Source organism: Tyto alba, unplaced genomic scaffold, assembly GCF_018691265.1.
Source record: "Tyto alba isolate M040663 unplaced genomic scaffold, T.alba_DEE_v4.0 Super-Scaffold_19, whole genome shotgun sequence".
NCBI lineage: Eukaryota > Metazoa > Chordata > Aves > Strigiformes > Tytonidae > Tyto > Tyto alba.
The window spans coordinates 12,087,574-12,193,096 of NW_024881281.1; the positions used below are offsets into that span (position 1 = coordinate 12,087,574).

Genomic DNA, 105,523 nt, shown 5'->3' on the forward strand with positions numbered 1-105,523 from the left:
TCTCAACACCTAGCTGCGCCCCCCCAAGCCCCCAAATCCCCTAAAAAGCCCCCCACACACACACACACACCACCCAGTCGCCAAAGCTACCCCTTGGGGGGCGGCGACAAACGCCAGCCACCAAGCCCTTGCCCCAGCCAAGCTCCTCGCACCTGAGGGATGCAATCGGCAGAAAATCCACCACCCTGTACCCCGCCCTGTACCCCCTCCCATCCTACACCTCATCCTGCGTCCCGTCCTCTGTCCAATCCTCTATCCAGTCCCGTATCCCACTCCATATCCCATCCCACACCTTACCTCCTCGCCACGATGCCCCACCTCGCCCCCAGTGCCAGCCCAGTCCTGCCCACCCCCCTCCCAGTTCTCAGCTGATTTACCAGCGCTGCCTGGGACCGCCCGAGGCACCCCCCATCCCAGCAGGTTCGGGGGGCTGCCCCGGGGGGCTGGGGTGATGCAGGACGTGCCAGGTCCGCACCAGGGATGTTGTTCAGTGCTGTGGCACAGTTGGTGTTAACGAGTCCATAATTAATTCTCATTTCCTCCAGCGATGCAGAGCATTTGCCCTCCTTGTGGGCCAGGAAGCGGCGAAACTGGAGGGGGGGGGGGGGGGGAAGAAGCTCCCAGTACAACCAGTACCAGCAGCTCCGGTCCCAGTTAACCTGGTGGTGAGCAGCAGTGTGGCAGGACCTGGCCTGAGGAGGAGAGCTCAACTGGGTTGCAGCAAGGAGGGAGCAGGGTGATTTCAAAAAGAGAAGGTTCATTGAAAAAACTCCAAAGGGACCAAAATGAGAGAAAGCTCCTGCAGCAGCTCTGAACCGGCCTTGTGATCCTTGGGGCCACCTTCAGCCCCACAAAATTTCCCTGTGCCATGCCATCCTGATAAGGGAAAGGGTACCCCAGTCTCCCCAAAACCATTCTGAAACCTCACACCGTGCTTATGGCAAGGGATGGGGTACCCAAACCACCCCAAAACTGCCCAGGGTGGTCACGGCAAGGGTTTAGCTGCCCAAACCACCCTGAAACCACCCTGGCTGCTCTGCCAGGGACACCACATGCACCCAGCTGGGGATGCCTGGTTGCTCCAGTGCCCCCACCCCGTGCCTCAGTTTCCCCTGCACTGCACAGCCGCTGCGCCCTATGTGGCTCCAGCTCCTGCCTTAATTCAGCTGCTCGTTTCCGAGCAGAGCGCTAGCAAAGGCACCTGGGTGTCACTCCGCAGTGGGTCTGGCCTCAGAAGGAGGATTTGGGGCTGCAGCAGGGCTGGGGGGGCCAGAGCTGGGGTCTAAGGGGGGCTTTGAGGGGCTGCCCAAGCTGGAAAGACCTGTCTGGATGGGGATGTCCCCACAGCTGGTGGCAGCTAGGTGATGCTCTGCTCCCCGAGATGCTCTGGGGAGGACTGGACCAGGGACCAAACCACTCCCAGCAGCAAAACTCACTGGCACCGACCCAGAATCACTCCCCATGACCAGAGCTGCCATCCCTCACCTTCCTCCCTGTCCCCCATGCACAGGGCTGGGGGTGCCCATGGGTCAAGGTGGCAGCAGGTCATGGGGATGGTGCCAGCTAGGAACAGGGTGAAGAGCATAAGCATCCTCCTTCCACAAGGATTTAACACCCCTTTGAGATTGTTTTCTACAGGCTGCTCTGCACAACCCATGTCCCATGTTCATTATCGGTCACCCTCATCAGTGTTATGAGGGTAGACACCATCCCGTCTGCTGCTCAAGGAGGGGCTGGGCCAGACCCCCCTAAACTCAGCAGGTGGGATAGGGGTGCAGCTCAGCCCAGAGCCCCTTCACCTCCCCAGCATCCTCACCCCTAACCCAAGCAGCCTGCACAGAGGGGAGCGGGCAGAGGATCCCCAGGTGGATCAAAGCCACGAGTGGGAGCCCAGCAGGGCAGGGCGTTCACTGCTGGGCGAGCGGGGACACCCACCAGCATCTGGTGCCACCCACGGGGTGCGAGGCACACAGGCACACACAGCCCCCACACGCTGCTCCCCCCCAGCTCCAGGGCAGCCTCTCCCTGCCTGAAACAGCAGCGGGAGACGGTGGCTCAGGGTGACAGAGGGGCTGAGCGCAGGCTGCAGGCTCTCCAGGCTGTTATTGTAGGGTCTACATAAACAAAGGCCTTGGCCATGCGTTGGCCCAGCTCTATTAAACTCTGGCCAAGCAGCAGGGCTGGGGGGGGGGGAGGGTCTGTGTTGCAGCCCCCAGAGCATCCCCAGGGCTGCTGCTGCCTCCCCCTGCTCCTGCCTTTGTCCCTGCCATGTCCTCCCAGGGCGAGAGCAGATGCCACCGCCTAGGAGAGATCTCTGGGCCGCTCCTGGTTTAACGCTGGAAGGGGAAAAACAGCCCATGACAGGGAAAATCCAACAGCTCCCCACAGAGCCTATGCCCTTTGCACCACCATTAGCTTTCCCACACCCGCAGTGTCCGCAGTGCTGAATAATGTATCAGGCCCTGAGAAACAAAGAAGATAGGGGATATGGTTAGCCCTCCCCGGCAGCAAAAGCAGCACAGGGAGACCCTGGCATGTGGGGGTCGAGGGGGGGCTTCCCAGGCTTGGCTGGGCGCTGCTGGGAGTCAGGGATTTGCAGCGGTGACACATCAGGTTTTGGGCAATAGCCTGGGAGAATAGCAATGGGAGAGCTGGTACAGCCCAGGGTGCAAGATCCCAGCCAGAGAGCTGGCACCAGTGGTAAACACAGCCAAAACCATGCCTGGAACAGGAGGGAGAAAGGCAGTATCCATCTGGGTGAGAAAAATAGAGAAAAGCAGCAAGAAAAAGCTGCCAGGCAGGCAGAGAGCTGGGGGGTTGCAGCTGGGAGTGTGGCTTGAAGGGATGATCTGGTGGAGAACAAAGGGGGAGAGATGGAAGGAGTAGGGAGAAGGGACGGTAATTGCAAGCAAACAGGCAGAGCTAGACGCAGCTGGGGGGGGAAGAGGAAGAAAATAATCACTTGAAAGAAACCGAGGATTTGGGAAGGAGAAAAAAAAAAAGCAAAAAAAAAAAGGTGATAAATAATTAAAGGAGATCAAACGAGGCAGACAGCAGAACAGGCCTAATTGCAAGGATTCGTACTGAGGTTCGACATCTCCACCAGCCGCCTCCCGACGCAGAAGAAAGGGTGGCCGGGAGCGGCCGTGCCGCATGGGGAGCGCGCTGCTGGCACGGCACAGGCAGTAGCCCCTGATCAAAGCCCAGCGCCGGCTTTCTTGATGCTCAGCAACCGTGCCCAAGCCAGCAAGGGAGCGGGGAGGAAGGAGACGCCAGCAAACTGGGCGAGCAAATCAAAGGCATGAAGGGGAAGGGGCTGGGGGGCAGCGCTGTCCCACGAGAGTCCCGGGTGTGCGCCCGGCGGGACCTGGAGGCTCCCATCGACCTGGGCTCAACCCCGCAGCCCTGCTCAGTGCTGGGATGGGTTTGCTGAGTCTGCTCCTGCTCCCCCAGGGCTCCCAAAGCCTCCTAGCCAGGATTTTTCTTCCCCATGGATTTGCCTGGCCCCTCTTTGAAGAGCTGGGAAACTTTTTGCAGCCACACTGTGCTGCGGCAAGGAGACCGCTGCATCCAAGCGCCCACCTCCCTTGGCTCATTCAGCAACTGCCACTTGCTGCTTTGCTTTAGCACCACCTGACTCGAAGAAATAAGTACAGGAGGAAAGAATGAGCCATCACTGCCCTTCGAGCCTGAAAGGACCTCCAAGTGGTCATTCGTCACAGGAGCCAGCTTTGCTTTTACAAATCCAAAGGGCAGCCCTCCCAGAGCAGCACCCAGCTGGGGAGAAGCAGAGACCTGCTGCAGGCCACGAGTCCCCCGTGGCATCTTTCCCCAGGACCAGTTGCCCCAACCTCCTCCACCACACTAGCTGATCTGCCCCAGCGTCCCCAAGGTCCCCCCGCAGGTGCCAGGGCCAGGCAGAGCGGTGACGGAGCTCAGCTCGAGCGTGCTAACCTCTCCTCACAGGCAATCAAATCCCCGCCCCGGCAGGAGTCCCTGCATATTAATTGCACTGCGTTATCCAGCCATCTGTTCCCGCAGCCAGGAAAAGAGCAGTCCCTTTGGTCTCCTTTATTAACAGGTTTCCCTGTAAATGCAAACAAACCCTCCCGCCTCGGCACAGCGCTCCAGATCTGCTTTGACGCACCCGGGAGGGAAGCGAGAGCTCGCGGGCATTTTAGTAAATCAAGAGCAGTGAATGCAAAGGGGATGATTTAACGGTGCCTGTGGCCAGGGGAGAGAGCCAGGGGAGCAGGGGGGAGAGGAGAGGCCTCTGCAAAGCCAAAACCGCGGATCAGGGGGTTTCTGATCCTCCCGCTCATATTAAAACACCTCACCCCGCGAGGGAAGGGGGAACCTGAGCTGGCTGCTGGGGGAGATCTGGCCGTGCCTAACCCACCTTGGGGTGCATTTCTCTCTCTCTCCTTTCCCTATTGACCCACCATCTCCCCAGACAAAATGCTCTGTATAAAGAACAGAGTCCAGGCTGCTTCACTGCAGGGTTTTACACCCCTACCAGGGCTGACCCTGCCCCTAAGCAGTGCTTGCTGCACAGCCACAAGTGTCGGGGTGTCGGATCCACCCCAGTGAAACCAAGCAGGAGCTGGCTCTGTCAGCCAGAGAGGAACTCGCTACGTCTGCTGGACAAAGCATGAAGCTTCCGAAAAGGGATCAACCACACAAAGCCTGCTGTGAACTTCCAGTCCCAGTAAACCAGGACTGAGCAGCAGTGACGGGGGGACACCAGCTCCATCACAAGTTACCTCCAAGCCCCTCTGGGTTTGCTCCTTTCCCGAAGCCAGGAAGGCAGCCAGCTGGCTGCACCCAACTGTCTTCCTGCTGTTATTTCCCCTGCTGCTTCTCCTAAATATCACTGAAATGCCAGCCATTGTCTCCGAGCTGTGGGGGTACCAGTCCTACCCAAAGGGAAGCTGCTGCTGCCATCTCCCACCACTCAGAGCCTTCCCAGGGTGAGATGGGTCTCAGGGGGGGCAGGTCTGTACCCCTGGCCCCAAAGCACCAGCCCTTAAACAGAGCCAGTAAAAGAAAAGTTTTCCCAGGAATGAGGGACACAGGGCTGTCAGCCCACCCCCTGCTCCTGCAGTCATCCCACCTGAAGTCCCCCTGGGGCACCGAGATTGATCATGATAAAAGACGAGAGGGGTGATGTTCACCGTTTGCTTTTCTCCTCGTTTTCTTCTCTCCTGCATTTTATCATGCTGCCCCAGACGCACAGGAGTGGCAGGTGGGATCAAGTGACCTGACATCTGGCCATCTGGAGTATCTTTATTTATTGCTCTTAATACGTATCTCCTCTATATCTTGACATCTGGGCTTCAGTGCGGAGCTGAGCAGCCTGAGGAGGAAGCAGCTCTGTGCACATAAATGGTGTCACAATGGAAGATGTCAGATGCTTAAAGACCATCAAAAAAACAAAAGTCTGCTCAGTAAACAGGATGAAACCCAAGAGCTCTGAGCAGAGCAGGTGTTTTGCCTCCTCTCAGACCGAGTCACAGCAGCCTGGTTACTCACCTCCATGGGAGGCAAAAACCAAAGGCTGCCGGCATCAGAGCTAGCGCCGTGACTCAGCAAGGCTGCCACGCCGCTGCAGGAACAGGACAGAGGATGAAAGTCACGTCTCTCGTTAGAAACAGCACCAGGAAACAACTTCTAGGGCAAAGTGTTGGCTTACCTAGGCACACCCTGCTAATTCCTACCTCTCCTGAGGAGGGTCCACCCCAGTTCCTCTCTTTTTCCAGGGAATCTAGAGAGAAGGGGTGGGATGTCCCACACTTGCCTCTGCAAACCATCTCCAGTCTTCAGAGCAATTAAGTTGTCCACCACAGTGTTCGGCCAGGAGGACAGCATGTTTGGCCAAGCAGAGAACACCTACGGAAATTAATTTCTCACCTTCATCCAGTGTCCTCCTGGTCTCTGCCTTCACTGCAGAAAGCCACAAGGGTGTCTCTTTTCCTTCCCAAAAGGAAAGCAATTTCCAGCCACAGGGAATAGCTGCAACTCCAAGCATGAGGCATAAGATTGGGGGGGGGGGGAAAAAAAAAAAACAGAAAACAAAACCAAACATCAAACAAGAGCAGGCAGGTAAGAAACACTGTTAATATTAAGGGGATTTGAAGGAGACCCTGAAGAATCTAAAAGGCAGCAGGTGCTGGGAAATAATCCTCTTCCACCTCAGCTCCACTGACCCACGCTGTCCAAGTCCCTGCTGGTAGAAGCGAAGCTTTCCACTTGTCCATGCAGCTTCCCCAGACTTTGTGGGCTGTCGACACAAGATAGAACAACCTAAGCCACGCTGTGAACCTCAAGTTCTAAAAAGTCTCCAACCCTCAGAAATCTGCTCTATGTGCTGTAGTAAAAATAGCAGGACTGGAACAAGTGTGTTATTTTCCGACCGGTCGCAGGGCCAGGCTCTCTCAGCAGCTCGGTGAGGTAGCTCCCCTGGACCACCTGGGCACACAAACCACCAGCTCCCGCAGCTGATACACACTTTTTAAATATCCCTTGCTGCCTATTTCTGGATACAAAATTGCTGGCAGGCCTGCAGGACCCCTACCTCCAGCAACCTGCTTTACAGCAGCCTGCCCCATGCTTTCGTCTATTGTTTTGAACACGTTTACTAGGCCTGGCCAGTCACTCCTCTCAGTGCTCTCCAGTCCTGACATCCTCCCCTGCCCCCCTCCAACATAATCTTTAATCTTTAATTCTATTAATACCACCTAATAATTACTTTGTTCCAAGCCTGCTGAGTAATGACTGCTGACATTTCTATTTCATTGCTATTCCTGTAAAGAAACCAAGCTTTAATACATTGAATTTCTGCAGAGAGGAGTGACAAGAACTGTGCTTGCTGTCCTCTCTCTGCCTACATGTTCCACAGGGCAGAAAAAGAGCCAAGCACTTTATTCTCAACACATCTTCAACAGCAACACAACTGTGTGATCCAGTTCAGAATGATGAACAAATAAATAAAAAACAGTTCAGAAGAGAGTTAGAATACAAGTGTAAGGAAGAAAAAAAGGCCATGACCAAACAGCATATACTACCTTTAGTATCTTCTTTATGAGAAGCCTCTAAATCAGTTTTGCTCGCTCAAACCAACACCCTCCTCAGTTCCTCCAGAGGTGCTGGGCTTTGGCATTTCCTTCATCTAATCAGAACTGTCTATTCAATTTAGAATTCAACCGACATGGATTAGAGCAATCCAAAGCAATAGGGTAAGCAGCCCACAGAGCAAGAATGAATTAATAGCTTTCTTCATTAAAGCTTACCTTCAAAGAAGTTGGCAACAGAACTCATCATCACCATTTTCTTGCAGACATTTATTTTTATATTCACAAGAGGATGAATGTAAAAGGAATTTACGCAGATGCTAAATCAACGCTTTTGTTCCTAACTAGAAAGTCACTCTCAGCGTTTTAATTATTTTCTTAGAGCAGGACCGACACTTCAACCACTGTGCTCTTTTAAAAATCAAATTACTTAAGAGATAAGGCAGCACACGGTAACAAACAGAAGTAACGTCACCCCCTGAAAAAACACCTCTTGGATCACTTCACTCAGTTATCCCTTTCACAAGCCAAAAAACCCAAACCCAAGCAGCAGCAGAGTTGAGAGTAATCGGTTCACCCACTTTAAGAGGCTATTTCATCCCTACTGAAACTGATCATCTTTCAGAGACCTACAGCTTCTACCTTCAAAAGACAAGCACATCAGGACAATTCCAGATGGTAGACTGAAAAAATGAGGCCATTTTATTGATGATTAGACTGTGCACTGGCAACATTCATTAAGCTAATACAGACAGACTTCAACCAAAGCATGAGCTTTGACTCAGAAGTCATAAAGTGACATGATGCCTTAATAAATTAAGGAAGTTGTTAATTCCTCTCCATCATCAACTCTTCACTTGAAGTTCTTCGCAAACTCCTCTCCTTTCTTAATAGAAGCCTTCAGCTCAGACATGGCCTCAGCAACCATCTTCTCTTCAAAGGGGGTGATCTTGCCAATACCTAGGTTCTTCTCAATTCCATTTTTCTGAGGGAAAGAGGATTTAAGGATTAACCATTCATCGAATGACCTAGACTGTAACTTAACAGCTCTGATTAAGTATTATCCAGCTGAGATGGAGACCCAGCCCGGGACCTCTGTCATCTCTACTCTGCCAACCCTGTGCTTCCCAGCAAGGCTTGGAAGCCTCTTAGTATCCATAGCAACTTCTACAGCCTTCACAAACTTCTCATACGCTGTTCACAAGGGTGAAACTTGAAGCTAGCCCATCAGCTCCTTCAAGAGGAGACTGATACCAACTGCTCCTTCGTGCCTCTCCCTGTCTTCAAACTCACCGTTTGGCAAAAGAATCTCTCTCCCCTGGTGCACACACTTCGCTTGCCACTGGCTTGCAATCTGAAACTGCTTCAGAGTTGCACTCCTAGGTTTTTGAGATCTCATGCCTACACCCAAACCCTTCCCCCTTAATGCCTCTCTACTTCCATTCCCACACCAGCCAGCACACATCATTTTTGCATCCCAGCAGCCATGACAGGGCTGGAGCATCCTTGTTTTTCACTCCATCCACAGGGTAAGGGTGACAAACGGAACACTTCTTTCAGAGTTCAGCAGAGGCCCTGGAAGCAATCTATTAATCCTAATCCATGCTGGAGTTCCCCATGTGCCGCAATTTCAGTAGAATTTGCTTGTAGCAAATCGAGCTGAGGAGACAGGATTGCTGACTCTAATTAATATGAATACCCTTCATCAACAGGTGCTGACTTAAGGCAAGCGTGAGCTCTTAAGCCAAGTCTGAATCTCTGGGTACTCAGCGATCCACAGTTTAAGAGCAGATAAAAGTAGCAGCATCCTTGTCACATGTGAGGTATACACCCAAGTACAATGCCCAAATATTCAAGAACTCTTAAAGGTAAGCTCAGCTGCTAACTTCAGCAATACCTAGCATTAGACTAAAATGAAAACACTGAGTAAAACCCACAATAGTAAATCAGTAGCTGCTGTTTATAAACCCCATCATTTAAAGTACATACTCCCAATAGCAGAGGTGTTGAGAAGTACGGGCTCTCGGTCTCTCCCGATTGAACAAAGGCACATTCAATAACGCCTTCCTTTCCATTCATTGCATCCACCAGAGAGAACACAAATCGAGCACCAGCATAGGCCATAGACAATGTGGCAGAACCTGTAAAAGTTAAATCGCTTTTAGAACAGATGACACTGAAATTTGGTACTGCCTTTGGAATCAAAGGTTTCCATACCAGTATGTTTACAGTCTTCAAGCTCACAGACAGTTGAAAAAAGCAGCAGCTTTTGGCCAGCTATGTGCTATTTAGTCAACCAGATTTATTGAAAACAGCATCTTAATTTGACAAAGAAGATTCTGCTTAAAGCCGTACATGGCATGGGATCAGCTAAAGTTTAGTCTTACCTACACACTGAGCTGCTTCTAGTACCACAGTTCAGACAGTCACTGACACGGCAGAGCAGCTAGATTTGTAATCAGCAGTTCAGAATTCTGCACCACAGTTGTAAGTAAGATTAAACTGGAGAGTGCTGCATCCATTCAGCTGGCCAACAAGAATTATTTGGAAGCTGTAGTCAAGAACCAACCTGCTCCTGCTTTAGCTTTGACAACTTCAGTGCCAGCTTCTTGAATTCTCCCTGTAAGCTTTTCCAGCTGATCCTGAGGAAAGTCCACTTTTGGTGTGCACTAGATTGGAAAAAAAGTTGCTCTCAAATACCAAGACCCCTTAAGATTCAGCATAAGGTCAAAGACACGATGCTTTCTGTGCTATTAGAGTTGTTTTAACAGTTCTCAGCAGGGAAAAATCAGCTATCCCAGCTCACAGATTGCATGACAAACTGGCCAGCTGCAAGTGTTCAGCAAGGCTTCTGGTTATTGCATGAATTGGAAAAGGAACCTAGCTATGCCTAGCTTGCTCAAGGACAAACCATAGCTTACCAGCAAAATTGGGGCTTGCCATGGTTACTCACTACTGTGTAGTCCTCTGCACTAGAGAGATGCCCTCCAAGCATGTAACAGGCCTTAGGAATTTCAAAAAGCCACCTTGCACATATCTGGGTCACTGTGGCATTATGAAAGTCAAGAGCCTTATGAAGGATCCAGTCTGCCAGCAGTATTTAGGAAGTTACTGAACCTTCAGATACAGCTACACAAGTATGTTAAGCACAGCTGTGTCTGTCCCAATTGACCGTCTAATGAAAGCACCCTCTCAGCATTCACCTGATCCAAAGCCCTGGCTCTTATTCCCCAAGAACATCCTTCTGTGAAGGATACTTTATTTCTCACTTAGAGCAAATCTTTTTCCCCCCTTTCTTGCAGGATGCTCCTTGGTCTTATCGCAGCCACCTCCTCATGAAGCTGCAGCCTGCTTTAGAACTGCATTTCTTTCTGGCTTAAATGCATGAAGGGAGCCTCTCCCTGATTACCGGTCATTACTGAAGCAGCCCTCCCCACACAGCTTGAGCTATGCCTCCTCATGTCAATACTGAGTGTTGAAGTGGTGTTTCTAGTCCATCACAGCAAAATCTGTATGAATACCTTGCTTCAGCAGGAAAATGAAATAATGAAACACCCATCACAAAAATAAAAACCAAAACAGTGTCAAGACATCCCAACACTCACACTACACCTCTGTTCTTATCCCAAACTCCTTTAGAGGAAAGGCTGGAACTACCTAAACCACTCAGAGGAGTTGAGACTTAGCTCCTGCTTTCCAGTATCCTGTACCTTGTCCCAGAATGAAAGCAGCCACAAGAGCAAGAAAGACTGTCTCTGATATATCTTAGCACATCATATGCCATCACAAAGGCACTTTGTATCAACTCTAACGTCTTGATGAGTGTGATGCCACACACAGCAGTAACTGTGACTTACCTGAGAGATCAGAGGGATGATAGTCTTCCCGGCATGGCCGCCAATAACTGGAACACTTACTCGAGCTGGATCTAAGCCCTAAGGGAAACATGAAACTTTCCAGTTTCTGAAGTATATGGACAAGAAAAACATTTAAAAACAACCATGCTTTATTTTCTGCCCAGGGTTTGTGGACACATGTATAACCTAGTGCTACACAGGTCAGGAGCTTCAGAGCCAGCTACACTCCAGGGCAAAGCCAGATCTACAGAGTTGAACTCCAAGTTACTCTGATAACTTTAGACAGTTACAGGATATTATTAACGCAAGTTCAGATAAACAGCAGCACAAGTACAAACTCCGCCAGGGTTATTAAGAGCAGTAACCTGTTACACCTCCTGATACTTTGCAGAATATCCTGTAACACACAGCACAGATAGTCTGACTTGCAAATACACACTACAATTCAACCCTCTCCTCCGGTTGCACCAGCAGGGTTGAAAATGCCAACAGAATTAAGGCGAACATGTAGCTCACTCACAGGGGACAGCTATGAAAAGGAAAGGTCAAAGTCTCTTGAACCACATTTTGCAAGAAACCCTATCCCCAGGCTCCTCCAGAGAATGGAAACAGGGAATCACTGCCTTCACCTCTAGCTCCACAGAAATCCAAGCTCTTTTGGCTCTGTGCAGTGATTTAAAAAGCATTTTTGATAGATCTAATGACCAAAGCACACCACATCCCTCCCCCAGCATCTGTTACTATGACCTACCTTTAGTTCAGCCACAAAAGTATTCGCTCTGACAATGTCCAGCGTTGTAACACCAAAGATTCTCTTGGGATTATACACACCATGCTTCTTGAAGACTTCTGAAGTTATTGGGATGGTTGAATTTACCTATAAGGAAGAATAGGCAAGCATTCATTAAAACCACTGTAATAATAAAGACAATGCATGAACTGAATAGGCCAGTAAACAACCAGAAGTATACTTCCAGCTTGAAGACAACTGTGGCCAATTATTTTAATTCTTAAATTGAATAGCAATTTACAGCCAGGCTGGAATAAATCTTCCATTTTAAACAACCATTAACACAAATTTGTTCATTCACATTACAAGGACTTCTCCCCTAGTGAGCTAAGACTTCTCTTCCAGCTAATCCACCAGCATGTATTATTACCATAATCACACAGATGTTGAGATATTAAGCACTTTTATATCCAAGCTTTCTCTGACTTAAATATAGCCCAAGAAAAATGGGTTAGGAGAGCCAGGCTTTTAGTTCTTTTCTGCAAATACCCTGCAAACCTTAAAGATATTGGTCAAAACTAACAGGAACTCACAGATTAGTATTCTTAGTCTGGATTATTTTTCCTTTACATTTTCAAGGTCTCCAAAAAATGCTTACCGGGTTAGAAATAATGCAGATCATGGCTTCAGGACAGTGCTTTGCACAGGCAGATGTCAAAGTAGCAACAATGCTAGCATTGGTGTTGAACAGGTCATCACGGGTCATACCTAAAATGCATCCAGTACAATATTTTAAGTTACCCATAGTCTACTCATTAATGGGCAAGCAACCCAATCAAAAAAAAAGTACACTGCTCTGGACAGAGATACATCAGCTTCTGGTTTCATGTATCAAGAGAAAACTCTCCAGCTGCAGTAATGAAATGGCTCCAAAGCTAACTCCTCTCGCTAAAAAAAGACTACTGTCCTTTCAGATAGATCATCCCTTTTCAGGAGCAGCCAGCCCAGATGTCAATTGTCAGAAAGTATTTCACCTAGGCAGCCTGAAGTGCACTGTGACCACACTGACCCACACCAGTATATCAGTGGTGCTCAGCGTAACTGTTTCCAAGATGAATTCTGCTCCCCCTCTGAAACCACCTCCACAGCTACAGTTTGCATGTCAACTGCTCTGTGCAAAGTATTGCTAGTTGCCTGAGTGCCACACCTCTTATTTCTGTTGCAGCAGCTACTTTAACCATGACAAATGAAGAATTAGGAAAAACTAGGCATTAAAGTCTAGAATTTTGTTACACTCCCAATAGGATCCTGAAAAACAGAGTAAAAATGGAGCAGGTCAGAGACGTTCTAAGAAAGATTAACAGCAATCAGAAATGCCCTGGGAAGTTATCATACAATTAACGCGAATATTTCTATTCTGCTGAGAAATTAAACAAGGAACCAAGTTTTTTAACTAGACTATTGCTCTGGGCAAGGAACACTAAGGGAGATTCAGGATCACTTGTGTGAAAAGTCTTTGCACCTCGCTCCTACATAGGAACTCCAGAAATCAATTCTGTCCATTTTGAGGGATGATCTGAGACAGAGGCTAAATGAGCTGCCTGATACTACAACAAGCTCTAGTTCAGTGTCATTAACAGACCACTTACATCCCGAGCCAACACTGAGAGAACTGCAAAGCACCAGACACAGCTTTATTCAAATAACCGTACTGCAAAGAAACACTTCAGTGAAGCCCTGGAGCTTTTTAACAAAGAGAACATACCTGGTTTTCTAGGGACTCCAGCAGGAATAACTACAACATCACAGCCCTTCAGACATTCTGGCAACTGCTCAGGTCCCAGGAAGCCTGGAAGACATTCAGGCATTATGTTTTTGCCAGTTATTAAATATCTGACACTCTGAAGTACAAAATTACGCCCAGAGGCACCCAATTGCTTTTTTAATTTAGCCTTCAATTCAGACTTATGCTGAAAAGCAGAGAAATACAGCTATGGATGGATGCTATTTGATGTTTTATCCTTGTTTCAAAACACACAGAATGAGTGGTGGGAATCTCACATTTACGTGCTTTGAAAACCCTCAGTTCCTCCCACTATGTGTATTTACTCTGCAAAACCCTAGCCTGGCACTACAGTCAGTGCTCCCAGAGAGCTGCAGGTTGGCACATTCGAGTAAAATGTAACCTCTTTGTGATCTTCAGGTAAAACGAAGATCAGCAGATTAAGTTCTGATTTCATCAGAACTTGACAGCTGTTCCTTCAGAAAAGAAGCACAGAAAATTCATGCAGACACCCAGGGAGCATTAAGTCTATTTGCAGTCAAACTTTTAAATTCAATGCTCAGGCTTCTTTCAGAGATTATTTTACCGAGTGTTTCTTGCCAGTTATTACAAATTTCCCTTTAACAGTGCAACCACAGACCATTTGCATCTCCATACCTGTCAATCTAATCAGGTAAACTTTAATTAGTCACACACTGCTTGAATTGGTCCTAGGCTTCAGGATCATGTGAAGAGTCCCCTCACAAGCAACTGGCATCTCCAAGTGTCAGAGCTGCCCAAGAGGAGCCCTTCACAACACAGGCTGTTCCCAGTACCTTTAACATTCGCTCTGGTCTCGATGTGGCTGAGGTCAGCTGCAACGCCTGGAGTGTGAGCGATATCATAAAGGCTGAGCCTGCTCACCAGCGGGCTGTTCTTCAGGAGAAGGGAGAGAGGCTGGCCAATGCCTCCTGAGGCCCCCAGCACTGCTACCTTGGCATTGTTCTGAGGAAAAAAGAAATACATAGTAGAGATGTTCCGGTAGTTACTGCAGCAGTGACCTTGGGGATTTCACCACACTTTCTTTACTTTTAATTCTATTTCTCAACATTTTTACCAAGCACTATGTAAACTTGATTGCCTAAGCTCACAGAAAGCAGTGGTCATCACAACAGCCTTCCAAAGATCCTTGAGGTTTATTGGTAGGATAAGTTAGAGGAAAACGTTCTTTTGTGATCTGAAGCTCAAAAGGGAAGCATGGCCAGGCAAAGAAACCAAAAGGATCACCTTTCTTCAGATGTAAACATCTGCTTGAGACTAGTACCTGCTACCCTGTGGACCTAGGTCTGACTTAGGGCAAAATCTGTTATACAGTTTTTCTAGTTTTCACTGCCAGTATCAAAAAAAAAAACATGCCTTCCCACTTGGAAAGTCAATACATTTAAGGGACTACAGTAAAAGTAACCATGTGAAAAAAAATATATATGCCTGAAATAAATTCAAATAGTACCTGCAGCTGCCTCAAGACTGAGGCCTGAGAACACTGAGTATAATTTCCAGCTTTAATCAAGTGTGGCAGAGCAGCAAGTAAAATCAACTCTGCTTTGTTGCCCTGGTGAATCAATTTTACTCTAATGTGCTCACTGGAATAAAGTTATTTCTCTCAAAAACACCTGTGCTCTTGTTTGTAGATAAAGCATCACCAGATGAGATGAGACCTACTTTAAAAGACCAGAACAATCTTGACATGCAACTTTGCCAAAGTGATAGAGAACCAGAGGCTACTTCAGAGATGTAATACGGTAATAAAACTACTGCTGCTAAGGATGCTCTCTATCGCACTGTCTTACCAGATAAAGCCATAATAGCTCCAAGTCCCTGCATGAACAGCTTAATTATTATTATGCTATGATACGAAATAATCTACCCAGGAGCTAGGTCAGCCTATCCACAGCTCAGCTTTCCTGCTATTGCAACAAATGTAATTTAGCATAAAACTCTCCAAGGGGAAGCAAAGTCTAGCATTAGTCACTACTATGCTCCACATTTATGACTGAGCTGATACCATGAGGTCGGAACCTCACTGATAACATAATTCCTATCAAAATAATTACACAAGCCTCTCTTGTACAGCACATCTTTATAGCTACAATAATCGTTCTGTCATACGCTACTGGGAGCTATTTATGTTCGAAGATAGAGGTTAGTCTCTACCTACCACGTAGCAGCAGCCCACTCCTGGTACCAAGAATCACGCAGAACGGATTTCAGCATATTAAGAATTACCGTTAAACCCCCCACCAGCAGCTCTAAACCCTGATATATTTTGAAAGCAGGGGCACGGCTCCAGCGGGGGAAGGAAGCAGGATGCCAGCACCCGTTACATACCGCCAGAAGGAGCAGCTTCACCTAGAGCCCACAGCCGCGCTCAGATTTCGGCGCCCGCCTGCGGGGAGGCCGCTGGGCCCGGCGGAGACCCCCCAGCCACCCCGCGCCCCCTGGGCCGCGCTCCCCCCGCCCCGGGCGGCGGCACCGCCGGCCGCAGACGCCCTCAACCCCCCCCCCAACCCCGGCGGGCCCCTGGCAGAGGGGAGGGTGGCGACGGGCCGTACCTGGGCGGTGGTGGCGAGGCCCCGGCGCAGCGCGGCGGCGGGGCGGGCGAGGCGGGACAGCATGGCGGCGGCGGTCACTCCAACGACCTCCACGGGCACGGCGCCTGCGCGGAGCCGCCCGCAAGTCTCGCGAGACTTCCCTGCGGCGGGGCGGGCGCGCGGGCGGGGGAAAGCCTCGCGAGATCTGGGTCTCACACCGCCCCCTCCTTAGCAACCGGGGGCGGGGCGGGCGGGCCGCGCTCCGCCGTTGCCGCGGCAACCGGGCGAGGCGGGCTGTCGCGACAGGCGGCGATGGCGGGGGTGGCGCTCTGCGAGCCCTGCCGCCTCTACAACCTCCTCAACCAGCACCGGCGGCTCCCGCGCCTGGCCGAGCCCCGCTACCTGTGCCTGCTGGGTGAGCCCCGCGCCGCGGCCTGCGCGGCCTCCCGCGGGAACCGGCGCCTCTGCGCCGCGGCCCGCCGGCAGCAGCACCCCTTCCTCCCGGTCCTTGCCGGGGCCTTCCTCCCATCCCACCGCCGGCGCCGTGACCCAACACTGCCCTGGCTCTCCCCCCGGCCAGCTCTTCCCGCTCCGCTCCCTCCCGGGGATGCGCCCTCTCCCCGGCGCCTCTCGGAGGCTTTCGGGGTGGGCCGCATCTCTCGGGCGTCGCACAAAGATTGCTGATGTAGCTGGCGTCGCGCCAGCACCCCCAAAAAGCCTGCCTCATATTATTAAATATTAAATGTTTTGGCTTACTGTTAAATCTCTTTCTCTGGTTGATGTCAGTGCCTCAATTCCCACTGACTGAATTGTGAGCAGGATTCTACCTTTCAAGTATCAAATAAGGCAGTTGCTCTGTCTTGGTTGTTTTTTGTTTTTTTTTTTTTTCAGATGCTCGTACTCAGCGTGAATATGATGAGAGCCATATTATTACAGCCCGCAGGATTGAAGAGGTGAGGGGGGATTACTGTTTGTGTGAACCATCCCTGGACATAGCAATTAGCAGTAGGCCAAAATTGGCTTAAAACCCACAGGAATTGTCCTGGCCTCTCCCCTGCTGCCCTCAGCCATATTCCCTCCCTGCCGCTGGGAGGATGTGTTCTGTCACAAAGCAGAGGTGGCTTCAGCGGCCCAAAGGATTGGCACATAGGACCTGTACATCGGGAAGAATATTGCACAAGAACTAACATACTGTAGCCTTGTCTCACAAAGGGCAGTGCTGGCACCTTTGCCGCTGCGGCTGACGAAGCAGTCCGGCGCAGTTTGCATCATTTCTGAATTCTAAACGGGTCTTTCAGCATCAAGTACAGCTGTAGCCCCAGAACCATCCCGTAGCTACAGAGTAGTAACTTGCAAGGTGTCACTAGTGTTGATGCCACAAGAAAAGAGTGGAGCTGTGCTCCTGATAAAATTCCTCTGTGATTTTGGTAGAGTCCTACAGGGGAGTATCTGGTACCGGATTCAGAGGAGCTGGGGTGTGTCAGGTACTGTGTGGTATATGACTGCGAGACCAGCTCTTTGGATTGCTGTGACTTTGAGGAAGAGGAGAAAGAAGAAGGTATGTGTGACCCATGTGAGTCAAGACCTCACTGCCGGATAGCTATTCTCCCCATTCCTCATTTAATTTTACGAGCTGATTGGAAGAGATGCAAATTTACCCAGTTTTATTTGAAAAACTAACAACTGTGCTATGCCTCTGATTTTTCACTTTGTTGCATATGTTCTTAGGCTTCAAAAATCCAGATTTTATTTCAAAGTGTCCTGGCAGACCTGGTTTCCTAGGTATGGACTGGTGTCTCTGAAGCTCCTTGTCACATGTGAGGAATGGGTTCTTTTTTTTTTTCCACATTTCACTGAGATTGGGCTTGTCCAATGATTGCATTTTAGGGAGCAGTACTTCTCTAAAGACTGAAAACACTGGCTCAAGTTCCATATGTTCACAGAGTGAGTACTTCCTTATTTGGGAGTTATAAAAGGCTAAAAGGTTTATAAAGCTAAGTCTTTATAAACATTATCATATTTATAAAGACTTAGCTTTAATGGAGGTGGTGATTTGATGGAGTTCACCGAGAAATGTGAAGAGCTGGAAACTTTTCCATGTAATTGTTCAGTCTTCCTTGAACCATGGAAATGTTTAGCTTTCACGCATCCTTTGGTAAGGAGTTCTGCTGTGTGCAGAACAACTGCTGTATGTTTGTTTGTCTCCTGTTAGCTTTATAAACGCTACTACAGTTTTAGCAAAGATTTGCATCGTTTTCTAAAGAAAAAAATTTCAGGAGTGTGAGAGGAGTGAATAAAGCAAGCATGTTCATAAATGCTCAGTGATTAGACAGTAGCAAGGGAAAGTGTGGAGAATCAGAAGTGGGCTTCTATTGTGCTGATGTATTTCTAAAGCACACATAGCTAGAGGCAAGTGGTATGAGTCCCTTGAGAGAAGGAGGGGGAGCAGCCATCTCACATAATTTACTTCACTGAGGGGAGTGCTTAAAACACTTGTGAAGAATTTATTCAAGATACCTCCTTTTTTTCCCCTTTGCCTAAAGGTGGAAAGCAGACTAAAGAAAAGGGCCTCCATAAAACTAAGATTATTACATTTTAATTGATAATATTTCCTTATTATGGGAACTTATTACAAGCACTTCACAAAGAACAATGGGGACGGGAAAAAAACTTTATCTAGACCTACAAAAGAAACCAGGGGAGGAATCGAAGATCAGGGCAAGAGGTGAAAAGCAGCGTGCCCTGTTCCTGACCTGCAGCAACAGTTAAAGAATAAGCCTAGCTTTTAACAAGGCTTTCTGCAGACCATTAGACGAAATAAAAAGGAATTTACTGTTGGTGTCAGTGAGACAGATGTCACCTCCAGTGCTGATGGAGCCACTCTAAACCTGCCCTGGCAAATAGCTTTTTGATCTCATTAGATGCTGAAGAAGGAACTGCTGTCCACTATGCCAGAAGCTTACAGCAGTTCACCCGCCATCCTGTGCTCATCCTGAGGGGAGGATACAAGCGTTTTTCAGCTTGCTATCATTTTCTGAGGACTCAGAAGATATTGTGGATGCCTCAGGTGAGATGAGACTAATTTGCAAGTAGAAGACATTAGCATTCATATTCAACTGATGATGACTAATGAATTGAAGTTAAATGGTGTTGTAAACCGGATATCAGTAATTTCAAACAAAGGAATTAAATGTAATCTGAGTTACTGTGCTTGCCCTAAGCCTCACCACTAATTCTTTTACAGCCACACTTTGCCTTTTTTTCCTCTTCTATTGCGTGAAAGAAAGCTCATGAAAACAACCTGGGAAGGTTTCTCTGATAACCCCGAAACTGGCCTACTGAAGAGTACAGATAACTAAACAAACAGTAGCAGATGACAAAAAGAAGCAGGTTCCATTCTCACACCTGGTTATCTGGGATGGTACACAGTAAATGTTTTCAGACAGAAGTACAATTCCTATCAAGCCCGGGGTTCCATGTCTATAAAGCTTTTCATCAGGAAGGATCACAAAGCAAGTGCTGGTACATTGTTTCAACAGCCCCAGGAAGAAAACAGCCATCTGCTGGAACACTGGGATCCCAGTGGTTTGGTTTCACTTACAAACGTTGATCTATTTATCTTATGAGAAACAACTACCCTTTTTTCACATCCAGGACAGGACCTGAGGCAGGCAGATTTAGAGGGTGCTGGACAGCAGAGAGCATCTCATCGCAACATGGTTTTTGTTTCCATTGTAGCTCTGCACTTCTGCTTCAGGTGAAATATCCCATGACACCGTGCTAACCTGTGGGATGCGACAGCGCAGGAGAGAATATCAATTCACTTTGTGCTTTTTTGTGAAGGGTAGCAAACTGCTGAACTTCCCCATCAGATTCAAGTGGACACAGAGCACCTCCTTGCCTCTCTGTTTAAGCTGTTGTTCTCTGTTGCTTGAAATGGTCAGGCTGCTGCTTTGTTCTGCTGCAGCATTAGCCAAGTATCAATTAGGGATGTAGAAGCACTGTCAGCTACTTGTGCATTTTTATTGTCAGCCTTCACACTGCAGGCACTGGAAGCAGCTGCGGACTCGTGTTGTGCCACTACGGGGCACCTGCAGCTCTGCAGGTGGCAGATGATTTCATTTAGCCTTGCAGCCAGTAACTGGGGAGAACATCCAATTAATCTGTTATGCTGCAGTCCCTCCAGACAATGTAAAGAATATATGACACCTCCTGTTTAGTTAGGATTTGTTTCAAGTAATGCCACAATGACAGCAATGCTGTTAATTATTCTCAGTAAATCTAGCAAAGACTTCAGTGTGCATAAAGTCCAGGTGATTGAATGAATCATTACACTAGAATGTGTCATGGGCTGTTGACTAAGTGTGTGTTCAATTCTTCACATGACTTCTGTTTAAGAACTTACTGAGCTAATAGGAGCAAACACACTCTAAACTGAGGCTATGGTTTCTCTCTGGCAGGAACTAGACAACTTCCAGCTATACCCTGTAGAAATACTGCCTGCAAAGTTATATATGGGCAATTTCAAGCAGGCCTGTGACCAACAAATTCAGAAAGATCTGAAGATCAAAGCACAAGTCAACATCTCTGAACAGCCCACCACATTGTAAGTTAAATAGTTCAAGGTGTATCCTCACCAGTGTCTGTGCTTGTGAAAAAAGTGGGGTGGCACAGCACCAGAGCCCATTCGCAGAGCCTGTGAAGTCCCAAGGAAACCTCTGTTTGGATCAAACCTCTGCACATGCAGGTGCTATTTCATGCTCATTTTTCCAATCTCTACTCCAGAGTTAGCACAGCAGCAATGCCATCCTGCAGCCCTTGACCATGACATGGGTGGATTGGGTGAGAGGAGGACTGGGAGGCCCTCAACATTTTGAGGCTACCACAAACCCCCATCCTTCAGGAAGAACCTACATCTATGAATAGTTTTCAGAGCAAAATCTTACAAACACATTGGTGTAAAAGTAAACTACCAATGTTTCACACTGCTGGTCTTGCTTCCTTACCTACAGCTGTCCATGGCCATTCAGCTCAGTCTGTAGGCCATACTGGAAATGCCATTTCACACAGTGAAAAAGCCAGTGGCATTTCTCAAGATGGTGACCAAAACAAAGTGAGTAACAGATCCAGTTACTTATCCCAGGACATGTGTACCAGCAGACGTTTCTCACATCTTTGGCTCCAGAGGAAAACACCAAAGGTCTCTGTGCCCTAGGTGGCCTTCCCATGTCCTCTTCACGATGTGTTCTCACATTTCAGAAATCCCTCACCAGTGTTTTGCTCCATTAATGCTCTGAGTTGAGTTCTCGGAGCCGGTGGAAGGAGGAGGATGCTGCTGTAGAAAACCACATGAAGTGAATTGGGGAGCTACGTTCACAAAACTGCCAACGTGCACTCTGTGAAGGCACTCTTGTTTTCAGTTCATCTGTTTTCATTGAACTCTCAGATGAAGGAAGCTGTAGGTTAAGACATCAATGCTGATACCATGTGGAATGGAAAATCAGTAATAAAACTGGTTCAGTGTTACAGGCATCTTGGTGTCTTATCATAACAAATCCCTTATCATGATGTTAATGATGACGATGACGAAACACTCACACATGTAACAGCAAACAAAATTATCAGCTTGACTCCAACAAACACATTTTTTCAAAGCTGCTTCTCGGTCCGTGTCACGCTGTGTGCTCTTTTCCAGGTTTGCAGAAGGCGGCAAATACCTCCATATATCTGTTCCAGATTCGCTCGAAGCAAATCTTTTTTCTTCTTTTGCCACTGTTTGTCATTTTATAGGTGAGTTGTTCCTGATCTGGAATTCCTGAGACCTTGCTCACTCTAGGATATTAGATCGGAGCAGCTGTAATTCACTTGAACAGGAGGCTCAGACAGGAGGGTCGTAATAGTTCAAGTTCAGTATACTCCCAAGCAAGCCCACACCCTAATGGATACCAGAGCTGCCTTACTAACCAGCCTGATGGACACACAGGTGATTTTACAGGGCATCTGACTCTGATGTTCCTACTCACTTTAAAGAATACCTCACTCTCTGGTAATAGTGAGCTTTCCACCCGACCTGAAAAGGCTTTGCTGCAGGATATCTGCCAGGGCTTCATAGGTTTCCCTCCTATTCCTCTGCTTTGAAATACAACCCTTTGACTTTATTTGAACGAGAGTGTGACACACATTAGAGAACTTACCACAAGATGCTCCTAATCTTTGTGATTTGTAGTGCAGACCCACCTAGGAAGACTTTCAGGTTGGACAGCATAAACATGCCTTCAGCTGATTACATCAGAGAGGGCAAGAAAAGACATACTCTCCAGCTCTGTGTCTGCAGCAGCACAGCAGACACAGCTCCCACAGCTCCATCCTGTGATGGTGTCAAACCATGTCGTTATCTTTCATCACACTCATGAAATAACACCTGCCACAGACCAAGCCCCTGTTGAGCTGAATGTTGTACAGACCCAGAAGCAAAAGACCACCCTGTCCCCACAGACCTTATAATCCAAGTACAATATAAGAAATGACAACTGGACATAAACAAAGAAACAATATTTGATGATATAATTTTGTAGTCTTGAATTAAATGTCATGATTTGCATGCATTGAAATGCAAATATTGAAATCCACTTACTTGCCCACAGTTTGCCCCAGGTTTTTTCCCAGAAGTATTTCAGAAGAAAGTTTCTTTCTCATATCAGGTTGTGGAATTTTCCAAAACAGGCTATAAGAGTTTATATAGCTGTAGCTCCTGTGGAAGTGTATACTGTTTGCTTGATAGTCGAACTGTTTGCTTGGCAGCCTAGAGTAGATTATTTAAAGCTCTCCACATACTCTGAGAGGAGTATGGATATCCTTATGCCAAGGGTATGTTGGAGTGAGGTCATTTCTACTCAAGTCTTAGAACTGAATTAGTATCTCATGATGGAAATAAGTTAGAAACCACTGGTTTAGTGCTTGGGGAAAAAAAAGCCAAACCAAACCAAACCAAAGCCCAACAGCCTCTCGACAACAGTAAAATAAGAGGCTTTGTGCAATGAATTCTAGAGTTCAGTTGCTGATATTCTAAAAACATGTCATGCTGTCTGCTCTGGAGAGGGAGGAAAAGAATTCAAAAGGTTATTAATAAAATATGCGACCTTCTAGGCATAGGTAGCAGGGTTAATGTGGTTAGGAGTGACTGACAGCATCCTTGGGCTTGGCTTTTGTAGAAAATGAGCTTGCTGATCTTAGCAATTTTCACTGAAAAGTATCCATCATAAAAACATCATAAAACCAGCGCCCTAGCTGGCATGTACATGCTTCCTACTGGTGATTCCCACGAAGTGGTAAGGGATTTGAAGTCTACGTCCCCTTCACTTTGAGAGCTGATTCCTCCAGCTTGAGTGGAGAACAGTTAGGCTTGCGTCCATCAGAAATTTCAATACCTTTAACCCTTTCTGGGAAGAGTTTGAGTAGGTGATGTGCTGCTGACCACAGCTGGTTGGTCATGGTAGACCACTTCAGTTACCTGATATAAAGATGACACTGATCTGTAATGCAGCATTGACTGGTCACTGTCGTTTGGTTCTGGTCTTCAAAGCCACGTTTTAACACAGCAGATGTTTAAGAAAGGCAAATGCTGTCAGAAATGGGAGCTGGCAGTGCCCATCTGCTGCTGTCAGGGTTCGTGAGGTTTCCTGTCGCTCAGGCTGCTGGCCTGTCAGCTGTCATGGCACTGGAGCTTGACTGTACAATTGGAAGTGTGATTTCCCAGATCGCTAATTTGTGATTGGCATTTCTTTACTCAGATGATCAGCTGGATTGCGGAGCAGTGCTGGTGTTCTCCAGCCTGGGGATAAGCCGGAGCAGCACAGTAACCATGGCCTATCTTATGCATTCCTGCCAGTTTTCCCTGAAGGTACATCACTGTCATATTTCCTGCAGATACTGGCTGGGTCTGCAGTTTATTTCTGGTTTTGAAGCCTCATTACTGTAGTAATGAGAATGATATTATCTGTGCTTTCATGCAGACTATCCACCTGATAATGTAACAGGTTGTATTGTATGAGATTGCATCTTCTTTATACTGTTAAGGAGGTGGCTTAGGTGTGATTTTGTGAGTCCTTACCCTGGCACCTGTCGTATTCTTGTATTTCCTTCCTTAACTACAGGGCTACAAAAATAAAGCAGTGGATACAGATCTTAGCATTTCTGCTCTCCTGGATCTGAGAAGGAGAGTATCTGGAAGCTACTGGAGTTAATCCCATCTCTTAATACCATGGGGTTACAGGGAAATTTAGAACCCAGTGCTTGCAGGGCTCTGATTTACCACTGGCTTCGGCACCAGCACTGACTTTTTCTGAAATCCTGTTTTATTTCTCCAGAAGCAATCCCTTCCCACAGATACTACTGTAGAGAAGTCTGGAATGAGATAATACTAGCCCAGGAGGGATTACAGGTTAGATAGGCCGTACATGCTGTTCCATAGCTCTGAATAACATAAGAAAAATAATGAATGACAGCTGAGAATAACCTGGCTGTGCAATAGCCTGTCAGCCTCTGCCCAGGTGCCAGGCCCTTTTCCCTTGGCGTACAACGCACGGGCATCGTGCTGCCGTAGGCACCATCTCGTGGTACCTGCTTGGCACAGAGCAGGCTAGTTCCCATGGGAACTGAAAGGCATCTCCTTAAAAATCTTGTCCTCCTTTGGAAAGCCTTTGCTCCCTTGGGAGCTCGAAAAGATTGATCCAAGCTTCGCTGACGCTGGGCCTGTATCTAATCATTTAATTGATTTTGTGCAAACATTTGCAACATAAGAGGAAATCTCTTGCCATCGCTGTGTGCCAACGGGTAATTTCAGGTTGAGCCTGCCAACAGGGCTGCAGACACTATTTCATCTCTGCCTCTGCTACCGATGCTGGGTGTGATTGCTCCTGCACACCAATAACCATTCGCTTGCACGCTCAGTTACCAGAGAGGCTTGCAACGGCAGTGCAAAAGTCAAAGGCTGATCCCTGCAGTTTCTCTCAGCTGGTATCAACAGGTTGGTCTCAGCATTTTACTAAGTGCCAAAAAAAAGATGAGGAGAAAGTTGACAGGGCAGTGGCATGCCGCGGCTCGCCTGGGCAGTGCTTGCCCACTGTTGGCTGAGCAAAGCTTTCCTGGGGGATTAGCCTGGCAGATCAGTTTGTTTCTTGCAGACAAAAGCAGTGCAACAGACTCCCGTGTGATCCTTCAGCCAATCTAGGCAAAGATCTTTCAAACCTTCAGAAGACATGGATATTGCAAAGGAAAGGCAGATTTGGGATGTGCAGCCCCTTATTCTATTAGTAATCGATATGTGAGTCGATCTACTGAGTTCAGGGGAACTAGAGGCATCCACACTGTGGGCCCAGAGGAGTAAATATTGGAAGATCAGCCTTGGAGCCTGCAGAATCACTGAGATTAGAAAAGCAAACCAGTGGAGCACTATCTTCTAACCTTTGGTCTCATTATGCTTAAGCAATCCTCCGAGTGCTGGGAGCAGTCGATTTTAAAAGTGGGAAGATGAGCACTGCTGGGTAAACCCAAGGAGCAGAGTGGAGTAATGCCGGTGTATCTGCCCTGTGTGTAGCAGAGTTCCTAGCTGATTACATGGAACTAACAAATAATTAAGATGGCTGTAATTAATGCAGTGGGATAACTGGGGCTTCAAAGCTGCTCTGCCAGAACAGGTCACACCAATCCAGAAACATGATAACCTTTGCTGGTTACCTGTGAAGAACTGCTTTGCTTATCATCCATGGAAGAAACAGCATGTTAGGGTAAAAATCCAGGACTGTGTTGCTCCATTGGTGTAAAATAATGCAAGATAGCTTCCAGGTAGTGGAAGCAGCCTGAGCTGTCCTCATATCCAGGAGAGCAGAGTATGAAGGTGACAGGCTTCTCTGAAGCTCACATCTGGATCCAGTCTGTCCCTGCTTTGGTAGCCAAAGTCTTACCTGCAGGTCCTTGCTGTCTAACACAGGGAATAAATACAAAGCTGTGGTGTCTACAAGTGTAGCTGCTTCGTGTCCAGACCCGAGATTCACTTCCAGTTCAGATTCCTAACACCCCTCTGCTTTCCTTGTGGTTACAGAGAGCTTGGGACTACGTTCTGAAATGCAAAATGAACATGAGACCACACCGGGGCTTTGTGAAACAGCTCTCAGACTGGGAGGCCCAAATCTACGGGACCACGATCACAGACATCTCTGAACCAAATTACTGACAGGTAGCAAAGAGCACACCCAGCAGGGAAGGTCACTTCCCTGGCCCTACCACCACATCAGCAGAGAGTTCCTTGAACTCTGATTGAGAAAATCTCTTAATGTGATGGACAGGCTTTCATCTTTAGCTCCATATTATTTTGGGTCACGTTTTGGAGCCATGTGGGGAACTCATCTGTGCTGTAGAAGGTGGTGGCAGTTTGGGGAACTGCAGGATGTGGCCCATTACGCACTGCTCGTGTCTTCTGTGAGCTAAAGGGATTATAGCCACATAGTCAGGCATGCTCCTTACACCAGGTATGGGGAGTTCATTAGGGTTATCTCTGAAAATGTTCATCGACCCATAGCCTGGGATGGTATATCTAGAGTCTGACTGTGCCCAATTCCAGCCCAGAGAGGTGATGACAGAATTTCCCAATTTCAGAAGTCCCTCGGCTCTGCGTGCGCCTTCTCAGCTACCCGCAGGCACGGACGCAGCCTCTTGCAGACTCACTGGTTGGATTGTCTGGCAAGACCACGCTTCCCACTTGCCACCTTCTAATAGACCAACCGAACCTCTTGCCGAGGCTGGTCATTTTGAAGCATCAATCCTGTTCCGGGAAACTGCACTGTGAATTCTTTGCAGTCGCAAAATAAAGCCAAACGTTACAGAAAACGCTCCTGGGCTTTCTTTGCGCTCTGTGCTAAGGATTTACGGGGGGGGGGTTTCCATTTTAACTCATCCTCCCCACCCCCGGTTTGTGATTCAAATATGTGCGGTCCGGGCTGGAGCTCGCCAGCCTTCACCGTTCTGCTGCTGGATTTACACCCAGAACCGCCTGAGCTGACAGCGGACCGGCCCTCGGAACTTCAGAGCCCTGCGCGCCCAGGGAAGATTTATATATATTTTTTTTTTGTGGTGGTGCTGCTGCTGCTTATTCCATTTTATATATATAAATATTAATATTAATATATATAAATATATATATAAATATTAATATATATATTTCGTTGTTGCTTCTTATTCCAGGGGAAAACCAGCCGCTCCCCCGCCGCTGGCCACGCCCCTCGATGGCCACGCCCCCCCGTGCTGGCCACGCCCCCCGCCCCGCCCCCGGCGGGCCGTGCGCGGAAGCGCGGCGGGCGCCCATCGCCGCGGGTCGGGCTCGTTCCCGTTCCCGTTCCCGTTCCCGTTCCCGTTCCCGTTCCCGTTCCCGTTCCCGTTCGCCGCCGCCATGGCCGCCGAGTGCCTGCGGGAGTGGGAGGAGCTGCAGGACGGCTACCAGCGCATCCAGGTACCGGCCGCCGGGCAGCCGCGCACCGGGAGACACCCCCCCCCCCAACACCGGCCTGGGGGGGGCAGGCGACCTCCGCCAGCAGCGGTTGGGCAACCACCGGTCGGGGCCGCGGTGGCGCCAGGGCTCGCCTCGCCCCCGGAGCACCGGGGGTGGGGAGGGGGAGGGAAGATCGTTAACCTCTGCCGGGGCGCCGGTTGGGCGGGAGCACGGCGGGGCTCCCAGCCTGAGCCCCTCTGCTCCTGGGGAAGGGGATTTGGAGCGGGGCGGGGGGGTCCCCGCCGAGGAGCCCTGCCTGGGCCGGGGGGGGGGGGGGGTGGAGCTGGGCGGTCTCGGTGTCCGGGACGCGGAGACGCGACGTCTCCGGGTTTGGAAGGCTGGGAGCGGCGCTGGCTGGACTGGCACGGCCGGGAACGGGGCGTGCGGGTGCTGCTCCCCCCGCTCCTTATCGCTCCGGTAAGCCTCGCCGGAGAGGCCAGGACCACCGGTCACGGTGCAACCCGCCGGCCCCGGACACCCTCCCTCCCGGGCCCCGAAACCCGCGGGGGGCTCGCTGCCGGGAAGGGGACAGGCGTCGGGGGTGTTTCCACCCACTTTGTAACCCCCAGGGTGCTCGCTGCCGAGGGAAGGAGCGGGCAGGGTTCAGCTCAGCCAGGGGCCACCCGAGGCAAAGGTTGGCTAACTGTCTTCTGCTGAAGTTCAGCTCAATCAGCTGCATCTGCACCAGTTCCCTTTTCCCTTCTCCTTCCTTGAGCAGGGGTGCAGCGGATGTTGTTGAGGACACGTTGCAGCTGTGCCCAGATCTGGGGCAAGGGAGGCTTTTGAGAAACTTCCTCTTGCTCCACAGGACTGGCATGGATGTCCCGGGTCACCCGCTTTGAACCCTGCGTGTGGCCGCGCCATGCCGGCCCGTTCCTTTGGGAACCTTCTCCAGGCTGTCTCCAAGCGCGGTGCTGGCACAGCAAAAGGAGTTGTTACAAAAGCCACTTGCTCCCAGTTAACTCCAGAGCATGAGAAGGAGGTGGTGCCAGATGGGAGCAGGAAGGTGTGATGGTTGAGCAGGGAATATCCCGTGAGGGATCGGGGACATAAATCACTGCTGGGGGAGCCGGGGCTCTCTGGGATCTGTTCCCACCCTGCTTGAAACCAGAGGGAAAAGGAGTTGTTTCCTTCCTCTGCGTCTCAGTTTCACCTTTCTCCTTTGGGAACAGCTTTGAGATCTGCTGATAAAGTGCTCGATAAGAGCTATGGAGGCTAAAATGTGTGTGTGTGTGTGTGTCAAGGTCTCGTCTGACATCCTGATCCGAGGGTTGTTGTGAGCAGCATTTAATTCCCTGGTGGTGGCGTTCAGGCTGCCCCGGGGTCGAGGTGAGGCTGTTTTCCAGCTGACCTGGGCAGAAGGAGCATTGATCCAGCAGGCTCTCTCCTTTCCTCTCTAAATATAGCAGAAGAATGGCATCTCGCCTTACCCAGGTGCGGTTGGGTTACTGCCGCACGAGGAGCCGGGCCGCTGCCCGCAGCCCTGCTGCGAGTCCGTCCTCTTTGTCCGGCTCGTTGAGGGGCTCCTTCCCCCCTCCCTGGGGGGTGCTTGGGATGGAGCCCCGGCTTGGGGCAGCGGCAGATCCTGCACCAACCTCCAGGCAGAGCGAGCCACGCGTCCCACCCCAGCCAAGCCACCGCTCCCGGCTGGCCGCGGCCCTCCGTTGTAGCCCTCACCCCAGCAGCGTTTTTTTTCCGAGTCTCTCCTCTGCCCTGTGCCGCAGCCGGTGGTTTCCCAGCCCCGGGAGTGTCCCCAGAGCGGGACTGCGTTGCTGGCTGGACTTTCACAACCTGCAGCTGGAGGGGGGCCGGGCTCCAGCTGCGTGCGGGGGCCGGACCGGGCTGTGCCGGGCGGATGTGCCTGCGCCTGTACATAACTTCCTTGGGATCGGGGCTGGGTGTCCCCAGCGCCTGCTTCTGCCCCCACAGAGGCAGGGGATGGCTGCAGGCTGTCCCCGCGCACGCCTGCCCTTCTGCCTGCGGTTTCTACCCACCTTCCATCTTACCCAGCTGCTGTGCAGGAGAAGCTAAAGACAGTTTTGAACAGATGCCCCCGCAGGTGGCCCAAGGGCAGGGGATGGCTGGGCAGGCAGCTGTAACGCATGCTTGTCTCTCCTTCCCAGGATAATCACAAGCTGTACAAGCAGAAACTCGAGGAGCTAACCAAGCTCCAGGACGGGATCTCCAGCTCCATCGCACGGCAGAAGAAGCGGCTGAAGGAGCTGTCATTGTCCCTCAAAAAGTAAGTTGGTGTCCTGTGATGGCGTGGGATGGGAGGGGAGAGCAGCCAGGACAGGGCTACTGAACTGATCTCACAGCTCTCCGATACAAATCTTGCAGCAGCCTCACTGATAGCAAAGTGCTGTGGAGGTCTGGACTCACCCAGGCAGATCTCCCTCAGCTTCCCTTTCCTCTGCCCTGATTTGTGCCTTGTTTGCAGTTCAGAGCTTGCAGGGACTTTACAGGTAACTTGAACAGCCCCCTCCTGCACAAAGCTCGCTCCATCCTTCCTCGAGGGCGAGAAGACCCATCTGCCCTCACCTCGCTCTCGCTCCTGCTTCCTTGGCTCCAGTGACATCCCAGCCTGACAGAGGAGCTCACCCTGCAGATGGAGACATGGGCTTGCCTCCGTCTTCCCTGTCCTTGGGGTGTCCTTGCCTCAGACAGTCGTGTTTCGAGTGCCAGCACGTGCTGATTGTGTTACAGGGGCTCTCCCGATGCCAGCGCCTGTGTTTCCTCCCCAGATGCAAAGCCGACGTGAGCCCCGAACAGGAGGAGTCCATCCAAGAGACCCAGAGCCTAATAAAAGAGAGGCAGAACGTTTTCTTTGAGATGGAGGCCTATCTGCCAAAGAAGAACGGGTAAGCGGTGCCTCGTCTCGGGGTGAAACACCAAGTCCTCCCTCCACGTCCCTGCGGCGGTAACGCCACAAGGCACAAAGCTGCCGTCCCCCCTGCTCCCGGCAGCGTCACCGCCGCGCTGCTCTGCTCGGGCTCCCGGGAGGACGCCTGGGCAGGCGCCAGGCTGAGCCTCTGCAGCGCTGCCCTCACCCCCCTCGCTCCCCTGCCCGCTCGTGGCCTTCACCTGCCCTTGAACTGTGGCTGGAGGGGGGGTAGAACCCCGGCACACACACACCCCCCCCGGTGCCCGCGGGAGGTGGGGTGTGTGCTTGGCTGCCCTTGGCAGGAGATGCCAGAGCGTTTGTGCCAGTCACGCTATCTGGCAGCTCCGAGTGGAAAACAGCTGGGGGCTCGCTCCCGGCCCCGCGGCCTCGGCGGTGGCGCGGGAGGGGACAGCCCTGCCTCGCCTCCGCAGCCACGCTGCCAGCTCCCGCCCGCGCCCGGCCTAACGCCTCTGCTCTCTCCCCAGGTTGTACCTGAGTCTGGTGCTCGGGAACGTGAACGTCACGCTGCTCAGCAAGCAGGCCAAGTACGGCCCTCCCCGTCGCTGCTGCCCTGTGCTTTGCCTGGCTTGGGATCCCTTTGTCACCAGGAAACACCAGCTCCTCTCCGGGCTGAGCTGCTGCACGTGCAGACCCGTGGCTGGCTTAACCTGCCTGGTGCAGATTCCCTTCCCGGGCTGTCCCCTGCTTCCTTTCCCAGAATGAGTCAACTCCTTACACTCCTGCCACCGGACTGGGATGGACTGTTAGCTCTGACGAGCTAAACAGCATCCTCCACCGAAGCCTTGTCCGTGTTTCCCCCATGTTAGGGACTTCCAGGAGAGACAGGCCTGTGCGGCCACTGGCGAGGCCCCTCCTCTTCCCTTGGGAAATACCAGTGACTGGTTTTGGCCCACTAGAGCCCTCCCCGTGCTGGGACACTAATGCCAGAGGCGCCCAGCCAGGAGCCCCCGTCTCCCTCTCAGTTCCCCAGGCCCTCCCTTCCCTTCAAGAGCTGAGCAGACACCAGTCTGCCCAGCTTCCCGGAGTGTGCTGGGCTGCCTGCCAGGCTGATGTGGCTGGGGGTGCCTTGAAGCCATCTCACCTGCCTGAAAGCAGCCGGTGTGCTCTCCTCTCAGAAATACCCTGGGGACAAGTTTTTTCCTGAGCGTGTCCCAGAGGATCCCAACAGAACATCACTTTTGTCCAGGCAGGTGGGGTGGGAGGACACAGACGTCCAGTGGCCACCTTGCTCCAAGCCTGTCCTTGTGTTTCCCCTGCAGGTTCGCATATAAAGATGAGTACGAGAAGTTCAAGCTCTACCTCACCATCATCTTACTCATTGTCTCCTTCTCTTGTCGGTTCCTTCTTAACTCCAGGTGAGTCTGGCTTGGATGCTCCCTGTGAGGGGCTGGGTGGAGATGTTCTCCTCACCCATCCTGAAAGGTCCAGAGCTGAACGGGAGATCCTGGCCACGGAGGGTGGTGGAGAAGCATCCTGCAGTGGGTGGGTGGGCATCCTGCAGTGACAGCTCTCGGCGCCTGTGCCTTCAGTGCCTGGGCAGTGGCTCTGCAGCTGCCTTTACACCCGCTTTGTTTCCCACCAGGGTCACAGATGCTGTCTTTAACTTCCTCCTGGTGTGGTACTACTGCACCCTCACCATCCGGGAGGGCATCTTGATCAACAACGGATCCAAGTGAGTCCCTTGGGATCGGGGAGGGGGGGCCTGCAGCGGGTTGGTCCTTCTCTACAAGGTTGGGGAGTTGGGACCCACTGCGTAGCTCTGCGCTTCCCCCGGGAGCAGCTCCCTCCTACTCGGGCTGTGTAGCAACCGCTGGTGATGAGCTGGAGGAGCGGGGCGGGAGGAACTCCCCGTGCCGAGGCGGGGTGGGAGGGTGGAGCAGCGGTTGGAAGGGCCCCGGGCGCTGGGTCCTGCTCCACGCACGGCCCTTTCCTAACCAGCCCTGCTCCTCGCCTGGCCCTGGGAGCTGGAGAGTGGCTGGCGCCGCGCTGGCTCAGCTCTCCTCTTCCCTTGTTTGGGTCTTGATTCATGCTCAAGAGCTGACGCCCCTTCTCTGTGTCTGCCTTCCAGAATCAAAGGCTGGTGGGTTTTCCATCACTACATCTCCACCTTCCTCTCCGGTGTCATGCTGACATGGTAAGTCTGCATCCCCCACCTCGGGGGGGGCGGGGGGGGTGCTGCGTGGGCTGTGGCCAGCTCAGGTGAAGGGGCCTTTGCTGCCCTAACCCGTGGCTGTAGTCCTGCTCTGTGGATGTTGTGGTCTAACAGTCAACTCCGTGCCTTCCTCGCCGGGCCCAGGCGCCCGAAAACAAAGCAGCCACCGGCACCTCTGTGCAGCAGGCGGGGCCCCCGGGCCGGGAAACCTGAGGTGTGGTGACACGGTGCCTGAGCTGGGGTGCCCCTCCGTTTTGGTGGGAGCCGGGGCGAGGCGGCGGTGCCCTTACCCTGGCTGCGGCCCCTCGCAGCCCCACCTCCCCCAGCCAGCACCATCTCTCCGCAGGCCGGACGGGCTCATGTACCAGATGTTCAGGAACCAGTTCCTCTCCTTCTCCATGTACCAGAGTAAGTGCTGCCACGTGTGCTGGGGCAGGGGGCTGGGACCTTGGGTGCTGAGCTGCCTGCCCGGCTCCACGACACGTGGAGACGTGGCTGTAGCTTCTCACAGCTCTCAGCTCACCCGGGTTTCCCCTTGGCCTCTGTCCTGCGCTCTGCTGCCCCGGCGCTGGGCTGGTCTTTGTGTGCAGAGTCGTCTCAGAGCTGATGCCTGTGCTGACCACGCTCTCCTTGCAGGCTTTGTGCAGTTCCTCCAGTACTACTATCAGAGCGGGTGCTTGTACCGGCTGCGAGCGCTGGGGGAGAGGCACAACATGGATCTGACCGTGGGTAAGCCGGGATCTTCTCTTACTGCTTCTCCCAGTCCAACTGGACCTCCCGTTGCTGCAGGGCCCACGGCTGCCCGCAGCCTCCCTCCCAGCACCCCGCTAACTGGGAACTGTGGTTTCTGTTAAGGGCAATGGTGACAATTATTTTCGTTCCAAGTTTGTTGGTTAATCAGTGGCAGTAGTGGTAAAAGCTACAAAGGAAGCCAAAGCTCTGAGAGCAGCATCTCCCGTGAGGCAGCAGCGTCCCGCAGGCTGGGTGCCCCCCTCTTCCTGCTCTCCTGGGGCCACCGGCCCACAGCTGGCTCTCTCGGGATGCGAGGTAGCAGTGGATATGGCTCCTGGCATCCAAGCTTTCCCCAGGAAGCTCCCGCAGATAGGAAACGTCCCTCCAACACCCAACGTACTTGCGGGCTGCCTCCCCGGCCCCTGCGGCACCGAGTGCTCGGGCTGAGGGGCGGCTGCTGGGGGGCGAGGGCGGCTCTACCGGAGCAGCTTCACCAGAAGCCTGTGCTCAGTCAGCGGGAGGGATCCCTGCCGCAGCCCTCCCTGCGAGTACAGGTGCCCACGGCGAGGCCGCCTTAGCCTGGCGGGACCTTCTCAGCCAGGCACGGGGTGGCCACTAAACCCCCATGCCCACCACCTCGGGCGCTGGGCTCCGGCCGGTCCCCCCAGCGAACATGCTCCGGGGTCCCCACGCAAACCTTCATCCTTTGCAGAGGGCTTCCAGTCCTGGATGTGGAGAGGCCTCACGTTCCTGCTTCCCTTCCTCTTCTTCGGGCAGGTGAGTGGGCAGTGATCCCGGCGGGGACCTGCAAGAGGCCAGAGCCTCGGGTGGGAGCAGATCGTGTGCTGGGCAGCCCGGACATCACCCAGGTCCCCGCAGGCTGCTGCAGCCATGCGATACAGGGAAATGCTTTCAGGAAATGCTGAGCCTTTTTTCCCCCAAAGCACCCACCTGTGTGACCCATCTAGTGAGATGGGGAGGACCTGGGGGAGCTGCTGGTAGTTCTGCCAAGCGCTCAAGTGATGTGCAGAGTACAGCAGAGGTGCTGGCTCTGAGAACCCTTCCAAAACCCGCCCTGAGCTGCTGCTGCAAGTCCAGTTCTTCCCTGGTCAGATCATTTAGGCCACTGGCTAAAAGTGGTCTGAGGCTTCCTCCTGGATACTGGGCTCCAGAAGGTGGCAAGAAAGGGGGAGACGAGTCCTCTGGCCCCATGATTGATGGAATTTCACTGCGTGCTGGGGCAGGCTGGCTTCAGGCGAGGTCTGCGGGGTGGGGGGGGGTGGGTTTGGGGTTTGTGCCCAGAGGGGGCGGCTGGATGAGCGTCACAGCATGGGGTTGAGCCTCTGAAAGCAGAAACTGCCCTAAATCTCCTCTCTCCTGCAGTTCTGGCAGCTCTACAACGCCATCACCCTCTTCCGCATGATCCAGCACCCGGAATGCAAGGAGTGGCAGGTAAGGGGGCTCCCAGGCAGCTGCCCTGGGGAGGGGGGTGCCCCAGGAGGCCCCTCCTGCTGACTCGTGCCCCTGCGGCTCCTGCAGGTCCTCATGTGCGGCATCCCCTTCCTCATCCTCTTCCTGGGCAACTTCTTCACCACCCTCCGTGTCGTCCACCAGAAGTTTCAGAACAAGAACAAAGACACGAAGCAGAATTGAAGGGGGGCAGCGTGGGGGCCAGGACTGTTTCTCCCCGCTGGCTCCGTCTCCCATCCCCGCCTCCTCGATGCCGTCCGGACTCCGGGGTCTCACCCCGTTCCTTGGAAGCCTGGGTGTGGGGCAGAGCCTGGGCCCTGCTCACAAATAGAACACAGTGTGTTCGCTGCAGTGCTGGATCTGTGCCCGAGTCACACACCTGGAGGCGGGAGCACCCTGCAACCCCCGTCCCATCTGCCTTCCTCCTCTGGAAGAGCAGGGTGCCTGGGACGGCCGCTCCCCTTCCCCCTGCCCTGAAGACATTTACTGGGATGATTCTCTGGGGTCAAGCCCAGCTCTGAGCTCTCCCCACCTCGCCGGGGGGCAGCCCGGGGTGCCCAGCTTGCATCGACTCCCCTGGGCCAAGGCGGGCCGGCAGCTGCCCCTTACACCGCTCCGGGGGTGGTCAAGGCTCTCCCCAGCCCGACACCCAGGGCAGCCCCAGCGCGGTGGAGGCGGAGGTAGAGAGGCCCTCGCCTCTCATCGGCTGCAAGCAAGTGCTTCCCTGGCTGCCCCGGCAGCCCTCTTTAATTTCAAGAGGAGCTGGAGGTCTGTACCTCAGTTCCTCGTTTAACCTTCAAGCCTCGGGGCGGAGGGGCCGGGGTGGCTGAGCTGTGGCACGGGGAGGGGTGGGAGCACTGTGAGCCTGAACCAGGCTTCACGCTGGAGCTGGGCGAGCAGCGCCCTGGTCTCGCGTCGCTGGAGGATGCGCGTGGGAAAATAAAGGGAAGGAGCCGCCCCGGGTTGCTGGGGTGGACTCGGACCAGCTCGTGTGCTCTGTGGCTTGGGCCTGTCTGGTAGTGGTCACGTTGCGTCAGGGGGGAGGGAAGAAAAAAACCCCCCACCTCCGGCTGCCCCCACAGCGGCTGGGGTGTGGGATGGGATGGGAGGGCAGCGCTGGGAAATGCCAGCTCCCTCCCTTGCAGGGCAGTGTGCTCCCCCCCCAGCCTGAGCTGTGCTTCCCCTAACCCCGGTCCAGCCACAGCCACCAGTGGGGCCGTGATGGGGCATTGACTCAGGGAGGGGTTGGGGACACAGGGAACAGCACAGCAGCCAAGGGCTGGTTTGAACAAGCGCGGCGCTGGTCACCGCCCGACTCGAGCCCAACGGGGAAGAAGCCACCACCCGCGGTCTGGGTGCAGGTGTGATGACGAGTCAATTCTCTCTCTCCCCAAGTAGCAGAGGGCCCAGGGGCTGCTGCGCTCTCCTGCGCGGCCGCGGGCTGCGCCCCGGGATCTCCCCCGGAGCAGGGACACCTCACACCACCACTCCTCGAGGTCCAGAGCGCCCTTGGCGCGACAGGTTCTCGGCCGGGGAGCAAGAGCACGCCAGCACTGAAGTCTCGGCGTAGAGACACAGAGGATTGCTTGCACACCTCTAGTCCTTTAGACCCGAACCACTGAGCGAGCCTGGGAGTAGGAGCGGATCCAGCCGCAGCCAGGCTCCGCTCTGAGGAGCTGAGCACACGAGGGGATCCTTGCTGAACCTCCTGACTCAGCGGGAGGGTCTCCCTAACTGTTTTGTCTGACCCTGCCCTCTCCGACGTAAATACCAAGTGACCCTCACCCTTGCATCTCGTTAAACTACTATTAAACTAACTTTGTTAAATTGCTGTTTTATCTCAATAAGCATATTGCTACTTCTCAGCGAAGGGCATCGCTCCATCCCCGACACCCTGGCAGCCCCTGGCCCACACAGCCCGGTGCCCCAGGCTGTGGCCAGAGCTTTGGTTGCCCAGCGAGCCGAGCCAGGACCCGGCAGGACTGCGGAGACTTGCACAGCCGTGCCTCAGTCCAGACTAAACCCAGCGCTGCCTCTCATTCCCCAGGTCTCCCCCCGGTTCACAAACATTCCTCCTCCCGCCTCCCTCTTCCCCTCTGGTTGAGCAGAGAGGGCAGGAAAGAAACTACAGAAACAGTCATTTTATTCCAAGGGCAAATGTATTTAAATAATTTACAGTCATTGGACAGCCTGAAAGTTTGGTGTTTTTTTTTTTTTTTTCCACGATTAAATCAAAGATGTTAAAATAAAAACAGTATTTAAAAAATGACCCTACACAGCCTGAAGGCGGGGCTGGGCACAGGGGAGCTGCCGGCTGCAGGGCCCCTGCAGACACCCCCCCCCCCCTGCCGAGCAGGTCTCTTCTGGAGCGGAGAGGAGCCGTCCCCCCCCCGCGGCGTGCTGGAGCGAAGGCGGGCAGCGGGGCCAAGGAGCGGGGTGCCTGGGGGTCCCGGTGGCGTGGGGCAGTGCCCAGAGCCAGCTGCCAGCCCCACAGCCCCGGGCTGACAAACGGGGCGAGGACAGATGGCTGCCCCCCGCCCTGCCCTCCCACCAAACGCGGGGCGCAGGGGGGGCCGGCTCCTCCGCCCCGGGCTGCCTGCACCGCAGGCCGGGCTGGTCTCCAGCCCCCGGGGATAAGGCAACACGTCGTGTCCAGGGAAGGGCCCCAGAGCTCCGGAGGCACCGTCCGTCCCTCCTGCCTCCCATCACCCGGTGTCCCCGAGCCCAAGGCAAACGCTGCTGCCACGAGGTGCTCCCTGGGGTGCCGGGGGCATCGTGGCTCCTGGACACCAGCCTGAGCTACCCCCCCTGCCCCTCTCAACCCCTTCCACCCCCAACCAGGCTACACGGCCTGCCCCGGGGGGGGCTGCGGCAGCCCAGGAGGGGTTGGGAGTGACACTGGGATAGCTGTGGGCTGGGGATGACACTGTCACCCACAGCAGCAGTGGGCGAGCAGGCACTTTCCACCCCCCACGGGCCCACACCAGGGGACCCGTTCTCTCCCCGGCCCCACCAGCCCCGCTCTTAGCTCCAGACATCCAAAGAGTACCGGCCCTTCGTCATCAGTTTCTTTACATAGTCCACGGCCTGGGGGTGGCTCACGTTCCCAAATTCGGCCACAATCTCGTAGAAGGTGTTCTGCACGTCCCGGGCCATGTTGCGAGCATCGCTGGAAACAAGGGGACCGTGAGCGAGGCAGTAACACATCAGAGCCAGAGCCCCGAGCACAAACGCTTCGCCCAGCCCAGCCCACGGGCCCAGCCGCTTCCCATCCCCCGTAACAAGGACGGCGTCACCCTCCCGCTGCTTGTGATGCACAGGTGGGTAAACTGAGTCACACCAATTTTCCCAAGAACAGGAACCTTTTTCCAAAGTCCCTTCCCTGCCACCAGACCTACCCGCACACGTAGATATGAGCGTTCCCCTCATTAATCAGCTTCCAGACGTTTTCCTTGTTCTTCTTCAGTAAGTGCTGAACATAAACCTGGTGGGCAACAAGGCAGGAGTGAGGTGAGAGGGGCAGAGCCCCCCCCCGCCACGGGCCACGGCAAGGGAGGAGAAGCCAAGCCCACGCTCGTGGCTCGGCGAGCCAGGGAGGAGCCGGGTGCTCCTGCGGCAGCCACGGGCCTTCCCTAGCAGCGAGGTTCCAGGCTGGGGGGGCTCCAGCCCTCGGGGTTTTTTCTTCCCCTGCTGCCACAGCTGGGAGCGATGGCGGGCAGCACGAAGAAGCGGCGGGGGGCCTAGAGCTGTACCTTCTCAGCCTGGTCCCTGGAGAAGGCAACGTTGAGCTGGGTGAGGACGCCCTCCCGGTGGAAGCGGGCCAGCTCCTCGCGGTACAGGTAGTCCTCGTGCTCACGCCGGCAGCCGTAGTAAAGCACCGTCTCGCCCACCTCTTTGCCTGCAGAGTCACACAGGACCCATCAGCTGCGCCCCCCCTGCAGCCCAGCCCTGCCCTCCCCACCCGCCTCGTCCTGCCAACCCGCGGGAGGCAGAGCTGCTGCTGTTCGTAAGGGGAAGCTCGAGCCCAACCCCCAGAAGCAGCCAAATGCTTTAGGAATGAGCGATTTGACCGTGGCCATTCAGAGATGTGGTGGCAGAGGACAGAGGGCCGGCTCAGCTCTGTCTGCTCCCCACAAACATCCTCTGCGGCCACGAGGAGGACAAAGCACCCCCGTGCTGGGAAAAACCACGGAGCCGCTGTTCACCCCGCTTTTTGCCGGTCCCGTCAGCAATGCGACCTCGGAGGCACCAACCAGCCCCGCAAAGCCCTGTCCCGCAGCACGTCCAGTCCCCGGGGAATTTTCTGGGCACTCACCTTGCTGCTTCAGCCAGGCCCGCTCCTGAATGAAGCCGACGAAGGGGGCTATGCCGGTCCCCGGCCCGATCATGATGACGGGGGTGCTGGGTTTGAAGGGCAGGCGGAACTGCGACTTCCTGACGTACATGGGCACCAGGGAGCTGCTCCCGTTCTCGTTGGGCACCTTGTTCTTGAGCCAGTTGGTGGCCACCCCTTTGTTCAGGCGGCCCGTCTTGGTCTCGTACTCCACCGTCACTGCACAGATGTGGATGGCGTTGGGGTGAACCTGCGGGGAAGGGAGGTCAGTGCCAGGCAGCGGGAGCCCCAGCAACCCCACAGCTCAGTCCCTTGTGCTGAGGGGTGGGGAGGAGCTAAACCTAAAGCCCACACGGGGCTTCTGTCTTGAGCCTGACTCATCACAGGACCGCTGAGCTTCTCTTGGTATTGCCAACAACTTCAGGGCTTCAGGCACAAAGCAAAAAGGGAATTTTGACCCACCCTTAAAATGCCACCTTGCTTCCAAGCCCTGGAAAGCAAAGAGGAGCAGGGCTGCGGGGAGGGTAGTGGTACCAGGGCGCAGCTGGCTGCAGACTCTGTGGAGGTTGGGATAACCCCCTCGTCCCATGCAGAGAGATAACTGAAGCTGCCCCCCTCGCAGGAAGTGTCGCCAGGGCAAGTTCCCCGTGTCCTGTCCCCAGCTGGAGAGCAGGAGGGTGGCACTGCGGAGCCGCAGGCGAAGCGGCCTCCCCGCAGCCGCAGTCCCCGCTGGAAGCAGGCTCACCTTGGAGGAGGAGGCGATGGAGTAGTAGCGGGCCTGGAGGCGGGGCAGGAGCTCACACAAGTGGTCGATGGGGGGGCGCAGCGAGGGCATGTCCTGCAGGATGGCCAGGATGTTCCTCCGGGCCTCCACCACCCAGCTGAGGTAGAGAGCCTGCGGGCAAGGAGGGCACGCGCGCGTGACGACTTCCCTCCGCTCAAGCCCTCCGCCCGCGGTGCCCAACCAGCCCTGGGACCCCAGCTGGGGATCCCCCAGCACCCGGTGCAAACCCAGCAGCTTCGCTGGGAAGGCCACGGCTCCCACCTTCCCCTCGGCAGCAGACGATGCCATTCTGCGGAGGCGCTCCTGCTCGCCGGCCTCTGTGGCGTACTGGGCCAGCTCATAGAGAACGTTGGTGCGGGGCGGGTTGGTGATGTCCAGGTAGTACGTCAGGGCTGTACGGTACGATGTGGGGCAGGGGAAGGGATGTTTCTTATTGGATTCCTCTGGAGAAGAGGGAAAGAAATAAAAAAAAAAAAAAAAATTAGGAGTCAGCAACCGCTTGCTGTTATGTTAGATTTCGTGCCAGCAGCTACATGCAGTGTATGAGAGCTGGAGACAGAGCAGGGGAACGGGCTGCAGGGAGGAGAGAGCAGCCCTAGGGCTGAATCAGCCCGTTGGCCAAAGCCCTGATCCCACACTGAAGCAGCTCCAGCACAGGGCAGCTCCCTCTCCCAGTAGCCCCTTTTGTGTTTCACAGTTGCTGCCCGACAGCATACCAGCAAAAAAAAAAAAACAACTACCCTGTGCTCCCCAAGGGGGCTCTCTGCCCGAAAATATCTATGCGCAGAGGCACCCAGCAAACTCCCAGACCAAGCAGGAAGGCTCTTCTCCACAGCTAATTTGGCCTCATGAGCTTACACCTCCTTCAGATCTGGCCTCAACTGTCCTTAGCCCCCTTCAGAGCTCAGAGTCCCCTTGGGAAAGGTAAGTGCCAGCAGCCAGGGCTGAAACCATTCAGTTCAGCAGATTAAGAGGTCCAGAAGGGACAGGAACAACAGTGCGAGGCCAGGCAGTGTGGGACTCTGCAGAGGGGGCACATTAAAGCCAATTGCTCTCTTGAAGCCAGGAGCTCCCTTAGGCTTCTGGGCCAGCACACCTGATGCAGCAGGTCAGGCTGTGCTGCTTCGGGAGTAAGATTGGGCAGCAGCTGCCATCTGCCTCCTGCCAGCAGCCAGCTCTGCTGGGAACACTGCCCAAGAGGAGCTCTTTGTATCAGCACAAGTGCTCCCTCCTGGCAGGTCGATCCCCAAGGCTGCGCCTCCTCCGGGGACTGAATATCAGCATCTCAGACACGAAGGCCCCCGTCCAGCTGCAGGGCTGCTGCAGCAGAGGGATGCTCTGGTGTGCTGATGCTCCGTAATTAGGAGTGTGCCGTTACACGATGCGCTGCTGAACGGGCACACTAAGTACATTTCACACCTGACCCACTTCAGCTGGCTCTCGGCAAGCGGGCTCCGTGCCACTGCTAAAATAGCACGGCGTCCGAGCGGCCACGGGATGTCTGTTTGCCTGGAGGTGCCCTACGGGACCTGAAGGTGATCTGGCTCCTGCTCTGGTGAGGAGGACAGAGATAGATGAAGGAGAACTGCTGATGCTCAGGGGTGGATCCATACTCACCGTCCAAATTGTTTAAGGACATGATCGTGTCCAAATCCATGCCCAGGATCTCACCAATCTGATTCACCAGAGAAGAGTCATTGGCTGGGTACACCGCCACGTGGTCCCCAGACTCATACCTGGCACGAGAGCAGGAGGAGAGCAGGTGAAACACCAGCACCTCTTCTCATCCACCCCAAACCTGAGCTGCTCAGCAAGAAGACAAAGCAGGTTAGTGCAAGGGGCAGTAGGACAACACTGAGGTCTGAGCTGCTACACAGTGCCTACACCATCAGGGATCCTGCAGAGCTGGCAGTAAGAGCAGAAAGGACCCTTGTGGAATAATGGTTTTAAGAACCAGGTTTTTTTACAAGGGACCTCCAAGATAACAGCAGTTTTGCCAGAGACTTCAACAAGGCCAGACTTCCAGCAAGGACAGGCCAACTCCCTGACAGGCAAGAAGCAAAGATGCTTGAAACCTCTGCAGTATTTTGTTATGTGAAGCCACCTGGATTCGTGGCTTTCTCACAAGCACACAGAGGAATTTCAGCCAGCAAGAGGGTTGTTAAGAATAGGGCTTTATTCCCCCCATGCTTGTACACCTAAGCCTGGCAAGCCCAGGCATCTCCCCTCTCTCACAGCTCATCTGCCCACTAGGTTTTCTAATGACTCCTAGAGAATTCTTGCAGCTGGGACTGCTCAAGTAGGATGGGTATGTGCAACCAGCTCTGGAGGAACCCAGAGCAGCCAGCTGGCGTGGGCAGGCACAGCGCAAGAGCTGGGAGAAAGACCTGACGTGGGGTACATGGCATGTGGTAGAGAAGCCCAGAGGGGCAGTGTTAAGTAATTATGAGAACAAGGCTCCCTCTTCTGAAGCACTGGATGAGGCCAGTGCCACATCCTTGTTCTTTGCTCCTGATGCAGGCTGCTCTTGCCAAACCAGAGGAGCAGTCTCCTGTGGGAAACTACCTGATTTTGGAATTGGAGATGTCCAGCTCCAGGTGCATAAGGTGTCGCTCTCCGCCCTCGTTCAGCTTGCGGTTCTCTGTAACCTGGGCCAGGAAGGGGTTCTTGGCATCGAACGGTCTGGAAGGGAAGACAAGGATCCTCTGGGTTACTCTTCTGCAGGCTGACAGTGCTTTCTGTATCCAAGCACGTTCCCTCTGCCTCCAGAGCAGGCTCCCAGGATTTGAGCATGGGGTTGTCCTGGCTCATGTTTCAAAGCACACCCCAGCACAAACCAAATTATGATCCTGAAAACCAGTAATTTTCCTTCTAAACACAGCCCAGCAGTTGACAGCTTCAGCCCCGTTAAGAAGCAGCGACGCAAAAGTAGATTGGAGGGAATGTCACATCTCAAAGAGATATTTCAGTTTGGAGATAATTTATACAGCTAATCTCCTCAAAGTAAAGCTGCAAGCTGCCATCATGCATTAGCTACCCTGGGCGAGGAAAGTCTCCGAGTGACCTCAAGACAGATGCTGCAGAGGTACCAGCCAAACAGCACATGTGAACACAGCCACCTTCCCACACACTGATTCATTAACCCTGGAATCCCTCTGAGTCCCAGTGAAGATCTGAGCCCATTTCTCTTGGGCAGGTTATCTGACACATGGCTGCATTGCAGAAGTGACACTGCCCACACAGCAGGTTGTTAGAAATGTCAAGGGCTCCACCAGCACTTACGGCTTCTGGTTCTCGTAGCTCTTGAGACGACCCATCTCACCAGTGTAGACTTTGTTCATGTTCACATCTGTGTGCACCACCAGTTCATACTGGCGGATGCTGGAGAGAAAAGAGAAAAAAAGTCAAACTGGAAATTACAAGGTACAGTTGGAACGAACCATCACCTGCTTTGCTGGATTTTCTGCAGTTCAAAAACAAATGCAACTTCCATCCCTTCGCCCCTCTCGAGACGTTAGGAATCAGGCAGACCATGCAGAAAGCCCAAACCAAGGGGAAACATCAGCTTCACTGGGAACATTACAACCCAGCAAAGCCATCCACAAAGGCACAAACCCCATCACATCTCCATTCAGAACACAAATCCGCAGCTGGGTTCAAACTTGCACCAGGACAGGGCTCAGTCCAAACAGCCCCAACTCACTGATCTACTTCACATGTGCCCTCTCAGGTTTGGAAGGGGAGAAGCAGCACACGAGGAACAGGACAGCAGCTCAGGGCAGACGGCACAGCCACCAGTCAGAGGTGACCAATCCCTGTGGCACCCAGGAGAACCTGTTCCCATACCCACCTGGACTCTTCTCCTGTAGCCTCCACCCCAAAGTGCTCACACACCGCTGGCCAGAACTGCTCTCTCCAGGTGATGAAGTCTTCTTCCAAGCTAATCAGGGCAAAAGAGAGATTCAATAACCCCGCCCAAGGGGGAGCAAAGGTGTATTCCCAGAGGAGCCATCCCAGATCCCTACGGACGTCCTCCTTCACCATGGGAAAAGGCATTTGCCCTTGGACCCAGGCAGTTTTGGTACGTCTACATGCCCACAGATCACCAGAACAGCATCTTCAGATCACTAAGTGGGTGGGAGGGAACTGTGCTCTAACAGCCACCCCTCCCTTCACCAGGTCTGCCAAGCAAGGCTCTGTTATTCAGACTCTGTCTTTAACAAACTCAGCTCCCCCTCACCCACTCCTGGCATTAGGTCACCTTCCTAAAGGCGGATTCCACCACGACAATGCTTATTTTTATGGGCTCAAAGCCTCCTACATACAGCACATCCCTCTCAGATCTTGCAGCCCTTGGAGTTAAAGCCACAGACTGATGTAATTTCCCGGGTTAAGCTGCTACCCACAGGGTGTTTAGGTGAGCATAGAGAGGTCCAAAAAAAAAAAAAAAAAAAAAATCATTGCCCAAGTTGGAAAATTGCTGCCTTCCACCATAAAACAAACAGTTCACAAGGAGATGGAGTTTATCCCCTCCACGGGGATGGGTGATTTTATCCATCCAGCTGGATTAGCAATGGAGCTGCAGCAAGGCAAAGCCAGAGGAGGCTGCAAAGCCTCCTCGAGTATATAACTATGGTCATTTAAAGCTGATGTGGGATTTTCCAAACACAGGATCCCCTAGGATACTCTAAGTGTACAGGGATCTGATTGTGGGAGAGCGAGCAGACAGACACACACTCAGAAACATGTCAGCTCCCACAACTAGCCCTATGGAAGAGTTTATTTCTGTCTTAGACAGCTTAGCAGTTAGCCAACTCCCTGCCAAGGTCCCTACCCCAAAGCTTTAGCCAGCTCTGACCAGCCCTCCAAGCCAAGCTACTCACTTGCCATCGTCATCTCCCAGCCCAAGTTCAAAGATGCGCTGGGCTCCAAGTTCCTCCAGTCTCTTGTCCACATATTTTCCCATGGCATTGAAGTGCTCATAAGTCTTGTTCCCCAGCCCAAAGACCTAGAAGGGAATGCTGACGAGTGTGGAGGAGCAGGGGCAGGACTTTTCCCACCCAGTTGGCATCCTCTGGCCAGTATCAGCCAGCAAAGGATGTTGAAGAAAGGCGACAAGACCTCTCCCAGCTCCCCATCAGCTGTTTGTAGACCTCGAGTAAGGGTCTACTGGGGAGTGTCTGGTCAGTCGGTACCACACCTCCCCCGAGCCAGGCCCCGGGCATGTCAGGAGGATGCACACACAGGACCTGCCTGCACCCTCTCCTCAAGGGACCAGTAAAAGCCTGGAGACCAACCGCTGTCCCTGGTCTCCCAAAAACCACTCAGCAAACGTTTGCCTTCTGCTTACACAGAGCAGCTTAACATCTCCCGCAGTGGACTGTCTCCTCATTTGCACTCATTATGCTGCCTAAGGAATTTGGCTGGGGTTTAGGTGAGGTGGCTGCATCTCAGCCAATTATTCAGCTCAGCACAGGAAGAGAGCCACACGCTCCTCCAAGTGATTTAATTTGTGGGAGAAGATCTGGCCCAGGGCTGCTCAATTAGCTCCTGAACAGCAGCCTGTAACTCATTTACAGACCTTGTATTCAATGCCTGCTGGGCTGTTTGTGGCAAGACATTACCAGCAAACCCTTGTGATTTAGGGAGTGGAGAGAGCACTCTGACATCTGCATTTAAAGCCCCCAGATATGTTTGCAAGTGTCTGTGAATCTGGGGGAGGAAGACAATAGAGACCGCATCCGACACAGGCGTCCGAGGCATAGACATCATGTTGTGCCTTCACCCAAGCCACGTGCAGGCACAGCGGAGGGCTTTTGACTTTCCTGCCCAAATCCAACTCCAAACTGAAATTGAGCCACTTACTGCAAATCGGAGACCCGACAAGTCAGCGTCAGCCTCCTGCAGCCAGTCGTAGAAGTCTTGGGCATTGTCCGTGGGATCGCCCTCGCCGTAAGTGGCCATGCAGAACACAGCTAAGGACTTGTCGATCTCAGAGAGGCGACTCAGGTCCGACTACAACCAAAGGAAAGAATAAACCCTCAAGGATCCCCCAGCATGGTTACTGGGCAAGCCTGTTCCTACAATACAACTACCTCCGGTGTACAGAACAGCACCACGTAACGTCAGACAGCTGATCACCCCACCAGAAAAGCGATGGGATTTTCCAGACAAGGCTTTAAGGGACCAGGATTGTCGTTCACTCTGGAGAACACTACAGTGTCAATGCCTCTGTCCAAGACTGCAGCAGTATGGGACCAATGCTAACTGCAGAAGGAATACAGAGCAAATTTCATGTTGCCAACGGGTGACCTGCAACTCCCCAACTGTCACGGCTACCTTCCTCCTTCAGTCATGTTGCAGTGTTCACTCCAAATCTGTGGAATGGCAAAGACCAAGCCCATCTCTGTATCTCTCAGGCTGATCTTTCCTCCGCTAAATGACACTACTGAAAGGGCAACTGTTCCTCGGTCAGGCTTTGTTTGTTTTTTTTTTTAGGGGACACTAAAAGCATGTTACCTATCCTGAGGCTGTTCATGGCTAAATTACCAAGTCATACTCCTCTGGATCTGCTGCCATGCCCCGGAGGCCGTAGCGATGAGCATCTTTGGAGAGACGATTGGCAAACTCCTCTGCTGTACCCGTCTGGGAACCATAGAAAACCACTATGTTTCGCCCCTGGAGAGACAAAGAAATCCCTGTTAAATGGTGATTACTCATTTGGCAAATGCAAGGATGAAGCACATCTTGTCAGAGACAAAGGAAATGCCTGGGATCAGGAGCCCTGGACCGCAATCTAAAGGCAAATAGGAGTCTGCACTCGTACGGGACTCCACGCCAGGTCTGTGGCAGAAAACTCAAAGCTAAACTGCCAATAAGAACACGACTCTTATCAATCTCAGAGGGGTGACTCAGGTCAGACTAAAACTCAAAGCAACGAATAAACCCTCAAGATTTATTTTCAGCTTCAAGGCTGCAGCGTGACTCCTGGAAACAGGGAACTCCCTGGATGAGGAAGGAGACTTGCCTAAGCTTTGGGAAAGTGCCTAAACACTGGAGCTCCTGCTCTGCCACAAGCCAGCTACTTTGAAGTAAAACGGAAAATATATCCAGCCCTTGCTTCTTCCTCTGCTTCCTCTCGTGTCCAGTCCACGAAGTCAAAAGCTGCCAGTTCCCATTCCAGAGTGAGCCAGTTTTAGGAACCAACCATGCAGATAAACTGCCAGACAATGACTTTAAAGTCTCTGCCATTTCCCCTCCTGACTTTGATCTTGTATTACACTTTTTTTGCATCAAATTTTCACTTCAATTTTTTCTCTACGAATGACTCTGAGGCACAGACTGAAAGAGCTATTCCTGCCTGCCCGCACAGCCTTCCTCTGGATACCCTTTGCAGCAGTCTGGATCCAAACCAGTCCCCACTGCTGACACAGCTAGACAGTCTCCAGAGGAAACTGGGAAGGACACGAGCTTCCCCACGTTCCCAGCACCCCACGTGGCCCGAGCAAGAAGCTTACCGTTTTCTTCATCTTCTCAATGAAGCTGCTGTCTCTCACCGGAGCTGCTCTGAAAGACAGGAGGAAACTCCTTTCAGATGAGCATGTGCGTTCTTTAAGGTCAGGAATAAGGCAAGTGGGGAAAAAGTGGCCCCCAGATTGCAGGAACGCTGCCCAAAGGGGTGGGGGTCCCCATCAATCACTCTTATTTACCCTGTCCCAGGGATGCCCATCGCTCAGCTGCACGGCTTCTCTGCACACCACCATGGAGCAGGGACTCGGCGCAGAGGGGAAATGCTGACCCCCTGCCTTGCCTCCATCAGTAAATCCTCCCACAGGCAAAGCCCAGGCACTCAGCCCTGGGGCCCAGGAAGCCTTCACTCTATCAACTGCTCTGAGAAGTTTCACACCTGAGCAGGTCACAAGGATCTCACACAGCTAAGGTGCAAGAGCAGATCTCAAGACAAATCTCAGGGGCCAAGCCGTGTTGGGAGAGAATGGAATGGAGAGCTCTGTACTTCTCCACCACAGCAGATAGGCAGGGGATGTCCTGAGCCATGACCCCCCAAGGCAGATTCCACAAGCTTGAAGTCAGACAGGGCTAAAAAACAGCTGTTCTGACCTTGAAACAGCATGCCAGACACGAGTCCCAGAGCTGAGGAGCCCTGCAGAGCAGACAGAGGCAGCTGATCAGACCCACAGAGCCTCCAGCAAGGCGACTGCTGCCTGCCAAGGTCCCGCAGGGCTCGTTCCCACGCCGGGGTTTCCATCCCCAGCATGGAGAGGGTTTGCACGGAGGTGGCTTTCTCTAGCTCTGAAGAGGGACAAACCACAGCAGCAGCAGAAGCACCAAGGCAGAGATTCACACTGCTGTGGCTACCCTATTAGGTTGGGAGCTAGAAGAGCTTTGCTATCCTAAGCACACCCATGGATTTTCAGTGTCACAGGGTGAAAGCAACCCAGCCCTGGGGAATCTCACAAGCAGAGGTGGGTCTAGGTAGAGTCAGATTAGGCACTGTGGTCTTTTCAAGGCAGGAGGACAAGTGCCAGGAGCTCACTTGCTGTCCGTCCTGCTGAAGCTTCAGTAGTGGGGAGGAGGAACGTGGGACCCGTTCCTGTTCCTCTTTCACAATGGAAGAATGCAAGGCTGGGTCTCCTGTGGGAAGAGAGAAGCCTGCAGGCAAAAAACAAATGGCTTTGGCTCCGGCCCACATGAGAATGTGCAGAGCTCGCTAACAGTTTCCTAAACTCTGGAGTCCAGAGGGAGGGATCTCTGCGGATGTGCTGAGACATTTGCAGAGCACACACACAGACACAGAGAAGGGTGAGGGACATTCAGTAAAGCATGCCTTCAAGCACCCCCTTCTACCCAAAGGTATCGAGGAGCACTGTAACTAGGCCTGACAGCTTCGAGCACCAACACAGGCTCATACAGCATGCACGGAAGACAAGCAAACCCTACCAAAAAAGCTACCCAAGGCAGTTGTGCTCCCAGGAGGGAACTGCTTTTGCAGCCCCCAACTCTCAGCAGTTAAGTCTCTCCTCGTCATTTGTCCCCTGTTGGGAACAGGGGTGTCGGAAGCATCTTAACAGACCAGCCCCAACCCTGCCCACAGTACCGCCAGGACGGGGGCTTGGGAGAGCTGTCCCCCAGCCAGCTCACGAGACTCAGCTTCCACCTCACTTTTGGCTCCCTGGTGAACCTCTTTGGATTACTGCCCTCTGCAAATGAGATCCAATTAAAATAGCTGTTGGGTCAACTGCTAAACAAAACACTTTTAAAGGAGGAAAAAAAAAAAAAAGTTTTAGATCCTTTTAGCAAGCTCCCTTTGGAAGAGAAAAGGGTGAAGTACATGAAGCTTGTCCGTTTTCAAAGGAGGCAACCCTGCACTGAAGTGTTGTGGTGGAGACCAGTCTGTGGCTCAGACAAGAAGAAATAATGAGTCTGGCTTTTGAATAAAGGCTACACAACTCCCTGAAATTGCTTCACCAGGGTGGCTTGAAAAAAATCCGAGTTGCAAAAATGCACAGACACCGAAGACAGAAACGACACTCATTTCCACTGCTCAGACAAGAAAACTTAGAAGAGAAAGTGTGTTTTCAGCTACAACTACTCTCACAGCTTAGATAGCTCAGGTTAACGACTACGAGAGTTAGAAGAAGTGAAGGGTGGAGGGAAGGGGATTAACTCCATTTTTGGAGCGAGTCTTTACCTTATACAGATTGCCCACCCTTGGTGATTGCCCACAGCACAAGTGACTCCCAGGGCTATCTGTCACTTTGATTTCAGGAGAAAGAAAGGCAGAAGGGGGGAGGAAGTTCCCTGACAGCTCAGCAACAATATCAAAGTCTCTGTCTCAGCTGAACACCTCTCCTTCAGAAAGCTCCCATGCCTGTCATATCCTCCTGGAAGCACACATACATCCAGAAGTGAGAACGCAGCCTGGACGTTGCAGAGAAACCAAACACCGGCGGCAGGGTCCCCTCTGGAGCAGCCTGCCTCCGAGCAGAGCCTCTCCCCTTCCTTCTCCTCCTGCCCCAGAAGGAAGAGGCACCCCACTGCACCCAGCTTTGGGGAGCAATCCCGCCTGCCCAGTGAGCAGATTAACTCACCTCGCCACGGCCGCCTCTTCTCGCGGGGCTGAGTACACGCAGCCCATGGTCGGGGCAGGGAAGAGGCAGACAAAGAGTTGCAGGGCAGCCGTGCCTGGCTGCGAGGGGAGGTGTAGGGGGACGGATCTAACTTAGCTCTGGAGCAACACACACACAGGCCTCTCCATTCTGCTCCTCCTGGGCATTAAAGCCAAGCGTCAGCCTTTTGTTAAGGAGAAGAGAGCCGGCACAAAAGGTCCCGGCCCGGGTCATAGCAGGAGTGGTCCCGTCCGCTCGGATCCTCGTGGCGGGGCTTTGGAAGTTACCGAGTGGATCCGCGCAGTGCTGAGAAACTGCAACATCTGGCAGCAGTGGCAGAAAGGAATTAGGAGTGGAGAATGAAACCTCCCAGGATCCTCCGCAGCACACATCCCTCTCCCAGCAGCGTGGAGCAGGGGGACGGGACACAAAACCCTCCCCCCGCCTTGTTACCTTGGAAACTGTTTATATCACAGCTGCATTTCTATATATTCTTCTTTAAAAAAAAAAAAAAAAGTTGACGCTGTAGCTGAATGAAATGATTCCAGACACTGCGTGAGCAAAGCGGCGGGTAACTATGGCAGTGCCATTACGGAGGCAGCTCAAAGGAGTTTGTTCTCTTCAGGATCCTATTAAATTAAATTAGAGATGGTCTCTCTCTCTCTCTCTAATATACACGCAGGCAGCAAAGAGAGCTAATCAGGCTAAGGACTTTGAGCAATTCCTGCCACAGGAAGCCCTACAAGCACCAGGGAGTGGACTTCTCTATAGCTGCGGAATAGAGATAAGCCAATCTATGCCCCAAACAATGTTAAAGACAGAGGGAGGAGGGAGGGGGGTGACACCCAGCATACCAATCACTGACTCGCCTGCGTCTCCCCAGGGTGACAGTCTGCACAACTCCAGAGCCGGCACTCAAGAAAGGAAAGCAATCTGCGATTGGGAAACACGAAGAGAAGGCACAGCCAAAGAATAAAAATAAATTAGTGCATTCCCCTGCGAGGAAGCGCGGTGGCCATGGCTGCGTGGCGATCGAGAGCCATTCTCCCTAATGACATCTGCAGAGCAGGCTATGGGAAAGGCTGCTCCGGTGGTTTCAATTAAGTCTGAAAACGGTCAAAACGCAAGCGATCTTCAGACAGCAGTATCCCAGCCTGCCCCACGCACGCGCCTATTACACAACACAGGTACAGGACGTCTCGTCCATGGGAAACCTCTGCATATGCCGGACTCTGCCCCTTCTCTGGGGACTTCAGGCAGGAAAACAGCTCCACTTGGCTGCAAGGGTGAGGGATCAGCAAGCGGCCGAGCTGTGGCCGAACCCAGGGACGCACCGTCGAGGCAAGATCACGACCATTCCCAGGCCGTGCAGAGCGAACCCAGCTCAGGTGCCATCCAGCACAGGGTATTTTGACCACGCATCTCTTCTTCCACAACTAAGGGCAGCTGCAGCAGTGGCGTTTCCTTTGCAGACCCTGCTGAGCTGACGTCGCTTGATGACGGCATGCTGCTCAGCGGTGGCTCCCAAAAACCTCAGGAGGGCACCGAGGTGCTGGACGCCGTGTTCAGGTCGGAGACTCTGCTGGCACTCTCCCACGTTGCAAGCAAACCCAATTAAAGCATCAGCCATCGTGACACATCTGAATTGCTGTTCAGCACTTCTGTCCTCCTGTCTCCCGAGGCTGAAGCTGAAGCTGGGGACCAAAGCAACACAACAGAAACCGCCATGCAGTACCATCAGATAAAGCAGCTCAGGACAGTTTGGAGAGTCAAGGCAGAGCTGCAGAGAACGTACTGAAGAAAAGCAACACCTCTTAAGGTCAAGTCTCTCCACCTCAGCTGGAGACAGTCCCCCCCGAGGGCTCTCTGCCTTCACGGGTCTGGGACAGCTTCCCTGCCTGCCCATGGGCCAGCCTGTCACATCCAGCCAGCCACAGGCAGCAGCTGACAGTGTGATCCTGTATCTTGCCAATTTGCTTGTTCATCAGAAAGGAAACTCCACCCCAGACTCAAGGAAGACAGGAGAGAAGGAAACCCGAGGCTGAACAAGCTTGTTTTCCCCACTCATTTCCCTCCTGGTTCCAAGTGTCCCATAAAATAACACTGCAAAAGCTGCAGGAAGTCGCTGTCTCTGTCCTGGAGGATCGATGTGCTGCCTGCCACAGCCTTGGCTCACGGGGCCCTGCTGCCCTCAGCCCAGCTTGCTACAGTGAGCACAGCAGGGCTGCAGCAGGCAATGGCAGGGTCAGGCTTAATGGACAGGGAAAAACTACTTCACAGCTTCCTCTCAATCTTCACCTGCCTGGCTGTCACTTTTCCAAAATGCAGTCGTATCAGACAAGGTCCAGAGCAACCTCACCTCTCCCCGCTGGTTATCGGTGATGGGAGGTGCTGCTCTTGCACAGCTCTTGCAAGCAGCAGTTGCACAGTGCTCCCTCCCTGCCAGCCATCTCCCCTGCAGATGGAGAAGGCAGCACAGACCCCACAAACGAAACGTAGGCAAAATGCCTGTGAGCCAGCTCTGGAGGCAGAACCTCCAGCCAGTCTCAGATGGAAGCCCACGTGCTGAGGTCCTGCAGCGGTACCACACGCCCGGGGGGATTCAGAACAACTTCTCTGCCAGGTCACGGCCGCCTCTGGAAGAGCTGCGTGTGATGGGTGGAAACAGTCACAAGGACAGTGAGCACAGGAGCACTCCGAGTCCCTCTGTGCCACGTCAGGATCTAATTTCAGATTGATAGTGCCACTTCTCCAGCCAGTTTAGCTCTCATCACAGCGTGGCCGTTTTCGTTACAATCTCCAGAGGCAACTGCACGCACTGATACACACAGCCCTCTCTTGCAGGCACGAGAGGGAAAGTGTCTGACCGATCCAGCAAAACACATTCCCAATGGTAAGGCCAAGCAGGCATGGATAGGTGGGCTGCTACCAGCCTCGTCTGTACCTGTCTGCACAAGGTAAAGCAGCCAGGGACGTTTCTTCTTTTTAAAACTCTCCCAACCAGAAAACATACTCCTCCTCCTGTGAGATCAGTGTGCGCAGCCTGCCTGAGAGTTTGCTCTGAGCTGTGAGCTACTCCTCGCCATTACCCAGGGACTTCACAACAGATCTGGCATCCCAAGCTTGCCTTCAAGCAGAGGGCTTTGCTGCCACAGGAAAGGGTCATGATCTGACCAAAACAGAAACGATGAGGCCAAAACTGCTCCTGTTCAATTATGACCTGAATTACAACACAAACACTGGATGACGAGCCCTGAAAACCAAGAGCAGCATAACCCGCTAAGGTTATAAAAGTCTGAGATAACAGATGCACAACCGCTTGCTGTGTTTGATTTAGCTTTTACACACAGGGTAACAGGAGCACCAATCCCCTGCTAAATGCCTCGGCTTATCATCAAACATCCTCATCTGAGCAGCCTACGTACAGGTCCTGCCTCAGCTTCTTTCCACGTTGGGCTGTAACACTTTGAAATGAAGGACTGACAAGTACCTCTTACGAGAGCAGCACCTGCTAAGTGCCACGGGGAGAAGCTCACTTCATACAGGACACTTTGCTGGTACAACTGTATGCATGAAACCTTGAACCTACTGCAGGCAGACAGACATCACTTGCCCCCTCCTCGTGGCACGGCCTCACAACCAACCACCCAGGACTGGGGACCCTACAGTGAATTTACAGCCGGCATTATAAACCCAGAGGATTGACCTTTGTTGCGTGGTTACCTCCTGCAAAGGCCTAATACTGGAAAGCACAGAGCTGGGCTAAGGCCGGGGTCACTTTTCTCTCTGGGGCAAACTGCACCCACACAGGGAACAGATCACAAGAGACTGAAGGGAAAGATACTGCACAACACCAGCTTCCACAGTCTCTGTTTCAGTGGGATTCAAACCTCTATTTAGTGCTCTTACCAGTGCTCCAGAAGGAAACAGCAGGAATGAGCTAAAAAGCCCAGCAGAAAACTCATGTTAACTTTGGTATGTGACTGAGACAAGGAATTAAATGCACCCAGACCTCCACCAACACGGCTCGCTCCTGGCCCTAAGCCCTTTGCAGAAGATGGGGTAGAACAAGGACCTCTCCCTCTTCAAAAATCAGTCTCCTGCTGCTGTGGCAACCTGGCAAAGCCAAGCAAGTTTCACAAGAGCTGCCAAGGACCTCATGCCCAGAAACTATCTCCCAGCTCCCCAAGATTATTTCTTCTCTTCATAGCTAAGTGTAGGTAAGATTTCTGATAAGAAACCTGCTTAAGAGCAAGTCCACCTTTCTCCAGATTTATCTAAATATTACTTTTATCAGAAAACACAGAGAATAGTCAAAGCAATTCTTAAGAGTTTTGAAGTACAGCCAGAGGCTTTTCTGCCTTGCCTTTTCCTGCCTTGCTTGGGAAAGGCAAATTACTGATTTGAGCCACACAGCGGGGTAAGGCAGAACTGCAGCCTGGCTCTTCCATGGGGATTTCTGCATTGCCAGGTGAACACACAGCTCAGAAGAAATGTGAAGGGAGAGAAATGCACTGTGGGGCCAAGTGTCCTCACCTGGGGACTTCCTCTAATCCAGCTGAGCCTCCTGCACGGCCTCCAAGGACCCGCCATAAACAAGGCAAAGCTACACTCACCCCACTACCTGAGAGCTGTTACTTACACTGATTGTATTTTGGGGAGGTCTGGGACTTCCTCCTTTTTCTTGCGGAAGAACCACCAGTAAGTAAAAAGTCCGATGATGAGCGAGACAAGAAACAGGTCCATCATGCTGAAGGGAGAGTCCTGCTGTGAAGTGTTGTCAGGAGGGGAGATGTTTGATTCCATGCCGGCATCCTCCATGATGGTCAGAGGCACTGAAAGCAAGGAAAAACAAATGAACACCAGCAGCCACACAGTGCCACGGAAGCCCAGAAGAGCATTAAAGGCCACTCGAAGTATGCTTTTGCACTATACATTTAGTCCTAGGAGCACAAGGCAGCCCAACAACTCTTTGGAGAAAGGCTTTGCACCATAATACTGCAAGATCCTTTTGCGTCCCAAGGTATCTCACTGTCCCACCAAGCTTTTCCCTTCCTGTTGCATCCATGCTGATCCATCAGAAGCGATTTCTGCTCTCCCTATGCCAGCACCATCGGAGCAGCCGCACATTCCAGCCAGGGAGCCCACCCTGGCTCCTACGAACGCCCCAGCAATGCCCCTGGCTCATGGCCAGCCTTCATTAAAGCCCTTACCACGGACCCCATGGGGTGTTAGTGGGAGAAGACCCCCCCCTGCCAGTCACGCCACAGATCTGAAGCTTTCTCCCTCCTTTCCACACGGTGACACGATGCCCCAGACCTACCGCTGTGCTTATAAACCGCAGAGCAGGACTGTGGTGTGGTACTTCTGTGGGCACCCCCACATCAGGTCATTACAACATACACGATGAATACTTCTGATTTACTACCCACCCCCTTTTGAGCCGATGGCTTCCCAGTCCTCTCCCCTATCTTCCCCAGTTTAACTTCCATCTCCTTGAATTGCTCCTTTCCACTTGCCCAGACAGTTTAAGTGACTCGTGACTTGCCCACGGCCATACCCAGAGTCTGTGGTAGCGCACGGAGGAGCGCCCAGCCCTCAAGTCCCCAGCTAGCCCCATGGCCCCTGTCCTTCCCCTGAGGAGCCACCCATCACGCACTCCCTCCCGCTGCGCTGCCAAAGCTCTGAACTCCTCCGACCCTAGTCCAGATCACAAGATTATCTTCCAATACACAAGGACGCATTCTGTCCAAGCAAACAGATAATTAACTCAAAACTTGATTTGTAAGGGCAAAGTGACTCTCTTCTTGTACTTGGGCATGCTGCCAACCCAGGAGACCATGGACATTTGAACTTGCACACAGAAGTGACTCAGCTGTTGGGGTGCCACTGGAGAGAAAGTACACATCCCATGGCTGAGCTGTGAGGGGAGAGTTAACCTGTTCAGCAAACCTGTGCCTGCTGGAAAAAAGCTTCCAGACAGCATTCCTGGGAGGCTGAAAGAGAAGCAGCAAACTCCAAGCTGTGCCTGGGCTGACAAATAAAACCAACTGAAGTTTAAGGTTATGCTAAGGCATTTAAGAACTGGGATGATAAGGAAGGTGAGGATTAGGGATCACTAATGAGGGAGACCAGGCAAGATCTTCAGCAACGAACCACCTCTTGTTGTTACTCCTGCAAAGAAAAAGTTCAGCTCCAGAAAACATGAAGTACTCTCCCACAGGCCACCAGCTATAAAAAGCAGCCCTGCAGAGTGTTGGGAGAAGTCCACAGCCACCTGGCAGTGATCAGGGCTGGGCTCCTGGGTGCTTTTACAGCCCAACTAGTTCTCAACTCCACAAGAAGTTTAATTCTGTGGAGAATGTGGCAAGTGACTGTACTACGAAGGGCACTGCAAAGCTTCCCATTAGGTTCCCAGAGATGACACTAAGCAGGGGGTTGGGAATAAAATGTGAGTGATCTAACTGCAGACAAGCAAACTGCTCATTCCTCTCCATCAGGCAGGTCACCCCGTCCTCCCTCCTTGCAGACAGGCCTTCCATCGCTGGATCTCAGAGCCAAGCTGGGTGTTATTTCTGTACAACTGTAGACTAAACTGTTAAAACCCCCACAACTGGACCTTAGTTGCCAACAAGGCACAGCTCCCAGCAGAGTCCCTCTCCTCCTCATTCGGTTCCAGTAAATCACTGAGGAGCTGGTCTGGCAACTGACACCAAGTGAATGCACCAGTGGGAGGAAGAGTGTTGCTGGTTTATTGCCTTTACTCCTGATGAAACCCCAGAATTTTTAATTCCAAGCTCTTCTCCTCCTCCTCACTGCCACCCCACCTCATCTGTAGGAAGATCTCAGCCAAAAACTGGCTGGCAACCCAGCCTCTCACACACAGTTTTGGCTGCTACCTTTTTGCTCATCACTTGAATTGCTCGTTACATCTCAGGGCAAAAAAACCCTGAGGGCTGCTGGTCAGTGCCTCCCTGGGGAGCCTCAGCTGCTGCTCATGCACAGTGTGGCCCCAACTCTTCTGCAAAGAGTTGGAGGAAGCAGTGCCCAAACACGAGCAGTAGGCTGCCTGGATAAACGTCTCCAATGCTGCAAAGTGCATATTTTTTCAGTGCCAGCTTCCATTGTCCAAATTATAGAAGGGTGGCCAGTTCCACTCACACAGGTCAGTGATGGCCATGTCAGTAAGTTTATCTTCAGCAGCGGGTTGTTCACCCACTTTCCTTGACAAGCCCTTTCCCATGGCACGTAAGTTAATGACAAACCTTTGCTCAGAGGAAGCCATGGAAAAAAACCTGGGCTGGTGGAGACCACACTAAGCTGGTTTTGGGCAGCAGCTGGACCCCTTCCCTTCCGAGTGCCAAACCCAGCACCTGCAGAAACGAAGCCCTCCTTGCACAGAGCACAGCCGCATCTCTTGTAACAAACTGCACATGGAGGAGCGTTTCGAGCGAGACACGTCTTTGGTGAGCAGCAGCCAGCCTGGGGTGGAACGCATACAGGCTGCATATGCCTGGTCGCACAGCAATTCCCCTCCCAGCTCCAGGCAGCTCAGATGTGGATATTCGCCAGCTGCCCTGGTAAGAGAATGGATTTGTGGGCTCAACAGCAAGGCAAGGGCTCCATCCCCAGCGCTAAATCGTGGCTATGCCCAAAGCAGCAGAGCGGACAAGCAGCAGTGTGAGGGGGTTTTGCTTTTCCAAGCCTCTGGAGGTAATCTGCTCTCCCAGGCAGCAATGCCTTAGAAAGAGGCATCCTCAGGAGGGAAACTCCCAGGAATGCAGCATGGACAGACACGGGGGAGGAAGACAGACTGTCTCCTGGCCTTCACCACGCTGCAGCTCTCCAGCACTTCAAAGTGGAACCCTACAGCTGCAGCAGCAGCCAGACCACCCGCTCAGTCCCCACACCCACAGCCAGAAGGAAGAGCACCATTTCTGGGGGCTTAGGGGTCTGGTGCATGGACCAGAGGCTTGCTTTGGTCTCCTCTCTTCATTCACAAGTCTGCCTAGCATAAAGGTTATATGCTGATCTCTAACCCTGGAAGAAAACAGTCATTCTCTAGTGATGGAACCAAAGACACAAGAACTGCTTTAATTTTGCTTCATCTGGTCCTGGACATTTAGTTATTCAAGTCCAGTATCTTAGCTATAGATTTTTCTTTTTGCTTACCACCCTTAGGAAAAGGCTTGCTTAGTTGTATCAAGAGAAAGACAAAGGATGTGGAATTAGACCTCATGCTTTTTTTGTTTTTAAAGGGTTGTCATAACTCAGGAACTTTTTAACTCACTTCACCTAGCACGGGAAGTTTATTCCTCAATTTATCTCAGTCTTATCTAGTTGGATGTAACAATTATTTCCCAGAAGTTCATAGCAATTCAAATACATGTATTTTTATAACTTCCAGTGACAAAAAACCTGACTCTAGCTATCCTGGAAATCCTGCAGTCTCTGGAAGGACCGTGAGAGAATCAGATCAGGCTTTTACAGGGGAAAGGAAAAGAAATTTATGATGCAGAAGCAAAAGATCCCATGGCACCAGTTTCAAAGGCAGTTATTTTATCCCCAATGCTTATTATATCTTCAATCAAGATAAGGCAGACCTCTATTTTCCCCTCTCCCCCCCACCTTTTTTTTTTAAAAAAATTCATTGCTCCAGTTCCTGGATCCTTGTTTATGCACACAGTATCTGGTATAAAGCAATCAGTCTCAGCTGAGATGCGAGTCATCTACATCACACAGAAAAGTCACAACATTTTGAAAGACTGCAATCAAACAATGCTATATTTTAGCACAGCTTTTCAGTCTCTGAATGCAGATTCTAAACCTGGAAATTTGTTTGATACACGGCAGCTTGCACTCATTCAAATCACCGGGGACCCACTCTGCACATCTCCATGTTGCCCAACTGGTGCACTTCCTTCTCATATTAAAAACCAGATTCCTACTGCTCATGCACATCTCAAGCAAGGACTGGAAGCACTGTCAGTGCCAGGCATGCTCCAATTCCCCACAATTTCCATGTGGATTAAAGGTCACAACGTTAAAAATATTAAAATGACAGTAGTATTACAACAAACAAGATGGGATGGAGAATGCCCTAAAAGCCAAGCGGTCAGCAATCTGAAGAAATCTAGTCTTCCCTATCTCTTGCACAGAGCTGATGCAGCATTAGGAGGTGGTGCAGATGCCCCCGAAAGCACGCTGGAGCCCTCAACTCCAACTGGCAGGCACAGCACCACGGTCATGAAATGTGCCTGGGAGGTGTCCCCTTCTGCAAGTCACACTGTAGCATCTTCTAGTGACCAAAAGGCCTTGCCTCTAAAGCTAAATTGGCAATTTGGGCAGGAAGGTGGCTCTGTGGGTTGAAGTAGCCTTTTATTTATATCATGCTTGTGATGAGTTTGAAGCATCTCAGGGCAGTTTGGCTTCCCAGTCCCAGATCAGGACTGCAGCCGGCGACTCTTGCCCCAAGAATGAGTGACCAAGCCCTGTGGCACTCTAAGCACACCGTGACCCTCACCGTTCAGCCCTGCTCACATGAGAGAGAAAGGAGAAGGAAGACTGCTGACCAAGCACAGCCCCGGGCTGCTCGCTGCTCCCACCTCGGATAACCCGATCCCCAGGCTCCAGCTGATCACAGCCTGTAGCACCAAGAAGCCCCCCGGGTTCGGCTTAGCCCAGCAGAGAGGGCTCCCCACGACCCTGGCACGGCCACGTGGCGATAGGCACGAGTCCCACTGCGCCCTGCAGACTCTGCCTGCCCTGGCACAGGGCAGCACAGAGGCTGCACCCCATCTCCCACGCCCCTGAGCTTATTGAAACAGCCAGTTTTCTCAATGGGAACCAAGCGGCAGCAGCACCCTTGGGGCACCTGCAGTAAAACACAGGAGCTGCAGGCAGAAGCTTTATTTTGCAGTACGTGCACGCAAAAATCTGTGACGACCGAGTCAAAGAAGGAATCAAGTGACATAAACACACGCAATGCCGTTAGTCACCGTCTGCCTGACCCTTGCACCACTGCCAGGCACTATTCAAAGGGCAAGCAGCAGGCAGCCAAGCCTTCCCCAGCCCGCAGCAAGGGCCAGGCTGTCTCAGCTAAACGCTAGCAGGGACGCCACGTAGCTGGTTTGAAGTCAAACCATGCCTGCAGGAAGGAGCTCGCCACACATCGCAGCAACACCATCACACCACCAACACAAGCCCTGGAGCGCCCAGTTCCTCCATGCTAGCCACCCCATCCACATCCAGCAAGGGCACTTACCGAAGGAATGCTTTCTGGTTTCTTGTAAACGGGAATCCATGCAAGTCACCACCACATCTAACAGCTGTACACGCTCAAAAAGCCGCTGGTTCTTTCCGACTGGCTTTCAGCTCCCAGTACAAGCCCCGCACAGCTGTGCCAGGGAAGGGGACAAAGGGACACTGCTGGCAGAGCTGATTTGGCAGAGCCCTCTTCTTGCTCTCTGCAGCCACGTGACGATGACCCTCGTGTCACTGACTCAGCACATGCATTGCATTCGTGGAAAAAGCGGAAGCAGAGCTGTCATGATTCCTACCACTGGAAGCTCTGCGTGGCTGGGGATGTCAGCATCACCATGAGATCTGCCACAGCCATTTTTCTGATCGAGAGGGACCAACCCAAATTCCCTAGGTGCAGGTGGGTGTTCATGGCCAGACACCCCCGTTGTGCCTGACCTACCCTAGGGATCACCCTTTCTCTTGTGCTGACCATCCTTGCACAGGACCATGGCACAACACAGATCAGCCTTGAGAAGAAGCCTTAAAAAAAAAAAAAAAAAAAACATGCTTTTAAACCATAGATGGGTTATTTTCCCTGGCATCACAGCACAGACCCAAAAGACAGCTTCAGGGCAGAGGGGACACACAGCAGCCAAAGAAAATGGAAACTCCTGTTTGTACAGCACTGACCTGCAGCCTGAGCTTTAGCAACAATGGCAAAATAAAGAGAAACTAACTTAAAAACCAACTAGAACACCTGGGAGGAAAAAAAGAAAACCACTCGGCAGCCCTCTCACAGGTCCCTATTGCCATGACACCTGCAAAGCTTGTTGAGAGCTCGCACAGACGGCAGCACCAGAAGAAAGCTGCAGCAAGCTCCTGTCTCTGTGCAGCGGTGGCAGTGGAGAAGGAACAGACTTGCTTACAAGCAGGAATGCAGCCTTGTGACCAGCAAAGGGTTTTCTTCTTTCACCCACTAAAGATACGAGACGGGCGGGTTACTGACGTGTGTCAGGAAGGAAGGAGGAGGGTCAGCAGCAGGAGAGCATGGCTGATAATGGAGATGGCATTTCTGTTCAGACTCCCGTGCCCAGCCTCTTCTGAATTCTACTGCAGTGAAGACTTTCCTGCATGCTAGTGTGCGGTATTAGGCCGGGAGACCTTCAGGGCAAAACCAGATCTTCTCTCATTCCTCCTCGGATATGAATGCAACCAATTACAATAAGAAATTCTGTTTACATCAGCCTGTGCCAGTTACTGGCTTCAACAAGTCTCAAATTAGCTCTTTTTCCCTTCCTTTTTAGTAAGAAGAGACCTGGCAAGAAAAGCGGTCCTTTCTAAAACAAAAGCAGACCATTGAAGTTGGCGCTCAGATCCAGGTTACTTAACATTGCCTTCAACAGCCCTTGGATTAGCCTTTTCTCTGTAGCTCTGCCGTGCAGAGATCGCGTTTCCCCTCAACAAGAGGCCTTTGGTCTGGCCAGATGAGTGGCTGTGCTTGGTCTGGCCTGCACAGGCTCCTTGCTTCGGGTGGGCTCATCCCCCGGGCGAGTTCCTGGGGCCGTGCTGGGGAAGGCAGGCATGGTGAGAAACCTCAGGGCTTCCTCGCCCCATCAGCCTCAGCCCGAGCACCCGTGTTGGTGCTCACTATGAGGCGAGGCAGCCACTGCCCCCGGCGAGCCAAGGGCACGCTTTCCTCATCACGGCGCTAACGAGCGGTGGTCCAGGGCTGACTTCCACCAGTGCCTGCGACAAGGTTTGGCTTTCACTACACACGAGGCTCCCTACGCCTAGCACTTCTGTATCACTTTCTTCCCACGTATTTAAAAGAAATTCCAGCACATCCCACAACTTCCCATTAACCACCATCAGCTCAGTAAAGAAGGGTGGAAAGCAGCCGAGTCTCTTTTTTACGCAATACTGGGCAAGTGACTCTCCACAGATCTCTCAGCACTTCCAGCAACTCAGAAACCCCAGTCTAAACAGAGAACTTGGCTGCAGCAACACCTCGAGCAGGGCTAAGAAACACACACCCAGCTCAAAGCTGTTTGGTGAAACTGAACAAATTACTCTCACTGGGCGAGGTCTCCTCTAGCCAGACCTTGACACACCAGCTCAGACGTCAGCAGAACTTCTATTTTAGGCATCAAACAGATGTGTAGCGTGCATCAGTCAGTCTGGAGCTTGAAATACTGCATATTTGAACTTTCACTGTCACAGTTGGATTTTTTTTTCTGGCCAATAGGTCTTATTCAAGGACAGCAGTGCCATTGTAAAAGCAAGGAAGAGAAAAACAACAATAGGAACGGTTTTACTGAGGCAGAAAGCAACTCTACCCTACAGGTACAACCAAGGTGGGGCTATTCAGTTAGTCCAGTACACTAAAGCAAAGGACTTGAGGCATTATCCAACACAAAAATTAATTCAAACCTGCCAAGTTGCCTTAAAAGAAAGCAACCCAGCATTACCGAGTTGGCACACTTCCTTTCACCAGATAAAAGCCCATTTCTCAACCTCTAAACAAGGATGTGGGGCATCTCACTACCTTAGGCACCTGAGGGCATTCCTTCACACAGATTAACATAAACCAGTACAGAAAATCCAAGTGTTCAGGATTACAGGATAAAGAAAACCTGACAATGGCAGGTAAACTGCACCCCCTGCTAAGTAATCCTGTTCCCCAGCCTTCCCCAACAGGGAATTAAAAATTCAGAGCACCATGCTTCAGGCACCATTTGAAAGAGAAACAAAGGTCTCAACACCACCAATATTCAGGAGTTGGGACAAGTCTGCAGGAGTTTTAGATCACCCTACTGCCAGCTACCGTAGGCACCACTCAGTCAAACCAACTGCTCAGAGGGCTATGCTGCAAAATCTCAGGAGCAACCCATTCAGGCATGTATTTTGCATGGTTCAGATCCTGCTGAAGATGTTTTTTTAAGATCAAGGGGGGGAATATGGTATTTTTTCAGCAATTTCTTCTGCAAGTGTTGCACCCAATGCTGCCAGAGTCTCAGCTGGAAGTTCAGTTTCCCCAACCAGGGTGTTTGTTTACCCCCTGCCTGCATTTGCTAAGGGTTGATGGGACAAGCTCTGATTTTGTCTGCAGCCACTACAGGGAGGGAGGCACTACAGGTGGGGTTGGTAGCCACAGACTTTGACCTCTTCTACTAGCAAGTTTGGACAGCAAAACCCTCTAAAGCTGTTCTCATTTGGGAGGTTTCCTTTGAAACAAACACCTGGAAGAGCATCAGAGGGACGTGGTTAAATAGATCCTGCAAAGGTTTAAGAAATGTAAAGACCTCCGATTGGAACAGTATGTTTGGGGGATTTATTTATTTAAAGAAACCCAAGCACTTTTCATATGGAACTGAGACATTTTGTATTTATAAGGTAGCTTTCCTCTGAGGATGTAAGAGCTTTTCAGACATTACAAACCTATGTCCTATGTTGCTGTACAGGAAGGAGGTGTTACTGCACGATCCCTACATTACGTGGTAACTCAGCAAGAGAGCTGTCGTCCTGATCCCAGACCCAGGCTTCACATCTGGCTGCCCGATTAGAAGTGTGTGCAGTCACCCTACGAACCTCTCTACCTGCTATGGGTAGGGCAATCTGAGCTGTATTTTACTTTTTTGAACACTTGTGAAATACAGGCAACTACCCAGCCCAGCCCCCTGCAATCACATACAGCTGAGTGCACCAGCAGATCGACCCCAGATCTAAAGTGGATGTCCCCGGGCTGAAAACGGGCAGGAGGTCACCGGACAACAGAGAAGTTGGGCAGGGAGTAAGTGGGATCACAGGCTGAAAGGCTGATCCCCAGTGGCAAAACCCACAGCTCTCCAACTTCACACTCCCACCCCACTATGGTCAACATAAACAAAAGGTACTGGACACAGGATTTTTCTTTCCCTTTGTAACACGAGCTGCTCCTCTTACCTCCAGTAGTTATGCACACAGCCCTTACACAACCAGGGCTTGCACAATCCTTGCAGGCATTTTATCAGCTTGCTCCTCCAAAGCTTGGAGCTAGCTAGAACCAAGCCATGCTAACAATGACCCGAGAAAGCAAGTAAATAGATGCATTTCACAAGCAACCGTGCAGCAAGATCCAGCGTATCTGCCAGCACCTCACAGACAGACCTACCAGCTCCCTAAGGTGGTTACTGAACCATCCTGGCAGACTTGCACATGCACTGCCAGAGCCAGATTTTCCAAGAAAAATCCAACCCCATCTATAACTCCAAACCTCCCCGTTCAGCAATCCCCTCTGTACAGTGAGGACAGAAAGGAAAATTAGTCAATAACTCTGCATTATTCCTTGCAAAGGAATAATGAGAGGCCCAGAAGTGGCTAAGAATACTAAAATAATCCGCCACTGTAAGTCAAACTCAGCCACTCTTTGGACTTGTGGCCCCAGGGAAGCCTCTTCTGCACTTTCTGGATTCTGTGAGTGATCAGCAGCACACAATTGACTTGAATATTTACTTGAGAGAAGCATCAAGAGATTATGAGCAGCCTGTAATTATTTGTTCTTATGTATGAAATTTCATACTCTATAGAAAAGCAATCTTGGCAGACACGCACCTGTCACTGCAGGGCTCGTGACTCACGCTCAACAATAGCACGTATAAATTAATCTCATCAGGTGGATCAAATGATCACGTTGGGAAAGCAACTTATGCAAGTTCTACGAATTGTGTTTTCAGCAGTAGGAAAGCCCACGTCAGGAAACAGCACAAAGTCCAGCGTCAGCAGAGGAAACTGGCAGGTGGCTTTCCTCTACACCAGAGGAAAGGGGTGGGGAGGAGATGGCCAGAGTGCAGACCTGAGCATGGGAGCCTTTCCCCTAGTCCTCCAGGACCGAGCAAGCATGTTATCTTGGCTGTGTTGTAACAGCAAAAGGAGAGAGTAAAGATCAAATGGTATTTCAGTTCTGACAGAGTTCCACGTGCCGCTTTTACTGTGGGTGAACTGGGTACAGATACCATCACTCCCAGCTCCCGGCCTGTCAGCTCTCACTGCCAGCCACCCTCCCCAAACCCAACTGCACCCACAGATGCTCTACAACCTGTGACGCTCAAAAGGAAGAGGTTACCTTGCACCTACGGTCCTGCCAGCAAGCGCTGATGCGGCCTGAGAGCTCCAGCACGAAGGGTGGTGAGCAGCAGAGAAAGCCTCCCTCACGACAAGACAAGTTTTGGTCGTATGGCCCCGTCGAGCTCCTCCAGCTGCCTTGGAAGAAACAAAATAAAAGTTGGAGAGGGCACTTACTTGCTCAATCCTGGCTACCCAGAAAGCACCACCCCGGAGATTATTGACTGAGCAGGAGGCAACTGCAAAGTGATGACAAAGCAAGAGGTTTTACCCTGTCACAATTGGAGCAGGGTGAAAGCCAGCTGTGTGACACTACCTCCTCCTTCCTGCCCACTCTTCACCTTACTCTCCAAGGCTTTCACAGCAGAAGGTTATAATAGAGTGCTCGGTTGTGTCAGAGTTGTTTTTTTTTCCTGTAGCACCAGTATCCTCCCTGCTTCTTCTCTGCTTTATAGGAAAGTGTTTTGCAAATACAGTTCCCATGCACCATCACGTCCACCTGCAACACAGGACTCTGCAAATCCAGATGCTCTGTGATGTGCACACCCTGCTTCAGTGCAGTCAACCAGCAAAAGATGCATTTGAGGAAAAACCAAGAGCTGTACCGGGACATCGGGCTGTCCAGGAGGCTCACCAGCCCCTCCCCAACAAAACACCGACTTCCTCATCTGCAGTAGGTGAATCTGCAAGTTTGCTTTGCATGTGCACAACTGCTCATCAGGATTTCTCAGAGAACTACGGAAATACTGGAAGAATGTTCCTTTCTATCTAACAAAAAAGGATGTGTGCATCAGTGCACCCTGCTAAGCACAGCTCTGGTGGTGAACAAAAAAAATATTAAATCATGCAGCTCCTCACTACGGCCCACATAAAGCACTATGGAAAAAGGGATACCCCCACCAACACTAGCACTGTTTCATTTTCAGAATTTAGAAACAGAGACCTGATCCTTCCTTGTGGTTTTCCACCTTCTCAACTGGATATATGTTTCTGCTTTTTAAAAAGATCTGTAAAAGTGCAAACCCATTTCAGTTTTCCAGTCTCACTCATCAGGCAGAAAACCTCAGCGATCCCTCTTTGCTATGTGCGCTCCACTAAACATTACTATTTCTTTCCACACTCTGAAAGGTAACCTAAGCTAACCCACGGTCTAACCACCAGCAGACCAAAGCACACTCCAAGCTGCATCAGCTGTGGTTACTCCTGCAAGTAAGACAGCTTCCTAAGAATTAATTCCATGCTGATGACTAACCCCCAACAAGGTGATCCAGGTTTCTTCACCTCCTCCAGCCTTAATATTCCCAAACTGGGGGTTTTCCATTATTTCCTTTGACAAGCACATTCCCTAAGGGAATAACTTCACTCTCAAAAGCAATTCCACCAGGAAGAGACAGGCGTAAAAAGTCTTCCAACACCCCAGAAGTTTATAAAGAGAAACAGGTGAGACAACAGCAAGCCAGCCCAGCATGCAGCAAAGGTGTCAGGTAGATGCCAGGAAAAGAGAAATGCCAGAAAAGTTCATTGAAGGCTTGTAACCAGCGACAGCTTGGGGTGGGGTAAGGACAAGCCACTCTCCAGCGCTGTGGAAGCGGGGCAGGGCCTGCAGCACCCTGGGGCTCCCCCTTCCCAGGCTGCCCACCCTGCCCCGCACCCCTCCCCGGGGGGGGACCCTGACACCTGGGTGCTGGCGAGCCCCCTGCCCCACCACCACCGGGTAGCCAGGCATGATAGGGGCACACACCCCCCCTCCAAATAACAGGGAGCCCACTCATGCCACGCTCCCCAGTATAGGGGACCCGAGTCACACCAGTCCCCCCCGTATAACAGGGAGCTCCAGTCATTCTAGCCCCCCCCTCAAATAACAGGGGGTCCAGTCACATCAACCCCCCCCCCCCAAAAAATAACAGGGGACCCAGTCACATCAACTTCCCCCCCCCCCAAAAATAACAGGGGGTCCAGTCACATCAACCTCCCCCCCAAAAAAAACAACAGGGGATCCAGTCACATCAACTTCCCCCCTCCCCAAAATAACAGGGGGTCCAGTCACATCAACCTCCCCCCCCAAAAAACCAACAGGGGATCCAGTCACATCAACTCCCCCCCCCTCAAAAAAAATAACAGGGGGTCCAGTCACATCAACCTCCCCCCCAAAAAAAACAACAGGGGATCCAGTCACATCAACTTCCCCCCTCCCCAAAATAACAGGGGGTCCAGTCACATCAACCTCCCCCCCCAAAAAACCAACAGGGGATCCAGTCACATCAACTCCCCCCCCCTCAAAAAAAATAACAGGGGGTCCAGTCACATCAACCTCCCCGTGGGGGCCAGTCACATCAGCCCACGCGCAGTCATCCCAGCCCTCCCCAAAACAGGGGGCCAGTCACACCAGTGTGTGTCCCCCCGCCATGTAACAGGCGGCCCCCTCATCCCACCCTCCCCTACCAGGGGATACGGGCCCTCCCTTCTCTATCACAGAGGACCCAGATGCCCGAGCCCGGCCCCCCCCCAGCCCCAGGGGACCCCCTCGACCCCCGGGGGACCCCCCCCCCCAGCACCCACCGCCCCGGCCCGTCCGCCGCTGGCGGCTGCTCCTCCTCAGCCCCGGCGCGGCCGGTACGTAGGGCGGATCGCACCACTCGGGCACACGCTGCAGGGAGAGACACGCTCCGCCCCCGCCGCCCGCCAATGGGCTGAGCGCGAGCCCGGCGGTGACGATCCCCCCCCTCCCGCCATCTGTGGCGGTGCGGTTGGTACAGCCGCACCGCGCCCGGCGTCGGGGTGGGCGTCTTAAAGAGACAGGGAGCGCTGGGGGGGTGTGGGGGCGGGGTCAGCGGTCAAGGTGAGGGTCAGGGAGTGAGCTCAGGGAGTGGTCAGAGGGGTCAGAGGTGAGGGTGGGGTGGGGGTCCAGAGGAGGGATTAGGATTCGGGTGTAGCATGGCCGAGGGTGGGGGTCAGGGTGCAGAGGTCTAGGAGTCAGAGGTCAGGGTGGGGTGTAAGCAGGGGGTCGGGGGTCAAAGTGGGGTTGGGTTAAGGTGGGGGGGCAGGGTTGGGGCCAACATTGTAGTTGGGGAGGGGGTGAGGATTGCAGCCAGCATTGGGGTCAAGGTGGGACCAGGGTTGGGGTTGGGGTTTAGGGTCAGGGCTGGGGTCACAGGGGGGCCGGGGTTTGGGGTCAGATTCGAGGTCACAGGGTGGTCAGGGTTTGGGGTCAGATTTGGGGTCACAGAGGGGCTGGGGTTTGGGCTCAGGTTTGGGGTCACAGAGGGGCCGGGGTTTGGGGTCAGAGTACAAAGAAGCTTTGGACACAGGCCCTGCCTGACCCAGGACCCCCAGACCCAGGACCCCGCCGTGGCTGTGCCTGGGTGCACGCGGAAGGGGGGGGACCCCCAGCCCCCCTGAGGCCGCTGCTCAGAGCAGGACCCTGAGGGGCTGGGGGACCCCAGGATGGAGGCTGGCACCTCCACTGCCACCCCTCCCTGGGAGCCGGGGGGCAGCCAGCCTACAGCCCGAGCAAGGGGATGCTCCTGATCTCACCGCTAACCGGGTGACTCGGGCATTTCGGGGAGGCCTTGCTCATAACGCTCACGCTGCTGCTGCCGGGGAGTTGCACAAGCAGCTCCGGAAAACTCCCCGGAGGTCCCGGCTGGAAAGGTTTCGTAACCCGGACTCCCAGACCCCAGCTCCCGCGGGCACAGAGGGACCAGTGCTGCCCTCTCTCCTGTTTTTTGTGAAGCTGGGTCACAACTCTGCCAAGCTCAGCCCGGCTGAAGCTGGGAACACAGCTTGCCCCACTGTGTCACCCCACTGAGCAGCCCCCAGCATCGTGCGTGGGGTCACCCTGGGGCTGGTGACCAAGCACCGGCACATCCGAGGTCATGGTCCTGCTGCTATCGCTGTGTTGACGCTCGCTTCAGAGTCAATAAAACCCCCGGGAAGGGGCAAAGTCTGTGCCGGCCGAGCTGGGGTGGGCAGGCACCCGAGGGACAGGAGGGGTGCGAGGAGGGGGCACCTACCTGGGACACGCTGGATCTGGGGTGGCGATGCCCGGGGGTGCGGGGACACCCCCTTTCGTGACGGCATCTGAGCAGAGGGCTCAGGGGTGTGGAGCCGCCCGGGCACTGCTGCCACCCGCATCGGCTCTGGGATCAACCCCGCGGAAGCTCCCCGGGGTGACTTTGGTGCGTGACCGTCCCCCGTGGGGTGAACAGCTGCAGAATTAAAGATCGCAGCAGCCAGGACACGTCAGGACGGAGCTGCTTCATGGTTTGGGCTCATCATGCCCATCGGGGGCCTGCAGCGGGGACAGGCACTATGGCACAGCCCGTCCCGTCCTGTTCCCAGCAGTGAAGGGCCCAGGCTCTCATCACACCCAGCCCAAATCCCCGGGGTGGATGAGGAAACCCGGCCCGGCCAGCCTGCAGGGACCTGTTCGGTCTGTGCTTTGTCTCCAGGTGTGTTTCTCCCACCCGCTGCAGAGCGTGTGTGAGCTCACACCTCTCCAGCTCTCCTCCATCATCCCCAGCACAAGCTGGGGATGATCTTTTGGCCGCGGAGCCTCCGCAGTGCCGGCAAACAAACCAGGACCCAGTGGGCTAGCCGCAGAGGTGGTGCTCAGCAGCATCCTGGAGCTGGCACAGCTAAGCTGGCCCCCAGCGCGGGGTAACTCTGCTCATGTGTGCTTCGCCACAAATGAATGAGTGACAAGAAAGTGAACACAGACCCACTTCCCTTCTGACATCAGGGTCTCCCACTGGGCCTCCCCACACTGCGGGACCCCCCCCTTGCTCCCAGCTGCAGTGGTGATGTTGTTCAGAGTTGGTTCTGCTTCCCCATGTACCCCCAACTCCTTTCATCTCGCACCATGGTGGGTGTGGAAAAGCAGAGGGGAAGGAGCTGGGGTCTCCTGGAGCATCCATCCCGCAGCAGGACCAGGGTGTCCCAGCAGCGCTGCTGCCCTGAGCGCAGGGGAATGGCCAGCTCAGCTCCCAGTGCTTGTCCCCAGAATCTCATCACTCTGCAGTGACTCCCCAGGAAAAAAAGGGAGGACCCAAAGGGCTTTCTGGAGTCCCTCTGCACTCTGCCTCCAGGGCAGAAGCCATCCTGACCTTCAGAGTACTGGCAGCTTTACTGGGAATGCCCCAGAAGCACAGAATAACAAAGCTTCAGGGACAGCATGTTCCCCAGGGGCAGCCATCCCAGGCTGAACTGGGGGTTTACTGATATTTTTTCTTATTATTTTTTGCCTTAGAAACTTTAATTCTCTGTCTCCCCTCCATGGAAATAATGTGGCATTGCAACATATGATCAGTTGCTGTGAGCTTAGTTAAGCAAAAGCTGAAGCCCAGTGAGCTGATAGTTTTTACCTCCCTCTTACAAATTTAGTTCCTCTTTTCAGCCTTAGACACATTTGCAGATGTCTCATCCCGACCCCTTCCCTCCCTCCCAGCAACTTCCCTTGCCTGGGTGAGGCATTCCAACTTTGCCACCAGCCTTGGCCTCCTGGGACTTGGACTCCACTGCTGGAGAAGCAGATGGTCCTCAGCTGATTTATACGACAGCATTTCACTGTGAAATGGCTGCCCCCAGGAAAGGCAGGGAAGAGACCTTGCTAGAAATCATCTTTATTTTTGCAAACATCCATCTGAAGGCCACTGAGCACAGGAATGACAACATTTCAAGTGACAGGTAGGCACCAGGGCAGTTGTGCAACTGGACTCGGAACAGCCTTGGGGCACGGTGAAAGTCATAGAGATCACTGAGGCCAAGCCACCTGCCAAGGTCACCAAGAAGCTCATGACAGAGCTGGGAGCAGAAGGAAGAAACCCTGGGCTGTGGTTCTGTGTCCATCCCATGTCCCATGCCCAGGGCTCACCTGCAACGCTGCGGAGTTGCCTCATCCCCGCATGGAAAGGTTAATGGCTGGTACCTGCTGCTCCCTCAGGGGTGGGCACATCCCCCCCCCCCCCCCCATGCCAGGGCCAAGGCAGGTTTGGAAGGAGGGAGGAGGTTTGCTGTCTGTTCCTCGCACCAGCCAGGCGTGGGGCTGTTCTCCCTGCCAGCAGCAACCCTACGGTGACTCTTGCAGGTCAGGGAACCCTCTACCAATGTAAAGCCATGAAGCTACTCACTGGAAACATGCCATCCCTTCAACAGGTCTGCAGGGAGAGCGGATCTCCTACCAGATCAATTGATAAAAAGAGTCAGAAAAGAAAAATAACCATTTTCCAGCCCCATGAGCATTTTCCAACATGCAGTACCCCTCATGCCCAGCACCCGGCCTTCATCCCCAGCCTGGCATGCAGCTAGCACCCACCAGACACCCGCAGCCCCCAGCCCACCACCCGGAGGGACACACTGCAGCTCCCCACCCGAAAACAAACCAGGAGACAGAGCAGTTTGTCCTTCAGATTGTGTTTCAAGCTTACAGTTTGGAGGTACGCAACATTTGTGATTGCTACCAGTCCTCATCACCCGTCTGCACGTTTCTGAAAAAAACAGTGATAAAATTCCTAGGTTTACAGATAGGGATCTCACAAGGAAGATGTCCTGGTTGCAGCTGGGATAGAATTACTTTTCTTCTTAGTATCTGGTACAGTGCTGTGTTTTGGATTTAGTATGACAATAATATTGATAGCATCAACTAAAACATCACTGTGTTAAATAGTGCTTATGCTAAATCAAGGATTTTTCGGTCTCCCATGCTCTGCCAGAGAGCAGGCAGACAAGAAGCTGAGCGGGAGCATGGCCAGGAGAGCTGAGCCAAACTAGCCCAAAGGCTGTTCCATACCACAGGACATCATGCCCAGTGTATAAACTGGGGGGTTTGCTGGGGGGTGGATCACTGCTCAGGCATTGGGTGGTAAGCAATTGCATTGTGCACCACTTGTCTTCTCCTGGTTTTTTGTTTTTTCCTTGGTTTGTTTTAAATTACAGTCCTTTTAATTACCATTATTGTATTTTATTATTATTATATTTTATTTTAGTTATTAAACTGTTCTTAACTCATGAGTTTTACTTTTTTTTTTCTGATTCTCCTCCCCATCCCACTGGGAGGGGGAGGAGGGAGTGAGCAGCTCTGTGGTGCTTAGTTGCTGGCTGGGTTTAAACCACAACTGAGGAAAATCAAGGCACTAATGAGAGTGGAGTATCAACATCTCAATGTTATCTCTGGCATGTCTTTCCCAGTATTCAAAACAAACAAGCACCTTATCCTGTTCTTGCTCCACACTAAACACATAACAATGCAAGTGCTGTCAGCAGTTCAGGACAAACAGGACCATGAAGCCAAGTCCATTTGTGATCCCATGGAGGAGTGAAGCAACCAGGGATCAGACGGTGCTGGCCACCAACTCCAGGCTGGTTCTCAAATTGCTGCATCCTCCTGCAGAGAGCCCCTGCCCAGGGGCGACCACCTTTGCAAGCAGAGCTTCTTACTAATGTGCACCTGAGGCCCAAGTCCTCAGCATCCACTTTGGTCTCCCCCCAAAGCAAGCCCCTGCGAGGCCGCAGGTAACTGTGTGGTCATCCCAGCAGGGCTGCTGAAGAAGTGGCTGTACGGCAACACGGGGCTTCTTCAGCCATGGAAGAGGGGAAAAAAAGAAAGAGGCACGTATATGTTTCAGAGCACGCAGCTGCCCGTGCTGCCCATGACCCTGGCTCACTGATAGCATGGAAGAGCTCTGAGGCTATCGCGGTTTCTACGGGACAGGTTAGGCACTGCAAGAATGTCTCCAGGAGCAGTAATGGCACTTTGTGCTTCATATAGCATTTTTTTTTTTTTTTTTTGGAGCACAATCAAACTCTAAGCAAAGAATCAAGGGCAACAGTTGAGATCCTGGCTGATTTACAGACACAGAGACAGCAGATTCCTCCTGGGCATGGCACAGTAAAGCAGCTACACAGCTGGAAATAAAATTCAAGTCCCACCAACTTGACTGAATTCCTTCACTACCACCACAGGCACCAAACACTGCATCCTGCTCTGAATCCCTTGCTAAACTCCCCTCTCCCACACACCCTTCCACCAGCTCTGAAGAAAACAGGGAGAGATTGTGCTAATACTGGTGGGTGAGACATCTGAAGCTGAGCAGTGTGAACACCCCCAGTGGAATTGCTACATTCCAGTTAATTCTTCTAACCCACTGTTAAGGTCCCTCCCAGCTGCTTGGATCGTTACACGTTTGCTCCACAAATGGTCCAAATCCCTTATTAATGTCTTCCACTACTTTTCATGTATCTGTGGTTGCCTTATGGACAAGCTCTGGCAACACAGGCTGGGCTAGTGCAGTGCTACCAGGAAATGAAGGCAACATGTTGATGCATGCACAGACTGAAGCTAAGAAGGACCTTCAGCATTTTAGAGCTGTGGTTGGGGGGGCAGAAAAGGGTATTCTGCACTCTTACCCCAGCCCTGCTTTAACAAGCCCACTTCAAGGCACACTTAGTGGAGAAGTCACTAGTAGAACAGATATCTGTCCCTCTCCACTCACATGTTAAGTTATAAACCAAGGCTTCCATGATTTCAACCTCTTTTAGGTCCTAACTACATCAAACCTGTAAACAAGATAGGAGGCTAAGAGCCTCAGTGTAGATGGAACATGTCCTCATTGCTGCAGCCTAGTTAAACTCCAGATTAATCCAGTGTTTTGCCAGTTAGGCTCCTAGCTTGAGTTGGGGAGTTGACGCACCATAACTCTAGTGGCAGTGTGGAAAAAGTCAGCTGCTAAATGAAAGTGAAAAAAGACTACAAAAGGGTGAGAAGTACACAGAGGTGACAGAGTCCCTATCCCCCAGCAGTATAAAAGAATTTTAAAAAAGAAAAATAAAGAAAATATAATTAAAGTAACTTGTGCCAGGGAGCAGGGGAATGGCCTACAGTCGAGCTACCAACCCATTCCACTAGTCACCCCTGAGACAGCAGAGATGCTCCTGCAGCTTTCTGGAGGATCACACAATGGTCCTGCCACTGTATGATAGCCTTGCTGCTTCCTGGAGGATCAGTACACCTGGACTGTTGAAAATTCAGCTGAAACAGAAACCACTGTGGCTGTTGGGTATCCTGATGCTTCCTGAACCCCAGCCAGGGGGCCCACACCTGCAGGCGTCTGTGGATCAGTCGGGCACACACGCTGTGGGGGAGAGAACTTGCCCTGGCAGCACTGGCCCGGTGAGGCTCCAGCGGGGGCCTGCACGTAACACTCTCCAAAGGCTTTTCTGGCTTGGTAGGGGGAAGAAGTGAGGCTGTGTCCTGCAGCATGGCTGTGCTGAGATCCCTCGTGTCCCAGAGCATGGCCGTATCCTGGAGCGCAGTGGTGTTGAAACCCCTGGCTCTGAACACCGGGGTGCTGCATCTGGAAAGCAGGGAGAGCTGGAGGTGGGGAAGAGCAGTAGTAGCTTTGGGTGGGGTAGGTGCCCCGTGCAGGGTTAATCCTGGGCAGGAAGAAAACATAAGGTTACACTGTGTTCAGAACTGGCATTGCCTAATTAGAGCTGGAAGTGCCCTGGGGGTAAATTTCCTCCTGACCAGTGCCCAAAAGGGTCACTGCAATCCAAGAGAGGTTCATTACAACAAGAAAAGCTCTTAGTATAAGCAGGACTTGAGTAAAAATAGGTTTACTGGCTTTCCAGGACAGATGTTCCCACTCCCAACCCACACCAATTCCACACCCACTGAACAAGCACATTTCTTGGCCCCAAGTCGCTTTGTGCAAGGAATATGCAAGCCAAACTGCAATGTGCTTTAAGATTTCCGTATACATCCTCCTTGACTTCCACTGAACAACACATCTGCTAAGTTAATAATCAGGAGAAGTCACAGCTGCCAAGTGTTATTTCTCAAGAAGCCATAAAAGCCTTTGGTGAGAGAAGGAGCCCAGGCTATAGACCGAAAAGGGAAGGAGGAGAGTTACAAATAAAATTAATCATTCAGAAGTGAGGTCTAGAAACAGCCTTTGCCAACAGAAGGCATGACTCATCCCAATGAAACATATCAAGAGAGAAGCAATCTGCCTAGAAGCCAAAGCCTCTGTGACTTCAGAAGTCCTGCTCAGCCCACACGCAGCACTGAGTGCTGAGAATCAAGACAATATTCAGGTTTCCAGCAAGAAGAAGATTGGCTCATGATGGGGTTTTCAGGCTTGGATTATTTTTTTTTTTTATTATTTGGGGTGTGGGTTTGGTTTTGTATGGGTTTCTGTTTTGGTTTAGGTTTTTTTTTATCTGTGGACACAAACATGATGCCAAAGCCTGGGCCTCCTCAAAATGTCTCCCGTTTGGTGGCAAGCTGATGCCTGAAGTATTATGAAAACTTAGAGAAGAAAACCCAAAGCCCAAACCACCAAGAGCTCTTACTTCCTAATAAGAATCAAAATAATAAAAATTAAGCCACATAAGCACATACAGAACTTGTGTTTAAGACAGACATGCAAATTCAGCTGCAGAAATGGAAACATCCTAGAAACACCTTCCCACGTCCTGCTTGATAGTCAAATGTTTATGTAAATACCTTTGAGCCAGAACAGTCTATTTATGTCATCTCACCTAAAGAAAGCAGGTTTAGACACAGAGCTGAGATGCTGTGCACAACAGTTATTAGCAGAAACTTTAGACTGATGCAGACACAGGCTCAGCATACAGCGAGACAGTTCCTCCTCCCAAAAGCAGCACTTGCACTGAAGGGAGAGAGTAAAACCACAAATGCTGCTGGATCTGCCTGGCCTCCCCTGCAAGCACCCACATGTTTGAGCGCCCTGATGGATCTGGGTTACAGTCCTGCTGCAGGCAAGGGTTTGTTTTATGGTTTCCCCATGAGTGAGGGCAGATGCAAACCTCCATTTCAAAGAAGCTTTACAGTGAGCTGATGGCTTAAACAATACACAGATTTTAACCCTTAATAGAAAACTATCCTTCCTCTGTGAAACTGAAATGACATCTTAGAACAGGGAAAAATTTGACCTACATTTCCAAGCTTTTTAGAATACAAGTGAGTTCTCATGGCTTGTGATATACACAAACCTAAAACCATTCCTGAATGTCAGTCCCAGGCCCCAGGGTTTTCTTTGGTAAAGCACTCTTGCTTTAACACTGAAAACATGCATTGAAAGGTCTACATTGAACTTCGTAAGTGACATCTTTAATTTATAATGCCCTGCTCCTACATAGATTTGGACACAACTCACTTCACAGCATTCCTGGAAGGTGAGGTGGGGCACAGAGAGATAAAGATCACACCCCTGGGAGCCACACAGCCAGGAACAAATGCTGTAAGTCCTAATGTTAGGGCAGAACTGCACAACTTAGTTCTCACATCAGCCGAGCTGCAATACCTTCACATGTGTACAGACTGCCCTTGCAGCAAATGAGAGGTCTTTCACCTCAATTTAGCTTTCACTGAAAGACCTGGTTGAGTTAAACTGTGATAATGTATTAGTCACAGTAATGTCACCAGAGTAACATCAGTGGGTCACTCTGTTCTCCCTAATACCCAGGATATGGACACAACAAGCACAATACAGCTTTTAAAGGCTATTTAATGCCTCCATTTACGCCTCAAAACTCCCCTGTAAGATCTTTCACAGGAACTCTTGTACTTACTTGCTACTTTCAAGGGCTCTTCTCTCTGCTAAGGACCCTGGGATATATTTCAGCCCTGGTATCCTCTTTAGCAGGCTGAAAGGGAACACCCGGTCCAGCTTAGAGCCCACCGACTCTGGAAAATCCAAGCAGAAACAGTATCCAAGGCCATCTGAAATCAGCAGCACATTAAGGAGGACTGCAGACAAAACACACTAATTTTTAACACAGCCTCACACACAGTTCCCGTCTGGCCACAAACCACTTTCCCTGGGGAATTCTCCCAGTTCTACCCAGTGCCATTGTCACAGACCATCACCCTTCCCAGCTCCACATTCTCTGTGTAGGCTAAAGCCACAGGGGAAGTGGGAGGTGAAAAACAAATGGAGAACTGGGTGTAATGAGGACTGGCAAAGCCAGTGAGAGTTTAATGAAGAAGAGCCCAAGAAACACCGTAAGGGCATCTTGGCAACGAGAACCACAGCACGTCCTCTGCCTCGTGAACCAGTGATCCCACTCTGGTTCAGGGCTTCGCACTTGGAAAGGATACAGGCTTCTCCGGTTAGGAGCCCACACAGGTTACTCAAGAGAGAAGAGTGGGGGATAAACCATGCTATACAGAGCATAAACCATGGCACCAGCATCACTGGAACTCTAACCCCAAAAAACAGGGTCCTCTTCATCTGCGAGCGGGTGGTGGACACACCCAACATAGCAAAAGCTACTGGCATGAATCCTTTGGCATCCTCCACCTCTGTCACCCTCAAGACAATGGTCTCGAGTAAGAGGAACAGGAGGGCGGAGAGGACAGCAAATGCGATGGTGAGGAAGCAGTGCTTCACAGTGCCAACGTTCTTCTCAAAGCTGCCAGCAAAATACCAGATGATAATGGCACCGCAGGTCAAGGATATCAGGTCTTCATAGACAAAGATGTAGGTAACTAACCTGTGAACTGAGCACACCAGCACATTAGAAAGGCAGAGCAGCAATGAATTTGTTTTAAACCACTGAGATGACATGCTAGAGCTGAGGGAGAGTCAGCCTACAGGATTAATTAATAGCGTTCATTTCTATCCTGGTGGTGGAAAGGAGGAACTTGAGGCCTTTAAAACCAGGCATAAATAACCAAATAGAGTTAAAACAAGTGCTATCTTGGGTATTGCAGACATATGGACTGACATGCTGCTTTCTGGGAAGCTGCCTGGAAAAAAAGCAACAGTATCTGCAGCAAATTTAAGTCTCATTAAGAGAGAAGGCAAGAAACGTAAAAATGACTGTTACGGTAAATATGATCTTGCTTAAAAGATAAACACTTCAAGTGCTAGAAGGCTGATTTTTCTCACAACAAATGCCTGGTGGTTACCAGGCCTCAGAAGTGTTCCCAGGCCCCCTGGTTAGCTGTTCTCCTGGGGAATCAGTGGGGACCGAGGCAGAGTTCTCCACCTCCCTCCCATAGCCAGAAAAACAGCAGTTGAGAGACATGGTGCAAGCGGACTGCGCCGTGGGAGACACGTGAGGAGGTGGCAGGATTCACCCATTGGCTCAGAGCACCAGGCTGCTAAAAGAAATCACTGCAAAGTAGGAACACGGGAATTAAAACCGTGATCAAAACTCCTTCTGGGAGTACCACAGGGACCGAAGAAAGCATATCCCTGGGATGGTGCCCGGCAGGCTCGGCGCAGCTCAGGGGGAGCGGGGGGGCACGGCGCACAGGGACCTGGCGAAGGCCCACGGAGCGGGCCGCGGGCTCCGTGAGGGGGTGCCCAGACACGGGGGCTGAGGAGGGGCGGCCAAGGGGCTCCGGTGAGGAGGGAGGCAAAGGCCTAGTGGGGGCTCCGGGGGAACCGAGGCGGAGGCTGCCCCAGCCCAGCGGCCCCCCGCTCACCTTCCCCCGAGCGCAGGGCGGCAGGCCGCAACGAGGCGGCGGAGCGGGCGGCGGGCCCGGCCCGCAGCAGCCCGGGCACGGAGACGCCAAGCGACAACAGCAGCGTGAGCGTGGCGGCGACCGGCGGCCGCCCTCGGCCTTCAGCCATGCTGCCGCGCACCTCGCCACTTCCGGCCGCTGCCGGAAGGCCTGCGGCGTCGCCGCGGCAACGCGGGGCGCTGCGGCGCCACCGTTACCATGGAGACGGTGTTTTGCCTTCCTCCCTCCCCCCCCCCTTTCTTTTTACAATTTTAAAATTATTATTTTCCTTCCCCTTCAGAAGGGAAAGATATCCCCGCAGGAGGAGCGGGCTATCGCTGGAAGCCCGCCCCAGGCTGGGTTACCACCATGTACAGCCTCCCCCGGGGATGCGGCTGCCCCCACGCACCTCCCCACTGCTGTGCCGTGGCACCCGGTTAGGCTGCTTGGAAAGGCCAAGTGTTTCCTTTCAGGTGTGACGGATGGAGGTGGAAAGGATGGCCTATGCCCGAGCTGCGTCCACCCACCCACCCTCGCTGGCACAGCAAAGAGGGCGGGGTTGCCTGCCCAAAGACAGGCCTCCTCCATGTCACCGTGTTACAAACCAGGCTAAACATGCTGAAGTGGCATCAACTTTGCTGTTTGTCTATGGTTCTGTGCTGAACACACCACTGCCTGAAGGGAAGCGGCAGATGGAGGAGTGCTCTGGCATGGGAGCCCCTCACCCTGAGAAGCCCCTGCATGAGGAGAGGGATGTACAGGAAGAAAGTGAGAATCGGGGAGAAATAGAGGCTTTGCTCCAAGGGCGGTGGGAGGCCCCCAGCAGTGAGCAGAGAATGTGGCTCCCATTGCCCAGTTCCTGGTGCTTTGACCTACATCTGCTCGCCATGAACAGTTACGTGGCAGAAACGCTCCCCTGACACCACCTCCTCCTCCGGACACGACCCCAGTCGCTGGCTGCTGGTTCAAGTCTAACAAGAGATCCGCGAGGTCTCATCTACATGGGAAGGATCAAAAGAAACACGCCTTCCCACACCCCCTCTGATTTTGCAAAGTGGGGAAAGAGTTTGAAGCAGCTGGGATCTCTTACAGTCAAGGGGGATGAGCAGAAGGTTGAAAGGCAGACATCTTTTTGCCACCCCAGCTTCAAAGATTTGTGAAAGCAACAGGAGAGCACAGCACAGATCTATCAGCAGGAGAACAGAGCTTGTCACTGTGTCTCAACTAATGCCATTTTTCATTTTAATCTCTGAGGAATGTTAAGGCACTGAGAGGCTCTGTGCATTGTTTAGGATCTGCCCTAATCCCGATGGTGCATTACGAAGGCAGCTTTGTGAGGTCCCAGGTTGTTGCAGTCACAGGAAGGCTCATGGCATGACAGAAGACATTGTGGCTGGAAGAGATGAAGTTTTTCAAGGAGAAACTGAAAGATGGGCAGACAGCTCAACCTCTTTTTTTAAATTAATCATTCTAGTCACTGCTTGTTTTGAAGAAATTTATTTTAGGTTGTGGTGTTGGGATTTGCTTCCCACTGCTGCACCCAGGAGGGAAAGAAACAGCTCAACTTTGTTGCCAATCTGCTTAATCCATTCAGTTGAAATCAGAGAATGTTCTTCAGCGCCTTTTTTTTTTTTTTTAAAAAAAAAAAAAAAAAAAAAAAGAAAAACACAGCAGGGTAAAACCTCGCTGCACTCACCGTTTTCCCAGCTGATGCACCTGCAGACTGTGACTAGACAGAAAATGTGCAACTGTTAACTTTCCCTCTACAACTCTTGCAAGAAAGTAGCTTGATCTGAAACAAGAAATATGACCGCTAAAAAACCCGATCAGATGAAATAACCAACGTGGCTTCTGCCGTCATTTCAGCTCGTTTCTCATTAATCTTCCTTTCTGAAGCAATGGCTCGTTTCAGAGATGTGGCTTCCAAGATCATGATCCCTTTCCCTAGAAAGTCATTCTCCAAGTCAATATTTGCCTTTTTAAGAGTAAGAAATCCTAGCAAGCCTGTTTTTTTTGGTTGTTTTTGTTTGTTTGGTTGTTTTTTTTTGTGTGTGTGTGTTGTTTTGTTTTTCTCTTTAGGACCCAGATTCTGGATGTTTTCTTTAACTCCATTTTAGCATCTCACTTCTTTTCCTGGCTGGGCACGCCCAAAACGTAGCGAGGACCTTTCCCCCCGGCTGCTGTGAAGTTTGGCGTGGTGAATTCCCTTTCGGAACGCCGGCAGCCCCCTCCGGCCCAAAGGGCGATGCACAATCAGGGCGCCGAGAGAGACCCGGGGGGTGCTGCTGGGGCGGATGCCCGGCTTCCAGCCCCCCCGCTTCCCTCCCAGCACCCTCACCAAGCACCTCCTGTTCATTAATTAAACTAATTTAAGGGATTCCCGGCCTCTCCCTGCACCGCCCCCGAAAACCCAGCCCGCCCGTACAACTCCGAGCACTCGCCGCTGGTACAACACCCACCCCTCCGCTTCCCCTCCGACCGCCGTCACTTGGTACGCTCCCCCCTCCCCCAGGCGAGAGTGGTAGGCGCCGCGCGCGCGGATTGGCTGCCCGGCCCCGCAGTCCGCGCGAGCTGCGGGTGCCCGGGGGTGCGCGCGGCCGGCGCGGCGCTCGGGCCCCGTTCCTGCAGCGTTTTCCCCCAGCCCGGTTGAACCGCCGCCATGGCTTCGGGTAGGGGCTGCCAGGCCCGGCGGGCTGAGGGGAGAGGGAGGGAGGGAGGGAGGGAGGGAGGGAGAGGTGGGGGCGTTGCGTGTGTTGGTGGCGGCTTTGCTTCTCATCACTTAATCGCGGGAGGTGGTGGGCGAGCGCCGTGTGTCGCAGGTGGAAAAGGCCGCGGCCGTATCTGGGGGGGGGGGGGGGGGGGGAGACGCGACCCTTTTCCCCCCTCACACCGCCTCACCCCCGCCCCCCCTTTTACCACCCGCCTGCAGCCGATGGAGAGGGGGAGGGGAGCCACGCCCCCGCGTGGCCCCGCCCCTTTACGGCCGGGGGCGTGGCCAGTGTCCGTCCCCCCCCCCCTCCCCGTGTCGCAGTGGGGTGGGGGGCGTGAGGGGGTCAGGGTCCCCCTGGGGTCGCCCGCTCGGGTGCTGCGGGGGATGTAAAACCCCCTTTTGGATCTAGGCACCTCCCTGCGTGTGGGATCTCCCCCCACCCCTTTGGGTTTTGTTACACCGCCCCCCCCCCGGTGTGATGTGGACCCCGTTTTGGTTCATGCCCCTCAGTGTAAGCCCCCCCCACTTTGGGTCGTGTTCTCTCCCATGTGAGATGTAAGCCTCCCCCGTTTTGGGTCACAGTCCTTCCCCCGTATATGACCCCGCTCTGGGTTGTGTCGTGTCTCCTTCCCCCCCCCCCCCCCCCCGGTGAGATGTGGACCCGCTTTTCGGCCGTGCCACTCCCCACAGCATGGTTTGTGTGCTCCCGCCCTCCCTTAGCATGAGACATCCCTGCCCGGCCCCCCAGCATCGGACCCACCTTTATGTGCCTGTATCTGCTGCATCTGCTCTTCATTCTGCTCTAGCAGCACCCCCGCCCCGAGGGGACCAGTATAGCGAAGGGGGGAGCTCCACGGCCCCTCAGTTGTAGGCTTAAAAATGCACTGACTGTAATTCTTTCCTAGCGGAGGCCTTTAGCTGAGTTTGGAGACAGTATGTCTGCTGTCCCAGGTGGTTTGACACAGCCCAGCTTCTGAGGCTCCTGTGGGCACATCATGTTGCAGTTTCTTCATCCCATTTGAGGTGAAAATGTTTCAGTCCCACCTGCAGTGATGCCCCTGTGAAGCCATGGATAGGTGGTGTACCCCAGGATGAGAATAAAAAATGCCAGGGCAGTAAGTGCTTTGTGAAGTAAGCCGTGTTTTGTTAGGGTTGAGCCATTTTAGTGTTGTTTTACGTCATGTATCTGAATGATAGAGAATAGAAAGAAAGCAAAGCAAGGTATGTTAAAGAACTCCTTTATTGCAAGGACAGCCCTTTGCTATGAGAATAAAACATGTCTGAAGGTACCGTAAAATGACCTCAGACCATGAAGTCTTCTAGTACATGAGGAAAGTTTGGCAGTAAACTAAAACCACTTTCTTCACAGGCTTCAGGTATTTGCCACTCAAGCACCTGAGTGTCTCCTGTGTTTTCACTCTATGGGGATGTTCAAACAAGATTATTTCTCTGTTGAGAATACTATAGAAGCAGTGCTTCTTCTTTATATGGATTACTTTGTACGAGAACTTCAGTTTTCAAATGTACACATCAGTTTCTTCTATTCTAAGAGGAACACGCTTCCTGAGCAGTGCAAGGTGATTGGTCTGCTCTGCCCCACTTCATTCACAGGATATTTTCCCATGAGCTTTTTAAACATTCGTAAAAAAATGTCTGTGTATCCAGGAATTTCCAGAATAAGCTATCTGTTGTTTCCAACAATACTTAGACTTTTGTCCCCATTGACTCCACCAAAATAAATTGATCAGAAGTCCATAGACTAAGAGGTCCATCAAAGGATGTAGAAAAATGCATAAATAAAGGCAATTCCTCTGATTCTGCATATTCATGTTTTACGGGCTCCTTATCTGTTTGCTTTCAACCTTTTTCCAAAATTTTATGGTTTGGCAGAAGTTCATAAGGGAGAAGCTAAGGAAAGTAAACGTAGTCCTTCAGTTTATAGCTAATTACATCCTTACTGAAGAATTCTTTCTGATACAAGAATTAATATTCTCTGCTTTAATTAGCAGCATTAATAACATATATATTTTAGAGTTCAACCATAGTTTTAAAATGTGGTTACCTATTTAATAGTAGTCTTTGTGATCATTTAAATTGAAATAATGTGAAAATTTGACCTTCATCTCATTAAAAACAATAAATGTGTTTGAGTTGAACTTTTACATTGTTTTTTAGTTGCTTTTCATTATGAAAAGGCAATGAAATATTTGTGTAGCAATGCAAAAGGAGGAGAATGTTTCACATCTGAGTGAAACTGCTTTATAGGATGTGTGAAATGAAATATTATTTCATCTCAGCTTTTGGTAGATATTACTCTTACAGAATATGAAATTTGATGTTTGCTTTGTGTTGCTTTGAGGAGATGCTTTACCATTAAAAATGCTGCTTCATGTCTGAATAGCTTAGATGATATCCTCATCTTGCAAGTATAGATGCATGTGTTTAAGTGTATGTGTAAGTACTGGTGGGATTGGATTTATAACCAGATGAGGGAGGTATAATGAACAGACTTTCAGCAATTTGATGAGTGTTTTGATTGGAAAATGGTTATGGTAGTTTCTAGTTTTTCACATTTATGCTGCATTGTCATTCTCAGTTTCGGCTTTTTAGTCAGCTCTAGGCATAGAGGTTAGAAAGAGAGTGTGGGGGAAAGACTGGAATCAGGGATGAAAATGCAGAAGTTCCTAATAGTTTTTATTAGACTGTGGCACCACAACATTTGTATGAATTCTTGAGGTGATTTGAAAGGAATGGGAAAATTGCAGGGCTGTTATCCAGAGCGACAGTACTGGTGAGGCTGGTGGAGAAATGAAGAAGGTGTTTGTGTTTTGACAAGAAGGTGAGAAATTCAATCCAAAATGTCAAGAGGAATTGAGTCGCCCGCATAGAAAGTGAGATTGACAGTCTGTGTAAGAAGTTGGTAGGGCGCAGAGCGGCTTGGGGCGTGTGGGTATCTCTGAAGAGTTGAAGCCTGCTCGTGACAATCTCATTTCTGCAGGGTCTGAGGTTGATGGAGCAATGCATGTGTGTTATGTTTGTCTGCATCTATTACATGTAGCTGGCTTGGGAAACTAAATTGGTAGGAATGTGTGTTTTCCTATGTATAATAAGAGCTTTTAACACATAAAAACTTGCAGTTTTGCAGAAGATGAGGAAATCCATCATTGTGCAGTTAACAAGATAAAGTAACATGATAAGCTAAATCAATAAAGACAAAGCACCCTATTTAAGAACTGAATTCCAGCTAGTAGGTAGAAGGATTTCTCATAATGGTGATAGCTTTTGCAAATCAGATGCTATACTTTAAATACATGTCAAACCATTTCAGTGAATTTTTTTTTAACTTGAGGTCATATTTTGAAATGCATAGTCTTCCAGTGTGTTTCAAAAATAAATTTCCTTAATAACTGATGTTTACATTAGTTGGAAATAATATTCATAGTACCTGCCTGAACGACTTGTATTGTGTAAATGAATTTTTGTATGGTTTGAGCTATCAGTAATGTTTCTCCTTTTGCTGTATGGGGGAAGGAAAATGTCATGGTTCCTCCATCCCTGATTTTGCACCTCCACATTCTGCCTGTGTTTATGCCCTTTAGCTAGGCAGAGCTTTCTTATGGCATCTTAAAAAAAGGCCTCGGTAGGACTGATCTACTTAGCTTTTCTTGATTAATTAAACTGCTGCATTCTGTTCATTGATGATGGCACTGTATTCAGTAGCCGTTAGAGGGGGTTGTGCAGTCCCAAATATTTGGAGATGCCTTAGAAATATAATTCAGATCCTTCAAAATGGAAAAGTTCGTAGTGGATATACCTGTGTTCTGTCCCCTGCACCCTGTGCTTCTGTGATCTTGTTCTCCTAGTCTCAGCATTTTCTTTTCTGTTAATAAAGAATAAGCGGTCTCATTCTGCAGGGAAAGTAGTTGCATTATCCAGTGTACTTGAACCTTTCTCCCTCTCCCCAGATTCCTTCCTCTTATAGTAAGTAGAGGAATAAAACATTAACTAGAAGTTCTCAATATGACTTACTTCTTTTTCTAGATTCTGGAAGTTACAGTCAGTCTGGGGGCCAGCAGAGGTATGTGTGGGTTTTTTTGCTGTTAGCAATTAAATCTGCAAAATAGAAGGCCATTTAGTATTCCCAGCATGATGTTTGAATCTCTGGGCATGATACAGTGTCGGTATGTTTTTGGAGTTACGGGTGCAGAGAGCTTGCTGCTCTGGGCCTTTATTAAGATGCCCTATAAAACAGAAAAAAATGTGTATATTCCTGAGAAGATAATTAATAGGTTTAAAGTGGAATGACATCTCTTATTAGTAAGAACTTTTGAAATGTCATGAATATGGAGAAATATTTTTCACATAACTGCCTTAAGCTGTTCACAAAGATTTTAGTCAAAGGTTATACAAGTGTAAAGATGGTCGGCCATATGGATGTAAAATTTAACTTTTTCATTTTATTTTCCCGTTGGAGGGAAATTTTTGTTAAAACCCTCTGATGACTGTTCATAATTGTAAAATTTAAAAGCCAGTTCGTAAAATAGCTACAAGTGGTGAGAGGGATATTTTAAGCGGTGAAACAAAAGCATTTTTATGGAAGTATGAAAATCACTGCTAATACTGACTGTGCTAATGAAAGTCATAAGGCTCTTTGCATACAGCACTGTTGAGTTTGAGTTTATATCTGAGTATGATATGAGTTTCAGCGCATGGTTCTTCTGTCAGTTCATGAAGTCTTAGTGGCAGAATAATGAGTAAGTATAATCTAAAGCTAGTGTGGTTTTTTTATGATGTTATAGTTGAAGTCTGACAAATGCCAAATCGACAGTAATTGATTAAAATAAAATTAGCTCTGTAAGAATATACTGAAAAACTGAAAATTCCTTGGTTTCATATGATGTTTTCTGTGATTCTGAAGAATCTGTCAAATTACAATAAGCCCAGCTCCCATGTACTTTAAATTTGAAACAGAGCAGAAATTAAAATAAGCTCTTCAGACTTCTGACAGTCAACTGTGGTGGTGACCACTAGTTTATTGATGCAGTTCTAATATGCCTACAACTGCAGTATTCAGATTAAACACCTATTTTGGAATAAAAAGTAACTTAAAATAGCACCAAAAATACCTTTACTTGAAAGGACACTGTAAGCATTTACTAAATGCCTTTTTCTCTTACAGCTATTTGTCCTATGGCAATCAGAGCAGTCAATATTATGGACAAGCACAGGTAAGTTGAAAAAAAAACATAGAGTCTTTCAAAGCAGGGGTTCCTTGAGTAAAAATAATTGCTCCTGGGTGACCATATCTGGGCCAGGAAGAAGTCCATTCTCAGCTGTGCTTGATGTTTACAGTTGTGTCTAGCAAAGGAAAACTGTAATTACCTACTGTGGAAATTACATTTATTTGAGTGTGTTCTTGAAATTACAGGGATATTCTGGTTATGGGCAGAGTGGAGACAATTCCTCCTATGGACAGAACTATGGAAGCTATCATGGAAACTATGGACAAAATCAAACAGGTTTGGCTAGCTTGTTACATTCATTAACAGTCATTAAAAGGTGAATATTTACTAAAAATGTTCTTCCTCAATTTCCAGGTTATGGACAAGATTCCCAGGGATACAATGATGAATCCAGTTATGAAAATCAGAATCGGAGCTCATACAACCAGCAGTCTTATGGCAGTCAGGGGCAGCAGAAAGGGTCGTCTAGAGGGTAAGGAAGCACAGATTAACAGGATATAGTTAAAGTACTGTTCAGTAGTTGTACCTTCTTAACTAGAGCTATAATAAATTTCCTGCTTTCCTTGCTAAAAAAATGACAAACATCTGAAAATCCACAGTCTTAAGACATTTTTAATGCTTGAAAGAACAGGAGTTAAGGGAAGAGTATTTCATTATATAAGAAGGATGGATGCAGTTGTTTTGAAGTCAAGTTGTACAGGGAGATGCACTTTAGGAAGTCTTTGGATTGTGACTACAGCGAAGAATGGACTTGGTAGAGAGTATTTTGTTTAGGAAAAAGTATTTTGATTAGGAATCACATTCTTTTGTATAAACTTACAGTACTCTTATTAAATTCAAATAAGCTGTTAGCAAGGAAATTCTTAGCTATTCTTTCTTAGATTTGCAGGTTTGTTTTCTGACTTAGAATGCTTTTTCTTGGTGAAAGAGGAAAGGATTCAGAAATGTAATTTAAGAAATATCTTTTCTTTTTCCAGCCAAGTAGGATTCTCAAAACGTCATGTCTCATCAATAACTGAAATGTGCATATGCATACCGCACTCTGATTCAGTACTTTATGCTATTGCAAGTGTGTTTTACTTGTTAAGTGATGCTGTGCTCAAATCAATTTCAGGAGGATTAGTGATACAACGGTGAAAGTATGTTGGAAAATACAAACCAACTTCCTGTAATAACTTAAAAGGCCACTTGGCACTAGAATACGTTCATTATCTAATTTACAAGCTGCATACATACACCCCAAGGTTACTGCTTGCGTTAGATCTTTATTGAGGATCATGTGACCTCTTTAAAATACACTGTCATGTACTAAACCTCATTCTTGTGTCCAAGGTCCAAATATTTTTGTGGGGTTTTACAAGCTGATAAAACAGTCTGGACTTCAGCAAACGTGCGCTTGGTTTCTATTTTTGTAGTTATTATTACAAAACATCTTAATACAAACAAGCAAGGGCTTAGTCTGTCAGCCGTAGGTGCTGTTGCTCACACCCTAGCGTCTTTTTCACATCCCTAAAGAAGGCAGGAACGTGGTTAAGTTTTGTTCTGCTTTGCTTTGTTTTCTGAGCATTTATTAGAGCTGTACAAAGGTACAGGACTAGCCAATAATCTAATTTTTCACTCTGTAAACATCTAGTGGATAAAAAAATACAGTAGGGCATAGATTCTCCAACAAGTTGGTTTTGACCAAGAAAATGAAGAAAAGGCATTGGAGGAAAACTTTTCAATGTATGATTGTAACAAGAAAGGAGCAACTGACAGATCAAATGATAACAACTTTGAAGAGGATGGCCACAAAACTGTAGTTCTCACACCTAAAAGGGAGGGAGAGAATGAAAACTAGCCAATAGTGGATGCTGTCAACTTCACACCAGTTTTGTTGGTGATGGTGCAAAGGCTAAAGTGGAGCTGACTTTTTTTTTGAAGTGAAGATATTAACAAAATTCTTTGCAAGTTCTGTCACTGGGATTAGTAAAGTTAAAGCTGAGATCTAGGCTAGAACTGGGAGAGAGCAAATTAGATGGTATTTACATGGATGGGATATTTTGACATTGGTTGGACCCAATGGACTTCATCTTAGAGTGGTTCAGAAAGCTGGTGGAAACTTTCTGTAGGTGCTTTTTTGTTTGTTTTTGAGACATTTTGGCTAGCATGTAAGATTTCCAAAGGCTGGAGAGTGGCAAATATAGTACCTCATCTTTTGAAAAAGAGCCAAAGTAGGAAGAGAAGAAAGGGTGACAGAGGTCCATGATTAATTTAAATTACGGAAAAAATAATACAGTTAAGCTGCAACTAAATACCCAGTGGGAAATCAAAGGTATGAATAACAGCCAGTGTTTCCTGGATGTAATTTATTTCTCATGAATTTGTATAATGTCTTGCTGTGAAAGGGTAACCCAACTGGAACTATTCTCTCATATATCAAGATTTTCAAAATACTTTTGTTTCTATTTTGGATGCTGAAGTAGCCTAGGGAATTATGGTTTAGGTGACCTTTCTTTGTGGTTGCTATAGAGTTGTTATCAGTCAGAGAAGAGTTATGACTCCATCTTAGAATGTGTAGCCACGCTGTGTTGGAGTATCCTAGATGTGGTATTGGTCAATGCTGCTGCTGAAAGTTGGTGGGATAGTATATGTAGATGGCACTGAAGTGAGAAGAACTGCAAGTACATCAGAGGACGTCACAAGAGTTAGGAGAGTTCTTGACAAAATGGTAGAATGCCCAGAAAAAGGTTGCAATTCAGTGAAAGCAAAATTTGGGGATTTTTTTTTTTTTTTTTGTAGGCAGCAAGTATCAGCTGTGCAATACAACTTGAGCAGCAGGTGTCTTCCTGCAGTTCTGTAGAGAGGGATTTGGCATTTAGCAGGTCATGGGCTATCCATTAGCCATTGTCATCCTACTGGGAAGCGGGGAGAAAGTAAGCATTGTACTAGATATGTAAAGGGAGTGATTCTCTTAAGTTATATTTGCAGTGGAAACAGGATGTCTTGAAAGCAATGGTAACAGTTTTCTTCCTGCTTTTATTGGAAGCCAGATATATCCCAACAGAGATGAAACATGGAGTATTTTCTTATCCATATGCCAGTAATGACTGGGAGGTAACTGTGACTAGGAAATTGTAGCAATGTCATGAATTTTCAGCCATTATTTTGCTCTCTATTCTGTGAACATTTAGCTATTAATACAAATTCTGTTTATTTTAAGTGGAAGAGGCTCTTATGAACAAAAGTCAAACTATGGTCAGCACCAAAGCTCTTATGACCAGCAGTCAAGCTATGGACAAAACCAAGACTCTTATGACCAGCAGTCAAGCTCATATGACCAGCAGTCGGGCTATGGCCACCAGGGCTCATATGACCAGCAGTCGGGCTATGGCCACCAGAGTTCATATGACCAAAAGTCAGGCTATAACCAGCACCAAAGCTCATATGGCCATTCTCAGCAATCCTACCAGTCTCAGAAGGGAAGCTATAGCCACAACAGCCAAGGTAAAATTCACAGGTTGAATTCAATATTGGCTAATAAAATTGAGCCAGAAGCACTGTGAAATAGTTGGATTTCCTTCCACAGGCAGTTGCTTTGATGCCTAGTTAAAACTCTTTTGCCATGTTGATATTTTTTGGGAATGTTTTATTTGTTAAGACTTTCAAAACATTATGCAGGGATGAAAAATTGTTGGGGCCCCGTTTGCATTTGTTGGAGGCAGCCTTGCAGAGTCCATCTCCCTGAGTTCTCCAGATTCTAGACGGAATTTTCTTCTAAGCTGTTTTCAACTCTCTTCCTGCATGAGGGTGACATGTCTCGATGAGTCATGAAGAGCTTTTGCCCTTCACCTTCCTGTTTTACTCTGTCTAAGTGAATTCTGAGATAGAAGGAAATGAGAAGTTTAAGATCAACCCTTCTTTTGCAGTAACTTCTCACAGGTGGCACAGCCCACACTCTTTATCCTTGTTCTGTCTTCAGTTATGTCTTCTACAAACTGGGAAGGTATTTTAGACAATGTGTCTTTAAGATTTGGAAAATGGAGTGTAAATAAAGTACAGAGTGTTTACATTCTGAGATACCTTGTATCCCTGGAAGCCAAGGGCAATAACTGGAACAAAATCAAACTTTGCTCCATTACTTTGTGGCGTAGATAATTTAAGAGAGGTTTAGGAGTTGATACTTTCCAGATTTAAATGGCAGACTTGAGAGGGAGGGGAAAAAAAATTGTAGGGTGGAAATTTTCAATGCACTGCAGTTTGCACTAAAATTTACTCATGTTTTGTTTTGTTTTACTCATTCCTCCAGATGATCGTCGTGAAAAGAGTAGGTATGGAGAAGATAATAGAGGATATGGCGGGTCACAGGGAGGAGGTAGAGGGGGATATGACGTGGATGGAAGAGGTCATATGTCTGGATATAGGTAAGTGATCTCATTTCAGTGCCTGCAGTTCCTTACCCTTGTTTCTTATTATTTAGCTGGTTTTAATATTTGTTTACTATGTCTGTTCCTAATGCGGTTCAGATTTAGATTTCCAAAAATGGAAGGTTTCTAAAATTAAACCTTTCTGCACTGCACAGAAATGCATTTTGCCTAGGAAAAGCTTTTAGGTTCAGATAGATTGAGACCAAGAATTTGGTGGGTAGGACAGATAGCTGCATTTTATTCACATGAGTTGCAATAAAAAAAACTGCCTGAGCCCATCCCTTGAAATACAGTGTTTTAAAACCTGTAAAAAGTTGTTTTCAATGATAAGAAAACCAACACCCAGGGATTGAGAAAGTTTTATAAAATTGGTAGCTAAACTAGCTAACATTTTAGCAGGGAATTATTTTGACTTTACAGTGACAAATCATTACGCTCAAGTTGGCTAATTACCTTTCTGCTTTCTAAAAAATTTAGTAGTAATTAAGTAATAACATTACTCGTTCTTTACTGTTTTTTACAATTTTAATCTTTCATTAAAATACAGTTTTTATTAATGGTTTAGCTGTCAGTCTAAACACATTTTAGGTAGATTTTAAATGCTAACAATACTGTTACCCCTTCTGCCATTGCCTTAGGCCCTGTTCTTGTTAAGAAAATCTATGCACATGTTTAATTTTTTGCTTGGGGATGATTTTGTGCATAGGTCTGAGAGACTGAGACCTTTGCTTTAAATGCTATTGAATTAGGCCAAATGACATTATTATTTCTTAATAAACTATCACAGTTGGCTTCCCTTTTGTGTACCTCTGTGAAATGGTTGGAGGTGCAGAGTGCTCCTTGATGCAAAGTCAAGAATGTTGAAGCTTCCAGTGAGCTTTGAAGTGATGTTTGTCAGCACCACTTACCCTTTAGTAGGCTACACAGTCCTGGGTTATTGCTAGAACTCCAGATGAAGAACTCTAATTATATACAGTGCTGTTTGTTTGAACTGATCTCATTTAAATAAAATAATCCAAAGTGTGATAAGACTTGGTGAATTTTAAAAATATTTATTTTTAAACCATATTTAAAATCTGCCTGCTCCTAAGGTCGTCCCAGATTGTAGCATTGATGATGTAAGTGGACCCTATCTCCGCTCATTAGGTGTGGTAGCACAATTGCAAAAGTGTATTAGTAGTTATTTTATGTTACACTTTGCTGGGGTTTTATATAATATAAACTTAACTATCAAAGTAATTTCTAAGTTTGTTTTCAGTTTGAACAATTTTTTAAAATTATCTTTTCTATGTGAACGAGGATTTTCCATATTCCTATGACAAAAGCTGTGTTTTTAAAAAAACTGTTTATAGGTGAGCCCTTTCCAATAAGAGAAATGAATGTGAGCTTCAAAAAACATACTTTTGGTAGATTTTATCGCTTTGAAACAAACTTCTGTTTTTGCGAGATAAAGTAAGATAAATTAATGTCTGTGAAAATAAAGCCTCTTCCCATATTTTTCCAAAATGTAAGAAAAATTTTATTCACACATCCATGTGGTGGGCTTGCAAGCCAAAAGAAGGAAAAGAGCGGAGGTGAATGGAGAAGTGGGGGGAAAATACAGCAAAGTGGGAAGGCCTTTATTAAGAAGTGTTGTCTGCTTCTGTTAAGTGATGCAGTCTTTAATGCCGTTTGCAGTGAAATTTTTACCACAGTGTCATACATGTTTATTCCATCTTTCCACATGATTATGATGGAGGATTCTGCTTCTGACATATATTTTACCAAAGTTATGCTTATTAGAAAAGTGTAAAAAGTTAAATTAAATAACAAGCTGTATGATCAAAGTGAAAATAACTTCTAATAAGGTAAGAAATCATGTTTAGTCCCGTGAAAATGTGGGCTTTCAGGTTAGTTTTGTTTCATTGGTGTTTCCCCCCTGCCTCAAAAGCAGCTTGTGTCAAGTCTATCTCCAGTAACTAGTTATCATTTTCAGTTTTTTACTTTGATCACATTTTAATGCTTACCGTTAAATTGTGAAAATGCCATAGCCATCAGGAAACAATCTTGTCTATGCAGATATTTGTACAGCTTTAATAACATAGGCTTTGATTTTTATAGTGGCTAGAAAATAATGTGTAAATGAGTTCTATCAACATAAAAAAAAATTGTTCCTTGACATTACAAAAAAAAATCCTAATAGCTAACTTGAGATCATAGCGAATTAATCTTCTGTGTTAGCTAGTAATAAAAGTTTTGTCTTGACTGGCATTTAAAGGCAGGGAGAACTTGTTGCAGCTTATGCTGGTCGGTAAGAGCATTACCCAGTTGCTGGTGTTCTTACAGCTGCGCTGCCTAATCTCCTCTGTAGTGCTGGGCCACCCATCCTGTTTACCAGCATCATCGCTGACTGTCCTGTGCTTGGGACGCGGTGACTTTGGCTGCAACATCAATTCTCCCACAAGATTCTTGGGAGCTACATTGGCCTGTATAAACTTACCCTGCATGAAAACCTCTCAGAGCAGTCTGCAAATGCAGAAAATTATTCTGGAATACTTGGGGCAAAATCGAATCAGCATTTTTAAATTCTGAGAGCTTTCATTTCTTTGCATAACTTTTTTATAAAAGTGCTTCAAAACATAGTTGGTAATGTTAAGGTATGAATCATTATTCTGAAAACTAGAATGAATTGAATATGTACTGTAATAAATGCTTTCAGCACTCATTTTTCTTTTGTGCCTGTGCAAATTCATGCAGCACTGAGGAAAAAAATATCTTTTGAGAAATTACTTTTCAGATTCCCTAGATGATATTATTATGATAGAGAATAAACATTTTCTTATGCGTCAGATGTTCACTTTTTAATCTTACTAACTACAGGTTTCAAAATTATTATTCAGATTTCTTTTGGGATTTTAGAAGAATTTTTCCACCCTTTCATTTTGAAGTTTGAAAAATTGATGATCTCGATGATTTGTATTTTGGCTAAGAAGCAAAATCTTTTCTCTCTTTAAAACTGATAGTAGAAGAGTCTCATCTTTGAGCTCTTTTGGTTAGAAAGCAGGTACACCAGGTCTTGAGAATGCAGAGTTTTACTCCAAGTTTCCTTGTAGAGTAAGTCACCTTTCTGTTAGAGTTCTCATCCAAAAGGTAAGGAGTTAATTGCTCATTGTGGTTGTGGGACTGAATTGTTTTGGTTAAGCACATAAGTGGGAAATACAGTAGCAACACAAAGCAGGTTTTTTTCTTTCATCTTGGAAAAGCTGTTCAGGCAGTCCAGTAGCCATAGCTGTGACACTGCCCTTCTTTTAGAATCTGTGGATTAAGTGGGAGAAGATTTGCCTTTGAATCTGCTCATGCAGTCTGTGTTGGTGGAACTGTATAAATGCAGTTTAGAAAAGGGTTTGTTGTTGCGTTAGGATTTGTCATAGAAATCCTAGCTTTGCTCAGCATAGATTTCTTTGTTTGTTTTCCTCTTGTGCAGATTTGATATTGATGTATAAATAAAACTTACCTATGCAGTGTGATTGCTATATTAGCTGTTGTGAGTGGAAATTAGCTTATTGTGGTATAAAGAAACTACGACTTAGCACAAACGTTTTTTACAGCAGTGCGGTTTGTGTTCAGAATTAATATTTTGACTTGTAATTTATATGTTTGAGCTTAACCTTATATAGACTTTGGAAAAACATGAACAGAGGCAGTAAATATAGGCAGCAAAAGAAACCCTCATCTGTCAGTGACTTTCTTGGTGCACTAAGCATTCCTTTCTTGTTTGTAAAAATACATTCTTACATGTAACTTCCACATGCTTGGTGAGACATAGGGGCATATTGGAGGCTGAAATTTTGTTCCTGAATTCTCGGTGCCTCCTCTGCCAATATATGATCACTTTTTAAAAATATATTTCTTGTATCTGTAATGTTCAGCTCTCCATGTCACTGTGCCTGTAATTGAAAGTTATTCCCACCTGAAGTAAACAATGTTCAGATGAATTCCGTTTACGTGCAAGTAGGTGATGTTTAAATATATGACTGAGTTAGGAGAAAAGAACATCTGATGACATTTCTTTCATAGCAGTAAGTTTTTGTCACTATGAATGGTGTCATGTACACATTTTGCCTGCTTGCAGTTCAATCTCTTATTTTATTGTCTTTGGTGGTGGCATTGCTGAATTTTAGCTACTTGTTCGTGATTCTAACATAGGTTGTTAAAACCCCAAACTCCATCTGGTCACCCACTGATTTGGTTTGTGTGCAAGACTGGTAAAGCAGTAGATTGTGAAACACTGCAGTTCTGTTTTCCATACGTTCTATGACAATGGTGTGGGAACTGATAGTTGCTGAGATTGAGACTTAGAGTTCAGGTCTCAGCGAGGGGTAGATCTCAGACTGTGGCATCAGCTGCTTGCAACCAGTTTCTGTGTTTGACCTCACTTGCTGCAGCATATCCACATAACTCCTGGGGATCTTAGGTAGCTTTGCCCAGCAATCTCAGGAAGGTAACACACTGCAGCTTTATAAATCACATATGAAATGGAACTTAATGTGGTTTTGGCCCAGAGGGCAACAAAACACCATGCAGCTGCTCGCTCATTCCTCCACCCCAGGGGGATGGGGAGGAGGAAATAGGATAAAAAGCTCGGGGGTCTAGACAAGGACAGAGAGAGGTCACTCGACAGTTACAGTCATGGGCAAAGGACAGGCTTGCTTGGGGAAGAAAGAAAATCAATTTAGTTTGAACACCACCACCACTAACACACCAATCAAACCAGAGCAGGACAGTGAGAAGCATTACCACATCTTAAAAACACCTTCCCCCACCCCTCCCTTCTTCCCAGGCTCAGCTCTGCCCCCGATATGTCTCCTTCCTCCCCCCCAGCAATGCAGGGGGCAGGCGATGGGGGCTGCGTTCAGTTCATCACCTGTTGCCTTTGCCACTCCTTCCTCCTCAGGGGGAGGACTCCTCAGCTTTCCCTGCTCAGTGTGGGTCCCTCCCACGGGCTGCAGTCCTTCCAGCAGCAGACTGCCCCAGCGTGGGCCACCCTCAGAGTCCCGGCCTCCTTCGGGCGCAGCCCCCTGCTCCGGTGTGGGCTCTTCCACGGGCTGTGGGTGGCATCTGCTCCGCCAGTGACTCCCCTGGGTGCAGGGCACAGCCTGCCCTCTCACCACGGGCTGCAGAGGGGTCTCTGCTCAGGTGCACCTCCCTTGCTCCTTATTCACTGACCTTGGGGTCTGCAGAGGTGTTTCCCTCACTCCTACTCCTCCCTCCGCTGCAGGTTCCCCTTCTTAAACACGTTATCGCAGAGGCGCTACCACCGTCACCGACCAGCTCGCCCTTGGCCTCAGGCAGGTCCGACGTGGAGCTGGGGAAGCTTTTAGCAGCTTCTCACAGGAGCCACCCCCGTAGGCCCTCCCCTGCTACCAAAACCCTGCCACACACAAACCCAATACACTTAAAAGTGGAGGAAAGCATTAATCTGTATCACAGGTATCTGTCACTGAATTGATGCCGGTTTTGGTTGTGGTGGTCGTGTGAGACTTAAGCAGAAGAGAACATGCTGAAGCATACTTGGGCAAAAACATAATTCTATAGACATAAATTAGAAAACTAATTAAAAATTGTGGATTCCGCTTGTTGATGTGGGGTGCAGAATTACTGTATCATAGTTAGAAATCAGGCATTTGATTGTGACTTCCTTTACTTTTTATCTATCCAACTGTATTGCTTCTCAGAATCACGGTGCATGCATTTTTACCCCCACATCTTTGCAAAATCCTCACTTTCTGTAAAATCCTGGCTGTGTTAGTCATAAACTTATTTTCTGTATGTTTTTAGATTGTTGGGTTTTTCTAATTTGTGTCTCTGCTGCTGTATACTTCAAAATCAGAAAAAAAAAAAAAAAAACATTTCCTGGATAATGCTGTCCTGATGAATTGGGACCATGTTCTAGGGTTGGAAAACTTTGATAACATTTCCATGGTTGATATATTCACTGTTGTTATTTCTGAGTTAAAATCCTAGAAGAGCAGGCATCCTACTGAAAATTGTTGTGTCATATTGAAGAGATTTTTTTAGCTGAAGTGAATTGGAGGTGGCAGAAAGATACTTACAGTAAATTTTAAGATCACCATTGTGTTTTTGTCATCAGTCCTTGAAAATAGCCAGCCTTGAATAAAGACCAGCTCTGAATATAGAATGAATATAAAATTAATTAATTTTTTAGTGAGCAGAATTAATTACTGATGAGTAAATGACACTGCAATTTGGCATTCAGATTTTTTCTGTGGAGAAGCCATTTAAAATCTGCAGCAAAAAATTATTTTAAGAAAAGTCCCAGTAAAAGTGATAGTCTATCATGACAAACACCTAATATTCCTTATATGTACTGTCACAGAAAGTCAGTCGCCCTTCAAAGAATGTCTCAATCCAGTTTTGTTAATGTCTGTTGAAACCTTATTTCTTTCTTGTCCCCTTACTTTGAGCAGATTTTATCTCATAAATATTAAGTAACCAGTACCTTCCATTCATGACTTTGCATTTGCTGTAGCAGAAAACAGATACACAGAGTGCCAAAGAAGTTACGCCCTAATTTTATTTCATTGCCTTTTGCTGGGGTATTTGTGTCCCATGTTTGGACTCTGATGCGTTGGCAAGTAGATTGAATTAAAGCCTGGAGTGACTTCTAGTTCTAAAAACGCGTTGGTGAAGAGGCTACTTGTACTGGCACAATAGTTCCAGAGTCTGGAGATAGCCCTCTACATCAGGGCTTGAATTTACACAGGCTTGATCTTAGCTGCTGAGCGTGAAAGCTATCAGGATTAGGTGAACCTGCCTAATTTTCAGGTGGCAGCTGTGTCCCCTATGCAAAGCAGGGCAAGCTGGCAGTTGTACATGGCAGTAGGAGACAGTCTTTCTGACGCTTGGTTATTGACTTTCTAAAAAATCCAGTGGTTGTATTGTTCCTGAAGGTTTTTAATACTGATCATACTGTGTTCGTAACGTGGATGCAATTAAAAATGCGGTTGTGAAAAATCCTACTAGTATGAACATTTACATTGAAAAGAGTGAGGGTTTATTTTCATGCACATAATTGGAGGTGTAACGTCCCTTCTAACCTTTGAAAATTGCTGTGTGTAATCTCTTAACTTGGTCTACATTTTGTGCCACAGGTTTCAGAATGAATGAAATAAAACTTCACGGCCTCTGCTTTTGAAGCTCACATACACACACCTTCTCTGTAATACCAAGTGCTAATAGTACAGTAGGTCCCCACAGACCCTTTTTCAGAGAATGGCTGATACTGCTAATTTATCCCTCATATAAATGCATAACAATGGAGGTTAATTAACTTTAGCTCTTCTTACTTCTAGGAAAGTACTAATTACTCCAAAGTAGCAATTACATCTACAATTAAAGCCTGTTAACCTTCATGAAAAGAATGTTTCTGTTTTAAAACACAGTTTTTAATAGCAGTCATTTTGGCTTATGGGATGGGAGAAAGTATTGAAACAGCAACGTGTATGGCTTAGTTTAAAATACTCTTTAGGGCTTCTCTTCTCCAGTGTAGCACCCTGTGAGATTATTCACTTTCATGTAATTTAATCCTTGAACATGAATGAATAGTGAGGAGAACATGGAGACAGTGCTTTAGCTGCCAGACAGTAACTCTCAACTTGTAATCAGTTAACTGTAGATTGAGCCTTGGGCTCAGCACATAGAGACTTAAGGAAGAAATCATTTCTTCAATTTTTCCTCTGCAGTGGTGGTGACCGTGGTGGCTTCAAAAATTACGGTGGTAAGTGCCGAGTATCCAAAAATGTTTCAGTGGAAATTCTGTATAAATCTAAAAGCCACCAATATCTTGTTACTATCTAGTAGAAGCATTATAGTGTTTTGGTGAGGCTGGTGTGTTCATGAGTTTTAATAGCCAAACTTTTAGCAGTAGACTGGATTTCTACTTTGTCAAATTGCATGAAAGAATTTGTGGAGACAGTGACGTTCACTGGATTATTTTTTTTATTTTATTTTAAAATTTTTTGTTACAAATGCTTCTTAGAAAGGCACTAGAGGTAAAAAAAAAAAAAATGTAAACTGCTTGGTGATCTGACAACCAGCATTTGCAACATAACACCAGCATAGCATCAGTGTGGCAACTGCCACATGCTGCAAGTTAAAGAACACGTTAACGTCCTACAGACACCTTCTGTTGAACGTTTTAATCTAAGTAGTCTCTAAATCTCTGGTTAATGTTTTAGATCTTAGATGCATAACATGCATACTCTCTTTTAAAAAGTCACTTGAAAATGCTTTGCTAAAAACAGTATTTTTCTTTTTTTTTTTAAACCCATTTCATAGGTCAAAGGGATTATGGACCGAGATCAGATGCTGGTAAGAAAACAAGCAGCGGGTGGGAGTGGACTGTAGCTCTTAGGTCATTGCTTTTAAAATCTATGTGTAGAAAGATGGATGTGGCTGCAATTCTCACGGCTCAAAAGAAATTTGGCTAAAGCTTGTCTTCCTTGAAATAAATTTATTTTATTAAAGTGCATGTGAATGGATGTCTTTTCAGGCAGCAAGTAAGAATTTGCTGATGAACTTTGAATCTGCTTTAGCCAAACAGCTGCTTTCACTGCCATAACACTTCTGCTAAAATTGTGTTAATCAAAACATTTACTACTTTGATGGGTTTGGATGTCCTAGCTGCACAGACAGGTTGAGTGTGTGGCAGACAGCTGGTCAGCTGTTGAATGTATTCAGTCTTTGATATACTGCAACATCTGAAGGTGCTGTGCATGCATTTTTTAAGTTGATGGTGTTAACTTCAAAATTATGCTCTCTGCTCATCTTTTATTTCAGTTAAGTTGTCTTTGGGATTTAAAGATCTGCTACTGGGCAACATAGACCTGAGCTTAACATGTTGCTTCTGTTGCTACCAGTAAAATGCGCAGTAAATGTAGCTTATTTCTTCATAGATTCAGAGTCTGACAACTCTGATAACAACACTATCTTCGTGCAAGGACTTGGAGAGGATGTTTCAACAGATCAAGTGGCAGACTATTTCAAACAAATTGGTATTATAAAGGTATGTGAAATGAGAAAACATTGGTAAGAAGGAAGAGGACTTGTGGAACTACTGTATTGGAAATCTACTGATATCATTCAAGGCAGATGCTCGCTCTGAGTCGCCAGCAGTTGTTGAGAATATTTTTATTAATTATTAATGTTATTTATTAAATATCGGTATTTAAAATTTTTCTTTTCAGACCAACAAAAAGACTGGCAAACCTATGATAAATCTTTATACAGATAAAGATACTGGCAAACCAAAGGGAGAAGCAACAGTATCTTTTGATGACCCTCCTTCTGCTAAAGCAGCCATTGACTGGTTTGATGGTGGGTGAGAGTACCTGTTCTTTTGGTTATTCATGAATCTAACAAGCAGTGGAGGAAGCAAATCAATAAACTCACTGAGGGACCCCATGCTACTTTTTGTTTGGCTTTTGGTTTTTCGTTTGTTTGGGTGGGATTTTTTTTGACTACTTTTTTTTTTTTTTACACAGTCTTCTATTTCATGGTATTTTGTGTGTGCTGGCTTTCTCATCTGGTAGAACAGCAGCTATTGATTTAAGACCAAAAATGTGTAATGACATTGTTAGGGTTTGCTGCTGTACCTCAAATCATTCCTGCACAAAGTATGAGATGGTGTTCATGACGCTCAGGAGAGCGTAATTTGTTCAGACCAATAGAGCTTTAATCTGTGTTAGCAGCTGGGGGGATCTCCTGCACGGTTAGTATTGATATTATTAGCGTTGTGGTAGCATTTTTAGAGTTTGGCAATGGTTATGACTATCTTGTGCCAAATGTGTTGTATATACCCCATGAAGAGCAAGGGCTTTTTTAAATTATGGGTTCAGTGGAGGAAGAGAGCAGATCCTAGAAATACATTGGTATAAAACTCTTCAGACTTGATGCAGAAAATAGTGATACTCTTCTGTAGTAGTAAACTTGAGGGCAGGAGAGGGAGACGTGCCTGCTCCTGTGACCTTGTGTGTTCACAGAATTTTAGTAACATTGGCAGAAACAAAAGGACACTCTGCATCTGGTGTGAAATGATAGCGCATAAAGAATCTGGCATGGCATGCTATTTGATGGTTTATATTTTGTTAATAAAATGCAAATTGACTTTTGTTTAGGAGAGTAAAGTAAATATGACTATATTGGGCACATAAGCAGTCCTGTTTGTTCTGTGATAAACTTTATATCTATTGAGAACTGAGACTTTGTATTTAACAAGTTCATGTTTTTCACTTACTTGGGAGTATTTAATTTTTCTGCTGGCTGCTGAATTGTACAAAAACCTTGTTACTTGACTTTGGGGAAGAGCAAACAGAGTTCTAATATCTGAACTACTTATCCATGAACATGGCCAAAAATCTTTTAAATGTTCTTATGTGTCTAGTTAAATTGCAACTTCCAGATCACATTTAAATTAAGAGAAATATCTGGGTTTATGGAGAAATTAGCAAGTACCTCAGTGTTTGCCATCTCACATTTGGACCAGTATCTTCAAAAATAAGTGATTTACTTCAGGCTCCCTGTGTATTAAGAGTCCATATATGCAAATCGCTTCTGTTCTTCTGAACTTGCTGCTGTGTTTTTGGGAGCTGTATTGATCTTTCTCTCACTTTTTCTTTCCACAGGAAAAGAGTTCAATGGCAATGTTATCAAAGTTTCTTTTGCAACTAGAAGGCCTGAATTCATGAGAGGAGGTGGAGGTGGCGGTCGTCGAGGTGGGACTAAAATCTGTGAAATCCTTGTTTTTGCATAGTTAAATGCTTTTTACCTATTACTGGTTTATAAAAGAAAAGCTGACTTTGAAGGAGTGATTCGTCAAAGTATGTGGGCCTTTGGGATTCTGCCATGAAAGGGAGTAATAAAGGTTGGACCAAGTTAAGTAAACCGAAATACGTAATGTCTTTTGCACAGCACAGAATTTATGCTTTCCTTTTCAACTAGGAAGTCTCCAGATCATGTCTGAGCATTGCTTTTAAAGAGATAGTTGATAATGATGTTGAGGCTGTACAGCTTCCGTGTATATAGGTGCGAATTCCCACTGAGTATTTGCTTATTACAGCGAAGCACAGAGATACTCTGATGTTTCCAGATGGTATGTAAGCAGGGTAAATTGTTCAGCTGCTACTGATTTAGAGCAGCAGTTGGATATCTGACTCCTTTAATTAAATAGATGTTAATCTTCCTGATTCTGTGCATGATACAGTTTTCTCAGTAGTCCACTGGGTATTAATTACCATTTTACAGGAAGCATGCTTTGTGCAGAGGCTGTCAACAAATTTTAGTTCTTAAACCAGGCAGTTTTGTAGTCTGATGAAAAAAATTATCCTTCAAGAACTTCAATTGGTATAAGAGTTCTTAATCTTTTTGATGGAGAAAGCAAGAACTGTGTTGTCCCTGTGCTTGTGTTAGATACCTCCTGGCATTAATCCAGACAGATTTTTTTTTGTTGTTGTTAAATTTTTGTTCTGTGACTAAGACTGGCCATATGTGACTGATATTATACATTGTTAAATCTTTATGAAATATTATTAATGCACATAGTGGGTTTATATTTACCCATTGGCAATTCAGGCAGATCAAATTTCCTTTTACTGCTGAAAAAGAATGTATAAAATATGTGGTGGAGCAAATTTTTCTGTCCACCATGTGCTATCCTTGCCTCTTATTTTTTCTCATCTGCTTAAGTTATGAATCTGTCCGTATGAACATGTGTATTTCAGCTATGCAGATACATTAACTTCAAGCCACCAAACGCGGTTGAGATTTGGTGGTGGCTGAAAATTCTGTGTCATTTGCTCAAGTCTTCTAGCTATCTTGTAGCTAGTAGTAAATCAACTAGTAGATGCCAGATTCTATGGTGGTACAATTTTTTTGTCATTGGCACTACCTGCTGTTTCAGAGTTCCTAATATGGTTTCAGAGGCTTGCCTAGTAGGGGCATATTTATGTTAAACGCTCTTTCTTCCACCTGAAAAGTCTGTCTGTCACGGGTTCTGAAGCCTGTGACAGTCCTTAATAAATGTTTCTCATGTACAGGTTGTAGACACTTCCCCTCCTTTATTCTGACTATAATTTTGTCTACAGGTTCACGAGGTGGATATGGAAGAGGTGGGGGCTTCCAGGGGAGAAGTGGGGAGCCCAAAAATGGTGATTGGGTTTGTCCTAACCCGTAAGTGTCATTTGAATTGGGCAGTGGTGTTTCATGTATGCTCTCTGAGTTTCTTAGCAGCTAAATCTGGGGAATCCTTGTCTTTTCTAGGGCTTGTGGTAATATGAACTTCGCTCGCAGGAATTCCTGCAACCAGTGTGGTGAGCCTAGACCAGAAGATTCGCGTCCATCAGGAGGTGTGTAAAAACAACTGCGTCTCTTCTGAAGTGTTAAAAGTGTTAATGTCATCTGCGGCTTTTTGAAAAACTTGGTTGATGTGTTGGTTTGCATTTTCCTCCAGGTTTTCGTGGGAGAGGTGGCTATGGAGGAGAGAGAGGATATCGAGGGCGTGGTGGCAGAGGCGGTGACTGGGGAGGTGGCTATGGTGGTAAAATGGGAGGAAGGTGAGCAGTTTCTTTGCCCTGGCTTAGTTGTGTAGCGTACAGACTGTGGAACTGATAGGGACTGTAGGAAAAGAGTGTTGTTTAGGTGTGCGTGCACAACTGTGCTATGAAAATATTAACTACAGATAAGAGCTTCCGGAGAAAAGTCAGTTTGCATGTTGAGAGTGTTTTGTGAACATTTTTGGATAAGGCTATCTAAACATAGAAGAATACACAGAAGTTGGAGCAGAGATGTTTGACTGAAGGGACTATTTGTTATTTGCTTAAGGGATTCTTTATAACTTTTTATTTCCCTTTCAGAAATGATCAACGCAACAGACCATACTGAAGATCACTGTGAATGTTTTGTTTGTCTTCTTGATGCGTTTGATAGTGAAATTGCCAGAGTTTTGCCTGCTGCTTCACCCATGGCCTCTTGGAATAGTGAAATTGAGTGGAACTGGATTTTTATTTTGGTGGGAGGGACTGGGGTGGTTTGGGAGGATTCCTCTTTAAGCAAGACATTGAAATTTAATCTTAATCTTCAACATTGTCCTCTTTTCTTCCTACCCATACCTTTTCAACAGGCCCTAAAAAGGAAGAGGATAAACTGTACAAACATTGCCAAAATAAGAAATGTTTTGTAATACAGCAATAAATGCTGATTGTTTTATTTGTGAAATCGTACTGTTTTGCAGTTACTTCAGTTGCAGGTGTTTCCTTACATATTCCTCGTCTTCCTGTGGTATGACCCAAGTAGTAAATAGAGTCTTGTTTGAAATGGCACCGCTGCTTTGACCCTAGCTCTGCGCCGTTGGCAAAAATCTGCAGCTAAGTTGGTGGTGAGCCTCCCTGCTAGCCATGCCGTCTATCCCAGACTTGCAGACTTGTCCCCTGCCCCTTTCTTATTTCCCTCTGAGACTGACGTCCTGTGTTGCCTGCATTTCCTGCTACGCATGATTTGGTGTGCCCTGCAGCCTTCACGAGGAGCAGGCAGATGGCAGTGTATTCTCATGCTGCCAGGGAGCATATTATGTCCAGGCCAGGATAGCTCAAAAAACAAGGTGGGATGACTTAAAAAAAAAAAAAAAAAAAAAGTAATTTGCTACATATTGCTGTAACTTTCAATTGCTGCTGTTGAAGTGTGGGTGATAGCAAACAAGTGTTGTGTGCAGCAGTTTCATCTTTGAGATAAGATGCAGGTGAGGTTCAGTAGGCACATGGTAAGCGTTTGGGATTCAGCACTGAAGCCAAGGTCTGAAGAAACGAGAGGGGTTAATTATCACTCCTCCTGGGACTAGGTCACTCTGCACGCTGCTGTGAGAAGCTAGCACTGCCGTACCAGCTTGTGTCCAGTGCTGCCTCCTCACAGGCCTCTCAGAGAGAACGTCTGGTCGCCCAGTACTCTGGTGGGTAAAATGCCACAAATACAAATTCTCAGGGTCTGTAGTTACAATCTTGATAATTGGGCATACAGCTGCACAATATCCTTGGCCTCTCGCAGAGAAATGAACCAAAATAGCTTTTGTTAATTTTTATAAGCCGACTCTAGCTTGGTGTACATTCATGGTCATGGTAAGGGTAACTTCAAATCAGCAATTACCCGTGGCTGTAAATGTAATAACTATGCTGTGCCTTTTTAAGGCTTCTTCTGGAAAGCACGGGTGCTGTCACTGCTCTGTCAGAAAAGTAATTTGTCACGGATT

The 105,523-nt window shown here is 49.5% G+C and overlaps 6 protein-coding genes across 14 annotated transcripts; 3 read left to right on the forward strand and 3 right to left on the reverse strand.

The window, feature by feature from the left end:
• Window positions 1–7,746: 7,746 nt before the first annotated feature.
• On the reverse strand, window positions 7,747–16,164 carry MDH2 (malate dehydrogenase 2). The gene is made up of 9 exons (XM_032995578.2): window positions 16,032–16,164; window positions 14,256–14,424; window positions 13,423–13,506; window positions 12,316–12,425; window positions 11,679–11,804; window positions 10,928–11,005; window positions 9,640–9,739; window positions 9,060–9,211; window positions 7,747–8,055 (listed from the first exon to the last, which is right to left on the reverse strand). The coding sequence occupies exons 1-9, from the start codon at window positions 16,092–16,094 to the stop codon at window positions 7,924–7,926; spliced, it is 1,014 nt and encodes a 337-aa protein (XP_032851469.2). The 5' UTR covers window positions 16,095–16,164; the 3' UTR covers window positions 7,747–7,923.
• A 47-nt stretch (window positions 16,165–16,211) lies between these two features.
• Window positions 16,212–26,894, forward strand: STYXL1 (serine/threonine/tyrosine interacting like 1). 5 transcript variants are annotated; one of them, XM_032995594.2, is made up of 11 exons: window positions 16,212–16,425; window positions 16,902–16,963; window positions 17,442–17,568; window positions 17,739–17,792; window positions 17,898–17,954; window positions 18,932–19,077; window positions 20,471–20,616; window positions 21,706–21,800; window positions 23,801–23,910; window positions 26,110–26,244; window positions 26,664–26,894. In XM_032995594.2, exons 1-10 carry the CDS (start codon window positions 16,323–16,325, stop codon window positions 26,239–26,241), a joined length of 1,032 nt encoding a protein of 343 aa, XP_032851485.2. In that variant the 5' UTR covers window positions 16,212–16,322; the 3' UTR covers window positions 26,242–26,244; window positions 26,664–26,894. The 5 variants fall into 5 exon arrangements, with proteins under 5 accessions (XP_032851485.2, XP_042647586.1, XP_042647588.1 ...); XM_042791652.1 differs by having other exon boundaries at window positions 16,947–16,963; XM_042791654.1 differs by lacking the exon at window positions 17,898–17,954 and having other exon boundaries at window positions 16,213–16,425.
• A 436-nt stretch (window positions 26,895–27,330) lies between these two features.
• On the forward strand, window positions 27,331–36,638 carry TMEM120A (transmembrane protein 120A). The gene is made up of 12 exons (XM_042791650.1): window positions 27,331–27,513; window positions 29,676–29,794; window positions 30,297–30,413; window positions 30,922–30,981; window positions 31,717–31,812; window positions 32,040–32,129; window positions 32,526–32,591; window positions 32,956–33,017; window positions 33,246–33,338; window positions 34,054–34,118; window positions 34,725–34,793; window positions 34,881–36,638. The coding sequence occupies exons 1-12, from the start codon at window positions 27,454–27,456 to the stop codon at window positions 34,992–34,994; spliced, it is 1,011 nt and encodes a 336-aa protein (XP_042647584.1). The 5' UTR covers window positions 27,331–27,453; the 3' UTR covers window positions 34,995–36,638.
• A 299-nt stretch (window positions 36,639–36,937) lies between these two features.
• Window positions 36,938–68,097, reverse strand: LOC104364545 (NADPH--cytochrome P450 reductase). Of its 5 annotated transcripts, none has more exons than XM_042791646.1 (17): window positions 67,957–68,097; window positions 65,399–65,531; window positions 54,698–54,890; window positions 47,446–47,494; window positions 46,478–46,606; window positions 45,794–45,943; window positions 44,812–44,936; window positions 43,779–43,868; window positions 43,211–43,309; window positions 42,494–42,610; window positions 41,546–41,664; window positions 40,190–40,371; window positions 39,890–40,039; window positions 39,127–39,394; window positions 38,564–38,709; window positions 38,210–38,295; window positions 36,938–37,980 (listed from the first exon to the last, which is right to left on the reverse strand). In XM_042791646.1, exons 3-17 carry the CDS (start codon window positions 54,874–54,876, stop codon window positions 37,836–37,838), a joined length of 2,034 nt encoding a protein of 677 aa, XP_042647580.1. In that variant the 5' UTR covers window positions 54,877–54,890; window positions 65,399–65,531; window positions 67,957–68,097; the 3' UTR covers window positions 36,938–37,835. The 5 variants fall into 5 exon arrangements, with proteins under 5 accessions (XP_042647580.1, XP_042647581.1, XP_032851479.1 ...); XM_042791647.1 differs by having other exon boundaries at window positions 65,399–65,535; XM_032995588.2 differs by lacking the exon at window positions 67,957–68,097 and adding an exon at window positions 66,650–67,043 and having other exon boundaries at window positions 65,399–65,535.
• A 5,045-nt stretch (window positions 68,098–73,142) lies between these two features.
• On the reverse strand, window positions 73,143–79,014 carry RHBDD2 (rhomboid domain containing 2). The gene is made up of 4 exons (XM_042791649.1): window positions 78,854–79,014; window positions 77,519–77,920; window positions 76,990–77,140; window positions 73,143–74,747 (listed from the first exon to the last, which is right to left on the reverse strand). The coding sequence occupies exons 1-4, from the start codon at window positions 78,999–79,001 to the stop codon at window positions 74,300–74,302; spliced, it is 1,149 nt and encodes a 382-aa protein (XP_042647583.1). The 5' UTR covers window positions 79,002–79,014; the 3' UTR covers window positions 73,143–74,299.
• A 2,410-nt stretch (window positions 79,015–81,424) lies between these two features.
• On the forward strand, window positions 81,425–104,499 carry TAF15 (TATA-box binding protein associated factor 15). The gene is made up of 16 exons (XM_042791648.1): window positions 81,425–81,540; window positions 85,623–85,659; window positions 86,761–86,809; window positions 87,010–87,100; window positions 87,179–87,296; window positions 90,027–90,310; window positions 91,113–91,227; window positions 98,973–99,007; window positions 99,568–99,600; window positions 100,185–100,294; window positions 100,476–100,605; window positions 101,913–102,002; window positions 103,371–103,455; window positions 103,546–103,631; window positions 103,736–103,838; window positions 104,139–104,499. Exons 1-16 carry the CDS (start codon window positions 81,531–81,533, stop codon window positions 104,164–104,166), a joined length of 1,404 nt encoding a protein of 467 aa, XP_042647582.1. The 5' UTR covers window positions 81,425–81,530; the 3' UTR covers window positions 104,167–104,499.
• The last annotated feature ends 1,024 nt before the right edge of the window (window positions 104,500–105,523 follow it).

Excerpts from the sequence above, each read along its gene's own strand:
- MDH2 (XM_032995578.2), bottom strand. The coding sequence starts at position 16,094 with ATGCTGTCCCGCCTCGCCCGCCCCGCCGCCGCGCTGCGCCGGGGCCTC. Across the intron at positions 12,426-13,422 it reads TGGAGTCCCTAGAAAACCAG|GTATGACCCGTGATGACCTG; the intron begins GTATGTTCTCTT and ends GATGCATTTTAG. Across the intron at positions 9,212-9,639 it reads CAAAGCTAAAGCAGGAGCAG|GTTCTGCCACATTGTCTATG; the intron begins GTTGGTTCTTGA and ends TAACTTTTACAG.
- STYXL1 (XM_032995594.2), top strand. The coding sequence starts at position 16,323 with ATGGCGGGGGTGGCGCTCTGCGAGCCCTGCCGCCTCTACAACCTCCTC. Across the intron at positions 17,955-18,931 it reads AAGTTCCATATGTTCACAGA|ATGCTGAAGAAGGAACTGCT; the intron begins GTGAGTACTTCC and ends TGATCTCATTAG. Across the intron at positions 19,078-20,470 it reads AGATATTGTGGATGCCTCAG|GAACTAGACAACTTCCAGCT; the intron begins GTGAGATGAGAC and ends TCTCTCTGGCAG.
- TMEM120A (XM_042791650.1), top strand. The coding sequence starts at position 27,454 with ATGGCCGCCGAGTGCCTGCGGGAGTGGGAGGAGCTGCAGGACGGCTAC. Across the intron at positions 32,130-32,525 it reads TTGATCAACAACGGATCCAA|AATCAAAGGCTGGTGGGTTT; the intron begins GTGAGTCCCTTG and ends TCTGCCTTCCAG. Across the intron at positions 34,794-34,880 it reads CGGAATGCAAGGAGTGGCAG|GTCCTCATGTGCGGCATCCC; the intron begins GTAAGGGGGCTC and ends CGGCTCCTGCAG.
- LOC104364545 (XM_032995585.2), bottom strand. The coding sequence starts at position 60,359 with ATGGATTCCCGTTTACAAGAAACCAGAAAGCATTCCTTCG. Across the intron at positions 47,495-54,697 it reads CTCCCCAAAATACAATCAGT|AGCAGCTCCGGTGAGAGACA; the intron begins GTAAGTAACAGC and ends CCTGTCTTTCAG. Across the intron at positions 37,981-38,209 it reads GCTCATATCTACGTGTGCGG|CGATGCTCGCAACATGGCCC; the intron begins GTAGGTCTGGTG and ends CCTTGTTTCCAG.
- RHBDD2 (XM_042791649.1), bottom strand. The coding sequence starts at position 79,001 with ATGGCTGAAGGCCGAGGGCGGCCGCCGGTCGCCGCCACGCTCACGCTG. Across the intron at positions 77,921-78,853 it reads CGCCCTGCGCTCGGGGGAAG|TTCACAGGTTAGTTACCTAC; the intron begins GTGAGCGGGGGG and ends TGGTGTGCTCAG. Across the intron at positions 74,748-76,989 it reads AGAGCCCTTGAAAGTAGCAA|ATGCAGCACCCCGGTGTTCA; the intron begins GTAAGTACAAGA and ends CCTGCTTTCCAG.
- TAF15 (XM_042791648.1), top strand. Across the intron at positions 99,601-100,184 it reads TGGACCGAGATCAGATGCTG|ATTCAGAGTCTGACAACTCT; the intron begins GTAAGAAAACAA and ends ATTTCTTCATAG. Across the intron at positions 103,632-103,735 it reads AGATTCGCGTCCATCAGGAG|GTTTTCGTGGGAGAGGTGGC; the intron begins GTGTGTAAAAAC and ends ATTTTCCTCCAG.